The 144,179-nt window shown below is 48.5% G+C and overlaps 1 protein-coding gene and 1 long non-coding RNA gene across 6 annotated transcripts; one reads left to right on the forward strand and one right to left on the reverse strand.

Moving 5' to 3' along the window:
- Positions 1 to 822: 822 nt before the first annotated feature.
- Positions 823 to 111,023, reverse strand: ELFN1 (extracellular leucine rich repeat and fibronectin type III domain containing 1). 5 transcript variants are annotated; one of them, XM_042798364.1, is made up of 5 exons: positions 110,726 to 111,023; positions 87,541 to 87,656; positions 57,450 to 57,629; positions 50,914 to 51,048; positions 823 to 4,404 (listed from the first exon to the last, which is right to left on the reverse strand). In XM_042798364.1, exon 5 carries the CDS (start codon positions 3,969 to 3,971, stop codon positions 1,581 to 1,583), a length of 2,391 nt encoding a protein of 796 aa, XP_042654298.1. In that variant the 5' UTR covers positions 3,972 to 4,404; positions 50,914 to 51,048; positions 57,450 to 57,629; positions 87,541 to 87,656; positions 110,726 to 111,023; the 3' UTR covers positions 823 to 1,580. The 5 variants fall into 5 exon arrangements, with proteins under 5 accessions (XP_042654298.1, XP_042654297.1, XP_042654296.1 ...); XM_042798363.1 differs by lacking the exon at positions 57,450 to 57,629 and adding an exon at positions 99,359 to 99,527; XM_042798362.1 differs by lacking the exon at positions 57,450 to 57,629.
- A 40-nt stretch (positions 111,024 to 111,063) lies between these two features.
- On the forward strand, positions 111,064 to 116,604 carry LOC122153962. Its single transcript, XR_006165822.1, has 3 exons — positions 111,064 to 111,169; positions 115,687 to 115,739; positions 116,391 to 116,604. It is a non-coding gene; the product is annotated as an uncharacterized LOC122153962 (long non-coding RNA).
- Positions 116,605 to 144,179: the final 27,575 nt, after the last annotated feature.

Raw genomic sequence — 144,179 nt, forward strand, 5'->3', positions numbered from 1 at the left:
TTCCCTTCCAGTCTCGGAGTCCCAAGGGCTGTTGAGGGGCTCCCCAGGGTGTCCCATCTCCAAAGCCACTCATGAAATGGGAGTCAGACTGGCCTGTGGACAGCAGTAGGGCTGCAGGCAGGAGGTGCTGCACCCCCTGCCTGAGCCTGGAGCTGCACTTGGGGTTGTCCCTGGGGGAGCTGCTGGATGTGCAGTGGTCAGAGTGCCAGAAATGGGGGACAGGATTCCTGGGCCACAGCCTGTGCCTACTGTATTAGCTCTCAGTATGGGCAAGCTGTAAAGGCTTAGTGTCTTCTCCGTCAGCAAAAATCACCCCTCAGTGATGTCCTCAGAGAGCTGGAAGAGGCTTTCTTCTCTAGCTCATCGCTGGCTCCCCATCTTGAAAATTAAGGGGATAACCCACCCCTCAGTGGCAGACCCCAAGGGCCACCACGCTCCAGATATGTCTGTTGAAGTGGAGAGACCAATGCCTTTAAATTGTCAGGAGAAATCCCTTTGCATGGTGGCACCTTCTCAACCAAGAGCCTTTCACTCCTCATCCCCTTCCCTCTTCCTGGTGGTGATGGTCTCCCACCTGGAATGAGGTAGGTGATTCTGCTTTTCTGGGTACCTGCCTTTTTTCTCAGTGTACTTGGAAGTGATGAGAACCTGGACACAGACGACTGTTGGGAGTAATCAAAACCAAACACTTAGAAACACAGTCACTCCCACCCCCCTCCAGAAAATATCCTGTCAACCAACCAACCAACCAACAAAAAAGTTCTTCAAACGAAACTCCATCTCTTTCTCTAAAATCCATGATTAAAACCTGGTACAAACAGGTGAATATAGATATATATATATAGATATAGATATATATTTTTTTTTTAGTAGATGTAGTATTGTTTTTTTTTTCTCCTCTCTCTTTCTCATTATACAGCAAACATTGCAAATATAGAAATTTTCTCTGTACAATTAACGACTTCGGTTTACAATGCAATGTGTGGTAAAACCTCTCAGTGAGTGAAAATGTGAACGGGCCTTCAACCGGGTAAAAGTCTAAACTGGAAGACTCCGTTTGCAAAAACAGCCCAAAGGATGGATCTCCTTCTGGTCTCTTTTTGGTTTTTGTTGCTGTTTTTGTTGCTGTTGATTTTGGAAGGGAAGGAAAGAAGAACACAAACTGTTCACAAAGAATCCACAAAATCACGGAATAGGGACTCATGCAATGCAATATTGGGAAACGCCAGACCTCAGCTCTCTGCCCGCTCTTTCACTTCCTTTTTATATTCAATTTTTTCTTTTTTCTTATTTTTTTTAAAAAAAAAAAATCAAAATGAAACAAAACTCTCCTTTTTCACTCCACAGTTTGTTTTGTAAAGTTTGTGTTCAAATTTGGTGTGTGTCTCACCATTGTGAGGACATTTTAATATCTCACTTCACATATTATATAGAATATTTATAGATTTTTCATAATGTGTTCTCTCTTTTATTTTTTTTTTTTTAATTTTATTTTGTTTCAAAGACAGTCGGAATAAAAATAGCTGCTGCAGATTTCTTTTGGTCCAGTTAGTGTGTTAAGTCACGAGTTGTGTGAGGACTCAGGACTTTTGCTGGGCAGAGACGCCCTTCCAGTAGTCTAAGATGTCGTGAAGATCCTCGTCTTTGGCAAACTGGACCTTTTTGCGTAGGGCATGGCCGGCTGCCATATACTCCTCCTCGTCTTTGTGCCGCTTGCGGTTGAGTTTGAAGCGCTCCCAGATGCTGTGCGATGGTTTGCAGGTGTACTCGGGGCTGGAGGTGTAGCTCAGGTTGTGATATTGAGGCGAGAGCTGGGAGTAGGCCAGGTCTCTGGGGCGAGGACGGGTCAGAGGCTCCAGGATGGAGGGCTTTCGCCCCGCCATGCTGTCGTGCTGCTCCCCTTGGTGCGAGCTGGGGTACGAGTGCCGGTGTTCGCTGTACTGACGGATCTTCTCCGCCTCTGCCCGCAGGATGGCCGCGGCCGGCGTCACAGTGAGGATGGTGTCGGTGGTGGGGGATGTCTTCTCAATGTATTTGGCTTCTGATTTGTGGCCCGATCCCTCAGAGCGGTAGGACCTGGGGCTCCGTATGGAGCCACTGGAAGAGGTGCTGGAGCGTTTGGGGGCTGCCTCCATGCTGTGGTGTCGCTGGAGAGGGTGGTTGTAGCTTTCCTTGTAGACAGGGGAGAGGAACCCGTGCTTGCTGGGGATCTGCTCTGATAAGAGCACCAGCTGAGGCTCCACCGTGGAGACTGCCCCTGATTTCACTCCTTGGAAGGAGGTGGACTCAGATTTCAAGGCATCAATGCAGTTGTTGATGATCTGGTTCACCTTGTCCACCTCCTTGGCAATGGTGGAGATCTCAGCCACAGAGCTCTGGGTGTCCGGTGGCAGAGACAGCTCACAGTCTCGCCTCTCGGGTTGCTCACCTGTCCTCACCTCCATGTAGTTGCCCTTGGTGGCCTTGGGGGTCTCGCTGCTGTCAATCAGCTTGTACTGCTCGACCTCACCAGCAGAAGGCAGGTAGGGGATGCGGGTCACCGTCTCCCCACCCAGCATTTGTCCCTGGGACAGCTGGGTGATGCTGGTGGTCTCCATTTCTGGCCCGTATTTCAGCTCGATGATGGTCTTCTTCATGCTGCCGGCAGCCTTTTTGTGCTTCTCCTCCTGCTGGCGCCTCTTCCGGAGACAGTAATACACAACGCCCAGGACAATCACCATGCCAAAGAGACAGCCCAGGATTGTCATGATATAATGAGTGGCAGTGGAAGGGGTGGGCACTGGCTCCTTGCGGTTGGGTCTGGTGGGTGTGATGGTAACACAAGTGTGGTTGTACTTGGAGTATTGGTGGACAGAGACTACACAGTAGGTGTAATCTCTTTGTGCTACTAGGTTGCTCACGGTGATGTTCTCCTCCTTCTTCCTGAGCTTGGTGATCATGGAGGAGAAGCCATTTTCAAACTGGGAAAGGATGTACATCTTGCTGAAGGGGTAGGGGATCTGCACGGTGAGGACGGCTGAGTTGTGGTTGAGGTGCTTCACCTGGATATTGGGGCGCACCTCCGTTTCACCAATGGGTGTGAAGAGGGAGAACTGCGGGGTCGTGCCATCGCCAGAGGAGCACTCCTCCTCGGAGCAGGGGCTTTCAGAGGGCACCGTGGTCACCTGGTACCTGGGAGGGATAAAACGAGGGATCACAGTGTAGGAGCCACCGGTGCAAAGGGAAGAGAGCATGCTCAGAGCATTGCGGTAGCCAGTTCGGCCTTGGCCTAACAAATAGTAGCCCATGTAGTCGGGTGGGGAGTCACACTGCATCCGGTCATACGTGCGTGTCATGTTGGTGAAAGCCTCCAGCCATTGCAGAAAGCCAAGGAGCTCGCAGGAGCAGTAGAAGGGGTTACTGTAGAGTTCACAGACAGAGAGCTTGTTTAGGCCCCGAAAAGTGTTGCTGTCGAGTCTCTGGATCCTGTTCATAGACAGGTCAATGTTCACTATGTTGGGACACTCCCAGAAGGCATTGGGGGTGACGGACTCGATGAGGTTGGCCTGGAGATAGAGGTACTCCAGCTTCCCCAGGCCCCGGAGGATGCCTTCAGTGAGGTTCCTCAGTCGGTTGTAACCCAGCTGCAGCACCTGGAGGTTGAACTGTCCTGAAAAGGCACCGTCCTCGATGTAGGAGATCTCGTTCTTTGTCAGGTTGAGGTATGTCAGGTTGCCAAAGCGGCTGAGCGAGGCATACTGCACGCTCTTGATCTTGTTGTCGTTCAGCCGCAAGTCCACGATGGTGCTGTTGATTTGCTGGGGGATGGACTCGTAGGGGGGCTGGTTTTGGCTGCAGATGGCCAACCAGACGAAGCCCTTGTCCCCCTCGATGAGCCAGCAGTCTGCCCGCACCCCACCGGTGTGCAGGAGAGAGACGGCTGCCACACACATGCAGAGGGCTGACGTCACGGCCCACCGGCGACCTGCCATCTGGAAGGGCGACGCGGAGAAGGGGTTCCTGGTCTGCCGGAAGCGGGGTGGGGAGCAGGAAGATGTGGGCTAGTTCTTTTTCAGCAGCTTCTCTTGTCTCTCCCTTCTCCTCATGGCTTGGAGACAAGGTGGAAGCATCCGTGGAGAAAGCGGACCTCAGTGCCCACGGTAGTCAGCAGCCACCGGCCGGGGGCTACTACCAAGGCCTGGGTGGCTGAGGCTGGTCCCGCATCACCAGGTCTCTGGCATCTTGGGGAGGGAGTCATGAAGTTAGGTGCCCGTGCGGAGGAGTCCCTCTGGCTTAGAGACAAGCCTTCCTCTCACTTTTTATAGTACATCTCCTCATTTTCTTTTTGCTGCCCATCACGACACTGGTCCCCATCTCCATGTGCCTCCAGGGGTCTGGCTGTCCCCGCTTGGTCCCTCGTCTCACCTGCTCAGAAGAAAACACAAGCACAAACTAAACACAAAGGAAATACAGTTAACATTTAGAGGTGTTGTAGATGCATCCAATTACGCTCTTACTGTTAGGCACTTGCCTTCTAACTCTGACTACTGCCTTTCAAGGAGCTCTTGGTTTATTTGGGTGTTGCCACCAGTAGCATTTGGCATCATGAGGAAAGGTGGTCACCGACTATGGAGGCCATCCTCTGAGCCCATTGTCCAGCATCATGTTATAGGCAGTTGAGAGACCAACACACATCCAGAACACTGTTCATCTGACCTATTTAGGTGTCTACCTTAGGAGGAGAAGAGTGATGCCCCAGAAGTGTCTGTTCCTCTCTGCGGAGAGCAGATGAACTCTAGGCAACTTGCTCTGATGTAGATTTGATGTTGCAGCATTTTGCTGAGGGGAATCCTAATTGTCTTGCGTGCTGGTGTGTGCAGCAGCAGTGCCCATGGAAGAGGACGCCAGTTGAGGACACCGTGTCTCTCTGACTGCACTGCTGCATGGCATCTAAGAAATCCCAGCATCAAGTGTCTGTCCCATTTTTGTGAACCTGAGCTGTAGTTCCAGGGCACTCTTTGACTGCAAAACACGCTAGAGTGATTGTCCACAATCTGATGTCATTGTCTGTGGCTGGGGCTTGCTGCCTGTTTCCAAGACCTCTCCCTCACAGGTGAAATGATGCAGAGGTGGAGAAGAGCCTCGACCACTCAGTGGCATAATGAGTATTTGCAGAAGATGGAATAAGACCTCCCCTCCCCAGCCAGAAACAGTTGTTTGAAGACCAGGAAGAGTCTTCACTAGACACAAGCCTATGGGACAGCCAGCAGCCTCCCTTTCCACAGAAAAACTAATTCCTATCTCACATTTTCCATTATTTTTTTCTGCATTTTTGACTAAATATAAATATCCACAGACAGCACTTCTACTTCATTTTGTAATTTCTTAGAGAAACAGGAAAGCAAAAGTGGAGAGGAGGGAACTGCACGAACATCAGCATCTTTGGGGTCATGCTTTTCCACAAGATGTTGAAAATATCATCTGTGAACATCTCTACTGCCAAACAGCGCTCAGAGCTGGTAGGACAGATGCAGTGAGGTGTTGTGGCAGAGATGGAGTGTCCACAAATGGGGAGAAAACATCATGGCCTATCTGGAAAAATCCTTCTTGAGACTTTTGTTTGGAACAGGAGCTCTGCTTGTCTCCCTTGTCCCAGGGCAGACTGCAGGAAGACACCACCAGCACTCCTTGAAAACACAGCTGGTAGGAACTGGAGGTATATTGGACATCCATGAAGGAGACAGGGGCACATTTTAAATCTAAATTTTCGTTCATTGGCTCTGCAGGATAGTATAAATCCAGAAATTGGTTTCCAAGCCATTTCCCAGTGACCAGGCAGTGAAGGGACTGTGCTTGGTGCTGCATGCCTGAAAATTGCATGAGGCTGATTGTCAAGGGGCATTTAGGGGCAGATGCCATACCCTTGCCTTTGTCCTGAAGAAACCAGGTTCTTCTCCACCCATGATACCAGGCAAGAAGCAGACCATGTTTCACTGCAGAGATCCCTGTTAACCATTCACAGTTTATGCCTTGATAAACAGGCCAGTAATAAGAAGCAGTAAAACAGTTTATTTGTTCTTTCTGGATTGTGAACAATGAGTCTATTCCCTGGTGGCACAGTTGGATTCCACTACATGAATAACAAGTTCTGGTCTCGCGTCAGCTCTCTGCACATGAGAGTCTCCGGCCACCTTGTCCTCCAGCAGATGCTCTACCAGCTGCTAGGGGAGACGAGGCTGTGGAGGAAAACAACAGCCAGACATTCAGTGCCCCCACAGAGGGCAGGGTGTGCAGTACACCCTTCTTGCAACCTGTACTGTCTGCAGCGGTTGTGCAGACGCATGTGGGTGAGATGTGCTGGCCCTAAGATGATGCTGCTGTGGGGCTCTGCCTGGGTACGTGCAGGTTTCTCTCTGCCTTCCCAGTGTCTGGTGTTGTTCTATCCTAGCTACATTTGGCAGAAAGTTCAACAAAACCAGGTTTTTAAAATAGTTTACAAGAACCAGGGCTCGGGTGGAAGGAATGCTGAGAGCAAGGCAGCTGAATTTCAGGTATGCTCTTTCTTGGGGGTAGAAACCTGGAATTTAGCATGCTTTTACATTGTTATTCCAGCACTTATATCACCACAGTAATACTGATATTGCAGGTAACCCCATTTTGGGGAACAGTACCTGCTGCACTGGCAGGAGCACATTTGCAAGGATGTGCTGTCCTTGCCCTGGGATGATTTACCTTGACCTGGCAGCCCATTTTGACATATCCAAGTCCTTGGAGCCAGTGAGGAAGGGAAGAGGGACTGTGCTTCTTGGGGCAATGCAGGTAAGTGCTCCCTCCCTTACCACCTCCCCAGCTGATGGGGAGGCACACGCTCCAGTGCCAGGCTGAAAGACATCTGCTGCTATATCTTTCCCAGCACTGGGCAACTCAGTTAACCTCTCTACATTCCAGTCTCCTCTCTGGTACTGTGAGATAATGATAGCACTTCACAGGGCTGTAGAAGACTGAAGGAAAGTGCCCCAAGCTCCTCTTGGGCTGAAAATCCCAGCAGATGTGTTGTGCTTTGGATGGAGACTTTCTCTCCCTCCAGCTGCAAGCTGGGCTCTAGATGTGCCCAGTCTCCTCTGCCACAGCAACCAGCTCCTCAGACTGCCTCCAGTGAGGGTTCACATTGACCCTAAGGGTGTGGAAGAAGGGTAGTCCTGGCCTGCAGAGCCATAAGCAATGGTTTGCCCCAGTTGTCCCTTTGAGATGGCACAGAGGGTGCTTTCCTTGCCTGCTGCCCTGCAGTGCTTGCCCTTGGTGCGAGCATCTCCCTGTCTTCCTCCATGGACCTGGCATTGTGGGGACCTCTCGCAGACAGGGGAAGCCCTGCCGAATTGAGACAGCACAGGCTGCAGGGTGTGATGCATCTTGGCATACTCTCTTTAGCAAGCACTTATTCTTTCTCCTCTAACTCCCATTTTGACCCAACCATCCTCTCTGGGTGACCTTGTGTTTGGGATTTCTCTGCAGAGCCAAACCAGCCTTTTTTCTTGCAGAGGAAGATTTCTTGTAGACTCCTCCCTGGGGAGGCTGCGGGCTGCAGCCTGTGTCAGAGGGCATTAGCTAGTGGAGTGGGACCATCCTGTGAACAAAGGGCAGAGACACCTTCCATGGACCTTGCCAGGCTGATCCCCTATAGCCTTCTCAACACCCATGTGCCTCCCTCATCTAATTGGAGGTGTCGGGATGAAGAAGAGAAACAGTAAATGACTCAAACATGTTCAATAAGGCTCCTGCTGTGTGTTTTCTCTTCTTTCCTGTACATTGCCTATCAGATGAGTCCTTCCCAACAACAGAAAGGAGAAAAGGCATTTTATCAGCAGCCTGAGTTTAATTTCAGCTCATTAAAGCAAGCAATTTGCTGGTTTATTTGCTTTGCAAAGTGTGAATAAAATGACAGCATTAAGGAGATGTAAGAGAGGAAAGAGGGGCTAATCTCCCTTTTTATTAGATTGCCGGGACATGACTGGAGAGTGGAGATGTGGTTCTTGTTGCTTTGCACAGAAGGCATAATTGTTCATCTTGTTGGCTTCTGAAAGCCTCCTTCCCAGCATCATGCCAAGGCGGGTGCGTGTGGGTGTGTGCCTGTGTGTGTGTGCTGCAACATCAGCCAAGCGCCGAGCATCCCGCGAGGCGGGGCGGGAGCAGGGGCACTCCCAGTGGCTCCCAACTCATCTCCCTCTAACAGCAGATAACAAACATTCAGGAGGTTTCGCCTTCCTCCCTTTTCTACCTTTTACCTCACCTCTAATCTCCCTTTTCTATTCATTTCTGCTTCTGAAATCCCAGGCTTGATTCTTGCAGGTTAGAAATAGAGCAGCCCATCGGCGAAGGAGCCTTTGCCATCCCTGACTTTCTGCAGCTGGGACGTGGCTCTGGAGAGCAGGGGAGAGACCCCCCTGCCTCTTCCCCACAGACTGGATAAAAATGAATAAGAAAAGCTAGTGTTTTAACCCTCCTGCCTGACTGATTTGTCTTTGCCCAGCTGTCCTGGTTTTATTCTCCTGGTAACCCAATTGCACACCACTTTTCCCAGTCCTCTGACACTCTGCAGAGCTGCCTGGGAAAACCTGGGAACAAACTACCTACAACTCTAATGTGAAAAATAGACAGGGAAGTGGAGGTTTGGGGTTCTCCTTCACTGACTGAGAAAGAAACAAAAGAGAGGAATGAAGACAATGTGGAACAACAATAGCAATGATTTGAAATGATGAATTTAATCTCAGTCTGGACTATCTTGAACTGTGGCACCATGCTGACAATGACAACAGGCCATGTCCGTGGGCAGACCATGGTACCCACCCAGTACCTTGCAGGAAATACCATTCCTGCAGTTACTTGTGTACTGCAGACACTGCTGTAATTCCCTTTCCTTCCGCTTCTACAAGGCAGCATGGTTTGACCAGGTGAGAAGATGTCAGGCTCATGAGGCTTACAGAGGCCAGCAAAGGGGCAATGAAAACTCCCTCACACCTTTCTGCTCCTACTCATTGTCTCTGATCTCCAGTATCCCTGCTGGAGCCCAGAGCTGTGCTTTGCCCTGCTAATCCTCAGCCCTAACCTGCGATGTCCTCCCCTCCTACCTGTCCCTGCTTCTCCAGCCCTGGTCCCCATCAACCCAGCAGCAAAGAGGGACTGCTGTGATTTTGTGATGTGCACGAGGCTGCAGCCTGCACTGGATGAGCAGCAGCAACCTTGTCCTTCTTGAAAACCCACAGCAAGGGAGGTGGAAAGGAAAAGGCAAAGCTGGGGCTCCAAAAACCAGTGCAGGCGGGCTGGTAAATTTTTGCTTCCATCTCCTGACTAATGGCATCTCAGTATATTAAACCAGAGCAGCAGCTGCAAAGAAGCAAACAAAGCAGCCGTGGGGGCTGGGTAGATAGAGGGAGAGCAAAATGGGCAGCACATATAATAATATGCTGTTCTGGCACTCAATTCCTAATTTTGTTATTCTACTGAATGAATTATTTCAAACTGTGGATTAGATTTACTGAGTGAAGGCAAGGAGCCAGATTAACATGCATGCGCATGTGCGTGCATATACACGCATACACACAACAGTGCTTCTCTCCTTGGCATTTCTGCATCTCCATAACTTCATTCTCCCTAGCTGCTCCATCTCCAGCTGGCCGTGTTCCAGCATATCTTAGACCCTCTTTCACAGCTGCTTGGCTGATTTTATCAATAGATGAAGGAGCCCCACTACAAAGAGAGACAGAGAAAAACGGGAGCGATACATTACAAACGATAAATGTTTAGTCACCCAAAGAGGTGGGGAGGGAGAATTTGGCAAACAGGCACCAAATTTTAAAATGAACTTTTGTTCTTCATTATGCATAAAATAATCTCTCCATGATGGCAGAGAAAACATTTATTAGTGATGAAGTCTCCCCTAAATGGGGGACGTCTGTCCTGTATGTGTCAGGTGGGGAAAGGAGACTGCCAGGCAGGTTTTTCTGCTCATTCGTATTCCTGGTGGTTACTACATGCCTCCTGCCAGGTGATGTTGGTCAGAATCACAACCATGATGAATAATAAAGATGCCCAGGCCTGTAAAATTCAAGTTCATTTTATATCCAGAGGTCCTGGTACTAATATTGCCTCCACAGACAGGGTTTAGGTGGTATTTTGTGCATCACAACCTTATTCCCAAATGCCTCACAGTGTTAGATAATAGAGTTCTCCAGTCAATTCTACTCTCTTTCCTGCTATTATTTGTTATTTAAGAAAAATAGGCAAGGGAGAAGAGATATATTTTCCACTGAGGTTTAAAGAGAGATGAAGAAGAAATGAAGCAGAGAGGTAAAAGGGGGCTGAGGGAGAAGTGCCCAGCATTGCATACAGGATAGCTTTTACTGAGACCTTGGAAGGTCACAGACTAGATGACAAGTAGCCATGTGGGAGGGGTGGGGAAGAGATCACTTTTCTGGGGTAGGCTGGGAGAAACAAACAGAAATTACACACTTGGTCTCTATACAGGGTCATTACTATTAGCAGTGTATCAACACTCATGGGCTCTAACTGGTGCTAGGGCCAATGTTTCTCTCCTTGTGTTGTTCCTACCAAGGGGAATAAAAGTCAATAGAGATCAAGACACTAATGGCTCTTCAGTGTCCGTAGACACTGGCTGCTGGATCACCTTTGCAAGAGGCATAAGACACTTTCCACAGACCAGTGGCTGAATGAATGTCAACCTGAGGAGCCTGAAATGCACCTGGTTAAGGCCCTGAAGACACTAATGACACTGATCAGCCTCACCTGGGACCTCCACCCACACCCTCTGCCCATGGGCTCAGAAGTTCCATATAAGCTCAGCCCTGGGCCCTTTATCCCTTCCTGAGCTCTGCTGGAGTTGTGTGTGTGTCTAATTCTGCTTGTGGTCCTGCCTCCCAGATGAACCCTAGGCTTGTGTGGTAGGTGGTTTAGCCCCTTTTGATGGACCCCTCAGATGTGCACCGTAACTTGTACCTAGTGCTGTCCTTGGCCCTATTTCCTTTTGCTCTGGACTGGACTTCTTGATGAGCCCTGGATATGGTTCATCTCTTACCTTGCCTCAGGCTGTCAATGGACCCTGTTGCTATCACCTGTGTTCATGTGCTGGGGGATATTGCTCTAGCTGGGGAGGAAACCCACTGTGCTGGGGTCACCCTGGCTCCTGCCTTTGAACAGCCAGCACTTGCTGCTGCCTCCTATGGATTTCCATAGGAGATGGCTTTCTCTGCAGGTGGTCACATGGGGAATTGTCCAGTAAAATGGTTTTCTGGTGATAAAATGTACTTTCTGCAAAATTAAATCTTTGGCTGAAAAGCTATGATCGTCTTTGTAAGTTGAGATTTAGGCCAATTTAGCTGTAAACGTGTGGGTGTTGTAGTATCTGACAGGAGCCCTAGTTCAAAGCCTCTACCAGCCAGGCTGAGGTCAGAACTGCCATCTGGAAAGGCCAAAACAAACTTGTTTGCGCATTTTAAAGAACCTTTTTGTTCTATGGCAAAATAAATTCTGTGTTAAAACGACAATATTTTCAAAACAGGTTAGCTCTTGGGATTTCAGGAAATACAGATATTCTGCTTCTCACTCAACTGCAGTTTGAAGTCATTTACATCCATCTCATGCTGCATGGCTTCCAGGTTCTATTGAAATGACAACCCTATCGCAGACTGCTGTGGGCCACTGAGCAAAATTCTCTGCTGAGTTTAAGTAAATGAATAAATGATCTCCCTGCTGAACAACCTCTTAGGCCCAGCTGGGTTACCTGTGCATTAAACCAGCCTTCTGAAATACCAGCATGGGCAGATATGAAATGTCAGCTTCTGCCCATGACAGTGTACTTGAGCTGTCAAAGAGCCAAGGAGTGTAATTAGAGGGGCAGAGTTAGAGGAAAGTGAAGAGGAAGAAGATTTTAGGGGATGTAGAGAACTAAGTTCTGATCAGATACAATGGCTGTAATAAGAAAAGTGTGTTTCCATGGGAGAAAGCCTCTCTAGTATTTACTTGATGGAGTTCTGCCTTAGAAATAATCAGCCTGAATCACAGCTCCATTATGAGGTGGTTATGTTGACATTAGGCTGGGGGAAAGCAGAGGTCTTGTGTGGAAGCAGGACTCCTGTTTTCCCCCAGTAAATAGTGCTGAAGATCAAAGCATGCTTTTCCAGCACCGTTACAAAGGAGGGAGCCTGCCCCATGCTGGGAAGTGAAGCTGCTGGTGTTCCTCAGCACTGACAATCTGAACTGTGTCTTGTCTCTGCTGCATTGTCATCCTTGCTCAGATCTTTGCTGTTTGGAAGAGGGTTTTACTGCTTTCATGCATTAATTTATTTTTGCAGGAGGCCTGCATAACCCTTTGCATCCCAGACAGGAGAATCCACTTTTGTACAGAATGAAATCTGGTGGTAGATCCATGAAATAGTTAGCTTTGATGCAAACTACTTTCAGAGGTGCAAGTGTTTTGTTTGCTCTGATCACTTTTTTTATGGTCATATTTTCAAAAGGACTCTATCTTCTCTGTCCCACTGTTCCCCTATGAAGGGATCTCAGGCCAGAAAGTGTGGGTCTCTGACCAGTGCCTACCTCAGTCACAGTTTCTAGGTGGACTGTACTGATTAGTGCTGACAGATGGACAAGAAAATATACAGCACACATAGGACTTCAAGATAATGGTCTGCTGTGATTCACCTTTTCATCAGCAAGTCTCCTGCATGCAGGAATTGCTATGGCTGTGCTGTTGGCAAACACCTCTGCTAACCTCTTGCTGTCTTGTTCACCCTTGAAGTTGGTCCTGCTTCTCTTGTTGGAGGAGACTTTCAAACATCTCTTCCAACCTAAATTACTGTGTGATTTTAATGATTTAGCTCTTGTCCTCTGGATATGAGAAGCCCAGCTTAAGGCTGAACCTTCTGGCTGTCCACTTTTTGAAGGGGGTTTCTGCCCAGATATAGCAATATCTGGCAAGCCCCGGTGCCCTACAGGCCTAATTTTAGCTCAGTGCTGCAGGCTGGCTTCCTGTCATGGGCCAGGAGAAGGTTAATGATCATCTGGGCAGCTCTCCAAAACCAATCTAATGTTTATTCAGGATAACAGCATTGCAGAGGAAACCAAGCATGACCACCTTCCACACACAGCTTACCCAGTACGGCCCTGTTCCTGTGCACAGCTCTGCTGGGGGAGCTCAGGTTTGTTGGCTCTTGGAGGAGGGACTCACTTCTCTTTCCCTAGGTCAAGATAGGTCCTCTGCAACATTTCCAACCCTGCTTATGTCCTGACCTCTTAACCCAAACAGGTGCTGTGTTTCTACAGAAAAATACTTCAACAGGCTGTGGGTCTGTTTCAGCAGTGGAAATATGCACTTACCCTTATTGCTAAAATTTTATAGGATGCTCTTCCTGGGTCAAATACTCATGCTACAAACAAATATCCATGCCACAAGCACCCTAGTTTGCTGGCCCCTGTGAAAGGTGAGTGTTCAGCCCCACTGCACCCTCCAGGTCTCTGCAGTGCTAGGACGAGCTGAGGGATGTGGCACAGTGGTCCCAGCCTGGTGGGGGTGGCTTGGTGGGCCTGGATGTTTCATGTCTGTGCTCCAGCTGGGTCTGGGATGGGGGTAAAAGGATGAAGAGCTGGTGCAGATTAGTTCATGAGGTTGTGGAGGGATTTGACTGTACCCTGTGGCAGAGGGCAGAGCCCATAAGATGTTTGTGGGTGTTTATTCACCTCAGTTGCTGTTTAACAGCTTCATTTCAGCCCTGAATTTACAGCCTTTTCCTCCCATCAGTGCAGTCCCTGCAGTTATTCTGCCATACCTTTGACACAACACAAACAGACATGCAATGGACTCATCCCAAGGATATCCCGCACCTGTAAGGAGGTGCATACACTGCTTACTTGGAGCTTCCCTTGGGTCCTTCAGGGCTCCATGAAGGGTTTGGTTGTGAACCATAAAGCCTGAAAGCTCGCGACACACTGTGTCAAGGGAATGACTCTTCCAGCAATGAGTACTTGCAGACATACATGGCCAGCAGCGGAGTTCTTGCTGCTTCTCTTGGAGGGCAGAAAAAATTGTACTGATAGCAAAAAGTGTTTTCTGCGAGAGCCCTGAGATACCAGTACTGGCTTCACCATCAACAGTCCCCAAATAGCCGGTACTTGCTGGCTTCCCAGGCATGCTCTGAGAAGCATTGTGAGAACAACTATTTAGAAGGGTCTCTGGAGAGTGCTGGGGATGTGCTTCCTTCTACATAAAATGGTCAGGGAGATGGCTGGGCAGCCAGATGGCCACATTTATGTGGAGCTGATATTAGTGTCTCATTTGATTGTGTTTACAGCATGGTTAATGTGGCTCCTAGATACCTGAGCAAGTATCTTTATTATGATAAATCTAAACAGAATGAAGATATGGCTCTACTGCAGGCTTGGCTGGTTAAATTGAGTGCTGGTCAGTGTTTATCTCAAGGATAGCTCATTTCCCACTCAAGTATGCCCATGTACTTGTGGGAATAAGCAAAGCCCGACTTTGGCCATGGAGGATGCTCAGTCACAGGTATGAGGGAGCATTTGGTCTCCTCTGTGGTGCCAGCAAGCTTAAAACCCAACCAAATGGCCTTCTACGCAAAAATGTGTGAATGGAAGCAGAGAAGCTTGGAAAAATGGGTCATGTACGTGCCAGTCTCCTTCCAAGAGAAGCTGGTTTTGTCTTGACATATGGTTAATGCCAAATGGCTGGTGGAAAAACAGCAGTAGGAGCTGTTGGTGTGTTAGTGTGCCTTTGCAGCACATGAAAGCCCTTCCTCCTCATATCTGCTCCTCAGCAGAGTCTGTGGCCACTCTCTGGGCTGCTGTATTTCCCTGCTTGTCCAGAGACCTGCAAAAGTTATGGAAGGTGGAAGGAAAAACTTTGGAGTCCAAGACAATAGAAGTTGGGAGATATGCCAGGATTTGGATTTGCCCGTCCTTTTCATAAACATTTCCTGTGGAGGTTATCCAGCTTGAAAAAGCAAGTGAACCCAGAACACCCACCCTCTCTGGAGGAATGGAGTTTATCGTTAATAATCTACTGCTAAAAGGGTAACATCTGTTTTGGACAAACTGTAATGAGATTTAAACCCCAGGTGGAGGGAGGACTTCACAGTAATAAATGACTTTCTGTATGTCTAAATAGTTTTAATTTTTTTTCTGGCAGAAATAGCTGCTTTTCACCTCAGGCTCCTTTTTGCCAGCTCTTTTTGTTTAATGATTGCTATTAATTTCCAGGGTGGCAGATGGATTCTAGCCTGTGTAGTCTGAAATGAGGAAAAACAGCCCATGAAGGTGTGAGCTTGTTGTGAATGTTTGCACAGGTCACACACGTGCTGGTGGGATGCCATGTGTAAGTGTTTGCTTTCCAGGGGAACTATTGCCTCTCAGTAGCTGCTCCCCACCCCTGGCATGTTTGAGCATCTCTTGCTCAGATAGGAAGGAGAATTAACTTTCCTGGTTGCTGCTAGTAGCTCTGCCTGTTTAGACCTTGATTCAGCAGAGCTGCTAATTTCAGCAAGGCTTTGGGAGGAATTCAAACCAGCACTTAAGTGCTTTGCTAAATCCAAGCTGAAGTGAGCTGGAGCACCACGTGGTCTCTAGAACATGGGAAGGAGCTCCCTGCCCTGTCTGGGTGATGCCTGTAGCTGGGTGCTGCCAAGTAATAGGGATTCCTCCTTATGCATGAGACGCATTTTTCAGTGTTTTTTCCTGTTTGTTGTGTTTTTTAAATATATGTATATATATATACAGTGTGTGTGGGATGCTCCAAACAGGCCATCCTTCTCCATCCTCTGGCTGTGAAGACAAGTGGCTGCTTCTGAACCCAGCACACCCTGCCACAAGCTTCTAGTGCCCAAAGGAGGACTTCCTTTATCCTCTCTGCCACCACCTCCTTCTCAAGAATCCCACTGAACAGCTAATCCCAATCAGTGCTACAGCATGCTGGGGTGCCCTCCTTTCTCTTTCCCCTGCTGTGCAGCACCTCTGGATGTGGCTCAGGATGTGAGTGTTCAGGATATATGAGTGGCCAGGTAAAAAGCTGAGTCCAGGAAACAAGGCTGCTGATGGACCACCCCATGGCATTGTCCTGTGACCAGGTAGTTGCCCCAAGACAAGAGCATGGTGGAGGACAGGGGAAGGAGGGAGGGTTTTTGTTGCCTGGGACTGGGTAAGCCCTGGGACAGAGAGAAGGGTATAGAGATAAAGTGCAGCATCTCAGGTGATGCAGATAATCTCCTTTAATCTCCTGCTCAAAATAACCCAAAGTCAAGTAAAGGAGGGATTATATGGCCTAAGCCACTGTTATCGTCAGGGTGTAATAGACTTAGGTTGCATCTGAAGGGCTGCTGAGGAGGAAGAGGAGCTGCAGCAAATATTGGCCTGCTGGAGATGCTTCCCCAGCAAGAGTGACTGTGGGCTGGGCACCCTCCTGGGTAGCCCAAGGAGAGAGTAGGGGCTGCAGGGTGGGCAGCTGCTGCCAGATTTGGGAGCCTGTGCAGGGACCTGGTCCTGGGGAGAGACTGTCTTAGATGCTCACTCATCACCTTGACATTACTGATGGGTTTATTCCTAGTGCAGGATCCAAAGTGCTTTACAGCCATTAATTATCCTAATGGGGAAGCAGTGACCATCAAACGCATTTTACAGATGAGGAATAGAGCCTGTAAGGAGGTAAATGACACTTCAGGTGCTGGGGCAGGTCTAGAGCAAGGTGGTCAGTCCCTTCCTTCCCAGCTCTCTCAAATTTTAATGGTCCCTTTCTTAGATCCTTTTGGTTGCATGTTCATGGCAGCCATGAGGTGCTGGTAGGCTGAAGGCATCTCCTACCCTTTGCCAAAAAGCCACACCAAAGCTCAGCTGCTGCCAGAGAAAACTGAATTTCAGAGCCCTATTCATCAGCTCCTGGTGATGCCTACAAGATAGTGGCAGCACAGAGACACTGCAAAGTGGGATTGCAACAGGGAGGGAGCAGAGCATGTTCATTTTAATGAGCTTGTCCCTGCCTAAAGGAGAGAGAAAGTGAGAGGCCAACCCAGTTTAATAAACTCTAGCATGTGGATTTAATCAGATGGATCATTGTTCCCCTGCACAGGGATGAATATATTAAAAAAAATGATTCAAACTTTTCCCTTTTGTTTTTCATTTGTATTATGTGCTATGGTGTGATAAAACATCCTGGGGCCAACTTGCAAGGCAATAAAAGAGATGGTGAAGGAGAGGAAGACATTGATCCATACAAGCAAACACAAGTACTGTGGGGAGGGAGGCTGCTGTGGGCTGGGCTTGAAGTGAGGGGCTACAGCATCCTCAGCCCCACAACAAAACCCCAAGGAAGGTGTGTCTATGGGGTCTGACCTTCTGTCAGCTCCTCTCCAGGCTTCCAGTGACAAGCCTGGATAGTGCAGTAAGGTTGTCATCTGAGATCACTAATAGGAGTTTAAGTCTAATGCTAAAAGCTGTCCCTGGTCAAGCGTGAGAACTCCATCTCACTACAGAAATGTCTGTGCACAAGCATATCCCTGTGTTCCTGCCCCAAGATGGAAAAAGGGGCCTGTCCAGTCTCCTACTTTCTGCAGGGACACCAGCTAGGGTGATGTGCTGGTGGTGTTTTGGGGTTAGGTGGCATTTGCCTTTAAGGGAATGGTGCAACAGGACAAATTTTCCTCTGGACTCTACCCTCTTCCTTACCAGGAGTCACTTCATCACTGCCTCTCCATTGTCCCATGTGCCAGGCAGCTAAGAGTGGGGTCCTGAGTGTTGCTTATTAGTTTAGAGAAACTAAAAGGCTCTGGTTGTAAAGCTGCAAAGTGTTGTGTGCATGGCAGCAAGAGGAGGGATCAGGGTTCTGCCACTGCTCGCTGACTGAATGCCACATCACTGTGCCTCTGCCCGTCTCTGGGGACAGCAGGCATTGCAAGAAGGCATGGGAAGATCTTGATTCAGCACAGCAAAGAGCAAAATGGGTCTGCGGGTGACGCAGGTAGGATTGTATCAGTGCGTGCCTCAGTGGTGTACAGCTCTGGGCTTGCAGGTCTCTTGCTATGTGGGTGTGAATAAAGCCAGCTTAGGCAAAATAGTCTTTTGCACTAAATCCTAGACAGACCACCTGGTGCTGTGGTCAAGGACATACTTTAGGGGCCTCCAAGCTGCCTCCATGGAATTTACCTCCTTTGCCCAGATCAAGCTCAATGTCCTTGGCTCAGGCACAGGCTTAATAACTTCCAGCCCTTGCTCTGCTCACTCTCTCCTGGCCCGTCAGGCTGTGTGCCACCCTGAGACATGAAGCATTGGCTCTCCAAGGTTGGGACAGGCCACATGGTTGGATTTTAACCACTCTCCTTAATATTAAAGCCAGAGCTGTCCTGCTGCATTGGTGTATGGTAAGACAGTCCTCAGGAGGAGAGACAGCCTCCCTGGCAGTTTACAGATGGATGTCTGGCTAAAGGCAGCCTGGAGGCATTTTTGGCAGAGGGCTACAGGTCCCCCCCTGCCACAGAGCAAGGTTGTGCCTGACAGATTTGCACCCCAGCCCTAGGACAGAGGCTGGATTTGTGGTGAGAACTCAGGAATTGCTCTTGGCTTGGTCCCCACCTTCCATTGGGATGACTCACCTCCACCAGCAACTGCAAGGTGATGGTAGTGATTGGAGGAGTGAGAAATAGTATCTCCTTCCTTTGGAAAGATTGCTCTAAATTGTGACATTGACTTGTTCACTGAAGAGTCACTTATGGCTACTTGGTGTTAAATGTTGCAAACTTTGTGGCTTCTGTCCTGGTTTGGGCTGAAATAGAGTTAATATTCCTTTTCAGGGACTAGATGAGTGCTGTGTTTTGGATTTAGCTTTGGGTTTGGTATGGGAAGAATGCTGATAGCACACTGATGTTTTCAGCTGCTACCGAGACTTCAAGGACTCTCCGACTCTTCATGTTCTGCCCGTGCGCAAGGGCACAGGGAGCAGGGAGGGAGCACACAGCACCAGACCCAAATTGGCCAATGAAATATTCCATATCATGGAACGTCATGCTCACTACATAGAGGAGGGGTGGTCGGGAAGGAGCTCTCTCGCTTCCGGGATTGTGATTGAGGGATCTTGGTATCTCGGGATCGCTGGCCTGAAACGGGCTGGGTATTGGTTAGCGGGTGGTGAGCAGTTACATTGTGCATTGCCTGTTTATATTTTTTTTTCCTATTATTGTCATTATTCTCATTTTATTGCCATTATTAAACTGTTCCTATCTCAGCCTGCGGGTCTCCCGTTACCCCCCTAATTCCCTCCCTCATTCCCAGGTGGGGAGGGGGACGGGAGGGTGACCGGCTGTGGTGGTCAGTTGCTGACCAGGCTCAAACCACGACAGCCTCTAACACACCCTCATGCTACCGCTTCATTACTTTATCCATTATTGTTCATAAACAGTAATAAATAATCCTATTTTCATTCCTACCATTGTTTAAGTGGTCATTAATTGTGGTTTGTATGCTGTCTTTGTGTATTTGTGTATGATAGCCTCTTCATGATTCCTTGATTAACTGTGATTGATTGTGTATTTTAAAATCAATTAAAAGTTTCAACTCTAAAAGGTAGTCTTTAGCAGTAATGCTCTGAGACATTGCTATTTATAATGGAGCTATTATAGTGTTGTGATCCATTAGTGTGGCATGCTGTGATCTTTATTTTCTAGATCTATGCAAATATATATATATATATATATGTACTTGCGTGCATATGTCTGTGTTTCTTTTGTGTGAGTTATACAGCTGGAAGAGGGTGTATGGTATGGCAGAGTCAGCTTCTCACAGGGTTGCTGGATCGCATAGCATGGGCTGACTTTTGTGAATGGCCAGGTTATCACCCACTCTCTTCCTCAAGATACTAACGCAAGGGCTGAGTCACAAGACCCCCTAATTTCCTTGCTGGCATGCTAGTGCTATGTATTAGTTTTCAATTTGAAAAGAGGAGCTGGCTGCTAATACCCTCAGCTGAATGGGGCCACAAGGAGGGATGTGTGTCTTTCTGCACTGCTATTTTAGTGAATGTATCCATGTCTTGGTGGGGGGAAGGTGGGGGATACATGGGAGGACAGAGGTGACTGTGAAGGCATACATCTGTGGCAGTGCTGGTACAACACTGATATGACAGAGGAGGAGGGACCGCCACCGCCTGGGCATCAGGACATGTGCTGGAGCACAAATCTCTCTGCCCTATAACATCATGCCTGTATTAAATCAGTCCTCAGCTCCTCATATTGCTGTTGGGCTGGCAGCACGTGTGTGTCCAGCACCAGAGGAGGAAATGAGGTTAACACCGCTCCCTTCACACTTCCTGCCTTGCCCTGTAAATCTGAATCCTGGGTGCTCACGCCTCTGTGCATACCAAGAACAGCTCTGCCCGAGCAACTTCTCCTGGTCTGTGCAGTGAATTAGAAATGAGGACATAATGTAAGAGATTTTGTGCAGGTACTCTGAGGGGGAACAAAATCCTCAAGGAGCCAGTGGGAAACTGGGCCCTTGTAATTGATCCCCTACCTGTCCCTCCATCCTCCCGGATGTCCGCCTGATGCAAGGAGCAGGGCCCTCCCAGCCATCTGCCAGCTCAGCCAGAGGATTCCTGCACGCTAATCTGCTCAGAGACATTTGTCACCCACCCCTTGCCCAGCTGCATGCTGTGAAAAATGCCTCAGTGCCCCCAGTACGGCTGCTGGGAGCACCCGTTAGGGGAAATCACCAGTCTTGTTAAATGATAGGGGGACCATTTTGTGTAAGCCCTGGAATGGGATCACTCTGTTGTATTAACTCGCCTGCTCGCATTGATGTTAATGAAATAAAGAAATATAATGGTTCCAGACTTTTAAACTTCTTATAGCTCAATTTGCATAATGGCCACCACTACCCTGAACAGGAACTGATCTGTCGAAAAATATTGTTCCAGTCCTCTATCATTCAGCTCAATGGAAGGCGCAGATTGGCCCACAGGGGCTGTTTTTTGCTGATGGAGTGGAGTTTGCCTAGTGCCGAACATAAAAAGCTAGAATTAGGATGCAATCCAATATTGTAAAAAAGAAATTGGTTAAAAGTTATAGATCAATAACTGTTAACGTGACTCTATTTTTCAGACAGATCATGTTTACTGCTGCTGGTGACGTGGAGGCAGGCTCCTTCCCGCTGGCTGAAGCAACTCTGTGATTCCCCCTTGGAGGAGCCTGCGGCTGCCAGTTGAGACTCAGCTTTCCTGAACAACCCTGTGAGCTTACTACACTGTGTGGAGTTTCCTGTGGAAGTCTGTCCCCCCCTCTCCTCTGGACTATGAAAGGTTGGTCATGGCTGCACTCAGCACGCAGGGCTGGGCATTAATCCCACCTCTACCCTCCTGCACGACCCTCAACATCAAGTTGCGAGCCCTGGAGTGATGCTGGTGCTCTGTGGGCATCCCCCGTGAGATAGATCATGTCTCACCCCTCAGTGCCCCAGATGTCCACTCCTTGATGCCCTGGAGCAATCCTACTTGATGCCTTAGACTGTTACTCCTTGATTATCTAGATCTCTGCTCCTCCATGCCCTAGATTGCTACTCCTTGATTATCTAGATCTCTGTTCTTTGATGCCCTAGATCTCTGCTCCTTGATTACCTATATCTTTGCTCCTCCATGCCCTAGATCCCTTCTTCTTGATTATCCAGATCTCTGCTCTTTGATGCCCCAGATTTTTGCTCATCAGTGCCCTAGATCGCCTGCTGCAAAGACCATGCCTCTCCTAGCAAATGACTCCTACAGTGCTTCCAGCTCTTCAAGAGCAATTGGATGCTTTTACCCCTGTGGGGAGAAGAGCCTCAGTCTTGGCAGGTGTCTGTCCCATCTGTGAAGTGGGGTAAGCACCCCTCCCCTCCAACATGTGTATTTAAACCATGGTGCTCATGCAGCAGGGACTGTCTCTCTCAATCAGTGTGTGTTTAGGATGTGCAGACCCAAAAGCTCAGCTACAAAGACAGGGGTCTGTCCCCCACAGGAGTGGGGAGCCAGCTGAGCATCACAAGTCAGCGTGACAGTGGCCCTTCTGCCCCCAGTGACCTTGAGCTTGACTCAGATAGCTCATTACAGCCTGCCTTTGATCACTTGCCTCTCCCCCTCTTGGTACTTGGAAATGCTGGAGAGCTTTCCTGACCGATATCATCAAAAAAGACATTTTTATTTCCAAAATATACAATGTAATTAGAACAGCGAAGGGAGAGAGAAGCCAGTCCATAAAAACACCCGCTCTGCGACAGTCTCTGTCCTGACTCTGCGGGAACTGGGGACAAAAGACTCCTGGTTTTCAGTGGGAACTGGGCGGTTTCTCAAATATCAGGTCCTAGCCAAAAAGGGGTTCTACCACTGCATGAGAAAGGTTTGGTGTGGAAATGCACTCACCTGCAGTCAAACGTGCTTTGCTGAATTGGGACCCATTGCAAGCATGGACTGAATAGCTGCAACCAGCAACACAGAGACCCTCATCTAAACCATCACCGTGTAAATGCACCTTCTGATTGAATGGTCCAATATCCCGCTGTCACTCACAGTCTTGCTAACACCCTTGTTGCACTGGGACCATTTCCAGCTCTCTGGGGCCCGCTCCCTGCAGGCAGCTGGGCAGGTCCATCCCATGACATGGGAGAAGCCTGTTTTGCATCCAGCTGTGGGCAGGGGCTGCCTAAAAAATCCAGGTCCAGTCACTCCCATCTCTGCAGATGCCCCATGAAACAGCTGACATCTTAAAAATTGATGGGGTTCATTTCCTGCCTCTGTGCATTTACTTGAAGCACCAGCTCTGCCATTACCAGCAATTCCACATTAATTGCTATCATAAACCGAGTACCTTTGCGTGTGATCCCTTGCCTGGAGAGTCTGTCCCAGCAGTGACCTGCATTTCTCTCCCCCTGAGACCTTTCCTATGATTGGGATTTCCAGTGCTGCTGCCTGCAGAACAGTAAAGCTGATGCTGGCATAGCCCCAAGGGAGGAGGACAGGCAATCAGATAGGTCTGCTGACAGGTTGTCTCTGGCACAGGCTCAGAGGCTCATCTGGAGCATGGGGGGTTTCCTTCCTTTCCTTCTCCCCTTGTCTCATTGAGCAGCAGCGTTGGTCCTGCCATATCTCTGGGGCTTGGGCTTTTTGATGTTATATAACTGATTTAAATGTTCATTGGGAGCAAGAGACTGACTCCATGGCTGAGTGGTGGAAATGCTTCCCCTGGGACTGTCTGGAGTCCTTGCACTGAGTCTCTTTAGGTCTGAACCCCAGGGACCAGCCTTCAGCCTTCCACTAGTGAGTCCTGAACAGAAACCTCCAGTTTCTAAGGAAAAAAAAATAAAGTAATGGAAAAATGACCAGCTCACTCTAAACATAGTTCCTGGGGAATGGGGACAGGCCATTCTGGTCTGATTTTCAGTGCCATGTGGACTGCAGAAAATTACAAATCTCATCTTTTTTGCATAAAATGCTGATTGGATTCCAAGGTTAAACATAAGCATGTCTTAGACCATGAAAGGACATGCATGAAAGAGATAAAACATGAGAATTATGAGGAAATGGGATCCAGCAATTTAAAAGATTATCAATAAAGCCTCTTCAGCATGGGCTGAATAGTATCCAGCCCAAGTATGACACAGCCTCATCAAACGCCTGATCAAAAGTGTACTTTGAATACATGAACATACCAGAATTGGGACCTGGAAGAGACCAACAAATGCAAGAGAACATAACCTTCATTCAGGGCACTTCATTCCTGCCTTTTGTTACTCACCTCAAAACCTCATGGGAAACACCAAGCCTACAAACAATCAGAAGCAGTTCCCCAGAAAAGGTCTACAAATTATAGTGGGTCACAATCTGAACACAAGGTATCAGTGTTGCATCAAGAGGCAGACAGTGCCTTGGGATGCACAAGCTGCAGCGTGGCCTAGAAGACTCACAAAATCATCTTTCATGTCTGTTCAGGGCTGGTGAGGTCTATGCTGGAGTAGATTCTGGTATTGGCAGCTCATATCAAAAAGGAGGTGGTGCTGCTGCAGGCAGCACGGAGCAAACAGAATGATCAGAGGTCTACAAGACATGACCTACAAAGAAAGATTGAAAGAACTGGGTTATTTAGCCTAAAAGAGATGATGGAAGAAGAGATGTGATAACAGTCTTCAAGTGCTTAAAAGCCTGCTGCCAAGGGGAAGAGAATAATCTGTTCTTTATGTCCATAGTGGACAGGACAAGAAATAATCGGCTTAAATTACAGCAAGAGAAATCAGGTTAGACATCAGGACAAAAACGGCTCGTGGAGCATGGCAGTGGGTTACCTGGGAGGGGCTCTCTCACTACAAACACACAAATGCTTTTTGGGGACAGGTTGGCAAACATCTATGGGGATCTGCTGGGGCAGGACTGCACCCTCTCCATGTCCCTATGGTACCTTCAACATGATGTCTGGTGCTCCTGGATGGTCCAAAGCAAGATCATCCTGCAGCAATCGCTACAGCTGTCTGGACAAATCTCAGACACTTCAGTTTGTGAAAACATCTAAAATAGCAAAAACTGATTTTGTGGCAGATTGGGGGCACAAGTCAACAGTTTGGGTTATTTTTCTTGCAGTAAAGAAATACTTTTTCCCTGCCATGTCTTTCAGATACTCTATTGCAACACAAAGTGGAGCATCCCAGCCACACTGCACAGGCAAGCTGAAGTGGCACCGTCCAAACAAAACCTGTTTAATAATGTCCTTGCTGAAAACGTCAATGAAATCAATTTCTTCCATCCAAACAATTAGGTGGAGTTGAATCACCAGTTTCTGAGTGAATAGACTTGCCCTGAGATGTTTTTCAACCAGCTTGGACAATTGTTGCTACTGGAGAGGCAAACAGAAAACAAAGAAAAGGGCTCCTTCCAACCCTGGTGTGCTCACACTGGGCAGTAGCTGGTGTGCCAGTGGCCAGTACAGGGGATCCACCAAGGGCAGCTCGATCCACTTCCACTCGGCAGCGCCTCCGCCATGCTGCTGAGCATGCAGCTTTGGGCTAAAGATTAAGAGATTCTGCATTCTCAGGAGAAATTATTATTACCCCTGGATTCCAAGAGCAATCCTTTATTTTAAAACCTGCCTCCTAATTCATTTTATATTTACCCATAAAATCTTGGCTGGGGTTTCTGAGAATTGCAGTCTTTCGGAAAGGCCAAGTTTTAAATGAAGCTGACTCAGCAGAAGCTACCTTGATTGAAGCAGTGCCTATTTGAGTTTATACCACTCCTGAGCAGGGTTGAAAACAAAGAAACAGAAACTGGACTCTCCCCTGGCTTTGTTTTCTCCACAGGCTCTTGGCTACATGCAGCAAACCTTCCTGCTGACCTGGAGGGCTGGGGCTGGTGAAGTGAAGGAGAGCAGAAGGCTGTGTATCCCATATTCTGTTGACTTAAAGTTTAGTTCAGCTGAGATGTGAATCAAAAAAACAGAAGAAGAAGAAATAATTAAAAAAAAAAACCAAACCCGTAAGTGATTAATTTTCAGCCTCACTGCCCAGCATCAGTCTCAAGAAGAGGACTGGGGATGTAAAATAATACTTAGCTTATTAAAATATCACTCTGGTTGCCCCCAGGATGCTCTGGGACAGGCAAGCCCTGCCCAGGGGAAGATGGTCCCAGCTCCCTCCCACACCACAACGGGGGCACGCTGGGACTTGGACTAATTTTAACATAGCCCGTGGTGTAAAGTCTGCTTCTGCCTTTCTGTTCCCACATTGTGATCGTGTTAGTCATGCCCGTGGTGCAGCCTGGCTTCTGGGCATGATGGCAGCACATCTTGATTGTTCATGTTCATGGGGTAGTGCTGTCCCAAGCAGCTCTTGCTTGAGAGATGAGTGTCTCCTACACAGAGCTAGAGCGTGGTCTTTGTGCTCAGGCTCTCCTCATCAAAAACCTGGAGCTGGAAGGAGAATATGGGTCACGAAGGATGGGCAAGCTGCCTTGCCAATGTATCACTGGGGATTGCAGTGTGATCCTGTTCCAGGTGGACCAAGATTCCTTCACTTTAAGGAAAAATTCATTTTCGGCTCAAGGGAAAAACAGAAGAGTGCTGAAAGTTGACCATCTTCTCATACCTTGGAGAGTGTCTGCTTCTGATGTCCACAGCTATGAGGCATTTGAGTGACAACCAGGTTATGAAAAACAGCCAAGGATTTTTGAATTGACAGCTCATTCCATGTAGAAGGAAAGCCCAAAAGACAGTCCAGGGCTGCTTACCAAGAGCAGGCTAATAGCTAAGTACACAGCAAAAACCTGATGGGAACACCAGTATCTCCTAACTCCAGCTTCATTCAGAAAGCCAAGAATACAGAAATGAGTCCATTTGTGACCAATGGCCATAATGAACATATAAGTGGAGATGCCCAGAAGGAATAATACCATAAATTGGCAAGGTGGCAGCTGCATTCATCAGCTCAAACAAGAGCTGTTCGTCCATAATCCAGTACTTCAGTCCAAAGACCAGTACTTCAACTCCAATGCTATTGCCACCTTAAAGTATGGGTGGGAATGCTTGAAATTTGCCAGCAACCCCAACAGATGTGTCACTGCTACCGAGAGCCAACACCAGATGGAGATCCAGGGGTATGAAATGCAATTAATTAATTATATCAAATGCCAAGAATCATCATTTGGATTATGGGGATTCAAAACTCCTCAAATCACAAGTCCTCTGCAGAACGTGGCAAATGTGTGCCTGGGACGTGTATCAGCTATGATGACCAATGACCCTCTGAAGTTGGGTTCCCTATACCTGGGCTGGAGGTGGGGAGCAGCTTGCACTGGGCAGTGATTTTGGGCCAGCCCTGGCACAAGCCAAAGAGTGGTGCCTGTTGGGTTTGTGCTACAGGGACAACACAGGACCCTGCTGTCTTCTCCTCCATGCATGGGATTTGTCTCCAACCTGGTGGCATGAGCATAAAACCACAAAGCAACCTGCCAGCTCCCATCCTTCCCTTGGGAGCTGGGAAATGGGGTGGGAAACGTGCTGAAAATCCCCACTAACTCATGCCTACTCCCATCTGCTTGCAAGAGCAGCCCACCAAGCGCACCTGCCATTGCGGGTGGGGGCTCACCGCCACCATGCCAATCCCCACGAGAGATAGTGCAGCGCTTTCTTCACCCTGCTGCTTGTGCTGCCGCTGCTCTACTTACCAGGGACCAATTTGTGCGGGGAGATAACTTTCCTCCAGGGTCACATCCTGCCTTCCCCTGCGCAAAGTGACAGGACTCTCGGCTGTCACAGGTCTCTGATAGCCTCCCCGGGGGGAAACGCTGGGTGCAGGATGAGGTTTGCTTGCCCCAGGGTAGCCCACAATGTGGTGGCTGCAGGAAGAGGAGCCGTGAGTCCCCAGCAAGGATCTTTTTATTTTTCCCCTTTGCAGGGGAAATGGGGTGATTTGAACTCTGTGGGCCTCCAAGAGTTGCGCAGCCTTATTCATGTAGCAGCTAATGGAGCTCACTCAATCCATAAAGATTTTAAGTCAGGGGTTTGATGTTAATTATGGACCAAAACATTTAATAGCCCGTTACACTTCCATGAGGCATTTTTTTAATTAAAAAATGATATATTGCACAAAAGGGGAAAAAAGGGAGAGGAATAATTGAAGATTGTTTTATTCCAGAACGACCCGAGGCAGGGAAGGCAGTGAGGAGACAGCATGTCGGGGAATGAGATGGCAACACCACAAGCCGGGAGCTGGCAGTGTTGGAAGATGGGGAGGGAGCAGCCTCACCCCACCAGGAGAAGATCCCCAGGGAAGGGGAGAACAGCCTGGCCAGAGGCAACTAGGTGGACATCCAGGTCAGGCTTTTTGCCACCACATGGGCTTACCCTTACCTGTTGAATCATTTGCTTGTGCTGCAGAAGGCTTTGTTTCAAATCCCTCTTTCTGAATCTCTATCAGCTGTCTCTCAAGAAAAACAGCTAAACCCCCAGGGTGGAAATTAGTCTGGAATAGGTCAAGGATGAAGAAAATCTGACATGTCTCGCTCTGACGCTACTCCATTTTTCATTCAATATTTAAAGACGCGTTAGAGCAGAGACTGGCCTGAGATGCATTCAAATAGTGTGTGCAACATGAAAGGTCTTCAGCAGAGCAGACCAACACTTCCCCTGCCTTGGGCAGTGCCTGTCAGCTGGTGGTCCACGGGGCAGGGGGGCAGCAAGAGAGAGCCCAGGAGGGAGTAGCTCTGGGTGGGAGGTTGTTATTTAGCTAACTCAAGACAGGAGGAAGAGAAGTGAGATGGAAACGTGGCCCAGGGATGCACAGGAAAAGTTAGGGTGACTGTTTAAAATTGGAAGTAGCAGGAGCATGACCCCCAAGTCTCTGGTCATGGCCAGACTTGAACAAGTCCTGCATCTCCAGCTCTGCACCTTGCTGTTGTTCACTTCCCCCAACTCTACAATGGGAATAATATTATTCCCTCCTCACAGGGTTTTGAGATGCTCAGTTACTATGGTGATGGGGCCATAAAAGTACCAAAGATAGCAAGAACAATAATAATATCAGACATGGTAGGAGCCAAATAATTGCATTTAGGGCACGCACACAACACAGAAGGGAGAGCCACCTCCATGCACCACAGCTCTCAAACCCTGAAGACAAAACTTTTGTTATACCAATGGGCTCGCAGCCTACTTAAAGGGCTAATTTCCAATTCCTGCAACATCCACCCAAATGTGAGGAGTGGCCGCCAACAGCCATAGCTCCAGGACTGGACCTACCTCTCGCCAACACCAGCCAGGAAGAGGGGGGAGCAGCGGGACTGAAGGCCCCTCGCCAATGCAGAAATCAAATGTTCCTCGCACCAGTGCTGTAACACAAAGTCCCCGCAGATGTTCAGCCACCGCATTGTTTGACCAGCTGAATGTTTTGCCGCCCAGACCAGCAAGCGTGCCCAGCACAATGCCACTGGCGGCTTGCTCCTTTGTCTCTGCCGAGCATAGTGCTTGCCTCTTTTTTTTTTTTTTTTTTTTTTTTTTAATTTATGGGTTTTTAATTGAAAAAAAATGTATAACATCTGTGGCTTCTTAATAACACCTGTGCACAACAAGGCTGCTTTTCAGCAGTGATTGTCACAGTGTTCTCATCTGGGCAATGCTGAGCCGGTGCTACGTGGCCTCCTGTGAACTGCTCAGGCAAGAACGATCCTTGGAGGGTATGTAATTATCAGGCAGTGCAAAACAAGATGCCGTGAAAAAAAAAATGAGAGGCATCCCTTCTAACAAGGGGGAAGCTTGGAGATGAGCAGGTGATGAGTTTGTAATGCTTCTTCTGAAGAAATGCTTGCTGGCCCTCACATGAAGAGCTGGGCTACCAACACAACTCTGGTGTTATGGTCAGAGGAGGTGAAGAGGGGATCTGGCCTCTCCCATCAGCACCGTGGGCAGTGCTTGCACCCCAGTCCTTGCCGGGCACCCACCTTGCGGCTGTCCCCAGCTCTAGCCCAGGAGCTGCCTGCTCCATGATGAGGGCACAGGCAAGGTTCGCCCCCCTCCTTACACCAGCCCTTTACAGCAGCATGTGCCACCAGCAGTGACTTACTACTCTGGTATTTGCTGAGCCCAAGCAGGCTGTCGGCAACGTGAATACAAACTGCCCTTCTGCCATTTACACAGCAGCTCTGTGATGGCTGCGGGGACCCACCGTGCGTATCCATGCTCTAACGAACATTTGCATATTTGCAGCATCCCAGATGCAGGCTGGGAGATGTCACCAGTTGTGCTTCTGCAAAAAGCACGGGGAGCCATTGCAGCACTGGCATTGCAAGCCTGCCAGCCGTGGAATTTGTCACAGCAAATGCAGAAGGCAGCAGACAGTCTTGGGTGGCCAAAAACCCAAAATCTTCCTTCATCGTGAGATTTGGAGCCCCAGGACCCCCTAGGTAGTTTTTACCATGAGTAAGAGGATCCTTAAGCTCCTTGCTGATGTTGCCACCCAAATCCTCATGGTTTTGACAGCCTTGAGTGTTGAGGTAGCTCCTACTGAAAGCTGCCTCCTTGCAACATGTCCTGGGGCTTGCTGTGCCAGCGCTGACTATAACAGTTTGGCTGTTCAGAAAGCACAAAGCAGCCTGGGAGGCTTACAGGTGCCTCTTACATTTATACATGCTCATGACAAAGCTGCTGGTAGCATGAGTGAGTGAGGAGCAGGGGGGACACAGCTCCGGCTGTGCCCAGGCTGAGGTTTCTTACTTGCAGGACCCTCCCTGCACAAAGCTGGAGGAGGTTTTATCCACTCCTCACAGCTCTGGGAAGCTCAGGCTGCCCTGAAATCCCTCTTCCCACTGTGACTTGGTGAATAAATAAAAACCTGTTCCCTGCTGAGCTCGATAGAGGAAACAGGGCTGCCAAGGTTGCAGACAACCATCCTTCCCTGGGCTTCACCAGGGCTGGTGCATAGAAAACAGGGACTGGCAGAGCAGTTTGGCCAGGGAATAAAGAAGCAGCAGTGTCAAACATTTCCATGTCTAGCCCTTTGTCACTGCAGCTTGGTAACGCCCCCGTGTAACATGGGATGTTTGAGCAGATCCCCTCCTTGCACATCCCCGGTGCAGCCCCCGCTGCTCCCCCGCTTCAGCACAGCGAGCTTCAACATCACGCCCCCTCCCTCACTCACACTTCCAGGCTATGAATTCCCCTCATCTCTCAGAGTACATTAAGAAATCAATGTAATTACACAGCAAACATTAATTATAATCAAAAAATGCAATTGAGAGGTATCGATCTGGAGAACGGCTGCAGCTAGCCGCCAAATTACCCAAAACCAAATCAGTGGAGCTGAGGCCATGGGATGTGTGGCTGGTCCAAACAGCAAAGCATCCTTGGAGACACCTGGCTTGACCATTTTAGTCTCTGGTTGCTTTTATTGGATTTTCCAGCTCATGGTGTAAGTCAAACAGAGAAGTGGATGAATTGAATGTGTGTGTAGATATATCTAGGTGCCACTGGTCACAACAGCCAAATCCTTGAGGTTTCAGGATGATCAGGCACAGAGTCACCGTAGCCACATCAGTGCAATGGGTGGTGCAGACCCTGCTCAGCTGGTACTGTAAAATAAAGGACCAACTCAACCTGGTAATTTGCTCACTGCATACTCATCTGCATCTTCTTCCCCAGTCTTAGGCCCCAGATAAGCTCTTTAGGCATTTCTATGATGGACAGAAATTAAATTGTGGTCCAACAGCAGAAGAAACCTGGAGCAGAAGTGTGGCTGGGAGCATCTCGTCAAGGCATGTGAGGGACACAGCCAGCAGGACCCTGAGTGGTTGGGATGAATTGGGCACACTGGGGACATAACCCCTGCGGGCACTGGGAGGTTGGCCATGACCTGGTATGGCTGCTAAGAGGACATGAGATACCAGGAAGGGAATTGCTTGTCTCAGCCTGGTATCCCCAATGACATGACTAATCCTGCTTGGGGAGCTGGCAAAACCTCATCCCTGCAGTGGGAGAGAGCGTGGGTCTTCTATTGGTTGTTGAAACCCTCCAGGGTACAGGGCTCCAACACACCCTTTACAGCCTGCACTGGCTCTCAGCCAACCTTGCTCTTAGGAAGCTTTTCTCGAGCATCTAACCCAAGGCCTCTTGGCTGCAGTTTAAGCCTATTACAGCTTGTCCAACCCTCAACCAATTGATCAGCATCATTTTTATAACTGCCTTTTCCACACTGGATGAATGTTACGCATCCCCCCACCTTCAGTCGTCTCTGTCCTGAAGCACAAACCCAGCTCCTTCAGTCCATCTTCCTGGGGCATGTTTTCCAAATTCTCTGAACTCCCTCAATTTGTCTGAATCTCCCTTGAAGTTGTGATGCCCAAACCTGGAGATATATATGTCCAGCTGATGCCTCACTAGTACTAAATAGAGCCAAATAAATTACCCTGCTGTCTTCCATCTGAAACTATTAATACATCTGCAGGCAAGATGTGCCTTTTCTTCCCTTCCTAAAGCATTGTGATATTGTCTGCTGCTCAGTTTGGGGGCTACTCCACTGCTCAAGCCTCAGCCACTCACCTGATAGCTTACTAGTTCTTCCCCATCTTATATCTGCAATTTTGATATTGCCTTCCTAAGTGAAACACTTTGCACTTGACTTTATTGAATTTCAGTGTATTGATTTCAGGCCATTTCTCCAATTTATCAAGATCATTTTGCTCTGAGGAATCTTGCAGCAGCTTGCCTTGTATCTGCTCTGTTGACAAAAGGTCTTTAGTCCTCAGGGCTATCAAGCCAGGACTTTGCATTAGTCCTTAAAATAGTGAGAACCACATTGGAGGCATGTGGACAGTGGAGGATGGAGGTGTCAGGCTGGCTCACACAGAAACACCCCATGCTGCCATCTCAGCCAGGCAAGGTGCAGAAGCAATAGGAGGAGATGGAATGAGCATGATGGAAATGTTAATGGGTCCTTGAGGGTAAGAGCTGATACCTGCTGATAGATGGTGGGAACCTGCTGCAGCCCCAGGGACAGCCCTGGAGCCGGGGGGATGGAGGGGAAATGAGCACTGAGATTTAATGCTCCCTCTTTCTTTTTAGGTCAGCGCATAATGAGCTGCCCTGTTCCCAGCTGTGGGATTGCCAGTAGACCAGGAGAAGCCCTGAAGCATCAGGCATTAATGGCACTATTTGGGAAGAGCAAAAACTGGACTAAGATGGAGGCAGAAGTCCACCCTGGTGTGCACAAATGAGGTCAGATGGTTTTATTGTTATTATTATTATTGTCACCCAGAGGTTGGAGTACTCCACTGTTTGAGGCAGAGAAGAAGGCTTGGGAAGCCACTGCATGTCTCAGGGTGGAAGGAGCAGCTTCTAACCCTTCTGCTTGGGCACACTGAAGGAGCACAAGGCTTTGGGGGAGCATTATGCTCCTACAACAGCACCCACCTTCCCACTGCACTTTCCTCTCTGCTTATCCCATCAGCTTGCGAACAGTACCTTCACCTGCCTCCTCCTCCTGACCCTAGGGCAGGCTCAAGTTCAGTCAACAATTATCCAGGTACTGGGAGGAATTCCTAGAAAACTTTGCAAAAAAGCACCTCCTGCAGAGCTGTTTCCTGATAAGTCCCCATTCTTCCATGGGAGGCAGGCAAAATCGATGAGCTTCAGCTGCAGGCTCAGCAGAAGGTCTGGGGAAAGCATCAGGGGAGAGATGCAAACAAACCTGGGGAGGGGGCAAAGCAGAGGTGTAATGGAGGGGCCAGAACATCTTGGGAGATGGCGGTGAAAATGGTTTCCTTGGGAAAAGGCTGGAAAGCCTCAACGGGAAAAGGGACAGCAAGGGAGAGATGGGAGAGTTCCTCTGGGTGCAGAGACCATGGGGAGAGAAGAGGAGCAAGGTTCAGGTGAATCCTCAGCAGCCATAGGAGCTCACCCTGGCCCTTGACACAGTAACAATGCAGACAGACATACGATAAGCCCTGCTTTGCACACACTTCAAAATCTAAGTAGCTTATGAATAAGTAATAATCCCTTATTCCCAGTGCCATAATCTATATTTAATTAAGAAAATAACTAAACGGTGGCAGTAAAAGGGTCTGTGTGGGGAAATGGAGACAGAAACACTGTCAGATAAGCTGCAGTAAGAAGAGGAACAAATGGACAAACAGCAGCCTCAGCATGGCAGAGGCAGCAGAGCCACGGCCTCCAGTTTGGCTGTGAACTCAAGGCAATTTGGCCTGCAGAAGACCCGTCTACAGCAACGTCGGCCACAAGCAGTTTCTTGGGTCAACAGGTGAGCTGAAGGTTGGCCAACAGGGTCATTCATATGCAAGTGTGAATTTTCCCTCCTGTTCAGTCCTGGTGGTGATGCTGGACTGTGCACGAAAAGCAATGCACCAATGTGCCAAAACAGCCCGTGCCCTAGATGGGAGCATTCAACACCACCCAAAGCAGCACCTCTGTTGCTGCTACAATAAGCTGTTTGGTGCCTGCGTCTTATGACATTCCTGTGCTAAAGCATCCTTGGCCAGGATGCCGCAAATGTCTTGCATTGGCGAATGAAAGCAAGCCCAGCTAGCTGACTAGCACTCAGGGCTGGCATGCCAGAGTAATCCACACTGTTAGACTGGAAGGGGTCATGCCAGGCCAGTGTTGGCCCAATGCCCAAAGCATGTAGAGATGTTCATATTACGTATGCAAGAGCTTGTCAGCCCAGGCTAGAACCTACAGCAGTTCTCTGCTGGATCCCTTAATGCACCCCTGGGACCACTGCCCTCCCCACCGTCACCTCAGCACCCATGGGCATTAGCTACTTTTCAGAGGTCTTTGCCAACCTGGAGCCAGTGCCAGGCCAAAGACTAGAGTTTGGCTTTTCTCCTGGTCTCCGTGCTCCGTGAGAGCACTGCAGATGGTGCTGATGTCAGCTCTGATCAACCTCTGCTTTGGACAAGAGAGAAAAGGATAGCGCTGTGACCAGAGATAGTCCAAGTGCTCTGCACGGGCGTCCAGAGCCTTTCAAACATCAGTGAAAGTACTTCTCAGCTACAGCCCCAGACCTTTCCCACCTCGCATCTTCCACTACCTCTCCAAAGCATCACTGCAGCCTTGCTCCATTAACTGTTTTGCTTATCATTTTACTCATGGGGTCCGCAGGTGACAGATACCCCTCTGCTTCCTTGGATTGTCAGTACTGGAACTGAGAGCATGTTTTAAAGGCTGGGTTAAAGAAAACAAAAAAAGTCAGTCCACATAGTATACATTATAAATAGACCGTCTGGTTTTTAAATTGAAAAACAACAATAGTCACTGCTAAGAGCCTGCTGAACAAAAGCAGCCTTATTACCAGTGGGACAGATTCATTTTTACCAAAAGAACACAAATATTTTTCAAGCCGCTCTTGAGCTCCTGAAGTTGCTAACGTCCTGCTGTTTCCCCTCATCTCTGTCGTGGGGAGCCGTGGGAGGCACAGAGCCGCAGCAGGGATGGGGAGAGTCATGTGGGCAGTGCAAAATGGGGACAATTCCTTTGGCCATGGGCCAGAGAGAAGGAGGTACTTTGGGGGAGGCTCAGCTAAGCCAGGCTGCAGAGAGAGAGAGATGCTGTCAGTTTTTAGTTACGCTCTCTTCCTCTAACTGCTGTTTTATGGCAGGGTGACAGGAGGTCTGGAGAAAACAGTGGGTTAGCTGGAGGGGAGAAATCAGTGTGCAGCTGAGGAGTAGGGATGGGACAGGCTCTGTTGCAAGGGGCACAGCCATTCAGGTAAACTCATCTTTCGATTCCTCTTAAGGAATAGAGAATAGCACAACTTTCCAGAGAGGACCTGGTGTGCACAGAGCCCACGAGCGCACAGTGGGCATCAGCCACTGTGAAGGTACTCTGCTGAGAGGTATGCTCCATGGCAGCTTGGTGGGCAGGCATATGAGCTGCAGGGACTTCTTGAATTTAGGTTATCAAGGGGGATAGATGAGATAATTCTACCTCAGTGCCCCATCTGAGCTGCCACACTGTCAATAGCAAGGTTCAGAAATGGGCAATGAATGCGCTGAGGGCCCTGTCAAGCCTGGACATAGAGGGATGGGATCCCCAAAACTGCCTGCCCTCCACTTCTTGACCAGAACAAGTGACCAGAGGAGAGGGATGGGTCTGCAGAAGTTGCCATGGGGAGTAGAGTGTGTCTCAGAGGGATGAAGAGCATTGCCACCAGTCATCAGGGCTGGGAACAAGCACAGCAGCCAAGCACGGGAAGGAGATAACCATGACTCTTGCAGGGTGCTGACCCTGAGGCAGGTTGCACTTATAGAGATGGGCTGAGATTTATGCCATGCAGGAACATCATCCTGGTCACCACAAGAGTCCAAGGGCTGTCCAGTTGGTGCAGAGCAGGCTGAGTTCTCATACAGCACAGACATGGGAAAGGAAAATGAAAACAGCTCCATGATAAGGTCCTGAGATCTTTCTTTCCTCTCTTCCCAGGCCATGGTACAGTGAGATCACTAGGAGACATGGTGGCTACTAAATCTAATCTGCCACAAACTCTGGGAACAGCATGGCTCTGCGGAAGTCAGAATTGTGCTGCGAAGGTGCCCACCAACCCAGGGCCAGGAGCATGGCTCGAGCAGGTGGGAGACTGGAACTGGTAGAACTAACACTATTTTATCTGGGTTTCGGTCCCTGACTCAGAGGGCTGGGCAGCATTAGCCATTACTGATCTGGAGCCAGCATCTGAATGACTGCAGAAGAAACTAACATTCACTGGATCCCTGCCTGGGCACTGTTTCAGGCACGGCTGCCAGCAGGCTCATGCAGTTGGCCTGTCCTGTGTTATGATCAGAACAAGTGACGTAGGACTGACAGTGTCCCACAGCCCTGGCCACACCAGCAGTTACCCTGAACACAGCACTGGAGCAGCCATACCCTTGGAGATGGGGCTAAGAGCATCTTCTCTCTGCTAGAGTGTGGCCTTTGGGGAGGAAGGATGGACTTGTCAGGTTGACCTCCCAGGTGATGCTGACTGCTCCATGTTAGAAGTTGTCTTTCTGAGTGCAGCATGCAGGTTCAAATGTTACAGAGAGATAAGAAAGGTGCAGCCTTGGAGATGGAGGAGAAAAGAAAGGAACAAAAACAATTTAGTAATGAATATATTATGTAGACATGTCATGCCTCTTGGTTGCTGGCATGGATTAATATCCATAAATCAGAGAGGAAGGGACTGTTTTTAATGCTGGAGATGGAGGCTGGTCCTCAGAAAATTGCTAAGGGGGCATTAATGAGGAGAGACATCTGGGAATGGCTCCAGGTGCATTGGCTGCATGCACGGGAAATTCTGCAGAACCGTTGTCAGCTAAAATTTATTCCTGTGCTCTGGACACATGTGGTCCATGAGGATAAAAGTGTGGGGACAATGGGTCCCCATGTGGAGGTGCTGGTCAAGCTCAGGAGGAAGGTGAACAGTCCCTTGATTCTCTGCTCCACAAGGCAGTTCCTCACCTTCCTTCCTCCGGGCCTGGGTTTGCACACCAGGAATTCTGGCTCCATCTTTTGACTTTGCGCAGCAAGAAGGTCCACACAGACTAAGCAACAGGACAGCCTCAGCCTGTGAAAGCCAGGAGCCAAACCTAAGGTGACACACAGTATTGCATCCATCCTGCCTCTGCTGGGCATGCAGTCACCAGAGATAGGAGTCAGGGACAGTGTCATCCCACATCCACGATGATTGCTGTGACCCAGAGGATGGGGAGCAGCACCTCTTCCTGCTGTTTAAATAAGCATCAGACTGGCCAGCACTAAGGATACCCCTTGGTAGTAGAAGGAGCCCTCCAAATGTGAAAGAAGGAGCCCTGACATTACATGGCAGGGACAGAAGGCAGAGGCTCAAAATATGAAGCATCCCTCTATGACATTTCTGGAGCCCGCCCTGAGGGTGGCTGGTGGGTATCTGGGCAAGAGGCAATTGCCCTGTTGCGTGCACAAGCTCCAGTGCATTAATCAGGGTCTGCCCTCCTCCCTTTCAGCAGCACAAGGCTCCTGCCAAGATTTCAGAGGAACATTAAACTTAGTGGAGATCTCACAGCGTGACCTTTCACATCTCCAGGAGGGCTCTGCGTGGTGGGGGCTGCTGTTGGGAGGTGGGGGGGTCACTTCTGCTGTTGGTATTTTTTCCTTAAGGAGAGGGTATTGTGTGCCAGGATTTCATTAATCACATTTCATGTGCACTTTAAAAGCCCTTGAAATCTTCACTTTTTAAGAACATCACCCTCGCCTTCTGCCAACTGTCCCGTAATGTGGCATTGGTGGCCTCTTGTGCTTGTTCCCCTTCTGCCCTTCCTGGGACCACCTCCTTCCACTTGCACTGACCCACTTTAGCTGTCAGATTTACAGCTGAGCAGCTCGCCCGGGGGAAGAGGCTGGATTCACAGAATAAATTTGCAGAGCCAGGGAGCCAGCCGGGGACGAGTGAGCAGAAACAGTCTCTCCGGGAGAGAGACACCCACACCCGCGCGCATGATGAGAGGCAAGAAACCTGCCAAGGAGACGACTGGGAGCAAAGGATGCTAAGAAAACATACATTCGCGGTATGAATGGATTAGAGGGGAAAAGGGAAAAGAAAACAAAGCAGGAAGGCAGTGAGGGAGGGAAGGGCATGGCAGAGAGGGGCATGGGACAGTGGGAGGAAAGCCCACGGAGAAAACAAACCCCACCACAGCACAGCTGCTACTTTTCAGGCTGCACTGCAAGAAAAACGTGTGATTTGTGAGAAAGCTTGGTCCTAGCAGGGGGGGAAATCTGCTACCAGGAGGGTGACAAGGGATGTGGGTAGGGCAGGACAGGGAGCAGGGAAGTTGCTGGCTTGGAGGAGGGAAGGGGGAGGTTGGGAGGATCTTGAAGGCTGCAGGGACTGAGCTGTGCAGAGGGAAAGGGGGGATGGAGGAGGCTGAGCATCTGGAGATGCCTCAGCATTTCAAGGCTTATTTGAAGTGAACAGAAAACTCCTTTGAGGTTCATCTCTCATCTGATGGAGCAGCCCTGGTTCCTAACAGTGGAACAGAAGTAGCTGCCATCCCAGGGTCCTGGCAGAGGGATGGAAACCCCAAGCATGAGATCTGGGGGATTTCTACAAGCAAACCCATGTGGCAGCATGAGAAAGCCCTGCTGGGGCCGAGCTCACAGGCAGACATGCTTAGCCCTCGGAGAGCAGGGAATTGCTGTTTGTCTGTGTCTCTCTCTGTTTTCCCTGATTTTATTGTGTTTTGTTTAATTGAATCACACACACACATGCACACAAAGCCCCAACTCGTGGTGCAAAGTCTGTAAGAAAATGAGCAGCAAATTATTGTTCCAGGAGGAGCGATGCTGAGCAAACACATGACACTCGGCACGAGCTGCAAGCAGGAGGGAGTGAAGCAGCAGGAGGAAAGGGGGAAAGAGGAGAAACCTGCAGAGAGGGAAGAGGGATCTGCAAGAGGGTTTTCCAAGGGGAAATGGAGCTCAAAAGAAGCACAACAAGGGAAGGAGAAAAACCCAGGAGGAGAAGGGAGAGGGCAGCACAGATGATGCTGGTGTTACCTATAAGGTCACTGTGCCCAAACTCTCCCTGATCCCTGTGCAGAGCAGTTCAGAGCATGGGAGGAGAAAGCACTCACAGCTCAGGGCTGGGGGATGGCTGGGCTGAAGGGACATGGCCCAAAGTCCATGGGGTCCTTCACTGCTCCAGAGCTCTCCTGCCCAAATATGAACAAAACACCCCTCTGAACACAGTACCGTAGACCACCTAGGCCTCTGTCATGACTTGCTTAGCCTCTTTTGGCATAGCAATAGTACCCCTCTCTCAGCCCTTGGCTCAGGTAGGACCCCTGCTCCCCTACCTCTGGTGTACCTGAAATTCCACGCAAGATGCTTATCCTCAGGAAAATATCAGCTTCTGAGGAATGATGGACATGTGAGGTGAGACCATGACATGCCGGGGGATGTGCTCCAGTGCTCCCCAGGCACACAATACCTTCTCCTTAGGAAAAATTACCAACAGCAGAAGCGCATCCTCAAGGAGCAGCACCCCAATGGCACCATCCAAACCCTAGATGATCAGTGCAGCCCTCAGCTCAGCCAGTGCTGGCAGACCAGCAAACAATCTCCTCCACCATGACCACAGTGCAGAGGGTAGGGACACCAGAGGGGAAGGACCATCTTCAGGACAGAGGTTTGACTGTGCAGAAAGGCAGCTCCCTGGCCTCTCCTCAACTCCCGGCTCACCCCGGCTCATGAGGTGCTGGGAGGTAGCGCAACTCTCATCAGCCACTCCACAAGATGAGATGCTCTTCAGCGCTGGAGAAGTGTGAGGTTAAAGGACATGAGCATCCTGCCCAAGCTTGCTGTGACAGGCCTCACATGTGTTTAGTCACATCCAGCTATGAAGCCGCTCTGAAAACCAAGACATTTATTCAAAGGAGCAGCAGCACTGCACACACATCTGCCTGTGTGAAGGAGAACTTCAAAAGGGCTGACAGTCATGGAACCCAGCAGTAACCTTTCGCTAATTAGCTGTCTTGATTTCCTTGCAGTTTATTTTTACACTTCTTGGGCTCTGAAATGCATTTACTGTAATGTCAGAAAGGTCATGGTAAATATAAAGCTTCCTAGCAAGAACTATATCCACCCCACTGGGCTTTTGGGACTGATAGCTACAGCTTGGCTCGGGACAGGCAGGCTGACAATGCTTTGCTGAGGTTTTTGTCTTGCACAGGACTTATTGAGACTGTGCTGATAGAGATGATAAAGGTTCCTGGAGCAAAGGAGGTATCTGCATGGAGCACAATGAGCACAGAGCAGAGGGTACATGTAAAAGTGCTTTCCTGGGGTCAAATCACAGATGAGCAGGAAAGACAGAGGGACAAGGAAGCTTGCAGGATGCAAAGCCATGAGCCAGCTCAGGAAGGAGAGGTGAGGTCAATGAAAGCAGGCAACTAGAAAGGTGGGAGCAATGCTGAACCTGCAGAGAGGAGCATGTGGGACCCCCTTCTAAGCATTAATGAAATTGTTAGCTGGAGCTGCTGTCCAGAGAGCCTTCCTGCTCCTGGGCAGAGGAGAAGGGAGCTGGGAAAGATGCTTTTGTTAGATCTCAATTAAGAAGAGATTTGAAAGCCCCAAGCCCTGTTGGGGTGGAAGATGACTGTGCTTATTGAAGTGGGTCACTCTGTTCCCCACCCCACCTGTGCCTGAAATAAGCCTGTGCTTCATGCATCCCTGCATGGTGCCACAATCTCCCTGTGACCCTTGTCAGAGGGTGGGGACTGTGACTGGCTGGGACCTGACCTCCCGGGGTCCCCTAGCAAAGCCCACCCAAAAGTTAGGCTAAGGGTGACCGCAGCCTGAGCTATTCCTGCCTCTCTCCATGGGGCATGCAGCCCACACTGCCGGCAGCTTGCAGAGCATCTGCCTCCCACCACCTCTTGTGCGTTCCAGACCCAGCACTGGGCTGAGGTGTGAGACCAGGCAGACCCGCACTGTCAGGAAATGCAAAGGGTAGGAAAACAGCTTAATTATCTCTGCGCTGCGATCTCCAGCACAAACCACTCAATATGTGGCTCCCCCTGGACTGCGCACAGAGAAGATCAGTGGAAGGAAACCAGAGAAGAGACCGTTGCATCAATGATCAGAAATGAAGCAATGCTCCTCTGCCCCTGGATCAGTGCTACGCTAGCAAGACCTCTGAGTACCTGCAGATGGGTGGCAGGCACCCAGCACTTCAAACAGCCTTCCCCCCTTGGCTGCCGCTCCGCCTGCCTGGCTGGGTGTCAGTCTTCATGACTGCCCCAGGTACCAGTCAGAGAACTCGGTACCAATTAAAATCCAGGCTGTTGTATCCTTTGAGCTGTAGAGAAACAAAGCCCGTGAATTCAACCTTTGCCTTTTTTTTTTTTTTTTTTTTTTTTTCCAAATGATGTAAGGAGTTGAAGAGACAGAATAGCACTGAGCGAATTGCTGTTGAAAGCTGCTGGCTGTTTCAGCATGCTGCTTGAACTCCACCAGTGGAAGCTGTGCTGAAGTTGGTAGCCCAGTCACTTAGCTCCAGATCTTTAATTTTAAGGGTCAAATCGTTATCAGCTCTCTCAGGGAAGTTAATATGAAGTTTACCTTTGCCTCAGCTATGTAAAATCAACAAGAAATTCCCAACTGTCCATAGTGATACACTGTCCCATCTTCAATCCCAAGCATCCCTTCCTATGAGTCAAACTCATGTTATATTTTCATTTTTAAACCCACTCTTACAATTAAAGCTTACACTGCCTGATCAGAACCAAAATGTCTTGGATGACTGGCAATAAGACAGGGCTTGATTTTGAGGCTGACATCTGCCAGCACTCAAATCTGAATCTCTGCCACTTCTTCTGCTGAGGTTCAGGTATTTCAGGACTGAGCTCTCTGCTGGGATGATGCACCTGCATCTTTGCAATGCAAGGCACAGCACAGCTCCATTCAGCCCCTCTGTATGCAGCCGGTTGGGCCCTGACTGCACCAGCAAAATCTCTTTGGCTAGCACCCAAGCACCTTAAAAGCTCTTTACAGCTCCCTGTACCAATAACCTGCACCTGGGTTGCTTTAAAGGATGAATACCATGGGCACAGTTTCAAAGCATCTTACTGACCATAAGGCTTGCAAACAGACCAAGGCACTTTGGTACCTATCATCTTAAAACCACACGTAGAAATGATGGTGAGCAATAGGAAGTGAACGTTTTAGAAACAAGGAACTGGTTATTACGCTGCTCCAAGTGGGCAAGGAGGGACCTGCAGCACCAAGCCCTTACCCCTATCAGCCCTTCTATTGCCTATGCTCATACACCTCGGACAGATGTGGGGTCACCTGTGTAATCTGAGTATGGCCAGAGCTATGGCATGATGCAGGGATCCTTTAAAGGAGTTCAGGAAGGCAAGGTCCTGAGCTCGTAGGTCATGCATATATATGTGGGTATACTTTATTTATACCCTCCACATGACAGCTGCTGGCTGTATCTAGACTCTTTTCACTGATGTCTCTCTCTGAGTCATGACTGCGTAAAGCTCCTTGACAGACCTGGAGGATGAGAGACGTGGTAAAATCCCAAACATGAGTATTGCATCGAAGGGACAGTAGTTATCAGAGCACAGATAAGTAACAGCTTCCTCACAATTTTGGGGTGGGGGGAGAGCTGTCTAACCACCTTCCTGGAGCTTTCATCCCAGGGCGGGTGGCAGTAGCACAGGGTCCAGACCCAGGGACATAGTGTGTCTGTACTTGTGGCTCCAGGGCCAGTCCTGGATGCTCCACTGGGTACGTTGAGGGTGTCTTGTCCACTCTGTTGGCAGAGGAGCTGGGGAGATCAGCGAGGAGCTGGTGGGTGGGCTTGAGTGGGATTTCTCCTGCGTGGAGAGCTCTGACAGTCCTCCACGCATGCCTGGCTGCATAAGTCACTCTTCATTTGGCCGACACTCGGGAGAAAGCCTCATACGAGACTTTTAGAAGATGTTGCACACAAATGGTGGGAGATTGCCCCATGTATCGTCACGGATGGGCTGTGGCGAGCTGGAGCCCATGGTGCTATGCAGTGCCAAATAAAGAGGGGTGGCTGGGAGTACCAGCAACCTGTCCTGCCACTGCATCTGCCCTCTCCTGATGATTTTCCTCTTCTCATCACTGTCTTCCTTATTTTCCTCAGGACTTTGGCCTGCTCTGAAACTGGTGCTGCGTCAGCTGCCCAGGATGTAGGAAGAATACATGAGCATTCTGATGGATGCAATAGTCACTTCCAACAGCAGGTACCCTGCACTGCAGTGGGCATTCACATTTACAGTCTCTATTTCAACCAGCCCTTGAGGCTGGACAGGAGATTTTTCACCCATACGATGCTGGAGCCCAGCTCTGGGGGATAGCTGCAGCCCCGAGGAATCAGTGCCCATGCACAACCCTGTCCAGCGCCACCAGGCTCCAAGGCCTGCTCACCAGCACAGGGTGAGGACTGACCCATCCTACCCCTTTCTGGGAATAGGGACGAGGAGCAAGACATCAAGGAGGATCATTACTTTCATAGCGGGTTTGCTAGCAGGGAAATCTGCTCCTTTCAACTCCACCTCTCTGTGGAGTCAGTGACTCCCCCCGCCATGTATTACATCTATTCTATAAGTGCAAAGCAATTTCCATTGAGGGTAGGGACACTGAAGCACAGAGAAAGAGGAGAATAATATCTTATCTTTCTTTAATCCCCAACATCCCAAAGGATCACAGTGCCGTTTTGCTTTATTTTCTATATGTATGCACGGTTAATTAGCATTACCACAGAACTGCAGGTATTCTCAGACTTAGTAGAGAGAATATCTTGTAATAGAGGGGTAAGCAAATTGTTTCTGCTGTTTCTATTACAGCCAACTTTGATTATCCAGGGTAATGGGATAACAGGGACAAAGCAAAAACATGGATAACATGAAACCTATGCAAATTAAGCTAGAAAAAAGCGATGCTGAGAGTAATGGAGGAAAGAAAGGTCAACGATACTGATTAAGGAGCACTGCCCTAAACTTATAAATCCATACACGATGGTACCTGGGCACAGCAGTTATGGAGCAAATCTATAGGGTCTGTCACTATGCAGGGGAAGCAGAGATGTCCCCTGTACAGTAAAGCCAAGCTGCAGCAGAGGCAGGCAAATTGCATTAAAGCCAAGTGCTTCAAAGCCTCCATGTGAGGGATTTGTCATTAAAATGAATAAGATTTGGGCACTCAACCCACCTCCTCCCTGCATGAGCAGGAAGCAGCCCAATTTAAAGGTCAGCATCTTAATGGCTTTCGCTGTCTATATACCAGGATAATTCCTATCCAAAGAGAAATCCAGCACCTGCTCAGTGAGCCTTAGCCACTGTTTGAAGGAGCACAAGAGCATCCATAGCTGAGGAGGTGCAGGTATACAGAGAGGTATAGCTAAAGCAAGAGGTGAGAGGCTAAGAGGAGAGAAGAGCTGACTCCAACCACATCTCCTTGCAATATGGCCCAAGTCAGGGAGAGGAAACCACACTTGAGTTCCTCTGTAGTCCCCCATCTCAGCAAAGGCCAAATTTACTCTGCTCTGCCAAAGGGGATTTTCAAATCCTCAGCACCAATATCGTGGAGGCAGCTCTGAGAAATCTCTGGTGGTGGGTGGATAAAAAGGGCACCAGTGGAGATGAGACAGAAAGAAGAGCGGGAGGAATCTTAGAGGAAGAGGAACCTTCTTAATAGGCTTTATTGATTTAACCCAAAGAGAGAACAGTAGGGGGAAATTCATGCCATTTAAATGCAAACCAGCAATAAAAATAATCATTAGAGTCATAATCTCAATATGTTAGCATTTTATGTAGAAATGAGCTTAATGGGAAATATTTTCCATGTAAACTATTTGCATTTACTTAGTACGAATGAACCTCTTAAATATAACTCAATCATCACAGACTTTTTTTTAAGGGTTTGTTTTTAGTCCTCAGTTCTTTGAAGTGCCTGATGATTTCACAGCCCCTGTTGAGCCTGACTTGGAGAAGCTGCTGTCCCATCCCAGCTGTGATCTGGTGTCCATGTACTTGTGGATATTCCTTTTTCCATACTGGAAATACATGTGGATTTCAACAAGTTAGAAACCATCACTCTTCACCCAAACAGTAATGAGATTTTTGTAACCGGCCAAGAAGACTGCATCGCTGACTCAGATCTTGGGACATTTGATTGAGGAAAAGTAACTTCAGAGCATGCTTCCAGCCTTTCATCTTCCAGAAGAAGTGAGAACCACCTGACAATCTTTCTTAGCTTCTCCTCTTGTAAAAGAGGAGGAAAATGTGGGGTTTTCCCTTTGCAGAGGAGCTGCAGGTCTGACAGTGAAGATTCAGAGCCTGCAGCCCAGGTGAGGTGCCCTTCCCCAGTGCAGGAGGGGAAATCAGATGTGTACACCTGCATCTCAGAAGGAGATTTTCTGGTCAGTGCCTTGTCCTCAAGATCAGCCCCCGTGGGGACACGGTGCTGCCCACATGTAGGTGCTCAGGGGAGGTCACCATCCCTGTGACTCGCACACCACATGCATCTCAACCACAAAGAAAGAAATAAATACCCTCTTCTGCCTGGGAACACCTTTTAATCTTCTTGCTGGATTCTCATACACTAGTTTTGAGCCTCAGCTGGGCCAGGTATGATCTCATTTAGCATTCCATCCACAGGGCTCTGTTAAACCAAGGCTTTTATTTTATGCCATGTGCTGGTAGGGGCTGGGACCGCTCTCATTCAGGGTATCAGGATGTTCCCACCACCCTGCAGCAGCCCATACACTGCCTCAGAGGGGAAAAATCCCATGAAGGTGGCCACCTGGACCAGCATCCCCAGTGCTGGGAAGCTCACAGGCCCCTCACAGACCCACTGGCAGCAGGACTCTTGCAGGCAGGAGGTGCCGGAGCAGCAGCTCTCTGGTGCCAGGAGCTGCATCAGCAGAAACCACCGCAGCTCCTTGAGTGGGTCTGGCCCCATGTCCACAACCTGGGCAGCTGATCCAGTCCCCCAGGCACTGCTCATCACCAGGTCCCCAAATGCACACCGGACCTCATGCTGCGTGGGTAATTCAGGCTCACAGTGGGGTTATTAAAATCTATTCAAAGCTAATGTCAGTCATTTTAGTGTTAATATCAGTGGCTGAGAGGCACAGCAGGAGTTGGGGGAAAAGGACTTTGATTTCCCCACTTTAATTTCCAAGCAGGGGGGGCTTGGCAGGCAGGAGTGAGAGATGGGGAACGGTGGAAGGTGGTAACGTGTGGTGCCTCACCTCACACCACAGACAGGTGGGATTTGCAGTTTAATCCCATCAACCAAATATTTTACCGATGTTTTACTTGACAGCATCTATCTCTTGCCGGCCATTTCAGAGGCACGTTAGCTGCCAGGATCCCAGCCTGTCAGTCTGCCTGAGTGCTCAGCTCCAGCGTGGTGGCTGGAAAGGGGCTGACAGTGCTGCTCGGTACGGGGCTCCATCAGGTCTGGCAGGTGGGATTGGGCATTGCACCCAGGCACTTCCCATCAGGTGCATTTGGGGGTTCAAACCTCTTCCCCCGATTTCAGCCTTGGGTCTGCCCTGACTTGCAGCCCCACAAACCCACTGGGGGGTAAAAGTGGGGCTGGAATTTGCTCACATCGGTCAGGTGAGTCCAAATCAGTTCCTGGATTTTGAAAAAACCCAGGTAATTTCAGGACATGGTTACCATCATGCAGGCTAAGATAAGAGTAATCAGAGCTTCAGGCTATAAGCTGATTCCTTGCAAATCTCAAGAAGGAATTAGCCCCATGTCCTCCATCCTGTGCCGCCTGGCAGCATTTGCACACATGGGCACACACCTGGTGGGAGGCTAGGCCATGGGGACACACATGTCCCAACACTTGCTGGAGACAGGGTGACAAAGACCCTGTGCAGGCAGTGCAGAAGTCCCAAGGGCAGAAGAAAGGGCATGGAGAGCACAGAAAACCTGCTCCAACCCTGGCCTGCGGGGCAGACATTGCCCTACCTCCTTGCACAGGCATGGCAGAGTTGGGAACACTGAGATGTGAATCCCCAGGAGGTCCCTGCCCTGTTTCTCCCCCCGTTTTGGGATCTGTTTGTAGCGGGGATTCCTCCACATTGGCTGAGAAATGCATTGCAGTCTCTTAATAGCTCATCCTGTCTGGAAGCTTTTCCTCATATGTAAATACTATGTGTATAACAGTGGCCTCATTTCATACTATGAAAGTGCATCAGATGAAGCTAAACATAATGAAGATGGCTTAAATAATCCAAATTTAACATTTGGTTATGTAGTCTGAAGATTTCATTGGTTTTAGGTTAGAAGGCACTGTGACTGTAGTCTGACCTCCTGGATAGTGAATTTTACCCAGGGATTTAAAGCAAGTCTGACAATTAAGCTCCATCCTTCTGACAGACAAAAATTATCCCAGTTTATAAGCAAGACAGCTGGCCACTGGAGGCCGACTGATCACAAGTCACCCAAATACCAAAGACCAAAATGTTGACCAGCATCTCTGAAGGGCAGCAAGTCCTGGCTGACGTTACTGCCACAAACCAGATTATTTTGCTTTAGTTTGTCTGTTCCGTGAAATGAAGGTGGTAAACAGTTCTGAGGTCAAAGCTAGTAATCAAAAGCAATACTGGTACACCCATTTTCACCTAGAAAAGTGCTGTTATTCAAAAATCAACAGTATTAGAGAAAACTGAAAATCTAGTGGTTGCCAGCGATCGGCCAGATGGCTCAATGAGGTGGTTCAGGATGACAGGACCACCAAGATGTGTGGCACCAGCAGACTCAAGTCCCATCCCATGTCCCTGCCCTCCTACCCCTGTGCCAAGGGAGAGGGGACAGGAGGTGGGAAAGAGCCACATCTCCCTGCAGCCGGCATCTCGTGCCACGTGGCAAGTTACCAAGCAGCTGAGAGTGGGCAAAGATTTCTTCTGCCAGTTTTCTAATCTATCTAATGAACAAGAAAATAAATCAAGCTGACAGTCACCCAGGTGGTTTTGAGCCTCTGCTCCTCACAGTCCCCTTGCTCTTCCAGCCTATTTTATAACAGGGGTATAACCTGAGGACACAGCAATAACTCCTACTATAATCTTTTCTTTACTAACGTCACTTAGCAGATGGAGTCATTTAGAGGTGCTCACGCTTAAATGAGTGGCTTGCCCTGAAAGGGACAGAGCTGGGGCTGCTGGCAAGGTTTTTGGGATCGTTAGCCTAGAAAATGCTTAGCAGGGGAAGCAGTTGGCAGGCAGATTTCACGGACATGGCACCATTGTCCTCTGCCAGCAAAATTACAAGGCTGAAATCCTGGAGCTGGATGGGGCCAAACTGTTCACAGCAAACAATTTAATTGATGAATGAAGTGAATTGCCCAGGAGATGATTTTTAGTCATCTGCTCATTGCATGAAGCCGCTCGGAGAATTGTTCACGCAGCCAGGTGTTGCCGGCTACCTGCCCGCACCAGGGACGGGCTGGCCGGGGCTCCCCATCGTGTGGACCTTCACCAGAGTCACCTGGGCACCTGCTCCCCGAATGAGCAAGCCAGTGCTGTGAGCTACCTCCAGGTTTGCCAATCCAGAGATGTTACACTTCCCTACAAATGTTACTGCTCTTAAGCCTTCGTGGCTAGACCAGTGATGGGACCATGCAGATGATCTCAGCACTGGCTGTTTGAAAGGGAGCCTACACAATGTAAAGAAGAACGATGCCAAACTAAACAGCACCTATTTTTCAGATTCTACAAGAAATTCAGTGGCAATCTCAGAGGACTCTCTCTGCTAGCTCCCTGACCCCCTGCACAATGCTGCACAGGCTACTTTTGTAAGCTCCTTTCATTTGGTCTAATAAAGTAAATTAGCTCTCCAGCTCTTCCAAGGAGAATAGCCATGAAAATTTACATTAAGATGAATGCTTGAAACCCTTGAAAATACCTCTTGCTTGTGAAAAGGCTTCAGAGAAATTAATAGAAGGCACAATAATTACCAAAGAAGGGGAAAATATTGTTCATGCTGTCTGGACAGCATTTGACCTAGCCCTTGCAGAGGTTGGGGAGAAGAAGGAGGAAGGAGGCAGGGAGCTGAGGCATTAATGGCAATCATTGTTCTGTGGGGAGCAATATCTCACAGTGTCCACGGAGACCAATCCCAAATTATTCAGCCTAATAGTTCTCAAAACAAACTCTTATTCTGCTCCTTTGTGGCAGGCATGAAGCTTTCACTGCAAGTCCCATTTTACATCTTTGTAACTCAGTGCTGGATGGTATAGCACTCAATTGTGAAAACCCTGCAGGAGCCTTTGATGCAAGCATCTTTGAGACGCAGGGCTTATCAGCTCAAATAACACAACTGTCTTTTATCCTTTGTGTCCCAATACTGCTGTTTTGGCACTTATATTTGTAATTCATTGCCTGGCTTTGGGTCTGGATCCATCAGGACAGGCAACGCTGTCTATCTGTCTGCATTGCTGAGATATTTGTGTCTGCCCCGAGGGACCTGAGCACCTAAGCTCTGCTTATCTTCAATGATGCTTAGGTTCCTAACTGGTTAAAAGTCACTTTAGAAAGGGGGTCTTAAGAGCTGTAGATGCTTTCAAAAGGACTACCCCTACGCCAGGTTGTCCATCCTTCCCCCCTCCCACCAGCGACTGTAGCCTCTCGCTGTCATCTGGCCTTCAGAGATGCCGGTGCACCTCCAGCACTGCCATTCCTCTCTCCCAGGCCAGCTCCAGCCAGCGGACCTGCAAGTCTTTCACCCGTACTACATTTTCTTCAAAAAAGGACAAATGAGGTAGAAGAAGAAAAGGTGAAAACATGATAATAGCTGTTGGAAAAGGCCGCTGCTATAGACTTGACAATGCTGGAAATGGAGGCTCAGAGAAAAGTTTTTCTCCAAAAATTACTCTTTTCAATCTCAACAGCACACTGAAGAGAAGTTTAAGCACACTTTCTAACACCTTTTGTACTCAAATTCCAAATTCACCTGTCTACCCAAGTAATAACAGAAATAATCTTTTTTCATCCAGCTGCACATTTTGCTATAGAAATTTGTTTCCATTAAACTATTCCCTTTTGTCCTCTTAAAAAGCGTATTTTAAATAATAACAGTTTAAAAAAAATTATATACTACCCAAAAAACTCAACTCTGTCGACTGTGCACTTTTATACAAAAGTTATCTCTTTCTTTCGATGGATTGATGAAAACCCTTTTCATAATGTCAAGGTGGAGATGAGAAAGAGGGAGAAAATTTCTGAGTGCCCAGCACAGCTAGTCATTTCAACAGGAAACACAGGGCAAACTGTGGTCTTATAAAACTAAGTTACAGCACCAACATGAACCTGATGTTCTTTTCCTGCTTTGTAAAATACAATTTTGTAGAAGTTGGCATGGAAGCACACATTGAATTTCTCATCTGGGGGAAAAAAATGCACTTCTCCCACATTCCTTAGATCTTAACAGAAGAATGTGAATTTAATATTAGGAAAAATAAAATTATAACCATTATAACTTTCACTCCTACCACACTTTGAGGAGTGCAGCAGCTGCTGCTCAGCCATTCAGGGTTTCCCCAAGAAGGTCCACGCTTGGCCAGCGCTCAGAGAAGAGGCCCACTAGAAATCACCCCAAGAACAGCAATGTGAGAAACACAACCCTGTATCGCTGTCCATTTCTGTACCTGCTTCTTCCCTCTTGGAAATTAATGCCATGAGGCTCCCCTTCATGATCCACTCCTGGGGAAGATTTCCAGGCACTTGAAACCCTCCCCAGAGAGACTTGCTCCATCCATGTGATCCCCGTTGGTTCTCTCCCATGGCCAGCTGTTTCACACCAGCTACTTCTCTCACTCCAGACGTGCAGTCGACAGGGTCATCCCTTACCTTTGCGCCTGTGTGTTGCTGCTGGTTCCTGCTACAGTCATGAACGTCTCCTAGTTGTTGTCTGCAGGGGTTGGGAGGCACTCTGGACACAGCATTCGGGATCGCACAAGATGGTCACCAAGCCCAGTATTTGAACTGAAAGGGAAAAACAAAGAAAACATAAGAGGGAGTTTCATTAGGATGTATAAAAGACTGATTGACAGCTTGATTAACACGAAGCCATCCCAGGGACAGCACGGCTACTCCAGTCATGGATCAGACAGAGACACAGAGACCAGATGTGAATGGGAACAGGACCAAGGAGAGGTACAAATGAGATCAGTTGCTCTACATAGTGACTAAAAGGGAAAAGAAATCCACCCGCCAGCGGAGGAGGAACTGTAAGAAATGATGGAAGGGGACCTGGGACTGAAGTAAGAAGAATGGGACAAATGCCAGACGGGGACTGAAAGAGATGCAGGGAAGATGGATAGCTCTGGGCATGCACAAGGCAGATGGTACAAGGCAGACATCAATGCAGAGCTCCTGGAGGAGTGAGGAGCCACTGCCACCACCAGCACCAGCCACCCAGCACAGACAGATTTTAATAAGCTTAATAATCATCTTCACACCTGGGGATTGGTCTCATAAATGTTTTTAAATCTTAAATGTGATTTTATTGTCCTCATTGGTCACTTCCAGCTGCCTCTCTGTTTCTCTTTTGCTTTTCAATGCCTGGCTGGCCAGGGATCTCTATGCTTACCACTGCTGTACAGCTCCTGCTCACCTGTGATGCAAGACAACCAGTATAGCAAGAAGTGACACTAATCGTAACAGTACTCATATTTGTGATATTCAATGTCTTGTTTTATCACCATCAACATAATAACAATAATAGCAATATTAGTGACAATCATTTTATTATTCCTCCTGTTACTAATATTCAGACATGACCTAAGAGGTATTTCTGAAAGACAACACAAATCCAGTGCAAAATCCAGGAGAACAGGGCAGTTAATTAAATGTCAGAGTGATGGACAGAGCTGGGACAAGCCTGGAACAATATCAGAGAGCTGGACAACCTCTGACAAGTGCTGGGAGATGGATGAATCTGGGACACGTCCCAGACCTCTCCCCCAGAGGAGGCAGAACCCTTCTACCTACACACATCTTTAAACACAACATTGCTCTGTGCTCTGTTGCTGTTTCATTGACCTATGCAGGTGAGGAAATCTTCTGGAGAAAGCTGCCTTCCAAGCTGTGTCACCGATCGCAGTCTGATCTGATGACATCTTATTACCTCCAAATGGTGCAAAGAAAATAAAGAGCCCCACTGAAAATTACAGCATCTTAAACATGTTTTTTAACCAGTATATGTGAACTCACAGCAGATAGGTTTTTTTTCGCAAAAGATTTCTTCTCCTTTTTCCAAACTAGACATTCACAAGAGAGGTAGGCAGAGGACAGTAAAGGGGGAGAGAGAATGGCAGCCAGAGGGTGTTGCAAAACTCCAATAATAACTATTACAGAACAAAAGCAAGCCTGTGACAGATACCGGGCAATCTGTAAGTCATCAGGAGAGTGGAGAGCATAATAGACTAATCAATCAGGTAGACAAGGGTGAGAAGTGTCATGGGGAGGCAATAGGTAGTTGGAGGTCAGTTATGAAATATAATCTCTAAATTCAAAGGAGAAGGACAGTAGCATAAGAACAATGACAGGTATTTGAATGCAGGTAGGTAAATGTTGGGTTGGTGGCTTCCAGGAGAGTGAATGTCAGATGAGAATATTATGGGGGTAAGAAAAAATAACCAGGTATTTTAGAGATGGGCACGTATTCCACAAAGTGAAAGGCTGAACTGGTGAGACTTTAATGTGTAGCTCCATTTCAGAAAATGCTATTGAAAGATAGACGGTGGGGCTCCCTGTTGCTTGTTCCTCTGGGTTTCCAGACAAAGTTTGTCAGGTTAGAAGCAAAAAAAGAGATGCTCTTCCTAAGTGTAAGTCCTGCAAATACCACCTGAGATCTGAAAGCCAAGCCAGATCCTTTCTAGCTTGTGCTTTCTCATCAGTGATCCTGCATGCGTAATCTCTAATCTAGTTAGCTAATATGCAGGGAAATTGCACACTGCCATGCATGAGAAGATGGGAATTCTGTAGGTGAATTTAATTATTCCTTCTACAGAGAAAGTGGGAGTCAATAAGGCACAGCTCACTCTCCATTAGCTATCTGGGCTGCACAATGACAAGAAGCCAAACAGCATCATTCACTTCTCTTGCTAAACTAAGCAGGTATAGTACCATTACATCCAAACAAAAGCTTGACTTAACACTAAGTCATTTCTACCAACACTTTTCTGACCTTAACTGCGTACTACCAAGGTGTCACGCAGTCCTTCTAACAGTGGCTAGAACCAAGCAATTAGAGCTGAATGAACAATTCATAATGAATAGTCGGTTTGGCAAACTTCACCTCATTTTATGCTCGCGAAAAGTTCACACACAGATTGCGAAGTTCTCACCTTTCTTTGTTAATGGAAATAACTTGCCATTTTTTCCCCTGAGTAAATAGCACCATGAAAGTTCATTGAAAACAACCTATACTCAAAACACTGGCTGTGCTAATGGGTTATGCCAGCCACGTGGTGCTGTTTCAGCTCCTCCATTGGGTGAGGGACCAGAGTGGCTCCAAGAATGGCAAATCGGGACTGTTACCTCTCTTATCTGAAATTCTCTTTTGCCAAACCTGTCAGTGTTAGAGCACATTCACTGGACTAAGTATCAGCCACAGATATGGGTAATGTGGGAAGAGAGCCAGCTGTGGTCCCTCTAGAGCTGACGGAGAGGGCCAGATATCTTCAGAGACCACCAAAGAGGTGGACACCAAGGACACATGGGAGAACCTGGAGATCTTAAGATGAAGAGCCCGAATCCTTTAAACCATGTACTTAATTCTCCATGCCCAGAGATGGCTGGGGTGGGCCAGATCCTGCAGAGAAAGGGGCACCCATTTGCAGCACAGGAGGTGTCACGCTGCTCGCGTGAGGCTGGACCAAGGGCCAGCAGCCGACCTGCCTGGTTGCTAATGAAGCTGAGAACAATGTGTGCTCTAACGGACTGAGACACGCAGGGAGATAAGAGAGCACGGGGCAATAAATCAGGCTTTCAAAGCAGAGCATATTAGGAGATCAATGGGACAGATATTAGACGAAAGGAGCAAGCACTGGAGAGACAGGAGCAATTCTGTTCCTCCCCCTTCCCCGCGTTGCTAAGGAATTTTTTTTTCCCATTTAATAACATCCTCATTGTTTTTAAATGAGCAGCAAAGCCAGTGGGTTCCACGTGGCATTAGCAATGTGTTTGTGAAAGGGAAAACGACTGGCTCCTAGCAGGATTTGATAAAAGCCTCTCCAAGCTCTGAGTGATTTACAGCTCAGGAAAACAAACACGGACTGATACAAATGCAGAGAGAGGCAAAGACAACGCCAACATCCCAGGTATGCTCAATTACCGGTTCATCAGCCCAAGTGAAGTTGAAGAGCTTTTCAAACTCTACATGGCTCTAAATTAAAGGAAATCTTTAGATGGATAGTATTCTGCAATAAGGGGAAAAGACTAATTTGTTGATCTTCAGCTTGGGTGCCCTCGCCTTTCATGGGCAAAGGGCCACGGGTGAGGGTGGCAGGCAGCAGCTCCTACTCCCCACGTAAGACACGGGAAAGGACCAAACATCGGGATGCCTTTCGCACAGTGCTGCAAAGTTGCCAGCACACACTTCTCCCTCCCTCCTTCCCTCCTCACTGTGCCATGCCCCAGTCCCCAAACAGCCGTTTTTTCCTGTCTCTACTCTGCTTTTCCTGCCCTGGAGGTATTTATGGCAAAGCTGTGAAAACAAACGATTTTTTGGATCATTGGCTGAACTAAAAAAAATGGAGGAAAAAAAAATCACTGCACAGTGACCCCAAATTAGAATTGCCCAGGCTCTCCACGGCAAAATATATATATAAAAAAATATATATATATCTGTGGTCAACCAATTGTTTAATTCAATCTGAAACTAACTCATGGGGAATGTAATTTTTCCCTCCATCCCCTGCCTAGAAACCCATTTTTTCTCAAGAAGAGATGATTTACAGCTTCCCAGCTCCACACTCCAGAGGCACTGACACTGACATGCTGTTTGATATCTTCCCCTGTTTCATGAAGCTCCTTGGCGGTGGGGGACGGGCCCCTTCAGTGCTATTGTGATAAAAACTCAGAGGCAGCTGGGGGTAGTGGCAGCATCGCAGGAACAGAGGGAGCCCGGCCACCGAGAGACTGCGGGAAACTCTTTATTAATTGTTCATGCAGAAACTGTTTTCATTTCGGTGTCTAATTGATATCATGGGGAAATGTCATCTTTGGAAAAGACAACACATCCTCCCCCCTACTCCTCCGGGGTGCACTCAGGCGAGGTGTCCCATGCTGCCTGTGCCGATGGAGTGACCTGCTGCCAGCAAGGCTGGGGTGCTGTCCCCATCCCCCTGCCCCACACCCTCATCCCGTGGGTTTGGAAAGCTGAACCAGCGTGAGAGCCCTGGGGCAGCTGGAAGGGTGGGTTCTGAGCTCAGCCACCTCTCAAACCTTGGGCAGAGAGGAGACTGGAGAGTTTTGCACTGAGAGATGCCCACTGAATGGCAAGGAGAGCTGTGTCAGCCTCTGGTCTCCACTCCAGGATAGGGACTGCCCACATCCCTATGGGAGCTGCCAGCATCATCCCTCCTCCTGCCAGAACAAGCATTAAGTCCCTAATTTCCCACTGGATATCATCCCTCCTCCCTCCTCTTTCCTTAGGCCTCCTCCAAAGACAGCAGCCATCGCTCACACATGCAGCTCCAAGGCTGGCTCTGAACTATTTAAAAGCACAGCAGGTATTTTAATTATTCACGTCAAGTGCGCCTTGCTTGCTAACGACTCTCTGAAGCTGTCACAGCCAGCGCGGGGTGGAGAAGAGCCCTGCCAGGCAGCTTCCCATGGCCCAGCCTCGGGGCAAAGCTTGGGTCTGCAAAACAGCCATGGTGAGGTGTTGTCACCGAGGGCAGTGGTGGCACAGGGACACTTGGGTGAGCAGCACCCTGGCAGATCTGCCCAGTCCCATGTACACGTGCTTGCTCACCCAACCCATCATCCAACTGCTTGCCCAGCCCACCCTGCGGCCACCGTTACGGCACATCGCATGCTCCAGGCCTGGACTATCTGCTGAATGGTTTGCTATTGCTGTGAGCTGCTGTGCCCCATGCTGATAGATTAGCTCTCATAATATTTTAAGGGTGCTGGGATTATCAAGATGCAAGGAAATAGAGGGGTACTTATACAGCACAGCTGGGCAGCTTCAGATGAAGACAATAGCAGGGATGGCATGCTTCCTTGCTGCCTTGAGCTGCTCCCAGGGTTATACGCAAAGAGCTGCTTTGGAAATCAAGCCCTTGATGCCCTGCAGCAATGTCTCTAGTGGCTTCTTCCTTCCCAGTACCATCAAAAATATTTGCTGCGGTAGTACCTGCTCTTCTGACCCACATCTGTCCCTGGGGCCTGGCCCTCGGGGCTCAGTGCAGAACAAGGTGATCTTTTGCAAGGGGAAGTAGGTGAAGAAAGAAGGATGGTGTCCCACCTTCACAGCTGGAAGAAAGACAGCTTGTGTTAAAGGGAGCCAGGCTTCCACCAGGCCCACAAAGGTTATTCTCATCTCTGAAGTACAGGTATGGGGCAGAGACAGGCATCCCACTTGCAGAAGGATCAGGGCTGTGGGCTCCTTCATGTTGGCCTCACTGAGTCTCAACTAAATGTGAGCTTTATTTTCTGGACCATGGAATTTCTATCTGGGGAACAACCTTTCCCTTGAAGGTTGCTCTTGGTTATTTCTCTTATTTCTGATAATTATTAATTGGCTCTTCTTCCCTGCTTTTGCTCAGCATTGCCTCAGTGTAAAGTTGGAGGCTTTCCAAGATTATTAAGGATCTGTTTTCCCCTACCTCTATGCAAGCAAGAGCCTTATCATGGGTAACCCTGAGCTCCAGGGCTCTTCTCTAGGAGTAACACCCCATGGGCAAAGCATGCAAGCAGAGAACACACCACAAAAACACATCCCCTTGTTGCAGAGCTGGAGTCTTCAAGCCTCCTGGGCCACCAGAGCCAGCCCCTCTCCTTTAAACCTATGTGTTTTTTAATGCTAATTTCCACCACATGCCCAATTCGAAGCTCTAATAATGAACAACTGCTTTCTTCCTTTCCTTCTGATTTCATATTCATGAGTCAGGGTTTCCTGGCACTAAACATAAATGCTAAACGGAAATCGCTGCACAGTGACATGTCTGTGTAGCTTCACTGTCCATTTATTTGCCTTTTCAAAGAGCTGCTGTGTTAAGCAAACATCTCTGCCTGGATCCTATCTGGAGGAGTTTGTCTGGTACGGCATGGTGCCTGCCGGGGTGGGGGAAGCGACTCTGTGTGATGGTATCTCATAGCTCTGTTTTTGCTTCAGGGTATTTCTTGTACAATAGTTTGAGCTTGGTGAATACCTCAACCTTTTCTTGAATATTTTCTTGAATCTTGGCAGGCTGCATTCAGAGCTGACACAGTGAGGACTGAAGCAGGGAACTCCCAGAGAGAAACACATCCATCGCTTCGGCTCGGATTCCACTGAGGGCTCCTGCAGGCAGCAGTGGGCAGATGTCTTGGCAGGGGAGGCAGAGAGACACCTGTAACATCACTGGGCAAATTATTTTTTCTGGCAACTAGAAAATTCACACACACATGCAAAAAAAACCATTTCAGGATTCAGCCAAACTTACTTCCCTATCACAAGAAAGAGGGACAAAAGGCATCTTGAAAAAGGGAATGTTTTCTGTTAACCATAATGGTCAAAATGTTTCAGTATTTTCCTTGAAGACCATGCTTCCATGTTGAATTGATTTTTTCAAAACAGCAAGGGCAAAAAATAATCTAAAAGCAAAATCAAAGGAATTAAATCTTCATGTATTTCAAGGTGAACCATGATGTTCTTCTCTGCAGAGCCATCAAGGTGAATAGGCTCTCCTCCTTCTAACTTGCCTGGGACAAAAGCTTTAGACACACAAACTGGCACCCTGAAGTCTCCCCTTCAACAGTTCATCCTGCCCATGGAGCAACGTCTGCCCACCTGTGCTGGTGAACCATGCTGTCCCATTGGAGACATCATCTTCACCCATCTGCTCTGCAATCAAACAGGAACAGATATCACCACCCTAGAAGCAAGGACAACTACCTGGGGCTGGAGTTGGGCTTTGCTTGCCTCTGCTCACTGTCTGGTCTCTTTACAGAAACACCAACTGAAGGTGGCTTTGCTCTAAGTCATGGGCTAGAAAGCGGAGCAGCCGATGTTCAAGTGCCCTGAGCTGTTCTGCCAGTTTTGCTCCTGCAGTGGTCACCTCCATGGGGCAAGGTTGGCAGTGAGGAACTGCAACGTTGGATATGGCAGGTCTTCACCTGTCCTATGTGAGAGGCTTTACCTCCTCTCCACTGCCTCCACTGCCGCCTCCTTCTCCAGGGCTCCATAGATGCACTGCAACTCCTTACAGTCTTGTTACTCTACTGCCTTCTCTCTCTCCTTCTGCAGTCATCCATCGCCCTTCTCTGTCTGCCTTTCCCCAAATGCTTTAACAAATGAGCTCATAGGAAGGCAAAAGTGAGGATGAGAGATGAATTTCAGACCATGAGAAATGAACTCAGAAATGTGAGTTTCTGCAACTACCAGCTGAAGAGTTGTGCTCCTGCTCATGGAGGACATGCTGTGTGGCATGTGTTCAATCAAAGTAATCAATGGGGACCACATTCTGAATATTATCTACACGGAACAGACTCCTTGTGAGGAAATTATGCAGCAATATTTAATGGTGGCAATGATTCAGCAAGTAATAGAAAGAAATATTCCTCAAACCATCATCAACTTCTCATGGATAACTCCCAGATGGGACTTAGGGTAAAAAACCTTTCATTAAAAAGCTATTCAGTTATGGTAAAACTGCCATATGTGTCTCACTGAGACAGAAGTCTGATTGTCAAAAGTGACTTCAGTTTGAAAGCTGCAGGGAAATCAGAAAGCTACTTCACTTTCGAACAGGGGTTTTGGAATCTGTCTTTAGGGACCTGAAAGCATAGCTAGATCTCACACAGCTGAGGTGTCTTACAGCTGGGTGTCTAGGTTAAGGTAATTGTCTAGACTTCTTTTATCATCAGTGAACAGAGAGATGCACACCAACCCCCAGAGAGTGACTCATTCTTCCTGTCTTAGCCATCTATTTTTGTATGGGATGAATTACATTCTGGAGGTGTTGAACGTTCTCCACTGACTATGGAGGAGTCTAGATGGTGAACTTAGCCTAGACACTTAACCTTTATATTGCTAAAACAGGCAGTGCTTGACTGGTGAGAGCAAGCCAAGTTGTGGCAATACAGTGTCACAGCAATGTTAGGTTGGGAGCACTTGGCCAACACCTACAGCAGACAGACACAGGAGTGGCAGTTCTCTCATCAGGCAGGAGACGGATGAAGAGAAATCCTCTCTCCTCATCATAAGCACACACTGTGGTGATCACAATATTTAACTAAATCCTGAGACACGCCGGTGCCTGATTAGCTCATCTAATTCATTTATGTCATGCAAAAGGTACAGATCACAACTAATCCCCTTCCAAAGTATGGCCTGAAAGTTGTAATTTTGCAGTCCTGGGAGGAAAGCAGAGACTGGTCTCTCAACTGAGTGTAGTCTCTCAAAAAGATCAAGCCTTTTACCAAGTTTGGGTTTTCCTGAGATTAGCAATCCCAAACTTCCAAAACTCAACAATTCAGTTATGAAAAATCAGCTGTATTCTTGTACCCATCTTACCAGTTTTGAGCAGCTATGTCTTGCAATTTTAAGGGTTTGGTTACAACCTTGAGAGCTATTTTGCATACAAAAGGCTCCATGTCTCAGGTTTTCCATAGTCCAGGGACATTGCTAATAACCTACACTGCAAAAATAATCCTTCTGTCTTCTAGGGTGCTTCCTGCTATGAGCCTTCCAGAAAACAATGAGATTATTACTGCCATGACTTCAGTGTGGGCCAATTTCAGTCCTCTCAGAAAAGCAAGATCTATACACCTCTTAGAGCCATCATGCCCAAACCTCTCCAGCTTTGACTCCTGAAATACACCATGGGCCAGGTTATGTGTGCGAAAACCAGGACTGGAGATACAGGAACTCTACAGGAAAACCAGAAATTGTAACTTCAAAGATAAGAACATGAGATAATAAAATAGAAATAGGGAAATAAATGGAAGGAGAAGTTACCAGAGGAAGGCCAGACTGCCTTCCAAAAATAGCTCTCTAAAGGAAAAGTTTGCAACAGGTTCTGAACGGGGCAGCTAAATTACAAAAAGCATGTCAGGACCCTTCTGCAACACCAACAAACACGCAGGAAGGGTGGAAACAAAATTCATGAGGCTAAAGACAAAGATGAAGAATTTTTAGCTACCCAGAGTTGTGGGCTTTAATTCACAAGGAAAAAAATCTGCGCTCTTTCCTGGGGTGTACTACTGCCAGGAGCAGAATGCAGCTGACAACAAAGAGCTGATGGCTTGGAAGCCAAGGGGTTCCTTACGGGCCAGGGAAATGCCTTGGAGACTTGATTTCTCTATACAATTGGCTTGTGCCTGTCAGAAAAAAGACAGTGTTTTTTCCTGACTTGTCTGGAAAATCAAGATGGATCATACTTATTTAAGGGGATGTTCACAGTACACACAGGAATGTGTTCAACACAGGGTTGAGCAAGACCTTTGGTTCATGATGCAATACCAAAAGTAACATAGATATGTAAAGTGTGCATCTACCTGTCTCTCTAGGAACATACACAAATACATGATACATGAGCTTCTTAGAACCTAGTGATATAAATTAGACTCCTGTGAATTGAACAGATTTACTTAATGGTATGACAGTCCAGCAGGACAGATACAGCACTGATGGCTTGGTTTCTCCTTTTCAGCTTGGTTTTTCTTTTTCTGCCTGCTTCAGCCATTGAGTTACCTGGGACAAGCTTCTGCAGCTGTGCCTCAATTTTCCCATATTTAAAAACAGGCCAATGTGACTGTAAGATGTTGGAGATCTCTTAAGGAAAGACACTGCATGAGAGATTTTTCTATTTTAGATCCTGAAAAGTGCTAGCCAAATGCGAGTTCTTAAATACAGCTGGTGAATATATAAGGAAAATTGATTTCTGCAGAAGACTACATCATTTAACTGAAAAGTCAATAACCATCTTCCATACTAGCGTTTAAATATTTGATTGAAAACATTCAGATAATGGTATATTTTTGGTTCAGATTGTTCACTGAAAAGCAGGGAAAACACAGCATTACACTCAGTATTAAATACTATGTTGACAGAGAACACAAATGTCAGTATGACCATCTTAGAAAAGATATTTTAGAGTATGTAAAATTAAATGACTCAGGATTACTCATGATGATATCTTACAAGAAGCTGTGAAAGCTCTTATTTCAGGAAAATTACTGGAATTGCTAACAATGTAAAGAAAATATAGTTATAAAAAACATGCCTCCCCTGATAAAGAAATACAAAGGCTTCAGGCTCCAAAGATGAACACTCTAAACCAAAAGCAAGACAGAATACTAAAAAGTCTAACAGAAATCTCAAGACATGATCAAGGGAAAAGGCAAAATCACAAATAAAAATGGCCAAAGGAGACTTCCATAAAAGTGGCACTAAGATAAAAGAGTTTGGCTTGCTTTCTTACAGGAGAGTTTATATATTTTTATATATATATATATATGTACAAAAATATGGAAATTTTTCAGAACAAATGCAAAATTATTTTAAAAAGATGACGTAGCTCAGTCAGGAAAAAGACAAAAACCAAACGCCCAACACTACAGTATCATACTAATGGTCAAAGGCTAAAACCCATTCAATTCCTGGAAAAGGCTGTGCCCATCTAGCTCTTCAGTCAGGCATTCCTGGTCAGATGTTAGTTCACTTTCCCATCAGAAAGCTGTATTTCAGCAAAACTGAAATTTCTCCTGACATGAATTAATTCTGATAAAATCACAGTTTAAAAGAATTAGAAATGTTTTGATAAATCAAACATTTCATTTCAAGACTTCAGGAGAATTTTTCATTTCTATTTCGATCACATCATAAAATCTTCAAACATTCACATCTAATTGCCATTAAAATTAACCTGAAATATATTTTAATATTATTCTATTTAATATTATTCTATTCAGAATTTAATACCATTCTATTCTATTTTAAATTCTATTCAGAATGGAAACAAATGTCAAAATCTCATAAATTCCTGCAACATACAAATTCTTCTATCATCTCATTGCTAAATTATCAGGCTTTCCAGGTATCTATTACAGAACTTGCACTGAAACATAAGAAAAAGGCACACTCTTCAGAACCATGAGGTCTGTTGCTGTTACTCTAATGTGAAACAAAGGGAAATCTATAACCCACAGAATCAGACCAAAATATGAGCATCAGGACTGTAGTCTGTTAAACACTTTCAGTGCAGTGAACTGCATTCACCCAACCTAGGTGAAGAAACTGGAATTTAAAAATACTTTTAGGTACAGAAAAAGCATCTGACTGTGTTGAGTGGCCATTCCTTGTGAACCTTCCTTTTTTTTTGTCTCATTTCAGTTTATATTTAGAAATGCTATAAATATCTTCTATTTAATAAAATGAAATAATGTTTTGATAGATGATTCACTCATTTAATCTCCCCAAAAGAAAGGCTGCAGATAAGACTGTTTTCACTGCATCTGTTCATCTGGCAGGAAAAAATAATTTCAATGGAAATGTTGCAAAAACCAACCATTTCTACCCAGATGTTGTATTTCCATATTTCTGATGCCATCCTGCCTGCAACCATTTCTTTAGATTTACATGAATTAACCAGTGTAGGATGGATACCAGATGACAAAATAAGTATTCAAAGAAGTAACAATTGCTTTTGATGATGACTTTGGAAGCTCAAAACAAAAGCTGTAATCTCTTATCCATATACAAATATAAACATTTTGGGATGGGTTTAATACACCTAAAAGTTTCATCCCATAAGGTGCTTTTAGGTAAGTTTCAGAACAGAATTGTAATCTAGAACAAAGTATGCAGGTTCCAACTAGGCTGGTAATGCAGCATTTGTATGAACTTATTTCTTCCCAATTTCTGCTCATTCTGTGGGTTACTTCCGCGACTACCCAAGATCTCTTTGGCACTTAGAAAAAGGTGCAACCATAACTTTACAGACTTTTTTAAATAATAAAACTTATTGAGTCAAGTACAGTTCTTCACACCTGTTTTTAGAGCAAACTAGCATCAAGTAAAAGTACTGACCAGAAGAACAATAGATATCTGGGATAGAAGTTAGGAATGACTTGTACTGAATCCAAACTGGAGACTCTTTCAACCTCTGTGGGTCTTTTCACAACCAAGTTTAAGGAATTAACCATCAAGAAAAATCTGTAGTATAAGATCACACCATAACGCCTTATTCTGTGCTCACCTGCACCAGATTGAGTCAACTGTACTGACACAAAGTTTGTACAAGGTATAGAGCAAAGGAAAATTAACCCTTTTGATCTCATGGAATGGGCAAAAGATGCAACATAATACAATTTTCCACAATTATGATCCTCCTGTTTTCTTCTAAAGCACTTGATTATTAGGAAAACTGCCTAGAAGATTACACAAAGTACTTAGGATTTGTATAGTAATAACAATGATATGGTGTAGCCAGGGAGTATGACTTTACCTATGATCTTTGAGCTGAAAAAACATGTTCCAACTGCAGAAGTTTGATGGTAAATTTACAGTCTTCTGAAGCATGGTGGCAAGCAGGAGAGCAAAAGAAAAAAATATTTATCACTGTTTTTAGCATGACAGTTTCATAGCATCAAGTCCTAACTGCTATCAAGATTTTTATAGACTTCATTTGAAGGAACAGATAATAAAAGACAAAAATCAGAAAAACAATTAAAATGAGTTACAGTGAGAGGGTCCTTTTTGCCTATACTCCTTATCATGAAACTGTGCACCAACAAAATCATATCGTACTAAAACAGATGAACAGGAGAATTCTGCTGTCATCAAACAAAAACGATAGGTAAAATCCTTGAAAGGTCCAAATTAAAAAATAAACCATCATGATAAAAGCAATTGCTTTTCAAATGGACAGGCGAAAATGGATTGATATAATATGATCAAGTAGCTATTGCATGTAATTTGATGGCAAATCTGTATAAAACTTAATATAGCGTCTATTGTGCCTCTTCCAGATTATGGTCTTGATGTTACTGGCTCGTGAGTAGTGCTGGAGAAACTGCAGTGGGGAAAGGAGCTTCCAACATGTAATTTGGTTTTGTCCTAAAATACAGACATATTGTCAGGAAATAGTAACTGTTACCAAAAATACTGCTGGAATGAAAAATACTGTGTTCTTTCCACTGGAAATAATCTTAGGAGAAGAAGATACCAAAATAGCCAACACAAACACAAAGTCCCTGTAAGAAGAACATGCTCTGATTCAGCAAAACAGGTAAATATGTGCTTATGTTAAGGGAGTTCTGTCCAGTTGAAATCACTCATGTTACAATTTTAAGCATGTTTATGCCCCTTGAAATCAGTTGGATGCATAGTGCTTTGATAAATTGGTCAGTAGTAGGGATCCTTCACCTTCCCATGGCAGTTTGGAAGCTATGGCAGCAAGTACAGGGAAAACAAAGACCTGAGAATGTAATTCATCTGAAAAAAAAGCTGAAGAGCTGTAAAACTCTGCAACACCTTTTTTCAGCACAACACACGGCAAGAGAGGAGTGGAGGAACGGATCATTTAGGATGGGATTGAGGAGACTTGTAGTCTGCTAGTTTGCAGAGCTGATAACCCACGTAATGCTTTAGGTCTTGGCCTTGTCCTGCTGCCAGCAGAGGTGACCAGTCCCTCTTTGGGCCCTCCTAGACAAGGAAAACTCAAGTGAAGGGGCAGAAGTTAAGGAATCAGTTCTACTCCAACCCATGAGCACGTATAGCCTTGACACAGTTTGAAGGTCCCACACTTTATGTCGTTCAGATTTAAACTTCCACTGCTGGCCTCTGTGAGAACATCATGGACGGAGGCCAGTGTGAGGTGTGTAGTGACTCTCTCATGCCTCAAGGCAGCTAGTTTGTGACCCTTCCTCACACAAAAGGAGAAGTGCTACCACTGCGAGTCTTAGATCCAAAGACCGGTCGTTAAATATTTACTTCAGAAACTGGATTTTCATTTTCAGTTGTTTGATCTTTCATTTTCTTCCTCTTTAGTCATTCTTGAGTATTTAGTCCCATCCCACAGCTCCTGAGTAGATGTGTTAAATATAAAATAACAACCAGGGGTGGGATTTTCCAAAGCACTCGGCATTGCCTGACTCTGTTCTCTTTGAAGTCAGCAGGAGTTTTATTATCAACTTCAATGGGAGCGGTTAAGCCAATGCTACACATTGTGAACGTGCATATTCATGAAGCAAGTAGCATTTGCAAATGGTACACGGATTCTAAGGGCTGATAAGGTTTTAGTTAAAAGCTACTTGAAAAAAACAAGTAGTTCCATGAGCACCAGAACTATGAAATTCTGCTTTCCTTGCGCTTGATTGACTTGGATGCCAGAGAAGGTGCGTGTGCTGATTGAAGTCCTTCCTGTGGGTGGGGGTGCCAAGATGTGTGCTTTCTCCCAAATGGATTCACCAGCATCAAAAAAAGGCTCAGCACAACATGGCAGCTTTTTCATCAGCAGAAGTAGGGCATCTCTCCTCTACCTCTGCCTGTCTTCTCAAAGCTTGGGGGAACTTGCTACTTTTGAGACTGCTACCCTCTATCAAATTCGGCTGGAGTTGGCTAATGCACTTAAAAGTTGCTAGGCATATACACACAGGTATGCATACACTCCATATGAGCATGAAATCCACATTTTTGCAGGAAGTAATGTTAAGTCCTCTCAGAATCAAGTTTTGAGAGAGTGAAAAAGATGGATTCAGAGCAGCTGATCAGCAAATAGCCTCAGATGGATGAACCACAATCCTCTGAGAATCTCAGCAACAGAAAACATGCTAAGAGAAGGACAATCCTTGAGGAAAGAAGATGAAGACAAGAATATGGTCCTTGAGAGGATTTAGAAAAATGGCTGGTGAGATAAAAGTACATTCCAGATAAGAAACTGCAATATATAAATGTGGTAAATTTTCTCAAAGTACTCAAAGTGTCTAAAAAATACAGCATTTTAAAGGGCTCAGTGTTTTTGAGGAACGGAGGCACTGCACTTCTGGAGAGAAGAGCCATTTTCATTCTGGAAAGCCAAAGCATCTTTGGCTGCACAGAGGAAACGAAGGAAAGTGGCAACAGTGACTGGTCCCTTTGGCATCTGGGAGCCCAAGAGGAAGACAGATTTGGATACGGTCCCCAAACTCCTTTCATATGGGAATCCAGGCTCCCAGGAACAAAGCCTGGCAATGGACCCTCCCTGCCAAGAGCAGCCCAGTGCCAGCCCAGGTGCTCACATGCACTGTCACTGCCTTTGGCACCAGGGATGTCCAGAGAAGAGGATCAGTTCTCTTTCCACCCCACAATTTCCACACCGCTGACAACCCAGAAAACAATTCAAGAGGGAATTCAAAGGATCTGTTGAAATTTCAACGAGGAAATCTGAGTGAGTGAGCATATGTAAATAGAAAGAATGAGTAGCACATAATTACATCAAATTGTTACTTAGCAAGGGAAGTAAATAACCCAAAATATGCAGAGCAAAAAATGGCAATGAATTAGAACTAATTACTTAAGGCTAATTAAAATAAAAATGGCTTGAATTGAAATATGTTAATAGCATTGAACCTGCCACCTACAAGGGAATTTTAATAAAAATGATAATGTTGCTTCAACTTTCACCTGATGGAGATGGGAAGTTGGGATTTGGAGCTATGATCAATACCACCAAAGCAGCTATGGATTGGAGGGTATTGTAATGCATTATTTATGATTAGTCTTGGAATGGGCTGGAATTTTCTGGTGGGTGCAGGTCCCCTGGTCATGGAAAGAAAGAGGCTTTCTTGAATACTGGATGTGAAGTGAAGAAAACAGTGTGAGGGACAAAACCTAAATCCCTTGAAGACAAATAGAACCTGAGGTACCTCTTCATGCTGTGAAGTGCTACAACTGAAGGGAGTAAAAGAGAGAGGCAGAGAGATAATGAGATCACAAAGAAGGAAAGAGAAAGAGGGAATAAGAGAGACTGAGGGAACAAGCAGGAATGAAACAGATAGAGCAAGCCTAGAGCCATGACAAATCATCACCAGCTTCAATTACACGAGCCTGCTGGGCTATGAAATCTGCCAAAGGTCATTGGATTCCTGTCTCTGCAATTAAGAAACAAGCAGCTTCACTGGTTTCACCCCATGGCCTGACTGTCTGGTGCAAGTGTCCAGGGACCAGTGGCATCGCTCATGGCTGTAGGTACCTGCACCAACAGCAGGGCACTAACAAGCTAGTCCAGAGAGCATGGACAGCCCCATTTAGGGGATGAACGTGTCTGAGCCATGCACCAACTCTTAGCATTTAGCCAGCACACCATAGTGCTCCTGTGACAGCAACTCATGCGCTGCCAGAGAGCAGAGGGGAAACCTCAAGCAACAGGAAAGCCTGGTTCAGCATATTCTTGCCATACTGCAGCCACACCACAGGGCCCAGCTGGTGCTTCACCACCACCCTGTGTAGGTTTACACCCCAACCCATCTTCAGCTGCAACCACTGAACCCACTAGTCTTGGATCCATTCTGGGCATGGACTCACCCAGTTCAGTGGCAGCATCTACATGTGGAGAAGTCCTGAACCCCCTCTGCCATAAGCAGTGAGTGTCCTGGCCGTGCACCGTGCTCTGGGGCTCACCCCTCCATGCTGAGCTGGGCGTGAAGCTCCCCCTGCTCCTCCAGAAGCCAAGCTCTTAGTTGTGTTTACCACCTCCCTCTTTCCAGTTCCCCTGCTTTACACTGGAGGTGAATATTTCTTCGGCCTCTCCTGCCCTGGGATTCACATGAAAAATGTGAGTTCCAAGTCCCAGCATGCTGCATGGACAGGGTCCATGAAGGGGATAGAGGGTGGGATATGGGAGCGATGCAGCCTTTCCATTTTCACGCCAACTCCTGGGCTAGCTTTTGAGCCAACTGAATGGCAAGCTGGTGCCAGGCTTGCTGCCAGCTGATGGAGCCAACTGGATTCATCTTGGAGCTGTGCATCTGAGAAAGATCTTAAGCCCCAGCACAGTTGGGTCCTCCCCAGTGGGTTTGGGATGCTGTGGAAGAGCAGCAGAGGTGCTGCAGTTGCAGAGGTCCTGGCCTATCTGTAACAGCCTTCCCAGCATGGGCCAGCTGCTGAGACTGGACTGCAAGAGCCACTCAATAGCATCTAGAGTATGGACTGATTCCCCAGGTCCTGCACAGGCGATGGTAACAAGCCTTGGATTAATTGTGCAAGCTACAGGCTATGATCTACTGATGACCATCTCCTTAGCGCTCAACTTAAACCAAATTCCAGCCAGGACAGGTGGGACATACCCTTGGAAAAAATCACTGTACTGAGTGCCAGGGCTCTGCTTTGAGCGTGCAAGTGAGGTAGATCTATATCAGGGTGTCTGTAATGTGATTTCTATTTTTCCAGCCTCCCGCAGACAAAAAAAAAAAAAATCACCTCCTAGAAAACCAGAGTTCAGACTCAACACTCCTCCTGTGCATGGAGGAGTTGTGGCAGACTGGGAACAGGTCCCTGTGAGTCTGTTGCCAAGGTCCCGACATCGCTGTCGCTGCCCTGCCTGACCCTCTGCCTTCCAGGGAGGGAAGCCCTGGCACCAGCGAGGATGCTGCCTCGGCAGACACAAGCAGTCGGCTGAAAGACATTTCCTCTTTGTTTCTCTGCTCAGTGTAATGAATCCTGCCTCCCACTCAGATCTGCTAAGTAAGAGGAGTTACTGTGAGTAATCCCCACTTCGGCATCTTCTGCTGTAATCGCAGAGAAATCACATTAGCTTTTTTTTTCTAGGACAAGGAGAAATTCATCAAATTGCATTCCGGGGAGAACACACGCAAGAGAGGGAAAGCCAACAACAACATACACGTACCCTGCAACAATCCCAAAGTTGACATTTACATTTTAAACATTTGTAACAGCTAAACAAATAACAGTAATTATACTATTTGCATACTTTGTTAAATAATTCTTTGTTAGGTAAAGGGAGCCTGTGTGTGCGTGCAAGAGTGGATGCTCGAAGCCCAGGGAGGCAGAACAGCTGCTTCTTCCATTCCCAGGTGCTCCATTTGCTTCACAAAATGGGGACAAGTGACCTAAAGCACTGGCCAGGGTTTGGGGTGTGCTGATATCTGGGACGTGCAGGTATGGGGGCAGGAGGCCCTTGGATCTGGAGGATGAGGATCGTGAGATGGAACCACACTGCCCAGCAGCCACACTGCCTCTCCAAGGACGCGAGCAAGCTTTATTGCTCCAGATATGAACACCAGCCAAGGTGAAGCTCCCATCCTCCCAGCCTGAATTTAGGACTGCAAAAGCAGGTTGTACCCAAGAAGCAGGAGAGCTGCAGGAGAAAGCAAAGGAAGGCAGAGAAGTGGGATGGAGCCTTTTGGCAGCCCTCCAAGGGAAGGTCCCCCCTTAGCACCACCACTTCCTCGCCAGCCACGTGCCGAACACCCTTCTGACAACGACACCTGACTCAGAGTCCAGTCTTGTGGCTGGCGGTTTCCCCTTGCTCCTGCAAAAGCATCTCAGCTTTTATCCCCTCTTGCTCAGCTCCTCCAGCAGACAGCTAATTGCAGGGGTTTTCTTTCATTTCTAGTACAGAAAGCCCAGTAAATGCATTTTAATCTGCCCAGCTTTCCCCAGGATTGGCTGGCGATCCTCTCACCACTCCTATCCCAGGTTTGTTTTGTTTTTTTTTTTTCCCTAAGTAGATTTGAATGATGCGAACTGGTGGAGAGAAGAGAAGCCTTCTGCCTCTCCTCACATAGTTGGAAAAGGTGGAGCAGAGCCAGAGCCACTGCATCTTTTCACACCTGGCTGGAACCAGGTCAGGCAGCTAATGTGTTTCTCAGGCTCAGCAACTACTTGTTGGAAACACACTAACGCCGCTCGGCTGTTCCGAGTGCTGGAGGCTGGGAGAAGAAATTCCAGCGAGAGACGTATGTGTCGGAAGGCAGAGAGGGATGTTGTGCCAGGAAAATGAAAAGAGACGCATGCATGGAGAGCTCTGCTCTGTGCAAAAGAAAGATATGTAGATTTAATAAAGGCTCAATGCCTTTGAAATTGTCTCTCACAACTTCAGTTAAGACAGGAGATTTCATTAACCATGATAGTGAGTGCTCATACCCTGCTGAATAGCAAAATGCCAGCTCTGGACATTAAAGCTGTCCGTGTGGGTCCATTAACCTGGGCATAAAACCATGCTAACTCTGCATCCCCCATCCAAAGAGTTTGGTTCCCCAAACAACAGCAGGGAAGTCCCAGCCCCAAGGAGGAATCCAGACGTTTGCCGGCTGTGATCTGTGCAGCTCACATTTGTAAGTGTACAACTAAGGGCATCCCATGGGGCTGGGGAAGTGCTCCAAAATAACCATTCTCCCCTCAGAACATTTTCACTGGAAACATTTATATTTACCCTTCAGCCAAAACTTTTTCCCAATTTTTCTTCTTTAAGTTGAAAGAACATTTTCCAGTTCAACTCTAGTTCTCTCAAGTAGAAAGCAAAAATGTTCAGTTTTCTTTAATGACTCCTTTCTCTCCCACTACCCTGCCTTAGAGTTAAAAAAAAGGAAATGAGGGAAGGAAAACTAACAAAATCAAAGAGAATTTTTTTCCATTAGTTTCAAATAACTTGAAACAACTTTTTTCTTTTTCTTTTTAAGAAAAAAAAAAAAAGTTTTATGAGTGAATCTGAAGCATGCAAAAGCTTTATGCAAACCTTTTTATGTAGGTCAAAAAACCTTTTTCCCAGGATAAAAAAAAAACCAAACAAAAACCCTTAATGTTTGTGAAACAATGTGGACCAACTCTAAAAATAAGCTACCATAGCAATGAAAGCTTTGCCCCAACTGACTGCGCCTTGGTGTCACCTTCTCCTGCCTCGAGCGCTCGACATGACTCTCCTGCCTTTCCAGCCTGCAGCTGAAGCACGCAAGAGGCAACTGTGTGTGCTACACCACGGACCACGGTGATTCACTCTCACTTTGCACAAGTGCAGATGCCTTCATTCCATCAGTACATCCCTCACCATGCAATCCTGGTGCTCTGCATCTCTTAAAGGAGGTAAGACTCCAGGGCTAGGTGAGAAAGCTCAGTGACCTACCCATGTGCTGATACATCACCTCTGGCTTGCAGAAAAAAAAATGATCCTTCGTGCTAGACGCTGGTCCAATTTAGTCAAATGAGAGACACTCATTAAAAACAGTAATGAGAAACTAAAACAATTTTTTTTAAAGCTTTTTGATTAGGTAGACTTGCTGGGGAATGCTGCACTCAGCATGAAATAACATCCCCATGAAGGTAGCAGTGGTTAGGGAGGAGATGAGCTGCCGGGGAGAGGGAATGAGAGCTAAATGCTCCTTGGGATGGATGAGCATTTTGCTGACTGAAGGGGAGAGGGATACAGCCATGGTTTGATGGCACGACCACGTCTGTGCCTGCACGGTGGCTGGAGTTGGAGCTCTGGGATGCTGTCATCCCAGTTCGGTGCAGCGAGGGAGCCTGAGCTGACAAAAACACATGTAGCAGCTCCGGGAGCCAAGAGCAGACGTGCCTGCAGGTCACTGCAGTGGCTCTGGTGCTGCAGAGAGAGGTGTCAGCCTCAAGCAGGGCTAAAAGGGTTGACCCCTGCGCTCAGCTCCAGCACCATCACCTCAAGGGAGATTTGAGGATGAGAGCAGGGTCAAGGCAGGAGTCAGAGCTGTCCCTGCAGCGCACAGTGTAGTGGGAGAGGTTGGCATGTCTCAGCCAGGGCAGAAATGAGAGCCTTGGAAAGTACGTTTGGTTTAGGACAAAAAGGCAAAAATCGGAGAGAAAAGAACCGTGCTTCCTGCCTCCCTTTAAATTAAAAAAAAAAAAAAAAGTTCAGGGAAACGGACAAATTTTGCTTCAAAAGATATGTAACACTTCATTTTGCTTCATTCCTTTTGAATACTTCTTAGAAAACACAAAGGCTTTAAACAAAAGGTCATTAAGAGATAAAGAATTGAAGCCCTTCTTGCAAGAATGGAAAGAGAAGGCATCTTGACATTTTTAACAGGGTTTAGGGTTTTTTTTCCTCTTTTCCAAAATGAAAATTAATCAACATTGATTTGATTTCACACACAAAAGCCCATTTCATGGAAGTGGCCTTTGCTGACAGAGAGATGTTTCGACAAGAAAATTCCAGTTAGAGGAGCACACAATTTGCTGTGCACCATTAAGGTACATGAGCTGCAAGGACACCGGTCTCCCAGGGTTCATAATAAATCCCATCCTTTTTCTGGGTCAAGAAACTCATAGCTGTCTGGAGTTTATGCTAACACGCCAGGGTTTGGGGACTGCTGTCGAGATCTGAGGAATTCCTGTTGCCTGGAATAGAAACAATGAAATTGTTCCAAGGCACCATTTATTCCCAGGTGCCTGCGAGCTGTCATTTCTGGGGAAGATGAACAATTTGAGAAGATCTAATATCTTTAGAAATAATTCAGGACGACAGAATTCATTCAGCTCCCCGGGTCAATAATGAATGGGACTCGTGAGTCGGAGGAGGATGGAGGGGATCCGACCACCAGCTCTGCCAAACCAGGTGAGTCTGGGCAGCCATGCAAGAGGCAAAGACAAAGGTTTTGAGCAGCTCTGCCTGGACACCACACATGGTCCACAGGGGCTGGGTGGGAGCAGTGGGGACCAAGGGATGCAGTGACCATTGGGCTGGCAGCTGCAGCCCGGCAGCGGGATGCCGCTCTGCTAGCGTATTAAGGACGAACCTAGTTCCCTTGCCTTGAGCCTTGTGCTACTACTCTAGCACCCTGGCTCCCCCCAATGAATGCCTGTTTTATCTTGCCTCCTTTCACCTGTTAGTCTATTCTAGTCTAAGGACTAGATAAGGACTAACACAGACTGCTCTAGCTGGGAACAAAGGAGCGATGCTATGAACAGCAAGATGCAGAGTATGACGCCTAAGATATTTGTCAAATAGCTGCGAGTCATCCTGAATGTGCCACAGCTTTTACCTGTCATGAAGGGTCAGAAGTGGGACAGGGAAGGGGTAGCATGGAAAGAACCCACCTGCTTCCCAGTATGACATGATGACACATTAAGCCCCAGTACCAGAACCAGCCCTGCTTCCCTGCAGCACTGCCCTGGCTGTGTGCAGCATCTTGTCCTGGCTTATGTTCACTTCCCTGCATACACCACTTTAAAGTGCCTTGGGTCCATGTATCTATGTCAGAGAGCAGAGAAAATGGCAAGGGAAAAGCAAACAAAACAAATGGGAAAAGCACAACAAAAACAGTAGAAGTCCTCCCATGCCACTCTGTGCTTTCAAGTAAATGAGGCTAATTAACTAATTGCCTAAATTATTAGGGCTATTTTTACCCTTATATGAAGGCTTGGCATTATTGCCGATTCCTTAAGATTCAGTGCTGAACTCTCAACTTATCAGAAAGTTAATGAGGCAAAGCCCCTGGAGTGGGGAGCCAGAGGGCAGAGCAGCTGCTGGGCCAGGACTGGACCTGGGGCTCAGGTGGGTACCGCTGCTGTGGGGAAGCAGCATCTGCAACAAAAGAACCCTCCTTGGGTGATGCTGCTTAACACAGAAGTTCAGTGCTATTTGCTGAAATCTCACCTGCACCTGAATCTGCCTCCCAGTAAAGGATTTCTTCTATAACTAAGCATTCCCTCTGCTCCACCGGTTTCCCATTCCAGCCAAGGTGATAGAAGCTGATTTGGAGGAAGGGTTTCACACCCCAGCAAGAGAAAGGGAAGACTGATGGCTAAGGTTCTTTAACATGCTAGTCCTGGCAATGACGGCAACTCTCATGGGCAGACCCAGGGTAACCTTCGACAAGCGGGCAGGAAGCAAAGATAGTGCACAACTCAGTATCAGCAGCAAAACCTGCTTGAAAATGGCTTTTTGACACTAAGGGATGTGCTACTAAGCTACTATTGACCCATCTAGGGGCAAGGTGGTAAAGGTGGGGATGTGGCTGCAAATGGGGACTCTGGGTCTTCATCTGAAGGAGGATGGAGCTTGTTGGAGATGGTTTTAACAGTTGATTTGGGACCTAGCTAGGATTTTAATCTACAGAGCCTGCTGGCATCATTCAGTGGAGCTATCACACCCCGGCACTGCCAGCTCTGGTCTCTCGAACCAGCTATTAGCAAAGAAACACCCTCCTAGGGCCGGCTGGAACCTCTGCTCCTCTCAGGGAAGCCACAGGGCTTGGGAGGTGCCAGCGCTGGGCACAGGGCTGCACATTCTAAGCCTGCCCTGGGAAACAACCACTTTTCAAGGCTGGTTTCCCTGCTGCTGCCTTGGGAAGCAAGTTCAATCCTGCGTGTGCTGCTTCCAGAACTAATTGGGATTTGCTGTGCTAGTGACGCCGGGTGTCTCCACGCCGGCTGCAGCCAACTAACCAAAATACGCATGTCCCTCCCCCAGCAGGCAGTTAAAAGCAATGTTGCAGCTAGCGGAACTCTCTAGATGTATTTACTGAGATGCACCCATTGCTCTTTCTCTGGGGACACTGGCCACCATAGACCAGTCACCACTGCTTTATGTGTCAGCCCTGAAAATCTCTGGAATGAGATACATTCTCTCCAAATAGGGAACTGATGTTACATGGCCTATGCACACAAAGTCACCCCTCCATTGCACACACATGAATATCTCCTTCCCAAGTTATCCGGGCCACCCTCCACAAAAGGAAAGCACTAATCCACCTGCTGTAACACCGACAGACCACATGTATCCCAAGAACTCAGCTTCCATTCAGTCAGGAGTCTAACATGGCAGGAGCTCCCTCCTTCCACTTGGAGAAAATACCGTTTTCTTGGGGTTTGAAGGATTTTATCCCAAAAGAAAACTAGAAGTTTTTTCTTATTCAGCTAAATGCCAATGTCTTAGCTCCCTCATGGAAATTTCAGTTAACTCCTTAAAATCTCCCAGTTATTCCTGCCGAAGAGCTAATCCCCTCAGGAGCAAGAAGACTGATAGATCTCCTTTTCTGTAATAAATCTGACTTATCAGCTGTAACGAGGCAACATTTCAAGCCTGGTTCTTCTCTCAACGCACAAATACACAATAGTTTGGGGTGGCAAGTCTCTTCCAGACATGTCATTGAGGAGAAGGGCAGGTGAAAGTAAGTCCCCTGTCCTTTGGATGCAGGAGTGAGCTCCACTCTGAGTTATCTACAAGACTATCTGCAACATTGGACCAGCCACGGCTTAGCACTGCTGAGTCCTGGAGACCTCCAAGGATGGAGATCTCACGGCCTCTCTGGTCACCTGCTACACCACACTCTTAGTGCACATCTCTTTCCAAATGCCCAGCCTGAACCTCCCAAGCTGCTTTTGTGCCCATGGCCCCAGGTTAGGCTGCCTGCTTCTATTGAGAAGAGTTTGGTTCTATCATCTTTGCAATCTCTGTCCAAGCAGCTGTAGTTATTTGATGCTGCCCTTCAAACCTGGATCCTGCTGGCCATCAGGATGCAGAGTCTTTGGATGCCTTGAAACGTTGGTCTGACATTGTTGGTGAAGGGAATATCAGCACCACATTAAACTATAAATTAAGCCACAGACTTCCTTGGGCTAGTTTCTGGTCCCTCCAACAGGACTCCTTGACCCTTCACAACTGTTCTGGTAAGGACCAGTCAGATGATGAAGGTGGACCAGATGGCAACCACTGCTGTACTCAGTAAAACATGAAGGACACCTCATAACTCAGCTAGCAAGGTAATACATCTCACCACAATCTTTTGATATCTTTCCTTTCTATCTGCAGACTCTCTTCCCATGCTCTGGCCATCTTGTTTGCTGAAGACCTTGACTCGTGTGGAGCTGGACAGGTTTTGTTGTTAAAACCATTTTCTGAGGTTTACCTAGTCCAGAGTGGAATCTCTGTTAGATAAGGCTCTTTTCTCTTCAAAAAGATGAATAATTTCTGTTATGTTGCCAGTGGAGCACAGGGAGCCACTGTCCCAAAGTTTTATAAACATAAAATGGAGATTATGGTCCCTGAAGTGATTTAGCAGGAAACTTCACCACTTTTCCAGGGGCCTTCCTGTGTGTGAAATGGAAAGAGCGTTGCTGCCCTGTAGCTCCTGGTTTGCAATGTACTTAGAAATTCTTGAATACCTGGCACTAGACATGCCGTATTATCTCCTACCTCATCTCCTGTTTCTAAAGCTGGCGGCCTGGCCAGGGGAATTATTCCAGATTTGTGCTGTCCAGAAAACAGCCTGGCAGGAAGATTTGCAAGTCACGTCTCCCTGCTCGGTGCCATCTCCTGCCCCATTGCTCAGTAACCCACTAGAGATGATGAAACTTGGGTTCTCCATCCTGGGATTAGTTGGCAACCCCAAACCAGGAACTGGCAGTCAGTTACTCACTGCCTGCTGCCAGCTCCGAGGGCTGCTCACTGCCTATTGCCATCACACTCGATGTTCCCCCCAAGACACCACTACCTCAGCCTCTACTGCAGAGAAACCACAGCCATGTCCAACACTGCCCTTTCCACCCAGGCCTAGGGACCAGCAATGAGATTGGGTGACACTGGGGCGCCCAAGAGAGTTCAACCCTTGTGCAATATTTGCAATACAGGAAAATATCCTGGTTTCTTCATCCTTCCCATTCCCAAGCCCATATGGCAGTGGAGATGGAAAGGACTTCAGGACGCTACTATTTCTTGACTGCCCTACCACAGGTCCTGCTGGAGGTGTTGGGGCAAAAGGAGCAAAAGTCAATTTACCAAGTACCTCTTTCCAGCACAGTTCCAAGTCAGATGCAACTTCCCAGTGTTGCCTTCTGCATATTTTATCTGCTAACAGATTCGCATAGATTTAAATACAATACAAAGCTGCAGATACCATCAAAAGAGAATAGAGAAGAAAGGTCTGGATAAGCTTGTCCTTTTTCTTTAGGCTTACGGAAGGTGCCACTCTGAGAGCTCTGAGAAGGGGCATTGGCAGGCAGGAGCTGTGCCAGACCCTCACCTGAGCAAGCACTGCTTGGAGGGACAGACAGGAGGCATGGGAGGCTTCAGCAGTTAGGTCCAATCATCTGAGGTGCCCAGGACAGGGGCTGGCACTGGTGATGCTGGAGTAAAGCACTTAGCAACCTCAACCCATACCAGTACCACCTGAGAGAGCAGGATATCAGCTCCAAACATGCTACGCAGCATCTCTCCAGAAAGAGGAAATATCCCTCGGATAATACAAAGGTTTCATGCGAATACCCCGCTGGTGAAAGAAGGCATTCCCCAGGAGGTCTCTGCACAGATACAGGTATGTAACACAAACCTTTAAACACATGCTCGACAAAGAGAAGCACCATGTTAGGTGATTAAATCCCCCATGTGCCTGCAGGAAGTGGGGAATATATCCTACTCATCAGAGCTGTGAAACCTATTCACCTGTTGCAGGAATTAATCCTTTTTTTACTAACAGAGAGTGGCAGAGCTGTGCAGACGGAAATTCTGTCTGAAATGAATCCCTGATAAAGAGGAAGCCAAGTTAAAAGGTGAGTTTTACTGCCTGCCAAGGCTTTAGGTTTTTAAAGGGTCTCTTGTAGAATTACTGTATTAGCAGGTTATTATGGGTATAGATATGAAACTGCCATGCACAGCAAGAAAAAGCATGGAAGTTTTGAGATGGGAAAGAAACACAAGGAAAAAATGAGGCAGAAGAGGGCAAGAGGGGGATAGAGGAGAAGCAGTGATGTGCAGAGGGGAGGGAGGCTGATAAATGATGGAGGAGATAGCAGAAGGGCGGGCAAAGAAGACAGCAATGAGCAGTAGGGTAAGGAGAAAAGAGAAAGAGAAAAAGAGGAGGAGAAAGGAAAAGAAGAGATAAATGAGGGCAAAGACCAACTCATCATTTCGCAATTCCACCCCGGTGGAGAGGAAAATTGATGTCTGAAGGTCTTTTATGGCCAACCTCCTGGGCATGGGACAAAAGACAAGTTATTACCAACCCCAGGTCAGGTCTGTAGCCTGCCAACTGCTTAGACACATTCAGAGAGCCCACAAGAGCCGTAAATCAAGGGGGCCAAAGAGATCACAGAGAGGCTGGGACCAAGCACAGAGCAGCAGTGAGCTCAGAAAATGCAATATAATCACAGGAGCAGAGCGAGCCTAGGAGTGACACGGGCTGACAGGGAGTGCCCAGCCCAAAACGGCTTTGCTCATCTCTCCTTCACACCATTCCTAAGGACAGTGCTCCCCGAAAGATGCAAGTCCCCCTGCATTTCCTCATTATTTCTCTTCCTATTGTATTTTCAGGATCTGAATACCATTTATTTTTGCTTGCTTGATTCACTCATTCATTGAGTAAAGGCATCATCACTATTATTATTATTGTCCCCATCATCGGGCTCCTCATCACACATTATATTATTTGCATTGCAGAGCTGGAAGATTTCAGGTTGAGGCAGGAAATTTGTGCAAGTTGTTATTACTGCAATCAGATGAAGTGAGAATTGGATCGGCAAAGGCTGCCAGAGCGCAGCTCTCCCAGCAGGACACAGAGGCTCTGCCCAATCGGGGGAAGCTGCTGCTTTATTGCACAGGTCCCGCCAGCAATTTCGGACTTGCTTTCGGTATCCCATCTCTCCCTCCCATCCCACCACCCAGCTCCCACTGGCTGCCAGTAGAGAACAGGGAAACGCATCAGTACAGGAGGGTGAGGAATCAGAAAAGACTTGGCGAGATTGCACATTTTCTGCCTTGCTGATGGTATTTATTAGACAACAGAAAATAGCTATTTTACCATGTCTTGTAAAAAAAAAAAAAAAAAAGAAATCCTCATTAAATTAATTGAATGTGCAGCTGCCGAACAGAGTGTTCCTCTCCCTGCCACCTCCCAAGCAGCCCAGCACTTGCTGGAGCAGAGAACTGGGCTGCCAAAAGTAGCTGAATTTAACTCAGGCGAATGTGATGGGAGAGGATGGACAGATGGACAGCCATCCTTCTGCTCCTCCCAGTCCCGGGGCTCTTGCCAGGGGACCTATGGGTGCCCTGTTTCCACACACGGGGTGCAAGGGCTGCCTTGCTCGCTGTGTTACGGAGAAGAGGGCTTGTCCCCTTCCCACCTGCACCCCTGCAGGCTCTCAGCTTGTGAAAGGAACTGGACAAGTTGCTCAGCAGGCTGCAAATGCCTCCTTTTGCCATAGCACAGCACAATACAGACTTCAGGTCGAGGAAGTCAGAGTTGCCCATCACCCTATGTTGAGCACGGAGGGATCTGGGGGCAATTAAAGTTCTAATTTCCATGCCTCTGCCATCCCAATGTGAGCTAGTCAACCCATCCCCATCATCCACCCCTACATGTCAAAGTTTGTCCTGAGCTGGTGCTTGCCCCGTGGTGTTCAGCTGAGATCGCAAAACCAAGAAAGCCTCAAGGCTGGCTGACTGCATAGGCCAGAGGAGCTCCTACACATAAGCCTTCATTTTGGCTGAGAACAGACCAAAAATCATGAACCGAATCCTTCCACAAGACAGCAGTGACATAAACCAAAGTTCCCGTATGATTTTAACGATGCTAATGGGGTTAGGAGAATAGCAACCAGTTTAATGCCAGTGTTACAAATTCATTTCTACTTAGCACTGAACAGCACTAAAGGGTTTTAAGTGAACCTTTTCTTCTGTTAACTGGTGGAGCATGAGGAGTGGTTGCCAAAATCCCGTACTACACATGGCTTTGAGAAGCAAGCCCACCGGTTTGCACTGCCAAGGTGTCCCAGAGGTACCAGATGCCATAACATGCTGCTTTAGCCAATATATTCATTGCTTCACCAGCTCAGCACAAGTAACACCTGAAGAGCGATGTCTAGGACTACTTTGGGTCCAGCAGATCTTCTCCTAAGGAATTAAAACCCTCTGTTAGATGTCTCAGCATCGCTGCAGTATAATCCATATTTAATCCTCACTTGCATTTTCTGTTGCTAACCCCTCTATTTATGCCAGGGAGTTTCTGGTGCCTGCACTGCTCCTTTGAAGGTGCAATCTCTCCTCTGTGGTTCTCTCCTCTTTCTAGGAGGCTTTTCTATAGATTTTTCACTGAGACGATTTTTTACATGTCTCTTGCAGGAAATCTGTTCCCTTAAATTTGCTCCTTCAGCAGTTATGAAGCAATTGGAGGAAGCTGACCTCAGAAGACAGGTCTGGCTGCAGAAAAGTTGTTTTCATTGTGCCCGTGGAGGAAGCAGGAGATGGGCTTTTGGACTTCAGCATGCAAAGGAAAGTTACAGGACTACAGCATGTCGAATCACTTCATGCCGAAATAAATCCTGACATAATAAGCCCTAATACCACCAAAGAAACTATTACAGTCAGTCACAAAAATAATCCACATTGAAAATCGTTGAAAATACCTCTCCCCAGTGGAATAGCATGGCTCCAGAGGATCAGTTCCAGTCAAAGACAATAATTTCATGTTTACCCAACAGATGAGGGCAGCTCCAAAAGGCAAATGTTTGTTGCCAAAAAAAACGCTGCTTAAGCAAGATTTTGCACCTCCCATCAAAGACTTGCTTTTAAAACTAATGTGCAAGAACAAAAGGGAAGACCAGGAAAGGCAGAGATCAAATCAAAGTCCAGAAGGATGTTGTGACTGTCTTACACCATTTTCTTCCATCCTATCAATCCTTAATTAGCAGCAGTAAGGGCAGAGCGCCAACCCAATTGCTTCACAAGCACAAATTTCTTGGTTTTCAGAGGTTAATGGCAAAATTTCTCCCAGCCTTTGCCTGCGTTGCCACTGGTCTCAGGGATTTGTAGACAGAACCATGTCTGCAAGTCACTGACTTTATCTGCAGCACCAGTTGGTTGTCTGTGTGCAGGGTTGTACGTGGCTTTGCAAGCGTGGATCCTGACTGCATGGTACATGCACACTGCCTTGGCCAGTCTTGGTAGTGCCAATCTCTCAGAGGAACCTGCGAGACAGGGCCACCAGACTGCTGAGCTTCCTTGTGGAGTGGCTCACAGGGTCGTCTTAGAAAGTAAGTTAGTCAAAAAGACATGGCAGAGTAGCAAAAACAGAGGGACAGGCATTTTTTGACTTGAAAAAAACATTTGCTTTCTTAGGAAAAAATATCTAGCATCCATTTAAAAAAAACAAAACAAAACAAAACAAAACAAAAACAAACACCGATTTCTTTTAATTAAAACTTGAAGCCTTTCACAGGGAATTTTGATAAAAACATTGACATTTTGCAGTGTTGCCCATGGACAAATTATAAGCATTGAAAACTGAGACACAGGCACTGTGCAAGTGCCTCTGCACATGCCATAGCAATTTGGGAAGGACATTCATCTTCCTGCAGTCAGGTGTGTTGGTAATTCTGTGATGTTTCCCATGTGCTTGTCCTTCCCGTATCCACGTGCAATGTATGCAGCACGTGGGGCCATGGCAGGTCTGGGAGAAAGCCAAGAGAAGGTCGCATGGTTGCACACGGTTAAGAAAAAAATACAGCGTGCACGTTGCAGTGCTCTGTATGCATGGCTTTGCAGGCACACAGGGCTGCGAGTGTCGTTTAGAAAAGGACTTTGTGCCTGTACGTCTCCTGGTGCTTATGCAGACACGGAGCTGCATTGCTTCACAAAACCCACACACACTTTTACAGCTGGATGGGGTCAAGGTCGCTAGCTGGGACAGCGAGAGGTGAAGCACAGCTCTGAGATTTCGGGTAACTTGTTGTTTCTGAGGGGGATTTGTGGAGCTGCAGGTTGATGAGGCACCTGCAATTCTTTCAGACATCTCCACTACCCTGGTCCTTGCACAGAGGGATGCTTCCACCTCGTGAGCCAGAAATGCTGGTGCTTTCTCCTTATGTTTATGAACATTTTTATATATCACTGCTTGTTCGAGCTCCCAGCTGCAGACAGGAGCCCTTCTGCAGGCCCTGCTCAGGCAGACATGGACCCGTGGCCTCCTCCAATCATCCATGGACGAAAATGAGAAGAGACAGTTAGCAAAGGACCTCATCCTCCAGGTCTGATGCACAGGTGAGGAGCTGTTGCTTTTTAATACCATGGGTCTTATCTCAGCATCATCTCCTGTTGCTCCATCCCCCTGCTCCTCCCATGTAGGGGAGCCCTCGGCTCACAGGAACAAATCTGAGCATCCCCAGATGATTAAAGGAATCCCTGCCTTTTAAATTGCTCTGATTGGGGTTGATGGCTGTGTGGAGTCAGACACTTGGCTCTAATGAGGTGTGAAAATCTCCCTGCTGTGACCAGCCATTCCCAGCTGTGGAAAATAAGGAGAAAGGCAAAAGGAGAGGGAAGAAAAAAAAAAAAAAACAAAAAAAAAAACAACACAAAACAAAACAAAAAAATCACAAGCAACAACAACAAACAAACAAAAAGAAACAATACACCTCCTCTAGTGGCAGTCCCAGTCCAGACAGAGGTTTGTTACTCAGGACAGTCCCTCCGGGGCTTTACTCACTGTCTGCATGTGCCTGGAAGAGGCAAGCCTGCTTCTCAGTACTAACGGGAATACACGTACATGTGGCAGCAGTGGCTTTCTGCTCCGTGGTAGCAGATGAATCAGGGTTCTGCTCTGGCACAGCTCAGCATGACCAAAGCAGCAGGGCCACAGTGGAAGCTCACTCCCAGGCAGAAAATGCCTCCAGGTTTCACACTGGGCTCTGTCCTGGCTCTGGCTGGTCCCACCCCTATTCCCATGCTGGCATTGGTGGGGAGGGGGTAGATGTATTATCTGAGACCACGGTGTTGCAGGTACGTTCAGGCTGCCATGGTATAGCCATGCTCAAGCCATGACTCCTCTGAAAGACCCTGCGCTGAGCTGGATGGGGATCCAGCCCCGGGGGCTGCAGAGCATGGTCAGCACCCCCAGCCAAGCAGCACAGCACAGGGGCTTCACCACGAGACCCACCGGTGTGGGAAGAAGGATCTGAGCAAGCAAACCACGCTGTCCCTGACACACGGGGACTGCTGGCTGACACTTCTTCAGGTTAGTCTTTGTGGCTGCTGCTGACAGGGGAACAGCTGTCAGCCCTTTGCACGAAGGCGATGTGAACCCAGCCACTACCGTCTCTGCCTTCTCTCCCCACCACCTTCCTCCGTGGTTAACTTCCTAACAACACCCAAATTCAAAGCAAATCTCAGCATGCACAATAAAATCCTTCCCCTCCAGACAAGTCTGGTTTTCAGAGGCTCTCCTTGCTGTGATTCGCCCTTGTGCAGCAAAGGGGAAGAGCCAGGTGGGCTCTGAAACAAAGGATGAGTTTCCTCACGCTTGGATAGGGCTAAACAGAGGCACAGGGGGAGGCCAGGCACGGGCCGGAGGTGTCCTGCAGTGAGTGACCCTCAATGTGACATTGATGGCTCTTAATTCTTAAGCCTGCTTTGGAAGGATTTCAGTAGATCCTATTAAATCACTGCAGCCTCTCCATCTCCGCTGTCTCGGCTCAGGGTAACGTTACGTGTTCTCCTCCACCAGCTCTCTCCACAAACTGTCCATCCTCCTCTTCCTCCACAGGTCTTTGACTCAGGAAATGCCACCAAGCCCTTTACCTGCCACACAGAATGGGGCTGCCGAAGCCATAGCTGCCCTCAGCTTGTTTACCAAGGCACAGCTCAAATAGCATTTGCTTAATTCCCCTCCATCTCTCGCTAACGAAGGGCACGGCTTCCTGCAGGTACACTACCAACTCCCTGCAACTGGGATGTGCCATGCATAGCATTAAATATTTAAGCGCTTGTCAAAATGTTGTAACGATTTTTTTGTCTTGTTCCATTAGCTCCTTTTCCAAAGGCCACCACTGGAACTACTGAACATTTATTTCTATTGAATTCAGCTTAGAAGTTATGATCTGAGAAACCGGGAGACAGGACAATATGTTCTGCGGCGCCTGCTTTTCCCCACCACCACTCAGCTGAGACACATCAGCCTTTGAAATACCATTTTTATTCCTACCTTAGAAAAACTAAAATAAAGAGATTGATTCTTCCACCTGCTTGATTTGTTTCTGCTGGCTAAATAAGGTACATAAATATCAGTCAGATGGCTTCCCCATGTAAGTTTTGGGGCCATTGGTTTAAACGCCTTGCACGGTTTGTGGTACCAGCTGTGTGAGCTGGATTTCCTCCCCAGTTGCAAAATAAAGTATTGCTATTACGTGATTTTCCTGTTGCTAGAGAGGTATGCACACAAATCTTCCTCCCTCACTGTCTGTGCATGAACAGCATCTTATTACGCTAATATTATGAGTATTAGACAAAAAGCACTGAAGAAAGCCAATGGAGACAGCAGGTAGAACTGGAGTCAAAGTGCAGGCAGGGGGGCTGGAGGGGGCTATGGCCCCCAGGTTTGGTTCAGGTTCACTGTACCAAGAAGTGCAGAGCCAGAGGGAGTTGCACGGGGTGGGGAAACACCTGCAGCCCCCAGGGACATTGGGGAGATGCCCAGTGCACCAGCCCTTGGCCATGGGATGCCTAGGTTTGCATGAAGGAGCTGAGCTTGCTGCAGGCCAGGCCAGGACTGCTGGTGGCAGCCCTGTGGTCACCACCCTTCCCTCCTTTGGGGGGGGGGGGGATGGGAAATCTAAAGAATTCTTAAAGACTTCCTTGCATTTGAATTCCTCTCTATTTAAAGAGATGTGAGATCCCAAGAGTTCCAGCCCTGTTGCCTGTGCCTGGATGCTTCACAAAGTTGTAATCCCCGCTAGTGACATCACAGACTGTTGCCATGGGGATGTCACAAACTCATTGCCATGGGGATGTCACAAACTCAGCACTGTGAGTTCACCATGGTGGGATGGGCAGCAAGGGAGGCACTGCTTCCCAACCACCAGTGTCTCCGTTAATTAGCAAACTAGCACAGAAAATGAGGATGAAACACAGGATATGAACATAAAACAATTTTCTAAGTATGATCTATTGGAAAGTATTCCCTCATGAGAAAGTGCCTCCTTAATGGATCCTGCGCTCTTAAGTAAACCACAAAAGGCAGAGAATAAAATAGAAATTATAGTGATTTGTTTTATTGGGCATTTCATTGAGTAATTAAGAGGATAATTAGGAGAAGGAACATTAAAAGGCATTACACTCAGCCCCTGTCTTGCTCTAGAGGAGCGAGCTATTGAATGTGCAGCATCATCCAACGTTTCCCTGCACTAATGCGGGTTCCCCTGGGTGAAGGAGGCACGTATGGATGTGCTGCAGCACAAGGGGTCACATACAGGATGGGAAGAGGTGAAAAAGCATTTCCCCCGTGGCCTGGCAGGATGCTGGAGCTCTCCCAAGAAATGCAGATTGCAGGGATCAAACCCCACCTTCACAGCACCTCTTGGCATGTGATGTCAGGCTTTGATGCTTGTACATGGTGTGTTTCAGTGCAGGGGAGGCTAAAGGGAAAAAATGTAAACCAGTCCTGGCTGCAGAGGAGCTCTGGGGAGAGCTTGCCATGGTGAAACGCGTGCTTATGAAGCACCACAGCTGAGGCAGAAATGACAGAAAGCTGGAAAACCAGCTGAAAGATCAACACAACAGTTACCCTGTGCCAGGAGAGCAGCTCTGTCACCCATCCCTGCTTCTAACACTCATCTCTCCATTTTGCCTCCTCATCTTTTTCTTTGGAAAATATTTGTAAGAGTACCTGTATAACTAATCCAGATCCAGACAAGATCCAACACCACTCCAAGAGCCCTCAGCAGTCACAACTCGATCTGAACTGCTTCTCTAAGATACCCAGCATTTCTCACAGATGAGGAAAGCTTGGTGCTGGCCAACACATCCATGAAACAAAGACCAACTCAAGCAGCAAAATCTGCAGCTCCTATCTGACTCCCAGCCCATCTCGCTCCACCCTGTTTACCCACCAGCATGGACACGCTCTAACACAGATGCCAGGACACCAGGTTTCCTCTGCAGCCCACGTTACACGCTGGGGACCCCAATGCTCACACACAGCCATCTCCTGAGAGGCCCCAGGTGAAGGCCAGGCCCAGCGAGAGCAATTTGTCCACTGCAAGTCCCAAATGGTCACTGCAGGGAGTGAACACAGGCACGGTGCTGGGGAAATGCAAACTGGATTGACGCACACCATGAAAAGAAAGGGCTTTACTGAAAGAGGTGAAGCCCATTGGACATTGGTTTATAAACATCAAGATGACAGATAGGCTAATTCATGTTATTTACTCAAACCACTTGGCTCAGAATACAAAACAACCAACCAACCCAAATAAATAAGAAACCTCAACCTGCAACATGGCAGTGCTGACCAGTTGCCAATAATTGTGCAGTTCTTGGGTCTTTGCTTGTTCCAGGACCATGTATTTAGGAAAGCACATGATCTTACACGCAGGAAAAGGCTTGCTTGTTTTAAACCGGCCTCAGTGGCTGGAAATCTCTTTTTTCTCCCTAGGGAGATGGATGTGATGGTTATAATTCAGACACCATGCTGGGCCGGTGTTTCAGGGACAGCAGCTTGTCATGGTTGGGCCCAGTGTCAGACAGCTGTCAGAAAATCCATGTTTGGAAAGTCACCAACCCTCCTTTTCCCTGTCCCGGGAAGCACTGCTCTGCTCCACCCTCCCCTGCTCAGGGGGAGCAATCCCCATCCTCTCCAAAGCAAAGTAAAACCGTCCTTTTGGCTTGTCAGTGGCCCTTAAAGACAGGAGAGCAGCTTATTGGGATACTCGAGTGCCCGGCACAGCCCTAAAACAAGGCTCCTGTTTGAAACGCATGGATTGAGTCTGGATTAAGAAAGACCAGGAGGAGAGTCTAACTCTGCTCCTACAGCAAAAAGGCTGCTCAGCAGCAGCAGCCAACGCAGCTTCACCCCGCTCAGCCCTTCGTGCAAACCCTACGAAGCTGCAATGGCGCGGGGAAAGCTGTGATTTCCTATGCCATGTTTGACTTGACCGGGGAGAGGGTAATTGCCGAGCGTGTGCTCTGCTTCCCAATGCTGCTGCAGGGGGGAGAGCGGGGCTGCCTCGCTGCTGGCTGCAGGAGCGCCCAGCACTGCTCTAACCCTGTTATCATCGAGGGGAGTTGGACAATTAATTTCCACAGGGGCAGCTCAAGACCAACAGCAAAACCAGGGCAAAACGCCACCGTTAACCACTTCTGCCCAGTCAGGCAGAGCAGACAGAGCCTGGAAAGCCCAGAGCTGCGTGGGTGCAGAGTGAGACCCAGGCAGACAACTTATCTGCGGCTTGAGACAAGTTTAGAGGATCACCTCTGAAGTTTCCCTCTTGCAAGCACCTTATTTCTCCCCTCTGGTCAATGCAACAAGCAGGTTTAGTGCAACACAAATGAGGAACAGAGGTTCAAACAATACACCAGCTCATACCTGAAGGCGCATCCTTCCTTTCTCACCAAGCAGCGGGGAGGACATGGCTGCTGCGTCTCGGTATTTTTCCAACATCCTGCGTTGCAGGTAGATTTATGCACTGATCATAGTTGGAGCTGTTAATAAAAAAGTGGTAGAAAAAAAAATATTTTACTATGAAGTGTAGGGCTGCTTTTCTTCCAGCTTTGCATTATCCTGACTTTCTCTTTTTTAATCTTATTTTTTTTCCATGATTGACCATGTTTGGGGTTCAAAGCTTTAAATGTAAATCGGAGGTCTTCTTTCATCTACTGTGTGAGTCAGAATTATTACATGGCTGAAATGGGTATTTTGGGAGAGACCCCAGACCAAGCAGTTCCATCTTTAACTGGGAGCCAGAAGGATGAAGCTAATTTGCAAATAATGTTACGTGATGGTTTTACTCGAACTTGAGGGGAAAAGGCTGCAGTGGCTACTTGTCATTCTTTGTGAGAAATTGAACAAAACGGAAATAGAGTTCAGTAGTAGAAATTTTTATATATATAAAATAAATATTTATATTTTAAAAAATCCGCAGCAGACCTATTTCTCCCACACCAAGGGAACATCCTAGGACTGCAATGAAGCCGTGCCTCAGCACATACCACTACTGCTGCCTGGGCACTGGGGACAAACAGACCGGCTGTCCTTTTCCCGAGAGCAGATTTTTGACTCAGAGAGCCACGAGCGTTTCCCCAGCTAGACTTGAGCCACTTCTTCCTTATGCATTTCAAAAGACAACTTTCCCCTTTAGCATCACAAATGCTTTCCCTGGGGAGCAGGGAGCTCCGATATCTGCAGCACTGCATCTTTATAGTGAATTGCCTATCGATGACTTCATGGCTAATATATACAATGAGAAGCAGAGGAGCTAATATAATCTAATTTTCCATGTTTACTGCATTATTACAGTGGTTGAATCTGCTGATTAGTTCCCATTTTTCTTGCCATCTCTTCCTGAGCATCCCTTTCATTTTTGCCCTGCTTATCTGCATACAGAGTCATTTATCCATACGGCTGGTGTAACAGCAAGGAAGGCCAAAGCTATCATTTCTCCTCCCTTTCAAATTTAATCTTGCAGACCTCAATCTTTGTGATACCGCTATTATTTTGTCCATATCTGATCTAACAGGAACCAGCCATTATTTTTGCCTTAAAAAAAGAAAAATGGAAAAAACTAATCCAAGCAAAAGAGAATAATGGCTGTGGCACTAATGATCCTTGGCATATCTACTTGCAATGAATCCGGTGCTAAAACAGAGACTGTTTGTTTCCCTTCTCTCTACATAACTGCAAGACTGACCCCTCATGCACAGGCAGCTCCCCACCAATAAACAACATTGCCCTGATCTCCCAGGAGATTCATTTCACTGCCAACTATCTCCACAGCCCTTCTTATTGTCTCGACTTATTTACCCAAATAGTGGAAAAACAACTCAAGTGGAGCTGCACACTCTCCAACAACATGACTGCAACTGGTTTCTTCAGTTTTGTTCCCCTACAAGCTAGGAAAGTCTCTTCCCCTGATGGTTATTAATGGAAAAGGGAAGGGGAAACTTTCCTATGATAAGAGCAATACCAGAAAGTGCTCTTCATTACTGTTCTTGAAGATCATGGCAAAGAAATTTTTCCCCCCAACTTCCTTAATGCTCCCCAAGCCCCCACTCCGAGCAGACTATCACACCAGCTAGAGACCATGAGCTGAAGCACCAAGCCAAGCGCTTCTGCACGTGCCAACCACATCAGCCACCACTGATTTACTTGGGAGAGGCGAGGAGACAAATTGAGGAATCCCTCTCCTCCCTTCTCCTGCACCCCAAATAGCCAGAGCTTTTTCAAGCAGTAAATATGCCTGCCCAACCTCCTCACTGCACGTCCACAATTTGCACCATCACTCTGTGGTTTCTATCTAAGCCACGCTCTTCACCTCTGCCTGCAACCCAGAGACCTTCACATGCCCTCCCCTTCACCCTAGGAATATTATAAATAAATCACGGGGCCACATTTGGCTCTTGGTCTGTGAAACAAGCAGGGACCTGGAGCTGCTGCAAAGGGACAGGGCACTGGCAGGTCACAGGATCCTGCCTGTCCCCTGCACCAGGATTTATGCAGCTGAGACTTGTGGAAATTAAACTGAGCCCTTCCCCATATCCTCTGCCAAACGAGCCTGATTTGGGGAACCTCTTGCTCACCTCGACATGGAGCTCCCAGCTACCCAAGCCATAGCACTGCGGGAACCTAAGTATTTCTTGGTTTAGATACAACACAGCATGCATTATATTTATTATTAATGAAAGATTAAATGTTATAAAGAGCATTATTAATTTTAAAGCTACTAATAATCATCAGCTGTCCCTCACTTCACCCTGCAAGCCTAAGAGCTATAAAGAAAGAGCAAATTTCAGCTCAGAGCATCTTTAATAAAGGCTGCCATGACCCAGAGCCCAGTTCCACAGCTCAGGGCCACGGGTGTTTTCTGCAACTAGTGAGGAACCTCAAAGGTCTTCTAATGTGAACAACCATAAAAAGCTAGAAATGGCAGAAAAATAACTCTGTTATCCTTGTCTTTGGAAAGAAGGACTCAAACCAACCTCTCAGCTCTGCACACATATCACCCCAAGAGCCCAAGTTTGCAGTGACCTGTGTCACAGCAGTTATTAAATGCTGATAACCCATTTGAGCACCAAGGGAAAGTCCACATTTCCAGAGCATTACTTGCCCTCTCCCTTCTTGGGAAAACGGAGCTCTTCAGTCTCAAAGGAGCATGAGCCAAACAGAAGTCACAACAGACCCTTCACAAATGAGTTCTCATGGGACAGGACTGTCCCTGTGACCAGATAAGACTTATCTTGCCTCCCAAAAGCAGCATCTACTCCCATCACAGTTGCTCCGTCAGCCCCAGGGGGGACCAGAAGCAGGGCCATTTCTGCCCTGAATCCTCCAGCATCTCAGCAGGGCAGGCAGCCACCAACCCCAGCAGAAAATCAACGTATCAGAAGGTCACACGTGCAAGCACAAAGCATCCTTTGCACACCAGCAGGAATGTTTTCCTGCCAACTCTGGCACATCAACATTGGTGGCGAATCACATCTCCTTTGTATTTGACTTGGAGGAATGGAGAAAAAGAGGTGTTTTACAGAGAAGAGTCACAAAGAGCCCCTCCTTGGAAAACAGGTTATTTTTGGTACTATAATCCCTTTCCTGTGGAAAAAGAGGCAGGCCCGAGAGACTGAGGGAGCTGCTGAAACCCAGAGAGGAATCTGGCAGCAGAGCCTGGAGCATAATTCAGATATCAAGGACCAACAACCAGGACCAAGACCCATGTTTAAAGACTGTATCTGCCTCAGGGATGAGATCTGCACTTCAGCACACGTCAATCCACCCGCATGCCTATCAATACTGCTGTGAGCCATGCCAATACGGGGTGCTGTAGAGTGAGAAGGTGACAAGGAGCACTTTGCTTACCCAGATCTTTCCGAAGCATGCAAAGACCTGGCTCCTCATCAGAGTGCTAATTCTCACCCTCTTTCAGCCCAGTTTTTTGCAGCTTTTCTACAAATCCAGAATACATTTGAGCGATCAGCACAATGTTTAGTGAGAAAATCGTATGCTACATTTCCGCTTGGCATGATTTTGAAATGGTTAAGCTGTTAAGCCCTGAAAGGGAAGTTTTAAGAATACAGTGTAAAAAAAAGAAGCCAAAAACAAAAATAAACCAACAGTGGCAAAATTAGAGCATGACATAAAGGAATCATTTGGATGGATCCCTTTTTCCAGAGAAATGGTGCATGCTGGCTGTTGTTTTCCAATGTCAGAATCTCTGCAGTTGTGTAGCACTTGGACTTTCATTACAACAGCAAGGGAAAATAACAAATTGAATGTCAACACAAGAAAGGGAAAAGTTTTCCTAAACTTGGATCAAACCTCTTATAAGCTTCTCTAAACTACAGCCACGTTGCCCCTGAGGCCCCCTTTGCCAATCTCGCTCTGCCCCAGCAAGGGGGATGCTATCGAGGCAGGAAGATGTCATTTGACACACATGCAAGTGCTTGTGTAAGGACTAGCAATGGTCCCAGGTGGGGAGAGGCCATGTCAGGTACCCTAGAAATGCTCACGTATCCACATTTTCTAGATGGACCCTTCCAAAGAGAAGCAAGTCCTGCCCCAATCCATGGCTCACCTTCATGCAACACAACACCAGTGATGCTGGTGCCTCTGAGGATAGTCAGGTTCTGCCTAGGGTGTTCCAGGGGATAGAGAGGACTCCCCACCTTCACCCCATCTTGCTTTTCACAATGCAGTAACAGCTGTTCAGTCCCTAGGTCCCCTATGTCACTCAGAGATCCCTCATGAATTATGCATTGCTTTGCTGCTGTGCAAAAGGATTTGGTGACTTATTTATGCAGCCAGATACTGGGCTGAAGGACACAGTTCCAATCACCATTTTACATTGATTTTTGTCATAAAATGTGATGCAATGCTGGATTAAAAGACCTCCCAGAATCCATACATGTGACAATGCTCCACTACAGCTGTGATACAAAGCATTAAGGTAGTGACAGTGCCAACAGCATTCATACCTGCTAGTCTGAGGTCCACCCAACCTAATGCAGGTGAGAGAAACAAGGGCTCTTTTCCTCCCACTCCAGATTTCCCTGGGTCACTGTGAAGTGTTTGCTATTCAAAGAGTTCTTGCAAGAGAGCTCTCTCTGCTGGGAGGGTTTGGATCAGAGGCATCAGGTTAGGTCACCTCCAAAGGTAATGGTGGGAACAACCTCATTCCCCAGCATATTCATGTCTGTGCACAGGTCAAGCACTCTCCTGATAAGGGTATCTCCTGTCCAGTTCTGTACATTGACCCATCTTCAGCTGGGCATGATGAAGATGAATAAACAGCCAGAGACAGCTTTTTCCTCTATCTTCTAAAACTTCTCCAGCTGAGGTCCTCCCCTGACTTTCTGAAGTGCCAGAGGATCTTGCATTGTGTCCACATAGTCACAGGATGAAACCCATGACCCGTACCCCCAAATACCTCTGCTCCCTGAGGAGGCACGGACATAAGTAGCCAACCCATCATCTGCATCTAACCTGGGGGGTGTTTTAAGATTTGCTTAGACAAAGTCCATACCAACCTGATACACCACTGGCAAAAGTCTTGCTTCAAGGGAGAAACTGGACTGCAGACTCCCAGAGGTCCCTTGTGCCAACATTTCTGAGTCCCACCTTGTGATCTCCCATCCTGGATTCACCCTCCTCCACAATCTTGAAACTGCAATTCCTCTGAAAAGCTCTCTGTCACTGTAAGTGGGGAATCTCATATCTGAAGAACTGACAAAACCCTGGGATTTAGTTTTTATTGCAAAGCCAAAGCCCCCTCTGCACATGGCCCTTCCCTAATGACAAACAGCATCTCTGTACCTGTCAATTACTCCTGAATCACAGCACGGTGACAAACAGGTTGTGAGATGGGGCAGAGCACACGGTGAGCTGCTAGAGGACTTGTGCTGAGAAAACAGCATGATAAATAATTACTTCGTTGAAAGTCAAGGGGCAGCATTTCCACTGATAACATTTTCATAAGGAGCCTTTGCTCCTCATTGCTCTGGGAGGAAGGTGCTCAGCCATCCCCACCCTCTGCCAAGGAGCCAGACTTGCAGGACACAGCCTGGCAGCCTCATCCCAGGGCATTATTTCTACTTCAGGTAGGGAGAATAATCCCTCTGGATAAGGTGGGTAACAGCACAGTCCTGCTCACGGTCAGGGATGTGCCCAGCCTCCACCAACCACTAGTGCATGTGGGCTCTGAGTTCTCTTTTGTTATTTTAGCCTTACTCCATCCCACTTCCAAGTGAGCTAGTGGGATTCATGGGAGGCTGGAGCTGGATCTTTAGATGCCATACAGCCTGCAGAATAACACCTAAACAAGCATACATCTCCTTCTTCCCTCATCCAAAGTGCCATCTTATTAAGTGCCAAGTCTCTTTGAAGTAATTACTGTGCAAGTGTCCCTACTGCAGCACAGCAAAATAAACAAACACAGGGTGAAAATAAATCAGTAACTATGGATGAGGTCTCCTGTCCATGGGCACTTCGGAGAGAGTATGGGTATTTCTCCACATTGGCAGCCTGGTGACTCTCAGTGCGATACATGACTTCATGACAAAAGATGCTGAGAAGGTGCCGGAGGAAGAAGGGAAACTGTTTTTCCCTTCCTTTTGATTTACACATGCTTCTGCTGGCACTGGCTCCTGGACATGTATTTCTCCATGCTCAACTACTGCTGAGCATGATAATATAGAAGCATATACCCAGGCATTCTCTGTCTGTGGGCTCCACTGTAGATCAGCAGCATGATGAGAAAAAGGCTTATTTGCATCACCATCATTTGGTATTTGCAGCAGGATGCCAAGAGCACAGAACAGCCACGGTAAAAAACATTCGATTTAACCTTCACGCCACACACCTTCCTGAACGCATTACCCATTGCAGACCTGGCATCAAATCCTCCCTACCAGCCCTTCATGCCATCCCATGATGGAAAGGTGTTCAAAAGCACTTCTCAACTGCCCCAAGCATGTAGCCAGGGCAAGGTCACAGCACCCAGCACTGTCCCCAAGGTGGGGAAGGTTCCTGTGATACTGCTCAAGCCACCACAGCCCAAAGCAGCCCTTTAGCTCCTCTCAAATGCATCAAGTGTTCAGTCCTCAGTTATGGAGCTGGGAAACACCAGGAGAGCCTGGAAGACAAGCAGTTGCATTATCATGTGTTCATCATCAGGAACTGAGAGCACACAACTCAACACGAGTGTCCTCCATTGGCTTCAAGGGCAGCAACACATTGAAATTCCCAGCTGATTCAGGGCTCTCATTTGCACTTTCATCAGCCATGGCCAGGAGCTGTGAAGGCTTTCCTAGCAAACCCAGCAGTTCCTCTAAGACTGGCAGCATTGGTGTTCATCTGTGCAGTGCTTTGTGGATGCTCCTGGAGCAAAGCATGGGAGAGTGATGGAGGGATTTTAGCTATTTATGAATTAGAACAGTGGTTTACATATTTTACATAGTAAGATAGAGGAGATTTTGCTCAGAATAAGGTCTTTTTTTTCCTTCAGTTTTTTTTTTCTAAATTGCTTTCCTAATCATTAGTACTACTTGCCACGATGAACAACCCAGCAACTCCATCATGTTACCTTGGACGTACCATGGCAGACAGCTAATGTTATTGGTCATCAATCATGTCCCTTTCAATCTCCATTATAGAGGAAGAGCAAATTTATTATGATGCATTTGTCATTACACACCAATGCCTTTCCCCTATCATATAACTGGATACCCCCAAGGTTCATAATTTGCAGTATAATAGTAATTTTTAAAGAACCACTGGTAATCAATAGCACTCAGCATCCCTGTCAGGATCATTTGCAAAACAAATAACAACACTGGTCTCAAACAACTTTACAGGAGGGATATTTAATCCCCATGAACTGCATTATATGATGGATAAGCAAGGAATCCTAGACTATGTATCATGTATTTTCCTTGGATTAAATATCACTTCAATCAATGTTGCTACCAGCTGTACAATGCTGCCTGTGTTTTCACTAAGTAATGCTGAAGTATTGTCTTACAAATAGATATTAGCTACGTGCCAGGCACCAAAAGCACATGGCAGCTCCATGGGGTGTGAGGAGTGGGGCAAGGCAGAGGGCAGAGCAGTGAGTTAGCCGATACGATGCTGCATGAGGAGCACACAGTAGCAGGCAAAGTTGGGGGCACAGAGGGCTGTGGGGACCCCACAAGCAGGGCACTGCTGTGCTGAGGGCTCATAGCAGACATTTACCATGGCCACAACCAGAGACGAAGCTCCCTCCTGGGGTGGGTTTGCTCCACAGAGCTCATTGAGGCACGGACCTGCCCTCATTACCAGAATACCCAGCCTAGCCTCCACACCGAAATCAAATCACCAAGAGAATGAGGTGCTCTTTTCAGCCCCTTGCCAATACAGAGCTTGGGTTTAACCAAGTTACTACCTATAACTCTACAAAAGTGCTAGGTAGTATTATTTAATAAGAGGTTCAGCTGTTTGCCTCATTAGCTAAGAGACAGACCTAAAGGACAACAAACAGAGGCTCGATTTACTTGCTGCTTTTCCTTCTCCTTCAGCACGTACTGCCAGAGGCTGTAATTGGGAAGGTAACTTTGTCCCAGCTGCCTCTGCCCTGGTTGCGGTCAATCTGTCTCAAGTCCCAGGCCAAGACAACCTTTAATGGACCTTTTAAATATAAAAATTGACACAAACACAGCTGACCCAGCAGGACTCTGTGCAACCAGTGCACGGAGAAGCGCTCACAGGGACAGGGCCAGCCCCAGGGGCTTATGCATCCCCACACATACCTGTCTGTGCTGCAACCTCAAGACAACCCAGCCAGCATCCAGCCCAGGGCTCCCTAACAAACACCTCTAAAGTCAGATTAAAAGACAGCCACAATATCTGTGCTTCATCAACCTCACTATCAGGGAGCCCCAGTTACCTGTTGTGTGGCCAAGCAGGCCAGCACCTGCAGTTTTCCTTATAGACAGCTTTCCAAGGCATGAAATCCACATTTAAATTTGCTACACAGGTTTCTTCCTCTTCGGAGGTCTCCGGCAGAACCGTATCTCACTACTTGCAGCTGGAGACACCTTTAGTGAAATCTTCAGCTCCTACTGATGTGGAAAAATTCATGCATTTCCCTCCTCATGTAAGTGCAGGTCTGGCATTCACAGCACTTCCCAGCGATAAGCCCCAAATCACTCATCACTAGAAACCCCTCACTTGGGTAAGGACGGGCAGAGTTGGGATAATGAAGAAAAAAACACCCGTGGACCCCAACTAAACACTTTAGCTGCTGGAGATTACAGAATCCTATTTAGCAATATCAGAGAGCATTTTCCACAGAGGAAACATCTTCAAGCTGGCTATAGGAAGCCAGGAAAATTAAATATTTTGGGAGGAAGAAGCATCCCACAGAGTTTCACTACTTCTGGTTCATTTTTAGAGACAAATCTGTTTTAGAAATGGAATTAACTGTGGCATCCTGGTACCCTTTCCCACTCAGCAGCACCTTGACTGGGCTGCCCCAAGGAAAATGCCATTACAGAAAATATGGCTATTTTTAAAGCTAGAAGGACAAGTTCTCCTCCCAGTTACACCAGTGACCTCACGACTCTCCACAAGGTTGGGCAGGCACAGCTCTGATTTCAGGCTATTTTGAGCATCCTCTAGAGTCACCAGGCAGAAAGTGCAGAGGAGCAGGATAAGGCCCTCGCCTCCATGTAGTCAGACCCAACCTGTTAAGACACCAATAATTTTCACTGAGTAAAGGGTAAAATTAATCCCCTGCTTAAACAAAACACTTTAATCAAAACCCTGTGGCTGGAGGGAGCACAGCTGCTTCCCCCCACATGAGCACGGATCTGAGCAGGGCTGACACCCCTGCTGCCATCCCTGCTCAAACATTACATGTGCACATGTAACACAAACTCGTTCAGGGCTCTCCCACAGATGAAATATTTAAACGCTTTATACATTATCCCTTTTAATTTAAATAAGATGGAATTGCTATAAACTGACTTGGCCTGACTTGCTCTCCCCACCGATTTTTCTTTAATCTTCCACCTGCAGCTCCATCAGGCTGTCATCCAGCATGATCTCAGAGCTTCACGAGCATAGTCCATGCTGGTAAATGGATGGAGACCTCTAGGAAAGCTCAAATGCTGCACAGTGATGAGGAGGAGCCTTCCGCTCTCTCTTGAGCAAGCATCAGGGCTACAGCCTGGCTGAAGAGATATCACGTATCAAGAAGGGATACAGAGCCTGGACTTTCCCATCTGCATTTGCCTGGCTGGGATGAGCACCACCTGCCTTGCACCCGACCCAACCTGTCTGCGTCACCCTTTTGGGGAGCTGCTGCTCTCGCCCCCAAAGCAGCAGCCACATTTTAGCTGCTGGTGACACCAGTAAAAGAAAGATTCGGGGTGAGCTCTGGAAGACAAGACATGACCAACACGTAATTCTCTGCTGATGTGCTCAGACACAACACAAAACCTCCAAGAGTATCAGTCTGGGAGGAATTTCCCAGCTCATGTCACCCAGGGGAGATGATACTGCAAGACTCAGGCTTTTATCCCACCGCCATGCCCAGCTCCTGAGCATCCCCAGAGGCTGCACATATGCACCGGCTTCATTAGCAAACTTGGCAATGAATGATCAAAGCAACCAGCTATTTTACCCAAATTCACCCTCTTGTTCTCACCCTGGAGGCCAGAGGACCCAACGTTGCTGTCCCGGGTGCAAGGGGAGAGAGGACACGTTTGTGGGCAGGGTGGAAAGAGCTCTCCCTTGGACTGCAGAAGCCTAAAGATGGAAAACGCTTACAGCTGTGTACGCATCCATATGCATAAGAGAACAGGCCCTGATCCAGCACATGCTTACGTCAATCTGCCGTCACCAAGATTTAGGAGAACATTTAAAATTAAGCAAAAATTTCCTTGCGCTGCATAACTAAGGACAAAGAAAGGAAATAAGGCTCATGGTTAGAGCAGAAGCAGGTGTCAAGGGACTTGGTTCCAGCACCGGCTCCAGCACTAACACCCCAGGTAACCCTGGGCATGTCACTTCATCCTCACTGATCTCCAGGCATGATTCCCCTTACAGCTATAAAGGGCTCTCAGATGGTCACAGAAAACCCAACCAGCTTTGAAGGCTATTTCCCATCTGGTCCCCATGGCCAGATCTTCATGAGCTGTTTGCAGAAGAGCAGGTCATTTGTGACTCAGCGGCTCCAAGGAACCCCACAAGCCCTGGCTTCGAGAAGCTGCTTATAATCTAAACCACAGAAGAAACTCAGGATTTACAAAAATACTTCAGGTTTTGCCTGATGAAAATAAAGACAACGGCATTTCAAAATAAACGGGGATAAAAGCAAGATAAGTGAAACACACTTATTTCCCAACCCAGCCTAATTAAAATTAAGTGTACTACTCTGTTCACAACCACAAGTAAGAGTTCCAGTGCAAAAGAGTACGTTGACCTAAGGGCTGTACAACATGACGCTGTTTTGTTAGTAAGATAGGGACTGGAATGGACAAAAACAAAACAAAACAAAAAATCAGAACAGGAGCTAGTAATTCTTCATTTAGAGAGAAGGAGAAAAACCAAGCAGAAAACTCAGGGCTTTTTCTTAAAGCCAACCTGGAACTAGAGAACCTACAACTGAGTTCACAACTGGAAAGGATGTTAATACAGAAGAGGATTTTTCTGCAAAACCATTAGTGAAGCTCAATATTAACAAACTGACCCACACAGTAAAAAAATGTGACAAACTTCTCTGAACTTTGGTGGGGTGGTAACGTTCACTCTGCTTGAAAGCATTACAACTGGCGTTGATCTTAAGGGTCCTTTCCAACCTAAATGATTTTAGGATTTCTTGGGGACCTTTAAAAATCACATTCCACAGATTTATTTCCCCTTCTTTCTTTAAACACAAAGCAGTTACAGAATCTTGACAGCCCGATTTCTGCTCCTTGGTGAATTGGGACAGCTGTTGGAACATGCTGACATATTGAAGCTTTCCTTTCACTTCTCTGTGTTAGATGTCCTCCAGAAGCAGTTGCACTGTTCCTGTGCCCACGCTTCCTCATTTCCCTAGACAAGGTAAACAGGACCCAGGCCAAGCGGGTAAAGCAGGCTGGGCCCAGCGGGGTGTCCATCCCCACCCGTGCACCCCACCCAGCCTGTCTGCACCCTGCAGTTTCAGTCCTACCTGCCGGCATAGGGTTGATGGCCAGACGCACAGCTCAATCCCGTTCCCACCTCAATGTCCTGTTCTGCTGCACAGTTTGCAAAGCGCAGACTTTTCCTAGCACGGGCCAGGTCCCCGCAGCCTCTGGAGACAGAGGCTCAAATGCAGACAGCATAAAAGTTCAATGGTGCTGTAAAACACAAGAGATAGGTTTGAACTCCTGGATTTTAAACAGAAAGCCACTTCCAGCAGCTCTCCATCCCCTCGGGACACATGCCAGACCTTGTAATTCACTGCTCAGCGCCGCCTTCCCAGGAGAAGGCGGCTGGGAGCAACGTTACTGCACTGCCTCCCTCCATCGCCAGGAGTCAATCGGCTTGGTGACACCCGTGGTCACAGCCGTTGTCCTGCCAGCCCTGATGGATGTCCTGAGCATCACACGTCTGCCTGCAGCGTTTGTACCTGCTGCACCTTGAGCAGGGGCAGAACCAGCACGAGGATTACGGAGTTTGTTTCCAAGACACGTCCCGGGGCAGAAGCCAGTATTTTTATACCCCAAATCAGATGTTCAATACTTTTTTTTTTTTTTTAAATCACTGCCTTTCTTTTGCATTGCTTTAACAGCTTTACTCTTTTTGCAATGAAAGCTCAGAAGGGTGGGTGGGAAATGCCCCTTCAGTGCTGCTCCACACACCCCTGCTTTTACTGAAGCAGGGTCAGGCACAAGCGTCTCAGCACAGTGATGAAAAACTACTTCAACTCCTCCACTGTCCCAGGCTTTTTCCTTGTGATCAGCCTGACCAGCCACCCAGCCTGGAAAGGGAAGAGTTAATTAATAATATCACAAGATGAGCACTTGGGCCATGCAATTATCATCTCCTGCTAGAATACCTTGGTGAACCACCAGCATTAATGGAACCAGCACTGAACTGAAGTCAAGACATTTATCCTTTGACAATGCCCTGTTGCAACAACTTTATTTTGATCATACCGGATGATTAATGCTTACAGCCATTGTCATTTCCTTTGATAGATTTTTGGGGCTGTGGAGTGACATTTGCTCAATGCACCATTCTTGAAAAGCTGCGCTCATCATAGCATAGAAGAGAGAGATGCTCCCTGCATCCAGCCGTCAGCAACCAGGCTCTGCAAGCTGCAGGTGGCCGGGCAAGTTACTTTGAGGAATAGGGGGATGCTTACGGAAAGCCTCGCCTGGTAAAGGCTGCGGGGTGAGAGGAAAGTGTGTTAAATGGCCAGTGTTGTAAGAAATGGCCAGAGTTTGTCTTATCCAGTAGAAAGAGGCTGTTGGTTACAGACATCACGGCTAAGAGCTGTAGCAGACTCTGCTGTTTTGCCACAAACGCACTGGAAGATCAGATCCCGAGCTGAGACTCTCCGGGGATGAGTTGCAGCCGTACCAAGCTCTCACAGCTGCTCTTGAAGCCAGGAGGCATCCAAAATCAGATTGATCAATCAGTAAAACAAGACACAGACAAATGTCTTAACCATAGCATTCACTAATGGGGAAAAAAAAAAAAAAAAAAAAACCACAACACACAAAAAAAAAAAACACACAAAACAACTTGGAAACCTTAATCTTAACCTCTGTAAATCCAAGTTCCCCCCACCTGTAACATGAGGACAAGAATCATCTACCTCACCCGGCTGCAGCAAGGTTTTCCTAATCAACCAGCTCATTAATTCATGCAAAGTATTAGATAGACAGCAGATGGATGGCTTTACACAATAGTCTTTTCTACAGTGAAATATTTCTACTTAGTTCTCCACCTGCAGCTGCCTGCCCACTCCCATCTCACCGGCACGGAGCAGTCCAGGCTCATGCAGGGACACACATGAGGTCCGGAACAGGGGGATCTCCCCTAGACCCAAACAGCACCCGGGATTCCTTGGCTGGAGACACCCTTTTCACAAGGCTTCTTACAGATTTGATTTTCATCTCGTCATATTTAAAAGCTGTCTCGGGAGCGTAATGATTCTAAATTCACTCACCGCCACAGTCAATCAATGGAGCGGCGGTGGCTGCTAGTGCCTCGCTAGCAGGCGGTGATGAATGAGGCTTTCGAGGCTGCATCGCTCACCTCCGAGCGAGAGGAGAGCGTGGGCAGAGGGTGGGGAAGAGGAGTAAAGCCAGAATCAAGAATTACAAGGAAGAAACGGGGCGGGGGGTAGGAAAGCCCAACCTGCTCACTGCAAACTTGGGACAAATGTTTATCCGCTCCTGGAAGGCACGGCTTGGAGGAAGCAGCCTTGGCTTGTGTTAGTCGCCCTGACCTGTTATCATCCCACATCTTAAATCAGCTAATACGTTCATTACAAATGAGTGCTAACCCCAAACCTGGCTTGGGCAGAGGACCAAAGCCCCCGCCCCAGCTTTCACCCCGCACATGTGCCCCTGCCCCAGCTTTCCTACCCAGGAGACGCTGGAGAACAAACACCCGAGACCAGCTCTCAAGAGCACGTCTTCCCTTAGGACAAAGCAATAAAGGGAACAGCATTGAAGGTGCCATCCCTCAACTCTTCCCACGACGAAGCAGACACAAGCCCCACCAGATGACACACAGCAGCACCCTGTGCCTCCCCATCCCTGAGCAGCCCTGGGTGCTCGCAGCCACCCCAGACACCAGGGAGCACCCGTCCCTGCAGCTACTGTGAGTTTCCAGGGAGGGAAAAGAGAAAAAAAAAAAAAAAAAAAAAAAAAGCACGCCAAAATCCCCCTGCTTGGGGGAGGCTAAAGGGCCTAATCCTGCTCCAGCATGCTGCCGATCACCTTGCTCTACCAAGATAGGATGCTGCTCAGTATTTGAAAGGAGTCACCTCACATCTGGGCTCTTTTTCTCCCTCTTTCTCCAATTACAGGGTCAGGTCAGTGCTGTGCAGCCTGTGAGCATAGAAGTATTCGTAATATGGAAAACTTGTATTATCAAAGAAGCTGCAGTTTGTGGCACGAGCATCAGAGCTGGATGTTACAAGTCTCACAATGCAGAGAGGGGAAAGAGTCAGAAACTGAAACCCACCACACCAGCAAAATAAAAATAAGAGGCAGTAAAAGTAAATTAATGGTGTTGCTCCAATTTGAGCAAACACTAATTAAGAACATGTAATTGAATTAATGCATTATTTAGAAACCCCAGCAAATCCTGAGCGGGGATATAAATATGTTATAGAATTCCTTTGACATCAGATATATCTCACGCCTCGCTACTCACAATTTATTTTAATGTCACTAGAATCTCCAGATTTATTTACATCCTTGTCACTCAGCACTGTTTCACATTTACCCCGTATATCTATATCCTCTCCCCTCAATTCCACACACTCAAGTGCTCCATATGGGGCAGTGATGACCATTTGACAAGCCAAAACTGTGTAATAAATCAGCTCAGCTCATCAACCACTTCCCCTCCCTGTGCCCAATAGCCACAGGTCTGGGTCTAATTAGTTTATAGCCTGGAAAAACATCAAATACCTCATTAAAAAAAAAAACAAAATCATCTTTTCTAAATACATTTTTTTCTTCAGCTTCAAGTGTTGGTTTGCTTCATATTACACTGTGAAAGGCCCTGCACAAGCAGGAGTTAAGCCTGGCCCACAATAGGTCAAGAAATTGATATCACACCCTGGAAATAGAGGAAAGCATCACCTTGAAGGTGGTGAGGGGGAAGAAAAATCAGCCCCTCAAAGGTTTCACAGCAGATGTCTGTACCTGTGAAATGTCCCAAGATACTGCATTTGCAGCTGGGACAGTTTAGCAGTGCTTCAGGTATTTAGCAAGAGGCTTTACATACATTACTCTTCCCTCCTTCCGAGCCCTTCGCAGTGAGGCTTACGGTTCTTACTATACCTGCGTTTCTAAGAAGAGATACAAATATGCTAAAAGGAGAGAAAAATATCCAATGAAATTGTTTAAAACTGCTAGAGACACTTGTAAGGACAGAAGCATGAGGAAATAACATGGGTGAATCCAAGTTCACACACACACATATAGCTCTAGGAAAGGGAAGAAAGAAGCAGCATTAGTGTCTTGTACTTAGGTATGAGCACATACTGTAGCAAAATATGCATGCTGTTTATAAAACATATTGGAAGACTTTTCCCTAAAGGATGTCATATAAAATATAAAATTTTATTATCTCTGCCATTTTACAAAGATATACACAAACAAGTTGCCAAATCTGCCTGCAGTTTAACTCCATTAAATACAATGAATGAGTTTGGCCCACAAAAAAACTCTGCACTTACTGTAATAAAGCTAAAAGCTGATAGCAGCTAATACAGTAAAACACATATGTTTCTGTATACTTATTCCTGATGATTATAAAATACAAGTAAGCTACAGAGACTCCTTTTGTCCAGCTCTAAAGAAATGCTGAAATGAAGAGGAAAAAAAAAAAAACATAAACCTTGAAGTTTTTCTCTCCAGTTCCCCCTAAGCACAAAGGGGAAAGGGCTGGGGGGAAGCCACCAGGGTTGTGTTCATTTGTGTTCTTTTCCCACCAAGAGCCCTGAACACATATAACATGTGTGTTTGAACAAAACACCTGACGGTTTGGTCCCCAGGTTGGGCAGGTCCCCACCCAGCAGGAGCAGGGGTCACAGGTCTGGACCCCATCCCGGGACACCCGCTTCTCCCCCAGCAGCCCCCTGAGGGGAGAACATGCTCAGGCTTCTGGGGCAGGGACACTGGATGCTCCACTCCCCGGGGCAGCTGGCCACAATTTCGTTTGCAGAGGGATTTCCTCACAGTCAGCGAGTCTCCGGCCACTGGGTCATCTTGAATTATACCTCGAGCCTTACGTTGCATGGGGGACCACACCAGGTGGTACAGAAGCCAGACCAAAATGACCAACTGTAAGCCTCCCCTGACTGATAGGGGTTTTTTTTTTTGTTCATTTAGGTGGGTTTTTTAAATGCACACAGCTTTCTCTCAGGCTGCTATCATAACCACACCAGCTCCCACCTCCCCAGCGTCCTCCCGTGTCCCTCCAGCTCCCTTACAGAGGCTGATACGTACCCTGCACCCTCAGTGCCACCTCCTCCAGACCCTCCTGCCCCAGCTCCTCATGGTACACAGGGGCTCCACATCCCCCTCACCTGGAGCTAACTCTCAGAACAGCTTTCTTACATGTTTATTATTATTTGCTTCTATTAAGGGAATGTCTCAGAGACTTAAACAGCCCTTGTGTTAGGGGATTTACATATATTCACCACTCCAGCAGCCAAACTACACTTCATAAATAATTTCGTGCTCTTTCTCCGTACCGAGCCCCTGCCACCCTGGCTGCCACTGCTCTCCTGGGGGTGTAGCAGACATGGGACCAAAGCTCAGGGGCTCCACTCCAGCCCCTTCAACTCAAGGTCCTCACAGCCCTACCTCCTTCCTCACCCGCAGTTTGGGACCACACATGGCTCCGTAGCTGTTCCACAGAGCCCCATCCCGATGCTCTCCTCCCCACCAGCCTCTTCTGGGCCCAATTTGCTGCTGGCCATCACACCTCCACCTCACCACAACCCAGGCCCTCAGCCCCAGTGCCATCAGGCTCACTCAGGCTCTCTCTGGGTCCCAAGTTCACAACATTCAAAAAATCCAACAGCCTTACCAGATTGCACAAAACACTGCTCAAGGCTGTACTCCCAGCTCATACCCCCTGGCAGCCCCTGAGGTAGCTTCCTCTCTCCCCCACCATCACCTCAAAGCCTTGCTGATGACTCCACCAGCCGCCTCCCCACCACAGACAGCTCGGAAAGGCACAGCCTACCTTCAGCAAGCCCACAGCCCCACATCCTCTCCTCCCGAGGCTCTTCACTGCCCTCCAGCAGCTCCTTCTTTAGCCCCTCTACTCCACTGAGCTTCCCAGTGCCCTTTGCTGAGAAATCACATAATCCCATGCTTTTGCTACACCTGGAGTTAACACCAATTCACAGCCGACTGCTGGCAGCTGGGATGCTGCAGGCGTTGCTGTGCTGCTGTGCCTTTTCTCGGTGTGAAATCCTGGCCCTGGAGCAGCGGGCAGAGAAACTCCACCCGGACCAGCGTGGATGGGATGCGCCTGGCTGCTGCTTTCCGTGTCCCTCTGGGACACAGGGCTTCACTGGCATAACCGCCAGCACATGCACGGGAAAAATAAGCATCGGAAAAATCTCCCCAGGATGGGGTTGAGACTCTACAAACAGGCAGGACAGCACTGGGCTCTCCAGGGCACGAACCGTGTGTCCTGTCCCCATCGCAGCTTCTCCAACCTCAGCGCTACATCCAGAGCTTGACTCAGAAACCTCCGAAGCACAGGCCACGTCCTTCTGTTTGCATGCATTGTGCAATCCTATATTTAGCATATGATGGGAGAACCGAAATAAATAATCCATAGCTTATAATAATAAACCTTGCACCTCGAACAAGCCAAAAGCCTGACCTTTCGTAGTTAAGCTGTCCTGGTGAGAGGTTAGATCTTGTGTTTTCTGATCATCAAACAGAGAAGCATTAGCCAGACAGGGAGAACAAGCTCTTATCTAGACCTGATTTCTCTCCCCTCCAGGGGATCCTGTAGGATATTTCAGTTCTCTCTCGCTCACTGTATGACTCTTCCCTCCCCCAGTTGCTTGAAATCAGCCAAATTCACAATCTAATCTGGCCAGGAGTCAAAGGGGAGAAAAATCAAGTCCTAATGCAGTGACTACTTTGAATGGGGAATTGAAGCCAATCAGAAAGGCATTATTGATCCCTGCTCAGAGCACCGTGGTCAGGGAGGGGAAAGCCACGGGCAGCCGCAGAGCTGCCCACCGCAGCCAGCCGGGGCTGCCCTGCCAGGCCCGCAGCTTTCCCAGCGCTGGCCCGGGCCAGGAGCCGGCGTGAGGGGGGAGCCGGCCCCATCCAACACGAGTTCCCTGCCCGTGCGTGCAGGCAGGCAGAGCAGACGTCACCCCTGTGCCGGCACTGGCGAGCACCCACAGCGTGCACTAGCCCACGTGTGGGCAAGAGTGTGACCCGGGTGCTACCTACCGCCGTGTGCCTGTGTGCAAATGCTTCGGGCATGCATAGCTTTGGAGTGGCCCCGTCTGCAAGAGCAAGGCTGCTCCATCAAAGGGTGTATGCGTGCGTGCGTGCGTGCACAGCGAGGACTGTATGTATTTAAGCAGCGTTAGCAGGGGGCAGCTCTGCACGAGAGCCAAAGCGCAGGCTGCAGGGCAGGAGGTGTGCATGTGCGGGTGTGTGGTACCTGTGCCCCCCCCCGCTGCCCACCTGCGTGACCCGCAAGCACAACCCCTGCAGCGGGCAGGGGAAGGCATCGGGCAGCGGGGCGGGTGCTGCAGAGGATGGGGAGCAGCCGGACGGGGCTGGGCTCAGCTCTGGGCGTCCCTGGGTGAGACCCCGATGCTTTGGGCCACGTTAGCGTTGGCTACGCATTCCTCTGCCTTATGTAACCACAGCAGGGACATAGCGGTGAAGGGGAGACGGAGATCAGGGGGAGAAGAGCTCCCCACTGAACCCCTCCCAAAGCCAAGAGCGCCGGAGCAGAAGCTGGATGCCCCTGGTAGGGTAAATCAGACACCAGGCCAAGGCAGCTGCTTTGCCACCGTGAGCACCCCGGTGCGGGGCAGGTCCAGCCGCCGGTGCCGGTCCCTGCTGGCTGCCTCCCTGCCCGGACGGGGCTGCCCTGGGGAATGGGCTCAGCCTGGAGCACCCCAAAAGCCAGCGAAATGCAGAGTGACAGTACCGGATTGGGGGGGGGGGGGGGGGGGGGGGAATAGTCCTGGGAAGTTTGAGAAAAGCCGCATTTTGCAAGGAGGTGAGAGGGAAACATTCCCCCTAAAAAATATAAATAAATAAATAAATAAATAAATAAATAAATAAATAAATAAATAAATAAATAAAAAAAATAATAATAATAAAAAAAAAAAACACACACCAAAAAAACACAAAGCCACACGGGGTACCCGTGGCTCCTGTCCTCCCCTTTGGGCTGTGCCCCCCCAACCTGCCAGCCCATGCGGCCACCGGCACCTCCTTACCTGCCAGCATCACATCTGCTGCTGCCTGCCCTGCTCCGGCTCTTCTTCCTCCTCCTCCTCTCCTCCTCCTTCTTCCTCCTCCTCCTCTCTCCCTCTCCCTGCTGCTTGGGGCTCTTTATGGAGATTCATTCATTCATGCCTTCCCATCGGTCCCTCAGCGTTTCCCTGCCTCCCGGAGGCAGAGCGTGTGACGCCTCGCCCCTTTCCAGCCACTTTCTGCTGTCACAGAGCGGCGCTGCCCCAGCCCGGAGCGACGGCCGGGCTGGGACACGCGTGGGCAGCGCCGGGCCGTGGGAGCGACTCCCCCGAGGGGCGGGGGGGCATGGGCATAGCATCGACCCACCCTGGGGGGTACAGACGGTCTCTGGCGCCCATCACTGCGGCGTCGGGTCGCCCCCCCAGGGCTTTCCGTGCTGCCCCATCCCACGCCACGCCGCTGCCCATCGCTCTCTCCCATCCAAACCTTCCCCAGCGGCTGCTGTGGGCCCGCACCCCCCGGGCAACCCTCGCCCCCTCTTTCCGTCTCTGCTCACCCCCCTCCCCAGCCCAGCCCGTCCTTCCCCCCCCCCCGTCTCCCGCCGCCTCCGCACCCGCGGCAGGACCGCAGCCCGCTCCGCGGAGCGCTGCCCCATCCACGCGGTTTACAAAAGCGCTGACTCAAGCTCGGAGCGGAGCGGCTGAGCCCTGCGTGGGGACCCACGGCTTCCCGGCCAGCCAGGCACCGGCCCCCCCGGCCGGTTCATCTCCCTCCCCCCCCCAGGATACCCCCATCCCGGGGGCCGCTCGCTCCTCCAGCTCACCGGGCAAACTTGCTCCCTTCCCCAGCCCTCCCCAGGACGGGGGAGCCCTCCGCTACCCCCCGCTGCCTGCAGCCACACAGGCAGGGGCAATACCGGCGGGGGGGGAGGTGGGGGGGGTGGGTGTAAGCCCTGGGAGGTTCCAGGCGGGACGTGCTGAGGAGGGGTGTGATTTTAGGTGCTAAACTTCAGGGGCATTGCCTCCTCTCTGCACAGGCACGGGGTTATTCCTTCCAGTCAAGCAAAGCGGAAAAATCCGCTTTTTCCCTTAAAGACACCATCGGAAATGTGAAGAGCAGTGCCCGGGCTTGGGCGCTGCCGGATCCTCCAGAGCAACAAACCGTTAATTTGAGGTGAAATCCCTTAAAAATACTCCCCATGGGGCCCCGCCCGCTCCCCGGTGAGCCGTGCCGTTTTCCACAGTCGGTGCCACCCCCTTTGCAACGTTACCATCAATTTCTATTAACGATCGTTTTATTCACCGCTGCAAACTTCTAAATATTTAATTCGGTGCAATACCGGCACCGAAACGCCCGGAGCTGACGGGAGGAGGCGAGTCCCCGGCTGGGGAAAGCGGGAGCGGCTGCCTCCGTCTGAGCTCGGCCCCGCTGCCTCTGCCCCCGGGGGAGTCTGTTGATATCGGTGTGTGTCCGCCCCCCTCTTTACCCTCCCTCCGCTGGGCTTTCCCGGGGCTGCAAATCACAGCCTGGACGTGGGCAGCATCGCGGTTCCCTCTCCCCGGGCTGCCCGGGGAAGGCAGGGATGAGTGGGGGATGCGGAGGTTTCTGGCCGTGAAGAGCTGGAGGAGGAGAGGAGGGTGCGGGGGACACACACCACGACACACACGACACACACGACACCCCGACGGGCCGGCATGTCCCCAGCCCCGGGATGCTGCTGCCGGCCGGGTCCCGTCGCGCACGGGCGGAGGATCCCCGATTCCCATCGAGCGGGACGGGGGCTGGGGACAGCTGGGGGGGGTGGAGAAGCCCTGCCCCTGGAGGGGGGGGACTGCCCCCCACCGCCCTGGCATCCCCGGGCACCAGGGCACCGGCAATATCAGGGGGAGGACGGAAGGGAACTGCACTGGGACCCCCCAAGAGAAGGAGAGGAGTGTCCCAGCCCGACGGCGGGGAGCAGACGGGGCACTCCTCCCTCACACCGCCCCGCAGACCCCCAGCCCCGGCCGAGTTTCATTAAAACGCAATCAAGAAAATTCTCTGGCAACTCCGGCCGCGGTTTAACACTGGCGAGTGCGCCGGTCCTCCGGGCTCAGCCTGAATTTGGGAACGGAGACGGAACTTTACATCAACATCTGTCATTATAATTAAAACTGCAACACAGCCACCGGGCTGGAACACGCTCCCGTCCGTCCCACCCAAGCCTTTTTTTAAAAAAAAAGAAGAAGCGAGAGCGAGTCAAACTCATAGACAGGCACCTGCCCCCCGCCTTCCCCGAGCCATCGGCGCGACGGCAACCGATCCCCCGCACCGGGCTAGGATGCGGGGCCGGCGCCGGCCCCAGGACCGGCCCCCGGCTGGATGTTGTGTCCCTCCCCCGAGCACGGACACCCCCTGCCCCCACCCCCACCCCCCCCAAGCCACTGCCACCGCCGCCCTCCTCCACTAATTTTCTTTAATCAAAGCTCTATGTGAGGCACGTTTCGCGAGGACAGAAATAGCCGCTGAAGGAGCGCATGTGGGGAGGCATGTCCAAACTGCCGGCGTGGGAATGCAGAAGGGATTGGGGGGGGGCAGGAGGAGCAGAGGCGAGGAGCGGCTCTACCACAGCCCCCACCCCAAGGCCCAGCGCCGCCGGGGTTATTTGGGGTAGTGGTTAAGAGCTGCCCCCCCCCCCGCGCCGAGCGCTTCGTGCGGCGGGGAGGGGGTGAGGTCGGGAGCCCCCTGCCCCCGGGGGGGCACCGCTGCCCGCCGCACCGGCTCTTCCCCCGGAGCGCAGGGGCTTCCCGCAGGCAACAGTTGCAGCGGCGGCACGCAGGGGCTCCCCCCAGGGATGCTCCGGCTCGGGCGCACCCCGCAGGCGATGGGGAGACCCCGAAGTGGGGATCCCCCAGGGGCGGGGGAGGGGGGGACCCACGGGCCAGGCTGCCGAAGGGGCTCCCCCGGCTCTCCGCCCTCCGCCCAGCCGGAGGGAGCCGCTCGGGCCCGATCCCCCCCTCGCACCGGGGGAAAAAGAGCATCAGGAGCGGCTGTAGCCGAGCCCGGGGACCCCACGCCCGTGGACGGGTGGGCGCCCCGCTCTCCCCCCTCCCACCCGGCCGCCTGCCCCGCGGTCCCCTCCCGCCGATGTCCCAACCCGGGCTCCAGCCGCGAAAAGTTTGGCGACACGGAACGGCCACCGGGGGCTGCGCGGGGCTCGCCGGGCACCCGGGGCTCGGCCGGGCTGCGCCGGGAGCCGCCGCGGCGGGGAGACCCCGGGCGGGGGCCGCGGGGGGCCGGGGCGAGCTGGCACCGGGGAGCGCGGCCGGGGCGGGGGGCTCGGCCCGGGGTTGGGGCCGGGACCAGGGGACTGGGCGGGCTGCGACGGGGGCTGCGGGCTCACCTACCTGCTCCGGCGGCGGCTCCCGGCGCTCGGCGGCGCGCCCAGCCCCGAGGCGCGGTGATGGGCGGCGGGGCGCACCCGCGGTTGCGGTTCCCCGCGCCCTTCCAGGCGGGCGGGCCGGGGGCAGGAGGCGGGCAAGGGAAACGCAGCCGGAGCCGAGCAAATCCCAGCGTTGGAGCCGGCCTCCGAGAAGAGAAGGGCTGCAGCTCCTCACTGCGTCAGGCGGAGAGCCCTGCCCGTGCAGGCGGCGCCGGGCAGCGCTGCCAGGCCCGGGGGGCTCCCACCGGCACGGCTCGGCTCGGCTGGGATAGGCGCGGCTCGGCTCGGTTGGGATAGGCGCGGCTCGGCTCGGCTCGGCTGGGATATGCTCGGCTCAGCTCGGCTCGGCGGTGCGAGCGGAGGTGTGCGGCTCGGCTCGGCTCGGCCTGGCACGGTCCGGTTCGGCTCGGTACGGCTCGGCTCTGCACGGCCTGGTTCGGTTGAGCCTGGTTCACCTGGGCTCGGTGCGACCCGGCTGGGTCCGGCCGCGCTGTCGCGACACGGAGCGATAAGCGGCTTGGCCGGGAGAGACGGGCGGGCACCGGAGGGGGGGGGAGCGGCCGGGTGTGTGTGTGTGTGTGTGAGACACTGTGTGCGTGTGTGTAACTCTGTGTGTGACACTGTGCATGTATGTGAGACGCTGTATGACACTCGCATGTGCGTGACACTGTGTGACACTGTGTGTGTGTACATGGCACTGTGTGACACCTTGTGAGAGCAGGGGGGTGAGTGTGTTGGGGTTTGTGAAGGTGTGAGTGTGCATGTCTCGGGGACACCTGCCTCTGTGTATGTGTGACACTGTGCTTGTTGTGGTGACACCCTGGGGGGTGCAGGGATGGGGGGGGGGGTTGTGTTGGGGGGTATCTCTGCATGCGTGTGCGTTACAGGCCATGGGGGGAGCGCAGGAGCCTGGGTGTGTCAGTATTTATGCACGTCTCCATCTCTGTGAGCCCATGTGAACATCTCGGTGTGTCCCCATGTGTGCATGACAGCCCCCCACCCCTCACACCAAACCTGAATCCCCATGGGTCAAACTGGGCCCAACGGGGCAGTGCCAGGTGAAGCTGGGAGCACGGGGGACTGGGATGGGCTGGCTGGGAGAGCAGAGGCAGATATGGGGCTGGGCCAGGCCCCCCACCAGATCCCCAGCTCAGCCCTTCCCAGGCATCCTCCTGCCCCAGACCACCCCTCACCTGACCCAGAGACTGCCATCCTGCCTCCCCATTTTTTTATTTTTTTTTTTTTTTATGCTGTTTCAGCAACCCAACACACAACTTCAGGGTGATTAAAGCGTGGCTGGCACTGAGCCGGCCCTCAGAATAAAAGTGCTCTTCTCTCTCCCCAGGCACTGTCATTTGAGGTAAGGACTGGACAGTGCATTTCTTGTGATGGCCCAGAGTGTCTCTAGCCATCTTCAAAACCATCTCCAAGCCCAAGAGTCCCTTTTGCAGCCTTGCAAGGAGGTGACAGGGAAGACAGAGAAGGTGGGGAGCAGGAGATAAATTTCACTCCTTTCATTTAATAGCAACAACACCACCACCACAGCCAGAAAACCTGAAGCACGGAGTAACAGAGCTGGGAGACAGCCTGGGAGCGGGCAAGCCATGGCCCCTCTCCAGAAAGCAGCTGGCAACCTGGCGCGGCACTCGGCTGCGTTAGACTCACAGCCCCGGGGAAGCGCCCATGGACATGCAGGAGACACCCCTGCATGATGGAGAGGACAGGGCAGGGAGAATGGCTCCAGCATCATCTGCTCCACAGCCCTGGTCTGGCCCCTGACCCGCTAGGGAGGCTGTAGGCCTTGGTCTCCATGTGAACTGGTTGCTCTGAGGTTCTTCCATTCCCTTTCTCCTTCCTCTTCCCCTTCCCTGCCATCACCTGGGTTCATGCCCTTGAACCATAGGAGACCCCTCCCTCCCTGGAGCACGGATATCCCTTTTCTCCCATGTCCCATGGGACGTCTTGAAGACAAGGAGTTCCTGTTGAAATTGCTTTGGACTAATAAATGCACAGACTGTGACATGAAATAGACAGGGGGCCATCATGAGAGTGGCTCTGGGGTCAAATATTTCTTCCTGGGGAGGCTGGAGATAAGAGGTCCCATCCCTCCTTTGCCTTTGCTGGAGAAGGCTCTCGAGCCCAGGGTTTGTATCAGATCTCCTCGGACAGGGAAAGGACACTGCCAGGTCCCTCCCAGTGCCAGGACCAGGGTGTCCCAGGGTGCAGCCCTCTCCTTGGTGCCACACAGCCCCCGGGACAGCCAGGAACACTGCGGGCTCATGCCAGCCCTGGAGCTGGAGCTGGCCCCTGACAGCTGGAAGAAGAATCGCCCAGAGGGGACAGGGATGCCACTGGCACTGCGCTCCATTGCAGGTCTTCACCATGGAGATCAGCAGTGAGGAGAGGGAAGGTTTGTAAAAGGCTCTTTGCAAATTTGCTGCCTGCTGGCATGCAGCACCCAACACCCCAGGGCTGCTTTGGGAGAGGCAGCCCTTCCAAACCTCCAGCCTCACCCACGGATCAAGGACAGGCTTTAAAGCAGCATTGTTCCTACCAGGGCAACACAGGCTGGGGAGAGTGGAAAGACCCAGTGCAATCAAACAACTTTGCAAACCAAGATAAATTAATAAAAGAAGTAAGTACTTCTGAGCGAGCTGCTCCAGTTCTTCTGGGAGGAAGTGATGCCAGCCCAGCCTCTGGCCCTATATTTAGTAAAAATCTAAGCCAGACATTGATAATATTATTAAAGCCAGGAAGGAGTAAAAGAAGACTAGTATTGCTGGAATGACTGATCTATTTACGTGAGATGGTGGAAGGAGTGCTGTGAGAAAGGTGTCTCGGGTCAGGAGAGCTTCTGCAGGCTCTTACCCTCGACCAGCAGAAGAAGACGTCTGACACAGCAGGTTTGAGCAGTCCTAACCCAGTTTAACGAGTGGTATGGGAGGGAGAGGGGTTAATAAAACATTGGCTGCTTCTCCCAGCGATGTGGAGGTGGTGCGGGAATGAGAGCTCTTCTGCTGCCTTTTGTAGCATCACCTGGAAGGGAAATGCCGGCCAAAGGACAGAGAGTTGGCTGGGCAGTGCTCCATTTGTCCATGCAGAACGGAGAGGTGTTAAGTTAGATAAGGACATCAATGGCTCTGAAACCCAGTGTGACCTTGGGCGAGCAACATCCCTCCTGGCCTTGCTCAGGGCAGGGACCAAGCTGTCCCCCGTGCGGTGCCCACAGCAGCAGGGCTCAACTCTGGATTCTCTGTGTCGTAGTGATTGTGACAACCTGGTGTCCTCCGAAAAAGAAAAGCGCTCCCCAAAATAGGGCATTCTGGAGGGAAAGGTGGCAACGTGACGGCCTTGTGTCTGCCTCTGCAGAGCCTGGGCAGGAGTCAGATGTCCCCACCCTCCCTTCTTGAGACCCCATGTGGGGTGAGGGATGGAGCTCTGGGGTCCTTTGCTCGCTTTTACCATTCCTCTCCCCCCAAAAGCAATGGCTTCAAGTCTCTTAACAATCACAAGCGCCTGAACCCCCGCAGGGAGACCCATAACAGCAGTGACCCCCTGTGCACAGAGGGCAAAAGTCCAACCAGCCTCGCTCCACCCAGGGCTCCTGTGAGGGCTATGCCTGCAGCTCCTCGCTCCTGCCGCCGGCACGTGCAAAACACACTGTGACAGGGAGCTCTCGCCAGCAAAAAGGGAGAACAATCCTTGCGGGAAGGGCATGATCTCCCCCCTTCATGTTCCTGTGAGACTGGGTGGTGTCCCTCAGCTTGGAGGGGGAGCAGATCTGCCCCACCACCAAGACACCATCCAGCAGTACGAGGGGATGCTGTCATGCGGTTCCCAGCGATGCACCAGCGCGGCTGTGGGTGACTCGCCATCCGAGGGATCATTTTTTGCACCCTGAGATGATTCTTCGTTGTTGCTGTCAAATCCTATCTAAAACTCATCAGACTAATTAGAAAACAAAAAATGACATTTTACGGGCTGTTAGTGCTGTAAGTGGACTAAGGCCTTATGGTATTTAAAGAATGTTTGGAAAACAACTGCGATATTTACATCTGGGAAAGAGTTACCGGGCTCAGGCAGAAGCTGCATTTCAGAACATTTTTGTTTAACATACTCAGCCTTGGTGACGACAAATATTACTGCACATCATTACCCCAATTTTTCAGGGTGCTAATACCTCATCCATTGCAAATCATATCTGCTGTAGACTTGGCAGCCTGGATGTGTTTTTATAGATTCCCATTTGTTCTGATTTTCTTTTTCATTTTTGTCTTTGAAACTCTGAAGAAGTTAATTTTATGTCAGAAAAAGGTATCAGCGGTGGGGACAGGGGACATGCTGCCCACAGCCCTGGTGCAGAGTGGTTGTACATCATGAATTGCTCTCCTTAGGGCCTCCCACTTGGAGCTGGTGGAGACATCCAGGACTGGTTTGGTCTCTAGATCTACCTTTACTTTCTGGGCCTGGCAGCTAAGGTGATGTCCATGAGGATGGTGGAGTTGTCATGCAGATGCTCAACCACCTCTCAAAGCAGATACACTTCCCTACACCATGTGCTGCTTGTATTGACTACCAAAGTTTGAAAATGGGCCGTATTTGGTCCTATTCCTCCTCATTGATGCTGATCACTACCTCCCTACCATGCTTGCATCCCTGTGGAGCATAAGGGGTCCTATGGCTATGAGTTCAGTGCAGCAAAGGTTGGGTGTCCTTCACAAAGGCCCCAGGGGACTCATCCCACTGTTGATGCTTTCTGTTGGCCCCTCTGGATATCCTGACATGCTGTTGTAGTGCAGATTACATAGCTCCTTCCACCCAAGGACCACTAAGCAAGTAAGCAGAGTGAATAATTCACAATGAGTAATTTCTTTAAAGATTTTTGTCTTTTTTTTTTTCCTGCTCATACATACGTTGTCCATGAAGAGAATGAGAAATTCTCCAGTGCACTCATTTGGTGTTATTCACAAGTCTCTTTGGTGAGTAACTCTCAGCTTGCAGGTGCTTTCAAACCAAGGAGCCTGTCACCAAATCTTCAAGTTGCAATCTGGGTCATGGCCCAACAAAACACACATTTACCCTGCGTGCTTAGCCACCTCCAAACACCAGTGGATGGAGAAAAAAGACTTGTCTCTGCCCTTCTCAGCACTGCACAGATCCAAAGACATTATGACCCCCATTTTTACAAATGTCCACTGATTTGGGGGCCTCATTTAAGACATTAAAGGCATGCTGCTGGTAGTCAAGTTTTAGTGTCCTTTGGGGTGGTGACAGAGGCAAGTTGGCTTGAGTCTGGAGGTCTTCACTTTTCTTTCCTTTGTTGCTGTGCTTTCAGTTCTCCTATGCTCCTGGTGTCCATCTGAGGACATCTCCAGTGACCCTTTGCTCAGAGTCTCACCTTGTCACGCATGAGGGACCTCATCTGTCCCTCAAAAGGCAGAGCTGCTTCAAGGCCTGCCAGTGGCACTGGCCAAACCAAGCGATGTTATTCCAGGGCTGTCATTGAGATGAAGCTACACGGCTTTGCCAAAGCCATCCCTGAAGCTGATCCCCAGTAAGAAAGGTTGACAGGGAGCACACACCTGCCTTGGAGACATGTAGCTGCAGCATGACTTTCTTTTTATTTACAGAGCATCAGATTGCACATTTCCTAAGAGCTCTGATTCATCCCTCCCAGACTCTAGAACAAATACTCCAAAATCAGTCTGCAGCATGGGGACAAGCTTTGTTCAGTGCTTTGAAAGAGAGCAGGTAAAGTCATTACCCTCACTTTGCATAGCAAAAATGATATGCATAAAGCTGCATAGAACAACCCTGCAAAGCTCAAAGGAAACAAATGGGCGACTTGCACCATGAATTTCAATGGGACTTTGTGCCGCCAGGATAATAGCCAGCGAGACAGTGAAATATTGCATAGAGAGACACTGGGCAGTAAAAACAAGTTCAACTTCCTAATGTGGTGGAATATCCCGCAATATCGCATGGGGGGAGATTGCAGAGCAATTGCACGGGTGCATGTGGAGCAGCCTGAGAGATAACGGAGGGTGCTCGGAGCCAGGACAGGAATAATTCATGAAGGTGGTCAAGGTGGGGTCTTTTAAACACGGGGTATTACCCTGCAGCTTCTCACTGGAGCTGCCGCCCACCGCAGCTTGAAGAGCTATTTATCCAGCTTGTCTTGCAGGCAGCACCTGGTTTACAGGGAGGTCTCCAGCCAATTTTTCACATGGGTTAGCTACAGCCCTTAGAGCACCCGACCTGCTGGAGGCCAGCAGTGGCTGCAGGATGGAGATCTGTAGTCAAGTTTCTTATTATTATTACCAGCAACTGCCTTCACACTGATCCCTGGCTGCCATACACAGCCCAGCTGCAGGTTCCCGCTGTGCTGTGGTCCCAAGCAGGAGAGAAGGGAGAGTTTGCAGGAGAAGGGGCTGGCCCCAGGGTGCCCCCGACCAGGGCTACAGCACCCACAGCAGCACCCCAGCTCCATGGGGATGGTGCTCCAAAGCAACTCTGCCTCCTGTGAGCTCCCTGCTCCTCCCACCATCCTCGGCAGGATGCCCTGTGGGCCATGGTCTCTGCAAGGTCTCTAAATATTGACCAAGGAAAATCACCCTCCCGTTTGACACCCAGAGAAAAGGAGGCCTCCACATAGCTGGGTAACTCACCCGAGGCTGGAGCAGAGTGAATTAGCATCCTTTAAATTAAAGAGCTTTAAACAGCATCTTCTCCCCAAACTGCCACTATATCCATTTCAATAGTTACAGCAAACACTTTGCAAGTAGACCCAGAGGAAGAGGAAGGAGGAGGGAGAAAGCCAAGACAGAAAGGACGGGTGATGCTCTGACACAGCAGGGAGGGGGCTGGGAGATGCCTGTTTGCACCAGGAGCAGCCGCTCTCTCACAGAGGCAAAGATGTTAAAGCAACTGATTCCCTCAGGCACCCTAAAATTTTACAGATTGCTGATGGTGAAAGCAATAAATGAAAGGACACCTTTGAGTGAGCACTCATGTATTAAACAGTCTCAGAGGTTGTCCCCATGCAAAACAGAGTGTGTCTTTCAAGGCCGTGTAACTCCACAGCGGATACAACAGATGAGGGGTGCTAAATCCAGACAGAGAAACCTCACCAGGACCTTCAAGCTGCATTTTCAAGATGTCCACAACAAGGGGAAATGACAGTGCAATAGTCTGACTGTCACAATGGAGATTGGCTACTGGTTCCTGTGTGTGGCCACCTGGCTATTTAAGGGTCAGTTGTGTTTTGGGCCAAAGGCAGATGGAGAGAAAGGCGAGAAGAGCTGAAATGTGTAGGTGAAGCTACAAGACAGGATTGGTTAGGTCACAGCTGTGCCACTTAAACTTTTTGGCTCTGAAAAGCAGAAGACTAAGATGGGTGAAAGCACTGAACAAACTGGAAATTCAGATGGGAATCCAGCTACTCAATACACCAAATCTCAGATTAATAACACCACCTCAGGTTCCTCTCCTATTTTAAGGCTGACCAGAGATGCAGGACATCCAGAACATGAGCATATTCAGGAAGAGATTTGGAAATGGGTTCAGAATGAGTCACACGGTGCATCTCGTTTTCCCCAGGATCCCGGGAGCAGAGACCTCCAAGTCCTTCACCTTCTTTATCTGACTCCAGGCAGGCTGAGCACAGCCTTGAAAGAAAAGTGTGGGGAGCAGCTCGCCTCCGTCCACACCAATCTGCAGCCCCAGGACTCTGAAGGCAGCACTGGGGTAATTTCCCTTTTATTGACATGACGTTGAAAATAGCACAGCACGTGGGGCTGCTGACTCAGAGGTACCCAGGTAAGGAAGGAGCCACTGGGGAGGCTGAAAAGCTGAGAACAGATCCCACGACGAGACCTGGCCGTGCGGTGAACTACAGACATCCAAAATAGCATTTGTCTCTGCTGAGACTCACAAGCTCCTTGGGAAGGACCTGCTATTCCGCAATGCCATCAGATCCTCGGGGAATATTTTGCTCAGAGAAGGGGAGTTTGGAGGATTTCTGCAGCTTCCCCTCCCAATCTCAATTTACCTCGCTGAATTAAAAGCAGTGTGGGCTGGAAATGACGTTAAAAGGAAAAAGGAGACAGAAAAATCACACTGAGTGTATTGTTCTAGATAAATAAGACATAGGCGTGTTGCAGAAGGTAGCTAAACCCATCCCACAAATGGTCTTCTCCTGCCAGGAAGATGTGACAAAAATAATTACTCCAGCTATACATAATTATTGCACTGCTTTGAGCAGCCGCCTGCCCTTGGCACAGTTAAGGAAGCCTTCACCTGATATTAGTTAACGACATTAACCATTAGCCTGTTAATGTCCTGACCCACTAAATGGTCTGGGATGAAGGATGTGATGTAGCCTCTGTGTCTGCCCACCCAAGAGGGGCCACCATGTGCCTGCTGAAGTAGAAAAACTCCCAGTTGCACCAGTGTCTGAAGATGGATGGACCCCAGTGTAATCCTGCATCAAGATCTCCACTTGGGAGATGCTGGTCACCATTAGCAGGGCCAGGTTGGCCCCACAGATGCCAGTGGTGGTTTGTGGTCCTCAGGGGAGGTAAGACCAATGCCAGAAAACACAGAATCGGTTTGATGGTGAAAAATGAAAGGGAAGAGGTAATAAAATCACTTTTTTTCTCCCTCAAGTGGAGAAAGCTCCAAATTCCTCCAGTTTTAGTCCAGCTGCCAGAAAGGGAGCTGTTCCACTGGTCACTTGGGGAAACCTCAGTGGGATAAATTAAATGTTCTTCACTTAATTCTCTCATAGGAGGAAATAAGAGTTTTACAGCCAGCTGTCAAACACTCTGCAGCTAAAATATCAACAAAGTATGACAGACACGAGACGGAAAAAAGCCTCTGAGGTTTCCCTTTATTGACTGGGAAGTCTCTGTTTCTTATTATCTTTCAAGCTAAACTGATATGAGCTGAACAATCAGGAAATTGAATAGCATCACTGGCAAAGACCATCCTCTCCCCAAATAGATGACAGTGATAAATACCTGAGAAGACCCATCGCTTCAGCACTGTGGGATCTAACAAAATGGAGCATTTGATCTCATCTCATACAAGCCATTCGGCCAGAGGTGATGGAGATCCAAATATCCTGCATCTCCTATAGGTTTATCTGGCAATAATCTAACATTTGGGTCACATGGAGCTGGGTCGCAGATTGATAATCACATACTTGAAGATCACAGGCTATGAAAATTATTGCTGTGCTGGCTGGAATAAATTATGCAAAGCAATGCGTTATCTGGAAGCCTGCAACGCGCACGCACATGCACACACACACACTTCGGTGATCTATCGCTCTCCATGCAGATGTTCTGCTGCAAAGACATTTTAATTAATACATTGAAAATACATTTCCTGCCTTGTCTGAGCCGGAGATGAGCAGGGAAATGACGCCAAGTGGGGGAAAAGCCCCCACTGCAAAAGAAATGATGAAGGGAAATGCAATGACTTAAAACCAGTCAGAACTAAGTGGTATCTGAAATGGGGCCCAGTCATGCATTGAGCTGGTTTTGGTGGGAGAATGAGCAGCAGAGATTGAAGCTGCTCTCCTGAAGGCACTACAGGGCTGTAGCTGTAGCACAACGCCTCAATTCTTACTACCCCTATTCCTCCTGCCAAGGACATCCCTGCACCTACTCTCCATCCCCAGCATCCTCGCTGCCTACATGGGCAGTGCCATGAAGGACCCAGGTTAAGGGTCAGTGAGTCACTGTTCAAAGCAGAAACAAAACCTAATGCATGAAAATGTGGCTCTTCCAGAAGAGCCACCAGAATGAAAAAGCCCAGTCGAGACACCATCCACACCAGGAACATCTGGATGTAAACACCTCATTTCCAGCCAAGAGAAATAATTTGAGAAAGCCATTTCCATCCCTCAATGCAAAGTGAAATGATGGGACATTTGGCTTAATTAGAAAAAGGATTTTTGTCTTTCATGCTTTTTTCCTTTTCTATTTTCATTGACTCTCCTGCCTCACCCATGAGTCTCTCCCACATGGGCTGGCCGTAGTGGCAGCAATAAATAAAAATGGGCACTGATTGCCCAGCTGTCCTCAGTGCCCACCCCAAGAGGTGCAGCCCTGGGCTCCCACGAGCTATCCCGCCTTTGTGGGCATTAGAGATGGCCTCACCTATGGCACTGAGAAGAGGAGGCTTAAATCACCCCACCAGAAAGTGGTTGGAGAGATCCACAAAAGGATGGGAGAGGAAGTGAGGAGGCAGGTCAGGAAGGCATAGACCAGGTAGTGGTGCTAATACCAGTTTGCATCCTGATGGCTTGGGACAAAATCCCACAGGGAAGGGAGGGCAGAGGGAGGTGGGGAGTTGGGGCCGGAGGAAAGATGAGCCAGACAGCAGCCAGCCTCCCCAGAGGAGGCACATCCACAGGGACCCCACTCAGCAAGCATGTCCTGCCTGGCCCACAGCTGATTTGGCCACAGTGGGGCTGTTGCAACCCTCCAATGTGTCCTTCTTGTAAAGTGATGCTTGGCCATGGCCCAGGATTAATCCTCAGTGGGAGAGTGGGAACCCAAAGATTTCTTCCCCTGGGGAGGAGGATGTGCCTGCAAAGACACCTCGTGCCAGGAGCTGAGCAGGATCTGATGAAAGGAGACAAGTTACCACCCCAGGGTCTGTCCTCACCAAGGGGACACACAGGCAGGTCAGCGTGGGGGATACAGCTCAGCTGAGCAGCTCCATCACGCTCCATTGGGACTCAGGGAGAGCGATAACCAAAACCCCCAGCCAAATCTAATCAGCATGGAGGGCTCCGGCCTCAAGCAGGGAGAAACCTAGATATATTCCCTGGAGAAAAAAAAAAAAAAAAAAAAAAAAAAGATGTGAAATTAGCTTTGCCAGGCTAGAGAGTGCTTTTAAATTGCAGCAGAAGTGTTTGAGAGATAGCTCTGCTCTCCACAGGGGCTTCTCCCCATCCTTGGGATTTAAGCCTGTTAATAGTGGAGTATGATGATATTATCTGTTTGTATTGCACTTTTTATCACAAACGGTTCCCAAAGTGATTTGCTATTGTGTCCTCTGAAAGCCGCTGAAACACAGGCCCTGTTGGGAAGCAGCAGCAGAGCAGCCACCACCCCACTTACAGGTAGGGGAAAGGGAGAATTTGGACCAAGAAAAACACATCTTTGGTTCCTCAGACCCTCTCAAACCAGCAAGGATGTGGGATTTATGGTCCTCCCAAAAGATCTGTGTACAAGAAAGTCTGCTCTGTCTATCTAGCTTGATGGGATGACAGAGCAAACTCTGACCTTGGCCAGGTTTGGACCAGAGGCTCCCAAGAAAAGCAGCAGCTCCAGCCTCAAGCCCGACCCATCCCTCACTGCTCCACACCAGACCCACATTGCCCTCCAGAGCGCAGCCTGTGCTCACCCCAGCTGCCAGGCCTGAGCCACTGCCCCTGCTCCTCATGCAGGAACAGGTGGAAATGCATTGCTCCAGCCCTCTTTGTGGTGAGACGCTCACAGAGAAAAACCTGGGGGTGTTTCTGTAACCTCTGCTGAAAAAGCTGCCTGACCCACCAATATTAGAGCATGGACGTGGGGAAGGTGGTGTTAGAGGGAAAAGGAGATGAAAGGTGGAGGGGCAGGGGAAAGGGAGGAGAGGAGGGAGTCTAAGAGAGGAAAAGCAAAGAGATTTACCCTTGGTGAGCAACAGCCAGGAAGGGTGGGAGCGGGAGAGACTCATTGCAGCCACACAGTCCCTGCTGCCTTGTAGCCCCAGAGGATGCATGAGATGTCTCTCCACAAGGATTTCTCTCCCTGCAAAAGTTGCAGACCACATCCCAGTAGCTGGTAGCAGTGGCAGCAGGAGAAAAACAAAAGCCCTTTGCTAGGTGGGGAAATGCCTGCATTTCTCACCTTCCCATTGACTTGGAGAGGCTCAGGTGTTGGCATCTGTTCTCCAGCTCACAGCTGACAAGAGAGAGCACTGATGGGGTTAGAGATCTCCAGTGGAAAGCAGAAGCTCGCTACTGTGTTTAGACACAAAACTGAGCAGCTTTCTCCCAAAGTGACTGATGGAGGAGCCCAAACCCTGCAGCCTCCAGGCCAAAACGCAAATAATCCAGCCCACCCGAGTCCAGAGACCCCTGACCCTGCAGAATTAACTGGGGTTGCCCTGACCTTCCCCCCAGCCCTTGCATGGGGATGCCGGGAGACTTCAGGCAGCTCCCGGTGCTGCCGCTGCCACGGGCCGCCCGCACTCAAGGTCTGGCAGTTCCCCAGCACCGTCCCCACACGCCTGCGAGGGCAGACAGCGCCTGCCACCACGCATTCGTCACATCCATTGCATTGGTCACAGCACGAGGAACAGCAAGAGCCGGTCCCAGACCCGCCAGTGCACGCGTGGGGGAGGCAGCACCTTCCCGGGAGCAGCGCCGCGGCTTCGCTGGGGCTGAAGCCCGGGGCTGTGGGTGAGGGGGGCTGTGTGAGCAGTTCCGTGCTTGCCAGGACTAGCAAAGGCAGGACCAGCTTCTGCCTGAACCACCTGGACACCCAGGTTGGAGGACTGAAGTGCAGTCGCCTGCGAGCATCACCTGGCGATGCACATAATTAGGACAAGTATTTGTGTGTGTTTTCCTTTGATACAGGAAGATGGACAGACACTCTGTAGAGCCGATGCCTTCCATAAAAGCCAAGCGCAGATGCTGTGCCCAATTCTCCCTCCTACGGCCACTTTTTAATCAGACATACTGGGCACAGGCACACAGACCTCAAGAAGCAGCATTGTGAAGAGGCGAGAGCCTGCAGCTCCGTGCTGGGAATATCAGTGGGGACACAAAGCGATTTCACTTGCAGCTACATCATCACCTGATTGACACCCTGTAATAAAGAGATTCGCCATATAATTACTGTGCATTTGGGATGCGGCACCAGGGTATTTTTTTAACCTAGTGACAGCTTTAAACAGTAGTTAAAATATATGTTTATATTAATGTCATTAGTTATTTTTGTGTATTTTACAGAAAAGACTTTTCCTTGAAACAGCACTACAGTAAACAACAGCTCAGGTGTCTTGAGGAGACATCTCTGCCTCTACTTTTAGGTGAACTGTTGAAGTGAACAGGAGGGGAAGGATCTGAGCTGAGATTAAACAAGCAACAACTTGACGTGATAACAAGGGGTGCAGGACCAGGTGGTGCTGTTGGGACCCTCTCACCACCATGGGGTAAATGCAGGAGTCTGAAAAAATCTCCTCCACACTCAGTGTCTTGCTGTGGCAGCAAGGACTTGCTACGTCTTCACACATGACAGACTGTCGGTGGCTGAGACCTGATCTCTGTTAGCACACCTACAGCTGGGTACAGCCAGAGTGGGGGCACAAGTGCCATTGTACTCAGGTAGCTATCCCAGCCTTGCGAGAAAAGATGTTAAACTAGGCTTATAACAAATGAGAGGAGCTTGGCATTTACTGGTAGAGAGAAACAATAATAAATGATGTTTTTTATTAAGAAATATTACCTAGAAAGTTTAGTTCTATTCCAAGGGCCTCCAACAGCCAGCAATTTAATAAAGAGGAAAAAGAAGATAGAAAGGGGAAAATTAGAATAATGAAGGTGATTAAATAAAAACACACGCATATATACGCCTTAAGTCAATAACACCAAGATGTCATGGTTGGGTTTGTGTTTTTCTGCAATGAAAGAAAGGCCACATTTCATAAACTGATACAAATTATCCTGGAATCAAAATGAAAATGGGTTCAAAAGAGGTGGTGAAATATTATCAGTCAGGAATGGGAACATGGGTCCTTCCATCACTGTCACTGGGAAGTTGCAGCTCCAAAGCATGTGCAGAGCTCAGTCCCGGGGCCTGCAGCTCCACCGCAAGGGTTTGGGCTGGTACCAGGCGCCCTGAGAGATGCTGTGGTCTCCCCTCCAGCCTCTGCATGTCTCCAAATCCACCTGGGTACCATCTGTGGCTGGGCACAGCAGCATGGGGCAGAGGCAGGCTGCTCTCTGCTCTCACCAGGAATGGGGGTAAATCCTATTGTCCTTCACAATGATGGATTTTACAAACTCTTCTGGGAGTTGGGGGAAATCCAGCTACCAGCTTTCATGAGGCTCGTTGACCCTCCTCCTCAACCTCCCACCGTCACCAGCAAGCCTTTGTAAATCAAAAACACCATTTATTTTCTTCCAGAAGCATGATCCTGCCTAAGAGCTCCACAGATATGCACAGCACGGAGGCAGCTGGAACCATCAGAGCTGCTTTGTACCAGCCCTGCTCTTTCCACAGGGCAATGCCAAAGAACCAGATCGGTATAAAGCCCCTCAAAAGCTACACCATTGTAGCCATGCTGAGATTTCACTAACAGAGTACTGACAGAGCATCTCTCCATTTCCAGCAGCCAGCCACTGCCCCATTACACCAAGCTCTTGGAAGCACCAATGTGGTGGCTTTAGCCCTCTTCACAAGCCTGGTACAGCTCCTGGTGGTGTCCCTACATGCCATGGGGGTAATGCACCACCTGGGAATACTCCTCTGCCTCCTACCTTGACTTACATACACTTCTTGCTGTGACACCATGATAGACATGACAGACCCGTTCCCGGGGCTGGGTTGCGTCTCTGCAGCGGTAGTCACCCATCATTAACTAGGTGACTCAGGCATTTTTCCCAAGCTGTTGCTCATTTCCCTGCTGGTAGCGTAAGTTCTTGTCATCTGCCCTTACGCGTGTGACCTTGCACCACCGGCACCTTTAGCTTTAATCTCTTTTACTTGTGTTGAGATCACCCAGGTCTTCTGGTATGGCATTACGTGCCTCTGTATTGAGGATACTTCCCAGCATTGCATCTCCAGAGCACTTCATTAGCATAAGAATAATTTTTATACCAAGGTCATTAATGAAAACATTGTCATTCCTGAAACTTGTCCTTAAAAAACTTGGTGAAGTGTCAGCCCTTTGCTCAGTGCTTCCCTGCTCCACACCACCCTACCTTTTATTTCACTAATTCCCACTTCCTCTGGCTTAATTAATAGCACATGAGATAGGTGGGGCAGTCAGGCTGTGAAACTGCCTGGGAAGTGAATTGTGGGGTAATAATGGAAAAAAGATGATACAGCTTAGGGAAGAGACTGGTCTGCACGCACACATCTTGCAAAGGTGACCTAACTATGATGTGTGCATCTCGGCAGCTTTGTCTCGTGGGGAGGAGGGGACCACACAGATGCTCTCAGGGGCAGACTGAAGCCGTCTGCGGTCCCAGTGATGGCCCAGCATAGTGTGACTCTCCATTCCCATCTCTGGTCACTACCTTCTCAGGAGGTGGAAGAGATGCCTGGATTTAAAGGTCTGAATCTGAATTTGCTTAGGAAACACCCTGAAACCTTCCTCTTTGCACACACCCTTCCACACCAATGCCTGCACTCCACAGCAGGACCCTCAGCCCACTCCTGGAACAACACAAACCTGTCCTGGCAGAATTTACCATGGAAAGGAGCAGCATTACAGCATTGTCACGTCCCAGAGGGATGTCACCATTAGCATTCACTGGATGTGGCTCACCCAAGTTAATACCTGTGTGTGTAACAAAAGAGAGGCCTGCAGAGAGGATACTGAAGTGCAAGGGACAGAAAAGGGAAGGTCCCCAATGGATGGAGGAAGCCATGGTATCCACAAGGAGCCATTCTGGAGCTCAGCTGATGGGAAGGGCAGCATACTTGTCCTCATGGCCCAAAGTCTCCTTAACTCTTCCCTCCAGCTGAGTGGCAGGCAAGAAGTAACCTCAGTGATTGCATTTCTTTGTATGACCCCATCTAAAACTTTCGGCATCTGATAAACAACTCCCAAGGGTCAATTAACATGTCTTGAGATGATTAGAGTCTGACACTGATGAAACCCAGCAGTAATTAGCAAATTAAAAAAAAAAAAAACAACTTTTGATTAGTACTCAGCATAATTCCCTCCAATTATTCAAAGTTCATGACTACAGGGGGTGGAATATCTCCAGGAATATTTATTTATATCCCTATTTTTTTCCAATCAACTTTGTGAATCTAGTTAATCATCAGCACTTGAACTTGTTAACTTGGAGAGTTTCAGAGCTGTCACTCTGTCTGATTGCTGAAGACAGCCTGGGGAAGAGTTTGGGGAGCACAGAGAATCCAAATACCTGTCTCAGGCAAAGAAAACGCAACAGAAAAACAAAAAGAAAGAAAGAAAAAAATCTCAACTCACCGCAGCAGCAAAGAAAATACAGTGTTTCCCTCTCTTTGTTTAGAGTCACAGCTTGGTGCTGGCATGTTTTGCATCAGCCTGTCAGACAGTGCTTTGCAAAGGTAGGCAATACACCTCCTCCTGCACACAGACAAAATCCTCTCCAAAGAGATGCTCATGCCAGCAAAGCCCAAATATCTGGGCAGGAACAGGTAAAGCAGCCAAGCTTCCCCTGAAAATAGGCTCCATGATAATGCAAGCAAAAAATGGCCTTAAACTCCTCAGCTGCAGGTGCAGTAAATCAGTTCCCCAGCCAGCCCCATATCACGGCTGGGGCAGGGCTGACCTGCCCACCATCCAAGGGAAGCAAGGGCAAGCCACAAAAAAACCAGAATTGCTCTGGAAGTCATCACTGCCTGCAGGGAAGTTTTGCTACGGCATTTCATGCCTGTCTTCAGATAGTATGAGAACAGTTTTCCTGCCCTAAATCCTCCTACATCCTTTCCAGCAGGAGGGAAAGGACCGGGAACCATGAAACCTCTCCTTCCCTATCCCTCCCCAGAGCTGCCCCAGCAGCGAATGCTCCTGGCTGTCTGAATGGGGGGATGGGATGGGGACCGGCATCCCCACACTGCTGTCAGGGGAGGGTAGATGTGTGTCCCCATCCTATGGCCCCATCGGCCCCAGAACTACCGCTCTGTCCTCACTCTCATAGATGACTCCAGACCTATGGGACGGGTAGATGAACAGGGAGCCAGGGATGCCACCACCTCGAAGGATGAAGGTGGTGAGAGCACCATGGGGCTTTATTGGGAAAACGCTGCAATGGAGTCAGTGAACACTCTTCGGATTAAAGCTCCACTTTGCAGGCAGGACAGGCACCCTCTCAGATCCTGACACAAGGTCTCAGCAGCCCCATCTCCTCTGGCTCTTGGCTCCTACAAGTCACATTGCTTGGGCAGACACTGTCCAGCCTCGTGGCATGCAGGGACTGCCGGTGCTGACCTACATGGGCAAATGCCAGGGGCATGGAGATGTGACCACTTGGAGAGTGTGCTTGCCAGGCTCTGAGCTGCAAGTCCTCCACCTTCTGCTTCATTAAAGCATTCTTCCTTGCCTGAGCAAGCCCCGAGGGATGGAAAAGACTAGTCCCAGATAGGAAGACATACACTTAAACCTTTCAAAGCCATTTTTCATTGGACTTTTCTATATTCATCACTGCAGACTAACAGAGATTTTCTCTCTAGTTTAGATGATTTTTTTTTTTAATTTAATCCTATCCAGCGAGAGCCCTCTAGGGAGCTCCTAACCCTGCTTTAATAACATGCTCATTAGCGAGGTTATTCAGGGAGTGGTTTCTATTTGACACTCCAGCATCTTTCCAATTAATGTTGCTTTAAAACAAGCAAACCTTAAAAAAGAGAGAATATCAAACAGCTCAGAGTCAGCACTGTGGGATGCCAGCAATTTCCTCCGGATTTTCATCTCCCTTCTCTCCAAAATTTGGTTCTTAGTATCTCAGCCATTTGCTGAGACAGGACTAAATTAAAAGATGACAAGGTCTTCCTGTGCCATCCTGGTAGCTCAGGTACGTCAGACCAGCAGCCAGCACACCAAGTGGGACACCAAGGGTGGTTCTGTTAAACTGGATTAGGTCCTGCATGATGCACACTCTGGGTCACGCATGTGCAAGGTTGCACCAATGCACAGATACTCCTATGGGCCGAGGGACAACAGAGTGACATTCTTTGCCATCTCTGCAACTGGAAATCCCTCCATCAGCTCAGCACCTCCCAGCAGAGGAGGTCTTTCCCTTGGTCCCTCACTTGAGCATGGCAGCATTTGTGTGTGGCAGCATGGGCCGCTGCAGCAGCCAGCAGGATCCCGGGCAGAGGGGCTGTGTGAGCGAAGGGATGTTGCCACAGTTGCTGGAGCATGGACACAAAACTCCTCTGATATCTCTCCAGGTGACGAGGCTTACATATAGATTTACAGGTTGACTTTTCCCTTTGGCTTAGTTATTCCATAATGGGATGGTCCGAGGGCTGAAACAGCTCAGAACTGAGCTCTGAGCTCATCTCCACCCAGTGACCTCGCACCTGGTATTTGCCAGGTATGTGCCTCAGTTTCCCTTCCACGAAGACGACCATAGGCACACATCCCACAGCCAGGAGCTAATGCCTCTTGGTGACCAAGAAGAGGGACAGCCTTGCACAGCAGGTGCTGCAGAAGGTGAAGTATTACAACATCAGGACATGAGTTACCGAAAATGGTTTCAAGACATGCTCAATTTGCCCATCATAAGCAGGACTGAAGTGCTTCCTTCACTGCCCACCGCTTCCCCTCCTGAGTAACAGGACCTATAAATTTCATTTTAGATGTAGAAAATCTGTTGAAATCTGAATTGGAAGCAGGGAAAGCAGAGGCACGCATGGTACACAGCCCACTGAAAAGAAATACCACCCTTGGCAAGTCAGCAGCCGCAAAGGGAGCACAACAGGGACAAATTCTGCACTGTTGGAGGGCCAGCACCACTCCACTGACCGAAGAGAGCTGCAGCCATTTGTACCCCAACTGAACTTGGCCCTGGAGGGCTGAGAGCAAGTGCTGCTTGGGCCAGGAATGAAATCAAAGCAGTAAAATGGCAAGAGAAGTGATAAGAAGGTTAAGAGCCTGCGAATTCCTAGAGCAACACCAAGAGGAGATTTGTGCAGGGCTTCCCTCTGTGTTGTCCTCAAGTCATTCCCCATGATTTGGACTGAAATAAGTGGATAATTGTGTTGCCTACCACAGCTTGCCGAGCACATGTCTCTGCCTGTGACGCAAGGAATAATGTCGGTGTTACCCGGTTGTGTGAACAGCTAAACTCTGAGTAAGTCTGCTGGCATCCTCCGCTCTCTATTATCCCAAGTCCCCCTTAGGCTCTTCTCTTTGCCTTCCCCAGTCTTATGCAGAATTTTGGCTCTTTCCTTGTTAATTAAATGACAACCGTCTGCAGCCAGAGCTTGAATTACACCTGCCTAAAGCGATCGACAGTGATTGGAATTGTCGTATCATTTTGATTGCAAAGATTCCCACACAAGTCAAAACAAGCAGGGAGCACAGGCATATGCTGAGAGCTATTACCAGGGCTGTGAGACAGCTTCCCTTCTGCCGACACGCACCCAAGGCCTATCCCGAGCTGTTCTTTGCAAGAGCTTAAGAGCAAGGCTGAGCAGAATTTCTTTTTTTTTTTTTTTTTCACTTGGACTGTAGCTCCTTGCAGTGTTTTGCAGTGGGAGGATAAGATGCTGATGCTGGCCGGAGCTGTTTGTGGGACCCGAGGTAGTGCTAGAGATGAGGCAGAGCCTGTGTGCATCCGGCTCCACTGTTTCAGGATTATTTCTTTAAATCAGACTCACAGCAGCTGGTGTTTCCCTGGCTTGCTTTATGGTTGTGGTGGAAGAAAAGCCAATGAACGGGATATAACTGAAATAGGGCAAGTTAAAAGCAGGCGCATAAAGATGAAAGAGTACAAATCAGTGAGGCTATATGGAAGCTCTCCCTAGCAAGCATCGTGCCAGGATTTCCCTTGGGATTGTCCACTCCTCTCCAAGCTGCACTGCGGTGCTAACGCTGGTCCTTCACTGCAGTTGTTCTCCACTCCCCCGTAAAGTCTTGATCGTGCAGGCAGCAAATGGGGTGCTCAAGACTTTCCAGTATGCTGGGAAAAGTCTGTCCCTGTCTAATATAGGCAGAGCTCCCAGGAGGCTGTGATGGCACAGCTACATCAGGAGTGCTGGGAGAGGATCTGCAAGCAGCTCGGGGAGAGGAGGGTCAGGCACCAGCTGAACCCCTGATCCTCTACTTCCATCAGCTCTCCCATCAAACTGGGCACTATGTTTTCAGTAAATATCAAACCAGACAGTAAACAGACAATCTAAGCAGCAAAATCACTGGTGAAATCAGGCTGAATTTGGGAAAATTCCATTGAAAAACCCTGGAGAAGGGAGGCAGGGGGAAGATGTTGCCTTCTGTAAATTAAACTTTTCACTGCGGTTTCACAGGGCAGTTTTCTTTAAGACTAGACCTCACTTTTAAAGAGAAGGAAGGAGAAAGCAGGAAAAGTTTTTGACAGGTCAAATAACCTAAAGCAAAACATTTCAATTCAGGTCCAGTGAGACAGCTGGGGCCCCACTGAAAGACAAAGGGGGAGGAGGAGGGGGACCTGAACCATTTTTTTTCTTCCTGATTTATTGGATCAGATAACCAGCCAAAAGCCCTCTGACTCGCCAGCTCTGCTCTCCAGGTCAGGGCTGTGCCAGGGGCACCCACAGGACACTGCTGGGGGAACATCTCCGTCCTGCTTAATCCTGCTACGGTGTCATCACTCGGTAATTGCGGTGCCCCTTTCTGTTGCTACAGAAACAGCCATGATGTCATCCCCGCAGATGAGGAGGTAGCGCAGGAGCTCCCGGGAAGGGCAGAGAGGTCACACAGAATTGCAGCCTCTCTGTACCAAACCCCAGGCACCCTGTCTTTCGGGCATGCAGAGATGTGCCAGGGAAGGCAAGTGCTGCAGGAGGAGAAGTGAACGGCTTTATGTTCTCAGGAAGCACATTTTAAGCTTTCCATACTGAAAAGTCACATTTTTTGGAGGTTTGGAAATAGATTCTTCAATGGTTTGGAGCAATAATGACATCCAGTGGCTGGTTAGCTTAGTCCTCAAGGGAAATTGTGCATGAGCATTCTCTGTCCTGTCCCTGTTCAAGGGTGTTAGAGTGGGACAGGCTGGAGCAGACAGAGTTGTTTGCAGGTCACTCCAGGTTTCCCTTACACCTGGAAGGAACAGCATTAGGACAAGCCCTACAGCTTCTCCAGCAGCTAAAGAACATGCTCTCAGGACGTGCTCCTGCTGAATCCTCCCCAGCAAGCCCCAAGCCTGCTTCTTTTGAAGTTAAGTCTCTTAATTTCGGGGAGGGAAAGGTATGACAGCCAAGAGTTCTGCTTCTTCTGGGCACCCCAGGCATACCCCAGGCTTGCTGGAGGAGCACACATGGTGAACACCAACCTACAGAAGCGAGTCAGGTAGTGTGGGCACTATGCTGACAGTTTGTGTCATTGAGTGACAAGAGCTGAGACGTTTGAGGCCAGGCTGAGCTCTTGCTGTGCCCAGGGAAACCAAAGAACCCCAAAACCCTGGGACACCACGACAGGGTGCATGTACATGGGCCACAGGGTGCCAACACAGACCAACTTGGCGGGGTGTTGCTGTGCCCATGCCAAGGATGACACCGATCGCTGTGCCCCACAGCTTTCTCAGAAAGTGCCCTGAAAGTGGTCCCCAGGCACATACAATATGGGGAAGGGGACAATGCCTGGGGCACATCTCAACTCCAGCAACCTCAGCATAGGAGAAGCACTTTTGTCTGCATGGTGTGCAGGAGCACATCTCCTTGGTGTTGGAGGTGTAGTCTGGATTCACTACCTCCTCCCAGCCATGCTGTCCCTCCATCAGTCCCAGCCAGGACACGTGTGCGGCATTTGCAGAAACAGTGGCTGGAGATCCTCTTGGCAGGCCTCCTCCTGCAAGGTGAGGCTCCCAAGCAGGCACAAAGCCAAGCCAAAAAACCCAAGCAGAATCTCAGGGCCTTTGGCAAGACACAGGGAGTTCTTGTCCCTTTTGCCCAAACCAGGGGCTGGGACAGTACCATTTGGGGATCTGAGGCACAGCATATTAGCAGGATTCATATGACATGAAAAGAGACTCAGTGTCTGGGGCTCGGCCACCATCGTGGCTTCGTCACATCCCCTGATGACAGCAAAGGCAGGAGAATGATTTATTTGAAGCCAGAGCCCAGTTGTTGGGTCTTTAAGGTCTCTGAAAGCAGCCGTTGCAGAAAGCTAGTTTGGCAAAGCCTGTCAGGAGCGGTTTATCCGTTCATTCCTGCCAATGCTTAGTGGGTCAGGCAGAGGTTTCACTCTGTACTTGATGGCTTTACATCCATGGATGTCCCCAGTTCCCCTCAAGGCTCCGGCAGCAAACGCAGCTCAACTCACCTGTGCCTGCCCAGACCCTGAGCAAGTCACTGAGACGTGAAGAATACAGTTACACAAGTGGAGCAGCGAGCACTAGTGCTCCTGCCCTGGCAGCTTGCAAGATGGGCTGAGTTGGCAGAGGGGCTGGCAGAGACTGGTCTGCCGGCACTGCTGGCTGCAGCCAAGCATTCCACAGGGGCTGCACTCCCCACGAGGGTTCTGGCACCCCGCATCGCTGCCAGAGTGGACTGGGAGACTGGGATCGGTGTGGGTGTGGGTCATGGCTGTGGCATGGCCTCAGGAGCCTCTCACCGCTGGGCAGCAGCCATGAAGCTCTCCTTTGCATGTGCTGTAATAAGAGTGCGAGATTTGCCCCATGTCTGCTTCTCATCTCAGCTGTAACTGCATCTCAGGAAGAGCCACCTTTGTCCTGGATTAGCAGATGGAGCTGTTCATCTTCAAGGATCCTGGGAGAATGCTAAAGTCAATTAAGCCAAGGGTACTAATTGCAAAAGGTCAACAGGCATCTCTCACTGCCCTGGAACATCTGCAAAGATCCATGAATAGACAGGTACCCAGAAGATTAGTTGATTTAAGGAACCATCTCTTTAAAAATCCACCTTAACGGTAAGGTCACCACCTTATTGCATGATCTGTGCTCTCCACAGTGGCTTACATTTCTGCAGCACCGACTGCACTGGTTTCTATAACAGCCTACAAGTGCTCATATACCTTCATTTCAGTGAGCTGGCTGCTGCAACGGCCTTGCTCACACTCACTCCTCGGAAAGGATCGCCATGGGTGCCCTGCACCCAGGCACAACTGCAGGGAGAAAGTGCCTCTTGCCATTGTTGTTAGCAGGGTAACTCCATGGTTTTACAGTTGTACCGGCCTCAAAACTGTCTCTCTCCAGCTCACAGGGGAAAGGGACTCTGCCAACATGGTGCTTCTCTACTGGGTGCTTCATCCAGGTGACGAATGAACAGGCTTCTTGTTCTTTTCTGCTCTTAAAATTAATGGCAAGTGCTCAGAGTCATGTCTGCATGGGAGATGCACTGCAGAGCCCAACGTGTCTCTCTCCTGCTGCTTCTGAGAGGCCACCAGTGTTTCAGAAGTGCCAGGAGGGGAGAAGCCCTGAGGCTCTCCCCTTGAAGTGCCACGTGCCGGTGTGACAAGGAAACCTCTGCTGAAGCGAGGGAAAGATAAGCCACAGCTGGTCGTCCAGGCATTACCTTGGCCAATACATCAACCGGATGGAACACCTTTATCTTCACAGAGCCTTGGCCAGACACTGCCCGGGCCCAGGAGCCTGGTGGCCTCAGCCAGCTCTTCTCAACCAGCTGCTGGAGCACAGAGAGCAGGAGGCAATCTGGGACCAGCCCTGCTGCAGAAGTTTCTCCAGCAAGGAGAAGAAAGAGATTGTTGCACAAGTGCAGGAAAAACTCCTCAAATGTTTGGTAGGGATTTTTTCTGAGGGAGACACGAGGGACAGCCAGCCTTTGCAACCGTGTCGTGCAGTGCAAGAGCAGGGAGGCAGGATGCAGGTCCGACCCCAGTAGTAAGCAGGTGCATGGCCGCAGGCAATGCTGCTAGCTGGTTTGCAATCTCATTTCATACAGATGCTGTCTTCCCTGCCTTCAGTTCAGTGTTGTTTCTCATTTCTGGTCTGTGGGGAAGGGAAGGGAGAGAAAAGGAAAGGAAGCAGGTGGAAGGGAAAAAAAAAAATAGAAAGAAAAAGGAAAGAGAAAAAGGATAGAAAAAAGAGAAAAGCTATTGCAGACCCAAAGGACCCTTCCAGCACAACATTTAATAGGCTTTCTCCTGTTATATTAGCACTAGACAATCAAACTGTTCAGTACAAGGTTATTTCCCTCTAGGATAGAGCAGTGACTTGGTGAATGCTTAAGGAGATCTAACAGACATGTTATTGCATTTCTGAAGGCTGAGGGATCACCAATGACCCATGCTGGTCTCTAATTGCCTCTGTGCTGCTGGGCATGCTGGGTTTGGAATGAGACAAACCAGAGGTCTCAGTTGAGGGAAGTCACACCAAGCCCTACCTTTGCCCCGGGGAGGAAGGGACCCCATTCCCTGGCCAGTCTTCAAAATTTGGCTTTCCTCTCCCAGCTCACTTGCGCAGACACACAGCTCTGCTGGGCTCCCCAATGCGCAGTTGCCAGCTGCCACTGAGCAGCTGCCATTTCACCCCCCCGAGACGTCTGTTTCCTAACGCCGGTGTCAAATCCTCCATCACTTCGCAAAGTGCTGTGGGAACGAATACAAATTGTACCGACAGCATCCACAGATTCCCTGCAGCAACCCCTCCTGCCCGCACCAGAGCCCCGCTGAGCACACCGAGTGCCGCGCACCGTGCGATCTGCTGCCTACCTCCACTGCGGGTCCCAAACCCCAGACATTCTTACTGCTAGAAAGTGGCTTTTGTTAATATAAATTAACATTTTTCTCTTCCAGCTCATGGCCACAACGTATGGTTTTCTCAGTCACTAATTATGGAAAATAATTTATTTCCTTCCTTTACGCAGGGCTCCTTATACCCTTCTACCTTATCCTGAATCTCCCCTACTTACTTCCACAGATTTAATTTCCTTGATCTTTTGCCCTATAACTCCTCACTGGAACTTCCCACTCTAGTGCCTTATTGCCATGCCCCAAGCTGGGTGGGAATCCCCTGTGATTACCCTTGTGCTGTACAATTCAAAACAACTCCTGTGTCTTCCATGGAGAACCTCCAAGTGGCACATCACCTGCCACGGGATCTTTTCTCACTCCTTTTTTTCACTCTTTCTCTCACACTTTTTATTTTTTTTCTTTTTTTCTTTTTCTTTCTTTTCCTTCCTCACTTTTTCCTTTTCCTCTTCCTTTTCTTTTTTTCATTCTTCTTCTCCTTTCTTGTCTTGTCTTGTCTTGTCTTGTCTTCTCTTCTCTTCTCTTCTCTTCTCTTCTCATCTCTTCTCTTCTTTTCTTTTTCTCTCATACCTCATTTCCTTTGAATGCTCTGATTTCAACCCACAGTCACCATTTCTGTACTGTTGTCCAATTGCCTCCCTCTTACTACATTTAATTTTAGGCCTCTAAATTACCCGGATTGAGTTATATTATCAAGAACAAAAATGTCCACGTAGTTAAAGCTCTGGATCTGAGAGATATGGGTTTAACTCCCAGTCCTGCCACATTCTGTTTGTACAGTAAGGTGCTCAGATATGACAGCAGCAAGTCCCACAGAAAATCCCTCCTAGGCTTATTTATAGAGGATGGTACTGTGCATTTGAACATCTAGTCCCTACAGGTGCAGAGCTGCTCAATCCCACATTTTCCTAGTCCATGTGGCTCTTCGGTGGAGCTTAGAAACCTCAATACCTCCCCAGCCTGGCACTGCTATGTTGCCAGCATAAATCCTAGCTCCCCCGTGCTGCAGCAAGCAATTTAGAGCTCTTTTAAAATGACATTACCTTTTCCTCGTATAATTTTGATCCAAAGCACAGGAGAAAGCTAACAGAGGGAAATCAGCATTTTAACTTGGTGATGTGGCAGTTCATAAGCAAGTCAGCTTATACGTGGGTTTGGATGATACAGAAATTGGCTAGTGGGAAGAATATTTACAGGAGTCTTTTCCCAGCTTTGGAATTAGAGAAAATAATCCTACTAAATTAAACAAAAGTGATAATAATATAAGAGAGTGCTTCTTAAACATAACAGCTTCCTTCCTTGCCAGCAACACAGAACTCAATGTTTTCAACACATGTATAATACATTTTTAATGTAAACAGCGGGAGGCATAATTCCAGCATAGGATGTGAAATAGAAAGAGAAATTGTTCAGGAAGGGAGCTAGGGAAATTGCTAACACTGCACTCAGAAAGAAACTTTCTCTAAATCCCAAGCTCTGTCTGCGAGGCATTGTAGCATCAATGCCATTATCACCACACACCATGGACAGCTTATTGCTCTTAATTATGTTAGCAAAATAAAGGATCCTTTCTGGCCAGACTGGATGGACAATGTTAAGCCATGCTGGAAAAGGTGGATAAACCTCATTAAAGAGAATCTGGCACTAGGAGAGACAAAGCTGCATGCTCACCAAGATCAGGATACTTCAAAGGGAAAAATGGCTTGTGATAATGGATTTCTCAGGAGTCAGGACATGACAGGCACTTCACTTGTCCTGCAGCCAAGTGCTCACAAAGGAGGGGATGTCTCCCTGGCAAGGGGCCCTCCACTCGCCTTGCCACACTCAGCCACGTGCTGTAATCATAACCGTAATTTTGGGGTCACAAGACTCTGCCCCTTTGTTTCAGGGCTCCTTGGTTAAAGAGTACATGGTGAAAGCGGTGTGGCCGCAGGCATGCACACAACGGGATGGCAGATCCCTGGAGAGCTGCTGTTTCCAATGGTTCCCAGTCTGTACGGATGGCTGGGCTGCACATTCTCCTGTGGTTGCTCCATCTTGTGTTTGCACTGAAGACATAGTGAAGGATGAAGGAGTAGGTTTATTATGCATGCAGACAAGAGCAATCAGGGAGGGATGGCAAGGACATGTTGGGGACAAGGCTAGAATTCGAAATTATTTAGACAAGTCGGAAGAAATGGCCCCAGACGCTGAGGTGAAAGGCAAACTGGGGACAACAGCAAGGCACTGCATTTCAGCAGGAGGCACAGACTGCTCACATCCAAGGTGGGACTGAATGGAGGCACAGCCTTTCTTTTAGAAAGGACCTGGGATAATGGCAGACACAGGACAAGGGTCTGTTATGAGAAGGCACAGTCCTGCAGCTCTGTACCAAATGAGGAATGGTCCCTCTCCTTATGTAGCCTAAGAAGTACCAGAGGAGGGACGTTAGCCTCGTCTTTTCCCCAGTTTAACTACTAAGTCCTTACAGCCTTTAAAAGCTAACTTTCATGAGGACAGGAATGATCTGTTCTCTGTAGCTGCAGCTGACAGGATAAGATGTCATGGGTTTATATTGCCAGGAGAGCAAATCAGGTTAGACGTGGAAGACTGTCTAACAGGGTCCCTGGAGCAGATAACCTTGGGGTGCTGGGGAGTCTCCATGTTGAGGGACTTAACAGCATGAGAGCTGTAAACTTTTCTCTCCTGTTAGTGTACAGGTCTCTTCTCCGTTATGTGGTGCCTAAAATGCCAACTGTGTGGCAAGAGGAATGCGGGAATTTTACCCATCTTCAAGGACAGGACCTGGTCTGGGGTCCCCTGAAGCATTTTGCCTAGCACAGGAGAGGCAAGGCCAGCTCATTGTCCTATGTACTAATACTGCTCTAAATATTGGGAAAAGATGGAAGTGATGCTATTTTTGAAGGCAATATTGAACATAAATAGACATGGCAAGGTGCCAGCGTCAAAACATAACTGTTTCAAATAGAGCTGTGAAAAGCATTCAAAGAGTCTTTTGAAAAATCCATTAAGGCTCCATCAAACAAGGAGCTTTTCAGGATGACAGATGCATAGGTGCCTCCTTCAGCTCATTCATTGAAATAGAAAAATCAGTCACGTTTTCTCCTCATTTTCTTTCATTCAGATTTAGCTCCTACAGGGAAAAAAAAAAAAAATGAAGTTTCTGTTGCAGGGAAGAAGGCAGCACCATTTCAAGTTTTAACAGATCTTCTATTGATCAGGCTTAAATCTGCTGCACTCTGCCTCCAGTCGAGCTCTCGGCTCCACCGCACTGCTGCTGACATGGAAGGGACTTAGCAGGCAAGCAGAGAGCTCATCAGTCTGCAACCCTCATCTGGGGCTCAAAGCTTCAATATGCAGAAGCCTCTCAAGGCCGAAAAGCTGAGGCTTTTGCCTTTCCACCAGTAGGTCTTTGAACACCTTTGGGTCTTTGTCATGGCAGCATCTGCTTCATCATTACAATTGCTGCATGAGTCACAGTTCCCCTTATGTACTACTTTTCCTTTCCCACTCTGCCTCAGAGATAAGATTTCAGTGTCCCAGAGCAGTGTTTTGAGAAACCTCAAGCAATGGATTCATGTCCAGAAAAAAATGAATCTTATCTATGACAAAAAGGGAAAAGGAAGGGGGCCAGGGGGAAAATGGGTTTGTAGTAAAATTGTTAAGAAACTAAATTGGTGCTTCCTTAGGAAGTCCCTGGGATGTAAATTACCAATTAACATGCACATGATGTGAAATATGAATAGGCCAGGGTTTTGACTCATCCCCCAATACAAACTAAATGAAGAGCCTGAGTTGGCAACACAAGTAGCAATTTGAAGAGGGAAAAGGAAAGCCTTTCATTTTGTTCCGGATGTGCCTCCAGCCATAGCAGAGGGACAGAGGAAGAAATACAAGTTAGGAAATGCCAAGATGTGGAGACATGACCCAAGGGTGCCTGTGGTGTGCCTTGGACACATGCCAGATGAAAGCCCCAGGTCCCCACAATCAATTCTTCCCCAGTCCTGAATCCAACAACTGTTGCAAACCTTTGAGTGTGAACAAGAATCTCAGACTAAAAAGGAACAATACACACTTCAGCTGTGGATCCCCAAGCACTGGGTCACACTAACCAACCAACGTACTCAGTGCCTCTGGCAGCAAGGTTTTTTTAAAAGACTATTTTAGGAAACAGGACAAGGACCAAATTGTCGAGAAAACCACCAGAACTGGTCAATTTATTCTTTAGAAGATGCTTGTTCTACATGTTTGCAAAGGAGCTGAATGCTGGGGAGATTAGGCCCTCCTCTAGGTAATGTCCTCAGGACCTATCCTTGGTTGTGCCCTCCAACTGTCCCAGGCAAGATGTCAGTGCCCACGTCCTGCCTGGCTGACCTCTGGACCAAGCAGGCTTGGTGCTCAGGTGCCGAAGACAAACCAAAGCCATTTTTCGTGCATTCTCTATTTACAGCTGCAGCACAATCAAATCCATCAAACAGGAAGAGGAGTTCAGCTGTCACTGTCACATCCCGGAGGAAGGCTGTGCTGACTCAATTAGAAGACATACACGAGTATTGATTATTGCCAAGTACAAATTCTCTCTCTCACTCAATTACGTGGTACACTGTTAGTTTATTTGCCCCCTCCAGGTTATTCTTAATTTCAAAACAACGTGATTATTGTTGTTGTTCCAAATGTACAATACAAATTGACAGTATAATATAGCTTGTATTACTGCAGTCCCTACTGGCCTCTGATGAGTTAGTAATTCAGCTATCTGATTTCCTCTCTTTTTTTTAACTTTTTGCTCATGGATTCCACGTTCTCTGAAAATTTATTTCTTGCTTATGTTCAAAGCAAAGCCACCTCACAGCAGCAGACTGTCTGAAAGATTTTTCTTATCCTTCGACGCCACCATAGAGGAGGCCAGATCTGTTCCAAAGATCTCCTCCTGTAATAGCAGTCACCAGTCACTTATCTCATTCCCAGGGCAACTTGTGCCTGAGGCACTGGTGTCTGGTGAGGGCAGGTTCTTAAGAGCCAAACCCTCTCTGTATGCTGGGACAACTGTTTTGCAGGGGACAGTAGAGTCTGTGAGTTCCCTATCTCGGTTTACACACAAAACACATAGGCTGGACCTAAGCAAGGAATGGATGTAGTAAGCTAAGGTCTTCCAGGATAAATAAAGTGTTAGATTCTCACTAAACACATCTGTCTACAGACCTGTTTCTTCAAGTGGGAAGGCATCACCTCTCCCTCGGGAAATAAAGCCATTAGAGTACCTTGCTATAAAGTTATGAGACTAAATGGGGTCTCCTGCCGCTGAAAACAGAGATCTCAAGGTCCTGCAGCTCAATCAGAGCAACCAGAAAAGTCCAACTTTCTATACAAGCTTTGTCACTCCCCTCTCCTTGCAGTGCAATCTGGGAGCCCAACTTCTCTCACACCTGCAGTTTCTTGCATGGAATGGGCAAAATGCACTGACTGTGTTGAATAAGGCTAGGGACTCAGAGGTCCCACGATCTCACCAGAAGATATTAAAATTCTCCATCTTCCTCTTGCCTGATGAAGGAGGGATGAACTGTGCTTGGGCCAGTTAGAAATTAAACTATTTCAAGTGTATAACATCTATTGCTCTCCTTGGGGATGACTCAGGATGTGAACTACACATTTCTGGTGGAATGGTACTGGAGAGGACAGCAGGGCCAGCACTTCAGCTCTGTATTTATGGGTATCATCAGAAAAGCTTTATTGAATACATATTTTGCATCCCCCTCCCTGGAGGATCCAGCTGACTTTCACAATAGTTTCGTTCTCTTGCTTTCAGTAACTGTTTTTATACATGTATGTATATACAGAGGTGATTTTGGTATGAATTCCTCAAAGTATGGAAAACCAGTGGGTTTTTCCCACTTGACACAGGGAGGCAACATGGAATTCCAACCTTGAGTGACAGTCCAAAGGGGCTGGAGTGGGTCTGATCCTTCTACCTGTTACAGCATCACGCTTCTCTTCTCTAAAGGAGAACTGCCACGTGCTTGCCTTGCCCAAAGGCTAGCTGCCAAAGCTGCTTTTACTTCTGGATGCCCACCAAGATCTGCTGCTTTCTCCATTTAAGCTACCTGTCAAGGGTACCCAGGTGCCCTCCCTGAGGGCTAATTGTAAGAAGTGCCAGGTTCCCTGAAGGCTAAACACCAAAAGATGTTCCTCCTGCCAGCAATCCCTGCCAAGGAGCCCTGGGTTACATTTCAGAGGGTGTAAAGTCTTCAGCACATGGTCCCAAAGGCCTGGCTGCCAAGCACAGAGCCCAGATTCCCCGAGGGACAGGGCTCACACAGTGGTATGACCAAAACATGGGACCACTACATAGCTAAACAAGAGACCATCCATGTTCAGATGTACAACAGGGTGATTCAGTACCAGCCCTGGTTTAGCACCTCGGTTTTCGCCTCTGTAACAGATTCCCTCACCAGAGTGCGTTCTCCTTTCTTCAAAGGGTGAGAGGTCCTAGAATTTCCTCCCAAACAGGGAAAAAGGAAGCAATATCTTAAAAGTTTTCACAAAACCAGCACGTCCCACAGGTACGTTAGTTCAATCAAATGTTTTCTTTTGCTCTCTTTCCCCATGTAAGACAAAATGTGGATGAAAAACTGACATGAAGTGAAATGATTGCAACTTCGTTTGAAAAATCATCAAAGCAGAACACTGTAACCTAAAAGTTACTTTTGAAAAGGGAGTGATCAAAACAATATGGCCTGATGTGTCAAAATAACATTTCCAACAAAAATTGCTTTGACAACATTTTTCTCAAAAGCTCTTCATTGCACCATTCCCAAAAGGACAATTCCTGGTGATAGCATGAAGAGATCATCCAGGAATTTTTTCCTCTTATACTTCCTTTTAAGGCAGTGGCAATGTGCATTGGCCTATACTTACCTCTTCCTGCACTGCCTTCAAGAGTTTTAGTCTTTTGTACAAAAGTCTTGTTATTATTGCTGGCCATAGGGAGCATGCATGTGAGATGCACGTTATAGACCCTTGCAGACTTCACAGCTGTATCATGTTTGCCTGCAATAACAGGGGATTGGTCTGAACAGACACAGATGTCCCCAAGAGAGCAGTGATTTACCCGAAGTGTAGGCACATGAAGGAAAGTGAGCCTGATGTGAAGGTCATACTACATGTTTTGCCTCATTCATATTCACAACTGATGCACATGTATAGAGCAGGTATTTAGATAGAATGGGGCGTGCTTACACACACATCAGCATTCCGGCACATAGCAGAAATACATACAGGAGATGACAGTTGGAGCATGATTGTGTGATCCCTCAGCTCGAGATAGTAAATGCTGAACTCCGTCCATACAAGCAGGATGGTACAGACCTGAACAGAGCATAATGAATGCCCTCCTTCATCATGCAGGTGTCACTTCTCCTGACTCAGATTCAATTACACTCGTGGAGCTGATTGCAGATTTCAGCCTACTCTTGCATATCAAGAGTATATTCAATGTTCCAGGGACTCGACGAAACAAAATGTCAGCACGTGGTCTTCCTTACAGCCCCTGGGTCTTGTTAGTCCCTGGTGGAGCTACACAAAGAATGAGTTTGGCCTATTTTGTCAGATGCAGGGATATCCATGGACTAGTATGTTCAATTCTTTATGTCAGGCCAACTATCTCTTCGCATCAGAATGCATCTGTGATTATTTCTCCATTTGCTCTTTTTTTAAAATACAGAATTATACAGTAACCCTCAAACAGAAAGAGGGGGGAATGAAAATGTTTAATTTAAAAGTTTATCTAGTCAAAGTAAAGTCAGGGAAAGCACTGGTCATCTCAGGTGGTGGTTAACCTATAAATGAAAAATAATGACAACAGGGAAGAGGAATATTAAATGAAGTGAATTCTTAAGGGAGTCCTATCTTGGCTCATACAAGTGCTGCAGGAGAGGAAGGGGAAGGCTAGACTGGGGGAGAGGGAACAAGGGAAAACCTCAGCAGGACTTGAGTAGAACGGAAATGAGCTTCGCTTACAAAACAGTCTAGGTCACATTCACCCCTCAGGACAGTAGTGAGCGATTTTGCTGTCAGAACCAAATAGAAAAGCAAGTCCCATGCTCACATATAGCTTAACCACACATGCAACTGACACACAGCCCCGTAAGGGTTGTCCCCTTTGCACAGAGATCCTGCCTTATTGTATGGATCATCCTCCTTACGTGGAGTTGCACAGTGTTCCTTCTCCTCCAGGGAGCCTGTCTCTCAGGAACACACACTAGTGTTTTGTAGATACAGCCCCCTTCATAATTTATGGCAGGCTGCCTTGACATGGTCCCTGGATACTTTCCTTCTACTCATGCAGGCATGAGAGACTCAGGACCAGTGCAAGAAACATCAGATCCTGCAGCAGGCCACTCGTCTGGTGGCAAAGATAATACTGACACATTTTTCTCTTAGTCCTGCTCTCCCCAGCTTTTCTGTGGGAGCTGATGCTGCAGGACCCATGTGCATCATCGTGTAGATAAGTAGAAACTCCTCTCCAAAGCTCTAACTTGGCTTCCAAGTCAACACCAAATAAACTTCTACAAAGAATGCTGAGTTGTAATGCGGGTCCCAGCTGGTTTTGGGAACATTGTTCTGTTGGAAACCATATTTCACGGTATGTAACTGTGACAGGGTTTTCTGAAGAAGGCCAAACATGTGGGAACATTTCTCACTCCCTGGAAGTTAATGGTTGTTTCTCAGCACAGATTTACAATTTAATTGAAAAACTGAGAGAAAAA

This window comes from Tyto alba, unplaced genomic scaffold, assembly GCF_018691265.1.
Source record: "Tyto alba isolate M040663 unplaced genomic scaffold, T.alba_DEE_v4.0 Super-Scaffold_28, whole genome shotgun sequence".
NCBI classification, from domain to species: Eukaryota; Metazoa; Chordata; class Aves; order Strigiformes; family Tytonidae; genus Tyto; species Tyto alba.

Coding starts and splice junctions, on each gene's coding strand:
- ELFN1 (XM_042798362.1), bottom strand. CDS start 3,971: ATGGCAGGTCGCCGGTGGGCCGTGACGTCAGCCCTCTGCATGTGTGTG.